The sequence below is a fragment of the Apus apus genome, chromosome 2 (genome assembly GCF_020740795.1).
Source record: "Apus apus isolate bApuApu2 chromosome 2, bApuApu2.pri.cur, whole genome shotgun sequence".
Classification (NCBI taxonomy): domain Eukaryota; kingdom Metazoa; phylum Chordata; class Aves; order Apodiformes; family Apodidae; genus Apus; species Apus apus.
The window spans coordinates 148191593-148335771 of NC_067283.1; the positions used below are offsets into that span (position 1 = coordinate 148191593).

The window sequence follows — 144179 nt, forward strand, 5'->3', positions numbered from 1 at the left end:
GAACAGCTCACAGCAGTACATTTGCTCATATTTTACTTGCTCTGTTTCACACCGTTCAGGAATTGTTATTGTCTAGTTCTTCAAAACTGCACATTTTAAACTGCAGTTCTAGCACAGTATTTAGCTGTGCAAGTCCCAGTTCAACATGCATTCAGTATTATTTTAATGTCAACTTACTAGAATTCCAGCTGGTAGAAGATTCAAAGGCAGTTTATAAGCTACAGCTCACCAAACCCATTGGGAAGAGCATGTTCTGGCTCTCCTTCCTTCTTCACCTCCACACCTACCTCTTGCTATGAAATTTTAGTTTGAATTCAATTTGTGGAAGGTGATAAATTTCACTCTGGATATTCAGTGATTGCTGCCAAAAGGCAACCTTCATGTCCTAACTTCAACATTTGCAGAACTAGGCCTTTAGACAATTCCCTGATCAATAATCCTACTTCCTACCAGGGTCCTGACAGCTTAGATTAGAATCTGAAAACTGAAGAGATTTTTTTGAGATGTATTTGAAAATACAGTTCAGCATGTGCTAAATTAATGATCACAGGCACGGGTCAGATGGTTGGTACAGGAAAAAGAATCCACACTCCATGTGCCTGTTTCTGCTGTGATGTGTTGGTAATTAGTTTAAATATATCTGTTACATCTGTTGATTTTTGGTTCTACTGTTGAGTAATAATCCAATCTGCATCATTATTTTAAAAACAATCTAGCTCCTTCCTGCAGCAAAATTTATTATAATACTGTAAATAAATTAAAATTAAGATTTTTCAAGTCCAGGTCTGTAACAACATAAATGAAGAAGGATGGATAACTCATTTTAACACACACACATGAAATATTATTTCAGCTGGCAACCTGCTGGGTTTCTTCATTATATCATAAGCAAACCTTACAATTATGTAACAGCTGTAAATATAGCACTGAAGCAATTTTTGGCTAAGTGAGGCTTGACGAAAGCACTGCCCTTCTTAATTATTCAGCTATCAAACTTAGAGAGGCTTTGTAGAACTGGCAGCAGCAAAATTCTGCCCTCCAGTGTAATTCTCACTTGAACTGAGCACCCAGTAAAAGTGAAGGATGGTTTGAAAAAAGGTGAATTTTTCACCCTTTCCATGATAAACATAATTTGTTACTTTTTGTCATATCTGGTTGTTTTTTTGCTCATAAACACTGAGCTAAGCATTGTGTCAGAGCCCAGTTGCATACAGACACCTTAGATCTGCAGCGTTGGCTCTATTTAGGTCAACTCTCAAGCACCTGGTGTTGTGTCATCACACAGACACGTGCTTTCCTGAGCTGGAAATAGCTAAATATGTCCATATCCAAGTGTTCTCCACCTTTTTTACTAGATCAGCTTTTAAAAGGTTCCCTTTTGTTCTTTTCTCATCAAAGAACTGTGTTTCTGCAGTGCTAAAATACCTCACAGGCTCAGGATCATTTCAGATGGCTTTTAATTAAATCTTTCAGGCCCTAATGCAGAATAGAGTTTTCCACTCTCTTTTTCAGTCCATCTCACATAGTGACTGTCAGGAATTTGCAGGTTGGGGTATGAAGTGTTGGATTTGATGTTTAAACCCCAAATGTATTAAAACCCACTATCTAAGAGGACTGTTTTTGCCTGCCTGTCCTCCTGCCTGCGGTGAGATCCTCAGAGGTGCAGATACTGGGCTCCAGTAGAGGAGTCAAAGAGGACACTGCCCTCTCTTGGGGACTGGCTATGACAGAATCCATTTGCCAGGTGTGTCTCCAACAGTCCAAATATTTTGCCTTTTAACAGCAAATTATGCCTCTGCTTCTTTCTCAGATAGTCAAAATTGATAGGATCATTACAAGGATCCTTTAAGTGGAATGAGGCTGGAGCACAAGCCTTACACTTTAAATGGAACTGGACCATACATTATATGTCTGCTGTTAGGTTAATGACCTGCAGGATGTATTTTAAATGTATAGCAAAATTCTGGCTGGTCTCAGTAGTTCAGGATTTATTCTATAAAATCAAAACAGATTAAAAATATTTAATTTTAGAAATTGAAGCACTAAATCATAATAAAGACAAGCTTCTTTCCAAGGAATGAAGAAGGGGAGAAACAAGAGAAACATGTGCAGAAAATAGAACAGCAGTGAGAATCAGAAATGCCTAAGAATAATCTTTAGGTTATCATAGTCTCTGAGGCTGCTGCAGAACTAGTCTCATGTAACTAAGTGGAAATGCCATCTTGCCTGGAACAGATAGTCTTAAAAAAAATATTTGTTTTGAAAAATCCATTTTCAGGGATGGGTGGAAGGAAGTGGAGCAGAAATGGAGCTTCATCTTAAACCTTAGTAAACAGCTATACTTTAAGAACTGAGTCTAAATACATAATATAGTGTGTGACCATGGGTGAATAATTTTTTTTTTTTTTTTTTTTTACCTTCACAATAATAGACTAGATTATTCTGTAAGCATACTCACAAGTTTTACTTCTAAAACTATTGAAAATTTTATATGAGCTTGATACTAGAAGGATTCATATTTCTATTAACATTTCAGGAGCCAAAACTACTTGTTTTCCCAATAGATATTTGATATTCTTGTCTTGGCTGGCTTGAGTGAAATATTTTCCTCCAATGTTTAAGAATGTTGATCAGGGGAAGAACTGCTTTTTTGGTGGCTAGAAAGGAGCTTTCTTCTGACTTTTATAAATTTAGAACAAAACAAGCATGCAATCCAACTTAGTGCAATATCAACTGCATATGAGGTTGTCAGACTCAGAGAAAAATAAATGACATTCCAGCTGATGGATTTATCTTTCCTGTAGATATGAATAATTTAAACAGAATTCTCACGTTGCAGTTACCCTGTATGGATTTCATGTAATTTTCAAAATCACGCTGTGGAAGTACCTTGTTTGATGGGGAGATGGTTCACTAACTCATTAGTTAGGAATGGGTCTGGTCTACTTTGACCCCTGGTAAAATTGCATTATCACTTCTGGGTGTATCAAAGATGGATCTAACTGTTATTCTCTCAGTTACAGCATCACTGTTTCCCACTGCTTCATGAAAGCAGAAACAATCTCCTTAAAATATCCTCTGTCAAAGTTTTAATTTTGTTTCTATGTAAATAAGGCATGTGTGCAGGCACCAGTGCTCCTGTCATCAACTGCAAATAAACCTGGAGCTTTTGGCTCTGAAAATATTAATCCACACAATTTGAGCAAAAGCAGCAATTCTGTAACATGCTATTAAATAACAGGCTGCTGTAGTCACTGTTACTCACCATAGGGAGGGCAAAACTGTATGCATTAAAGACTGTTTATAACACTGAATACAGAGGTGCTATCTGGCAATGAAGAGCCCTCATTCGATCAGTCTTAAAAGGTAAGAATCTATTATGGCATGAAGACAGGTTGCATGTACCTTGGCTTGCAAGCACCTCTACCTCACTGTTCATTTCTCTGCTGTGCTAGTCATTAACTACCATAGCAGTGTTATTCAAAACAAAACAGGCTAGAAGCAGTGACTGAGAATGAAATAATTGAAGTCATCTCTGTGTTGCTGAATGTTAAGAGGCTAGTTGTTCCACATACACTGACTGAAAACCTGGATCTTTTGTGTGTGTGAAGTAGGGAAAGCCTACTCAAATAAGGCAAATGTGCCTCAAAGGATCCAGCTAGAGACACGATGTGCTGCAGTGCGGGATGGAAAAACATTTTTTTTCCTCAAGTCTCAAAGTGATGAAATCTTGATTTCAAGGGAAGGTTGTCTTTAAATGCCTGACAAATAACCCATTGCATTGATATTCTGTCAGAGCCTTTCACTGCTGAAAATACAGAAGTAAAACAAACTAATTCCTTCACTAAGAAGCAATAATCTTAATGCTGTATACAATGTTTGCAAGGTCAACTCCTTACTCTTTACAGGCAGGTCTGTTTATAACTGCCGTGTACAAAACCTGAGCCTGCTGTAGATGCTCCTGTGCTAAAAGCAGATACTATCTTGCTACTTGCTTTGCTGAAAGCAAAATAATAACTTGTAGCAAGCATTCTTCAGAGGGAGACCTATTTTCTTCAGGGTTAACTCCAGAGAAAAGGAAAGTGATGTCAGTGTGGAGGCAAACATTTAAACACACACTGGAGAAGCTTTGAAGAACTCTTTCAGTCTGGGAGGGGAACAGTCCAGAAATCCCACTGTTTTTTCCATCACTCTTTTCTTTCCAAAGAATTCTCATTTCTCTAGCTGTCATTCATGCTTTCTACACCCTTTGATGTATTGTTCGATGCCTAAACTGGAAGAATCCCTTACTGTAATTTTTCAGGATCTCTCTACCCTCTTATTTCTTTTTCAAGCTATTTGAAGGGGGCAGGACTGAAGTAATGGATGAGTGGATCCCCTGTCAAGTGCTGGATAACTGTATCATACCCACACAAACATGTTCTCCCAGTGAATATACAGATTAAAACATGTACAGCTCTGTTTAGCTGACCCAACACTCACTCATTACTTTCCCTGTCACCCTGGAGGAGGGTGAATGATGTTCCCACTCTTAGAAGTGTTTGTTTCAAGGGAAGAGAATACTATAACATTGGTTTAGGGTCCACGATGACTCAAGAAGGCAGCCAACCCATCTGCTGGGACACCAGTGAGGAGGTTATAGGAATCAGCCTTAAGCCCTGAACTCTCCTGAGCATGTTTTCAAATCAAGGAGAGAATAACTGATTGAGGCAGAGAGCAGATGTTTAGGCTGTGGCTGCTTGGTTTAAAAAAGAAAAAGATGTTTCCTTCTGTTGATGTCGATAAGGTTGTTTCATTCTTTTCTTTGAGAGAAAATAAAAGCTGTTTGGAAATGCTACCCCAGACTTGCGGTGGCACCCACTGGTCTGCTGAGGGGTAGTCAGGACCAGCCAACTGCAACACATTAACTGGTTACAGCAAAATGAGCAAGACTATCAGCCTCTGCTGTACAGAGGAGCTCAGCATACACCTTGCCAGTCCTTTTGTCTCATTAAATTAAACTAAATTAAATAAAAACAAATCACATCTGAGGTCTAGATAGTAGAAAGTGCACAACAGAGATCTTTCTGTGCTTTAAATTCTGCATGAAGTGCAGATAAGAGGAGTGTGCATTTGCAGCTCAGTTTCATTGATGTGTGACATGGTATTCATGTCAGGTTTTCTTTTAAGGATACTTGAATGACTCTATTTTTAGATTTCACTGTGATCTTACTTCAGCAGATATTGCATGCATAATGTATCATCAGTAACAAAAAATTTAATCATAGCGTAAATCAGCCAAAAGATGCTAGAAGAAATCAAAGTCAAAATTGCTTTGCTTGGAAACTTGAGTAAATGGATTCTACTTTCTAATTCCTAACTTCAGAAGGGCTCTATGGAGGATGCTCCCCAGATGTGTATCTGATTGGGGAATGTGTGTTGCAAGGCCCCTCAGGTTCAGTCCCAACCATGAAACATCATATTTCAATTTGAAAGCAACTGTTACTTTTATAGCTTTTGCTTAAGAGAAATCTAGGACCAGAATAATCCAGATAAAGTACAGCTCCTGACTGATGGTAGGAAACCACTTGCTGATAATTCACAAATGCCAAACCAAGGAGGAAAAACCTGCAAAGCCATTTCAGGGCAGTCCCTCGTGACCCAGCAAGGAAATGCTTCACAGGCAAAGGTCGCTCAAATACTTCCAGTTTCATTTCCAGCAGCAAAGAATAATTACCTGGGGCTGTGTCCTATTACCAGGGTGTTAAACAGAATTAAAACCAGACACCTTACAGAACAGCAAGAGCACTAAAAGGGAATTAACAGACCTGGTTTTCAGATGAGAAGGCTTTTTACTTATTGTTGCTGGTTTCATAATGGACAATTTATTTAGTCTAGCTCAACAGCTTTAAAAAGTGGGTCAAATATGTAATCTGGGGAAGAAAGATTTCGGCAGGTAGGTTTATTCCTTTTACTTGCAGTTTACACGGATGTGACAGCACCAGCCCTTTCAGCTAGATAAGGCTCAACTGCTTGTGCAAGCAGAAGTCTGCTTCTTGTTTCAGCCTCTCTGGGCAGCAGAGGCAGGAGCGGCTCATGCCATGCTTCATGCAGGAACTCCCTGGGCTTGAAAGGAAGCACTCAGGGTTTAGGGTAGCTCTTGCTACTTAAATAGCCACTCTAGGTTGGATGGATGAGGCAGATTTAGCTAGCAGGTCAGCAGCTGGACCTCTCCATCTTAATGGGACAATTGAGTAAAGGTGTCACTTAATCCAAGAGCCATAACTGTGACAGCAGGAATATTTTTTCCTGACCTCAGTGACTCTTCTTCACACAGTGTTTTATCTTTTACAGGGACAAACTTTCTCCTCACAACCTCTGCAACCTGGGAAGGCCTTTTGTATTTTTCTGGTTCACAGCTCCATCACGTTTCATCTTCAAGTTATCTCTTTCCTTTGATTAAGCCTTTTATTTCTCTTTCCCCTGGGTTAACCATCTCCATTTCCATAGTATATAATTGAGTTTCTGAATATTCATTATTAGTCCCTAGTGTCACATAAAGATCTCCAGAGCATGATAAAACCCTCTTTGTGTGTGTTTTGGTTAGATCAGAGCCAAAGAGCTAAATGGAGCTGTGAGATGCAATACCTCCCATTAGTTTAAAAAGAATTGGAGAGGGAACATTTATGTTTTCATAAGGAAAAGGAGGGAAGGAAAGAGACTTGGGGAGCGAGAGGGGAGGAGGGAGAAAGCAGCCAGGCAGCTAGAAAGAAGGAGAACACAAATTACCATGATTTGAAATCCCTTCTGTCCTGACACCATTGTGTTTACTTAGGGTATTGCATCACTGTCTGCTGCTGATGTCACAACATACAGATTTTCAAAGCATCAGGGGTAAAAAAATTGAGCAACTAACTTCTTAGTCAGTCAAGCAGACCTGCCAGACACAAGCTCCCCTCTACAAGAAAAGAAGTCATAGTGCTAGCAGGGCTTCAGACAGCCCAGATGTCAATGTAAGAGATTATGTTTGCCTTAGCAAAACATCAGTTTAATATTTCCCTAGTTAGAGGCATAGTTTAGTTCCTTGGGAATCCCAGACCCGCTGGGGCATGAACCTGTAGCAACAGAAGGCTGTGTGCAGCCTGCTTCCTGCCCCTTTGATCCCCATGCCAGCAGGCTGATTTCCCCAGGCTGGGGACAGAGGCACTGGGGAGAGTGTCTTTCCCAGAGAGCAGTTCAGAGCATCTGGAGGTCCCATCCGCAGCACCAACTGCTCGATTTATCCTTGATGAATTCCCCATCTGGCATTGCAGATTAACAGCTAAACAAACAGATCAGGAAAACATGTAAATTTGGAAAACCAAACCTATCTCTTTTTTTCTTAATAAAATTATCTGCATGATAGAAGGATTTGAACAGTTTGGAATTTCTCAGGCAAATTTTACCCCTGGCTGTAGTAAATACTCCTAATATTCTCATTTAGAAGGATTTCAATTTGACCTTTTTATCCTTTGCCCTGTATAAATTACTCCTCTGTGACTGGTTGGGACACTAACCTAAATCTATGTCCAAGGATATAATGAGTATTTCAAAGCATGAACAGGAAAGAATGAAAAGTTCCAGCCTTTCTAGGAGTGTAGAAAGGCATATTTCTGAGTGGGATTCAGCTGAACCAAAGTTCCCTTAAGTAAAGCTTAACCTGAGTTTCTCTCCACTCTTTGTGGGCAGTGCTTACTCCATTGCAACCTTCTGATGTCTTTGCCTAGGCCCTTCCCCCAGTACAGACCATTAACCCCATCAGGGATCTGTGCAGTCAGCCAGTATGTTACATGTGCTCCAGTTACACTACATTTACCATGAGGGTTTGCAACGTTTCTCACATTTGTATACATAAAGAACCTCTGCACTTACAAGTGCAGCCATGCAGTGTTTACATCCTGAGGGGCAAAGACTAGATGTATTTTCATGATCATCCCTGTCTGTACATGTCCAAAGAGATTTCCCACACTTCAAAGCTGCCAGTAATGCTGTAAAAAAATGAAGTTCAGGACACATTGTCAGTTAAAAAAAGAGAGTTGTGTTATAAAAGTCATATTAATTGCAAAACAGTGTCTTACAGATGATGATCTGTCTGTAGGACATTTCATTTGCTGCCTTAAGGACATTTCAGAAACAATATATTTTAAAGAGCTGCTGTAATGACTGAAAATGAAGTCAGAAGAAGATAGTTTCTGAAAAATGCTACTTTTAATAGAGGATGTGAGATATCATTCAGGAAGTATCAAATATCTATTGTTCATAGCTCATGTTCATGGCTCAAGAAAAAACACTGTCATTCTTATATTTTGAATTACAAAGGGAAATAGTTTTCACTCAAGTTTTTCATTATGTATGTTTAGAAATAGTCAAATATGTTAAATTATTACATGTCAAGAACAGCTCTCCTGACAGAGCCCACAGGCTGGTCCTACTTGGCTTAAGCACCTTTCATCCATTTCATCACTGGTTATACTGTGTCTAGTCTCAATATGAATCTCATGGCAGAATGAATGTCATTAATTTAATAATCTTATTATGAAATTATATTTTCAAGTATATGATTTCTACAAGGTGAGCATATGTACTGCTGAGCTTTCAAAAGACTGTAAGCAGAAAAGCCAAGATGGCAGGAAAAGATGTGCAAAAGAGCAAGATAATGGACCACAAAAAGGACTAAGGAGAAGGAAATGAAACTATATAACCACCTTCCTAAATGGAAGATATCCCAGTAATGAGTTACTGAGCCCAGGGGACATGTTTTTTTTTTACAACAGGGACCTTCTTCAGGCTGAGGTAGGAGAGAGAGGTAATCAGGAAGCAGAAAGAGGCTTTCCCAAAGAAAAAGTCAGATAAAAATTCATGTAGTTCATATATTCTGAAGCACCCTTTTGGATGTAACTGTGTCTCTCCAAATCTTCTGTAGCCACTCTAATGAAAGAAGCCTCTCAGTCTAAGGATATAAAAGTTAAATGCATAAAACTCTGTGATACAAAAATCCATTATGGCTATGCTACTATTTATTTACTCTTTCATCTGTCCTTTTGCTGACCAAAACTGGAGGTGCCCAGAGCTAGACACATAGCTAGTCTGTAAGGAAACAAAGCACAGAATTTCATGAAAGGGCTGTAGTTTTTCTCTTTCTGTACAGGACCAGACATAACTATTTGGTGGAGTTAAAACCAAACTGGAAAAAATCCAGGTGTCGGGGTTTTTTTTCAATTTTCATTACAAACATTTTGCACAGATTAAATAACATGTTACAGATGGAATCAAGGAAAGTACTTGAGTTAATTGTGTACAAAGTTGCCAGGAATCACAGAATCATAGAGTGGTTTGGGTTGGAAGGGACCTTAAAGATCATCTAGTTCCAACCCCCCTGCATGGGCAGGGACACCTCCCACTTGATCAGATTTCTCCAAGCCCCAACCAACCTGCCCTTGAACACTTCCAGGGATGGGGATTCCACAACTTCCTTGCGCAACACTCACACTAAAGAATTTCCTCTAATATGTAACCTAAACTAATCTCCCCTTTTCCAGTTCTGATTCATTACCTCTTCTCCTCTCACTACAAGCCCTTGTAAAAAGTCCCACCCCAGCTTTCCTGTAGCCTCTACAGATACTGGAAGGTACTATAAGGTCCCCCCAGAGCTTTCTCTTCTCCAGGCTAAACAACCCCAACTGTCAGCCTGTGCTCCAGCCCTCTGATCATCTTTGTGGCCCTTCTCTGGACTTCTCCAGGACCTCCATGTCCTTCTCATGTTGGGGGCTTCAAAACTGGACACAGCACTCCAGATGAGGTCTGATGAGAGCCAAGTAAAGGGGGAGAATCCCCTCCCTTTACCTACTGGCCATGTTTCTTTTGATGCAGCCCAGGACATAGTTGGCCCTCTGGGCTGCAAGTGCTCATTGCTGCCTCATGTTGAGCTTCTTGTTGATCATCATCCCCGAGTTCTTCTCCTCTGGACTGTTTGTGATCCATTCTCCACCCAGCCTGTATTTGTCCTTGAGATTGCCCCAACCCAGGTGCAGGACCTTGTGCTTGGCCTGATTGAACTTTATACAGTTTGCACGAGCCCAGCTCTCAAGCCTGTCAAGGCCCCTCTGGGTGGCATCCCTTCCCTCCATGTGTTAACCTCACAAAACACTTTGGTGTCATTGGGGAACAGGAGTCAGGATTCCTTCCTAACCTCTCAGAAAACCACTTTGTACTCTGAAGTACTTACTGCTTTTTCTGAACTGGTTCCAATTAACTTATTTTCATTAAAAACTAGATAGGTTTGGTCTTTATTTCTAAACAATCCATGTTAAATTTAAGGTAGCAGAGAAAAAGACTATTGATTCAAAAGAAAAAAATCGAGATACCCAGAGAAAATTAAACATTACATGAAGTATCACCGTTCTCTTTAAGTGATAACTAAAATCCATGTGTTTTTTGTTATAATTAACTTAATTTTTCACCCACATGAACATAAATAAAGGATATATTGAACTATTTTACCTGTATTGTGGACATGTAATGTATGGTAATTGCTTAAGTATTGCTATAAATAATAATAATAAAAACAATAAAAGTATCCAGGAAAGACACAGACCCCCTCAAACACTTTAGTCAGGGGAGGGTGGTTTTGTCACTTTGTCTGATCTTGCTGCATGCAGCTGGACCTGGTGAATATTTATTTGTTCATGACAAATGCCCAAATATGCAGCACCTGGTGCTGGTGCTTCAGAAGATGACACTGTGCGGCTGGATTGGATCTTCCCTGTAGACAGAGCAATCTACCTACAACTCTGGCAACATTTACACATTTTCTGAGGCATGGTGCAGCTATGAAGCAGGTCAGGAAGGTATGGAAAATTTTTAAAAAGGCATAGAAACTCAAGCTCCAGTGATTTCTCATCATTAACAGGCATGCAATCACTGATATAATTAGCTAAGTGTGAAAGTGCAAGTCCCAACATCCCAGGCGTGTTCCAGTTTGGATAATGAAAGTCTGTGCAGCCAAAACCCCTCTCCTGGTTAAGTGGACATCATCTGTGTGCTTCCCTTTTCTTGGCCTCCTTTAGTACACTCACTTTCCAGGTTTCCTGCTCTGTTTGCATCTCTTTGTTTTGAGTTTCTTTCCCCACACATGTTAGCTTGAGCCTTTTTCCATGCTGAGTTTCACGTTGTTATTTTCAGCTCCGTTTTGAATGAGTTAGATTATGCTCGTGCTGTAGAGCATTGACAGTCTTGTCATATCATCTGCTTTAAAACTTAGAAAAGCAGTTGATTCCTCTAAAGGGATGAAATAACTGTACTTTGCTCTGGGAGTTTTCTTCATGGGTTATGTTTTTTGTTCACTTGTTGATAGTTCCATCCTTTATGGCAGAGTAATTTAAATGCTTTTATGTTCTCTGCTTGTTATGCATCCCTGAAACCTTCATTTTGCCTAAGACTTCATACTTTTTGCACTTCCAAACAAAAAAGCCTTTACAGGTTTCCTAAAAACTCAAGTACTAATGAAGAGCAGCATGTTTTACAAGACTGTAAGTAGGTGGTTCCTCTAGTTCTGTTTAAGTTCATATCGATTTCTGTATTATTGCCTAACACAATAAAGGGAAATCATTTTAGCACTCCTCTTCAGAAATGCTTGTCATTTTTACTTACACTGAATTTTACTCAGGTTTCATTTGTGCATTCAATTGCTCTTGCCTTCAATAAATTAGATCTGGGGGATTTCTGAGGAGTCAGTGAGCACGTGCTTATCTACCTCCACAACACACAAATGGGAAGTGCACTGGAAAGGGCCTAAGTGAGAAACGAGGAGCACAAGAGCCTGGTTAAAATGTGGTTACAGGAGTGAGTGAGATTTGTTTCTCCTGGGTGCACATTTGAGCATGAACTTGTTACACATCAGTCACACTCCATCTTCCTGCTCGTCTCTGGAAACTGTCAGTAAAGGTGAGTGCACAGATTATTTTTTTGCTAAGGCAGTGACACCACTGATTATACATATTACCATTTAAATATACTTCCTACTGATACAGTCCTAGGTATGTCTGTGAGCGACTGGTTTAAAAATATATAAATAAATAATTTGTTTATTTCAGAGTTTTCTAGTGATTGATTTGGACCTGCTTTTTTCAGTCTGGCATTTTCCACACTAGAGGGAGGACAAAGGAGATGGCAGAGCAGACAGAATACTTCATGGCACGGGTCTTTCAGCCAGAGCCATCTATAGATCACAGAAAAAACACATTTTTTTTTTTTTTCCCTGAGATTGAGGAAGAGTACAACACTGGCAGGAGATGAAAAGAGAGCTGAAGACTTCAACTGTTGTGGGAAGTTCACATAGCAGCTGTTGACAGATTTCTCTATTTCAAGTCCAGTTACAAGCTGCTATTGATGTGGAGCATCACAGGTCTTGTAGTCCTCAGTCCCTGGTAACTAAGTTAATCAGCAGCATTTTAAGCTTTCTTCCTTCAGTTGACTTTAGTCTTCTGCTGGAATTGCTGGAGCTGTTCTGGAAAATGGAAGACAGCTGAAATTTGAGTATAGAAACATGAACTAGAGCAGAAAGGAAGAACAGCTAGAAATTAGTAAGAAATAGGGTTGTGGATCACTGAACAGGTTGCCTAGAGAGGTGGTGGAGACCCCATCCCTGGAGACACTCAAGATTTGATGGGGTTCTGGGCAATCTGTTCTGGTTGGAGATGTCCCTGCTTATTATAGGAGGCTTGGATGACCTTTAGAGGTCCCTTCCAACCCAAGACATTCTATGACTTTAAGTAGGGGTCTGTGCTGCCTCTCAAGAGCACATAAGCTGTCTGTAGGTAGCTACCCCATAAAACACTCCCAGTGAGCGCTGCCTCAGCCCATCACCTTTGGACAGATGTGCAGTTCTCTGTTCCCTGGAAATGGGCAGCAGAAGAAAAGTCACTAAGCAACTCTTACTTGCATTCCACCTCTTTTCTTTAGGCAAAAAAAAATTAAGAATAAAGTTATAGACACGGAGCCATTTTAAAAGAGTCAAGCAAACATACAGGGGTAAAAATAGCAAGACATCATCTTTGTAAATCACTGTTCTTGTATTTGTTTCAAAGGATAAGATGGAAAAAAAACAGGATTAGAAGATAACTATGCCTTTTAGGAAGTATTAGACTACTACTTCAGTTCAAGAAACAGTTTTACAGATTGGATCATTTTCAATCAAATGCTCATTTCTCTTTCAGCTGATCTCATCTCCTAAGCCCTGAAGTCTTCTCTTCTTTCATAGGCAAACTTGTTTCTGTGGGAGTTTTTGTTGCATAAGGACTGCACATGTTCACAAGATTCGAGTTACTTTTAATTTTTTATATTCCTCTTTGAGATTAATTATTTATGTTCACTTTCTGGAAACTTTCAAGTTTGGTTACTGCTAATGCATCTTTCCTTATTCAAATCTTTTTGCTAGTGCATTGTTATGCAGCTCAATTCAATGAATAGCAAAGCTACATTTTTCCATTTTAATTAGCCACCACATTTTTTAATAGCCTACAAAATAAAAATGACAACGTGATTTATTTTTGTGAGACAATGACCAAAATTTGGTACATATACTCTAAACCACTGTTTACCTTTAAAGCATAAATCAGCCTGTGGCACTTCATTATGTTATCTGCACAAGACTGCAACATGATGGATAACATGCAAAGAATTTTGAATTCCTGCAGTGTCATGTTTTGGTAAGAGAATAAAATTATGATTATATCACAGATTTCATGCCAACTAAAAGCATGCATTTATGTTTTCCCCACAGCAGGGTCTGTATTGGTAGAAAATATTCTTTTATTCTGTTCCTTTAATGGAAATCAGTATAGAATTCAGTACTCTAAAAAACCTGTTGCCAGGAGGGCTTTCTCAGAAATATAATGTTATTATGAGGATCTAGTTAGCCAGCAGGTTGAGTAGTTTAAGCACTGGGTCCTCAAAGGTCTGAGCTCATGTTTCTTTGTAAAAGGAATGAGCCATACATGAATCAATTTTCTTATGAACCTGAACATTTTGGATTATTTACAGATAGTGCCTCATCACTGGTTTTTTTTTGGGTTTTTTTAAATGCTATTGTTTCAAACTTGGCTGACTAATTTGAAATTGTGTGAGAGTAGTAAATTGTCTGAAAATACCTATTTATGCAAGTCAGTCTGTGATGATAACTGTTATCCTTCACTGCTGAAAGAGAGCCAGTCCTTGACAAAATTACACAGAACTATACAATAACTACAAGAGATCCTCACATAATCTCTATAAGCTTCTGAATGTTTCTTGGCTTTTTAGGTTATTTATATTTAGAGGTGCCTCACGGATCCATATGGGTGTTTTTTTTCTTTTACGTTTTAGATGCTACCAGACTTTAAGGGTTCTCCAGCAAAGGCTCCTATTTTTTGAGAGAAGTTTTTACTCCTTTAATGTCTGTTGAGGAAAAGTTCAGCGCAAAACAAGGATGAATTTATATACAAAAATAGTGATGTTAAAGAACAAAAAAAAAAGCAGATAAAAATAAAGTGGGCTAACATCATCAGGATAACTGGTTATATAAAAAACACAGTTCCATACAAGGCTGCCACCATATTACTTTTTTGGTGGTAGCAGATCAAATTTAGGGGATTCCTACTCATGCTATATCCACCTCCTTGTTAAAGCACCCAAATATGTGTTCCTACCTCTTACTGGAGGAACTGCCTGAGTTGCCCAATCCTAGTTTCATTTAAGATACTGTGCTGATTTTGGCTAGGACATTTACAACTTGTATGGTGCTCTATTCTGGATTTGTGATCAAAACAATGCTGATAACACAGGGATGATTTACTTATTCCTGAACTGTGTTTACACAGCATCGAGGCCTTTACAGCTTCTCACACTGCTGGGGGTGGGCAAGATGTTGGGAGGGGACACAGCTGGGACAGCTGACCCCAATTGACTAAAGAGACATCCCATCCCATTTGACATCATGCTCAGCAATAAAAGCTGTGGGGGACAGGGAGGAGGTGGGAGAGTGTCCGGAGTTACAGATTTTGTCTTCCCAAGTAACCATTACATGTGACGGAGCCCTGTCCTCCTGGAGGTGGCTGAGCACCTGCCTGATGATGGGAAGTAGAGGATGAATTCTTTGTTTTGCTTTGCTTACACATGCAGCTTCTGCTTTGCCTATTAAGCTGCCTTTACTTAAACTCATGAGTCATGTCACTTTTTCTCTGTGTGGGGCTTAGTTGCTGGCTGGAGTTAAACCACAACAGATGTCCTGACACACCTGGAGTATTCACTGGAGCACTCACTGGATATTGACAAGTGGAGGTCTTCAGCAAGCAGTTTTCCCAAAGTGCCTAACCTGAGGGCTGTAAATAGCAACACTTTGCAGGACTTGTGTGAACAAATTGATCCTACAGCCCTCAGGGATGTCAGAATAATTGTACTTTTACAGATGCATAACAGCAAAATATTGTATTACGCGTCCCAAGTGCTCAGTAGGTATATCCAGGGGGCAGGGAGGAGGGAGAGGAGAGGAACTCTGCAGTGATCACATTGCAGAAAACAATCCCATCGAGAGGTGGTGCTGTGTGTTCATTTTAGAGTTCAGTTTTATCTGATGCTCAGTGCTGGTTAGGAAAGAGGGCTGGGAAGCAAGTGCTACCCATCCTCAACAAGGTCGTTACAATCAAACCACTAACTTCTTTACAAGAGCATTCCAATACTTTTTGCCCCACTCCTCCCAGCAGAATCCATATCCACTCTCACAGAGAGATTTGTGCAGTATAAAATATCAGCTGATTTTCACCTGTGCTTCACATTAGTTGTGTTTATACAATTCCAGGTGACCACTGAACACTTATTTTCAGTTGAAGTGCTTTACAGTTTTACTGATGGGTGTTTTTACTGTCAGTGATGCAGAAAGTGAACCTGAAACTGAATTATCCCCAAACCCCATCTCTAGATAAATGAAGAACAAGAAGGTGACTGAGAATAGTCAGCCCATATGGATTCATTAGAAGGAAATCATGCCTGACCAACCTGATAGCTTTCTATGACAAAATGACTAGCATGGTGGAGAAGGTGAAAGAAGTGGATGTTGTTTGTCTTGCTTGACTTCAGCAATGCTTTGGATTTCTCTTCATTGACAAACCAACGAAATACTGACTAGATACTGGACAGTGAGGTGGAATGAAAAGTAGCTGAACTGCTGGGTTCAGTGTTGTCATCAGCAGTGTGAAGTCTAGCTGGAAGCAAGTCACCAGGCATGTGGTACCCCTGAAGGGCCAGCACAGTTTAACACCTCTCTTGATCTGGATGGTGGGACAGAAAGCACACTCAGAAAGTTTGCAGATGATACAAAACTGAAGGGGTGGCTGACACACCAGATTTGTGTACTGCTACTCAGAGAGACCTCAACAGGCTGCTGAAATGGAACCTCATGAAGAAAGGGAAATGGAAAATCCTGCACTTGAGGAGGAACAAACCCATGCACCAGTACAGGCTGAGGGCCAGCTGGCTGGGAAGTGGCTTGGTAAGAAACGCCCTGGAAATCCTGGTGAACACGAAGTTGACCATGACCCAGAAATCAACCATCATGGCAAATAAATCGTACAGCCAGCTGGGCTGCATTATGAAGAGGGTTGCTGAGGTTGGTTGAGGGATGTGATCCTCCTTCTCTTCTACTCAGCCCTTGTGAGACATATCTGAAGGCCTGGATCCAGTTCTTATCTCTCCAGACAGGACAGGCATTAAAATGAGTCCAGCAAAGGGCCACAACGATGATTATGGGACTGGAGCACATCATACTAGGGGAGGCTGAGAGAGAGCAGGGGCTGTTCATCCTGGAGCAGAAAAGGGTCAAGAGGATGTTATCAATGCGTGCAAATATCTGATGGATGAAGAAAAGGCAGAGTCAGACTTTTCCCAGTGCTGTCTAGAGAAAACACAAGAAGCAATGGACACAAATTTAAATTAAAGGAAGCTTTCTATTTAAACACATGAAAACTTTTTCACTGTGAGATTGGTCAAACTGTGTTTCTCTGGGAAACCTGTTTCACAAGTACCCAGAGAAATTGTGAACTCTCTATCCTTGGAAATATTCAAAACCTCAATGAACACAGTCCTGAGCAATGTGCTTTAGTTGACTCTGCTTTGAGAAAGAAGGTTGGATTAGATGATCTCAAGAGGTCCTTTCCAACCTCAATGATTCTGTGATTTTGAGACTATGAAGTTTTTTGTCTATCTTCCTGTACCAGTTAGGATCTATTCCAGTGACCCACTCTCTATAGAATCTCTTTTATTACAAAATACTGCAAAGCATGATGATTGATGTCAGCTACAAACCAACTGTTTCTGGTGTGTAACACAGAAGTTACTTCATCTTTTCTCAACAGCAAGACATTAATCTCTCAGAAAAAAAAAAATAATAATAAAAAATGTGAGTACTTCAGATAAACACACTCCCATTGGCTGCCAGACGCCCACCCAGCTGCTCTCTCACTCCCTTGTTCTCTTGAGGGGAACCAAATTCAGGTTGCAAAAGGAGTACAGCAAATCAGAAAACCAGAATTCCACTGAAGTGAGGAGTGGACCTCTAAGAACTACAGTCTTATGAGCAATATGAAACTAGAAATAATGTAAAGTTACACTGTGGTGATAAGCAGGCTGTGCACCAAGTGTTGTGACTTTAGACAACGCATGGTATTTTACTTGTGTGGCAAAGCCCTGACTACTGGATTTTAGAAATAAGGCTTCATGTAAGAAGTCAAGTCTCTGATTGCCATGGATAACAGCTTCAAATAAGACACAATCATTGAATCATCAAATGGTTTGGGGTGAAAGGGACCTTTTGAAGGTCATCTAGTGTAAGCTTAAGTGTCAAACACCTGAAGAAAATGAGAACAAGAAATTTCTTGGGTTTATTGCTTAAATCTTACAATAGTTAAGCCAGCATCATGGTATGGAAGAAGCATAGAGAGAAGTGGAGCAGATTAATACACTTAGTGCTTGGGTTGCTGATACTATGTGCTCTGTAACAGACCAAGATAGCAGGTGGGAGGATGGCCAGTTTGCATTATTATCAGAACATCTTGCTCCAGTACAAATGCTTTCCATCAGTGGAAAGGAATGTTCTTTACAGAGAATGTAACTATTATTGATCTCAAATAAAATATGGGGTACAGGAGAACAGATGAAGTACCTTGCCCCTAAGCACACAGTGGGGCAAATGTAGAGTCTGAGTCACTGCTTATGGAAAATGCATTTATTTATGACAAGAGTAGTTTACACAGACTGTATTTTTCAGCCAGGGAAAAAGTTTAACCAGAAAGGTACATTTGCAACAAAATGTTCTGATATAAACTGTACTTCTTGCAGATAAATTTACTACTCAGAAATGGAGAATGTATAAAAATATTTCATCAATTTCACTGTGTAAGATAAATTGTAAAGTAATGTGGGAGGTAGGCATCAGTTTCTCATCATATCCCTAGAGATCCTGAAGTTAATAGCTATATTTATAACTGAATTATATTCTGAATCTTAGCAATGGCAAGGGATGTTGTGTGTGAACTGAACTGTATTGTTCTTCTAGTGAGACACTGTCTTGCTAAAGGAAGAACAGAACTGGGTCAGCTCTACCAAAGGCAGAATCCATGTCAGGAAGAGAGCTTTTGTTATCCCTTTGTCATTTTTGAAATTTCAGTTTTCTTCCTTGTGGGAAAAACATTATGGATTTATTTCGTGAAGGGCATATATTCAAGACCAGCAAGTCTTTCTTTTTGCCTCCCAGTTTTTAATGTACCTCACAGCTTGTGAGCACAGTCACCTCTGTCCCTTACTCCCATCAAATGGCAGTCCCTGAAGGGTGAAAGAAGCACCATGGGAAGTGGCCTTGCAGACTCTCTGGTTCCTGAAACCTGCTGATGGGCATAAAGAGAGGCTTTTGCAGGATCAGTAGTAGTGGGTGATAAAAGAATCATACCCGTGTTCCCTTCATCCTTCATGTTCCTCTCACCTCAGCTTCCTCTTACTTTGGCTCTCTCCAGATACAGAAGTTACCAGAATAAGGGACTGTTCTGCAATGCTATGACAGTCCATGTAATAGTGAACTGTGAGTTTGTGTATTACAAATGAGGAATTGTGTACCACTTATCATCTATATTCAAATGTCCCATTGACTCCAGCAGATGTAATAGGGATACAACAGTTTAATTGATATACATCCAGTTCTATAATTGAGCATTTGTTAGCACATCCCTCACTACGCTGAATCAGCTTGAACCTTAACGGGACTTCTTACATTAGGAAAACTATGTAATGGGTGGTCTTTTTGAGCTATTCTTTATTTTTAATTCAAAGTCACAATGTAGCAGCCTGGGTGACATCAGTAAGTGACCTCAATTATTTCCTCACTAGACTGACACCACACAGGAAATCAACCGTCACATCAAATAAACAGTGTGACTGTTCAGCTGAGCTTTTCATTTCTCATGGCAGTCTCTGCATCTCTTGGGTGTCCTTCCTCAGCAAGGCATGGGATGGGAATGCAGGTTACCCTTCCAGACTGCCAGCACAGCTGGGGAGATAGCTGGGAGATGATGCTGGGGCTAAGAACATTGAGAGAGCAGCACGGAGAAATTATTCATAGTCTTGGAGTTCTCTACCAGCTTTCTTGTCTCCTTGTCCCTGCGATAACTTCACCCAGCTACAGTTTAGTTACTGATATCATGACAATCTATTCTCAGAATTAGAGAAAGCACCTTTTCAAGCTATTCTGATCAGAAATTTTATCTCTTAAGCATCTCAAAGACAAGGAGAGGTGTAAGCAAGTGTTCTTCAAGCTCAGGTCAGATATGCAATCACACCAATCCACTCCTAAAGAATACCACGGGAGAATACAAGCAAGCTCATATGAAGAAAAAACCAGACATTTCCACCTACTTTGGAGAGCTGTTTTGAAACTCCCTAACACAAGCCTGAGATGCTGAAGATGAGAGGCTGATGGAGTGCTTCTGTTTATCTTCTTTGAGAAGACAGAAAATTAAGGAAGAAGTCAAGATAAGTGTCAAACAACAGCTGTTTGTTTTTTTCTTAGTTTCAGCTTGCTTCAAATACAGGTTTCTGCCTCTCATTGTTCTGACTTGTAAACGAAGTTCCTTCTTGTCACCATACAGAGTTAATGGAAAAAAAACCCCACAACTTTCCTCCATTTATTTTTATCTCTCATTTTACTTTAAGAAGGTTTGCCCTATGCAAGAGAGCAAAAAGATAATCTGTTGCAAGCCATCGAATTTCTTTCTGGAATTAGATTGATGAGGTAGGAAGGAGTAGTCTCTTGTTTGGGTACAGAACCACAGCTGGGAGGGAAGAGAGGTTTATAAAAACCAGTTCCCAGAAAAGGTCAAGTAAGGAGACAAAGACTTCCCTTCAAGATGGCTTTGATTATGTGACAATAATGTTTTCTACCTATTCTTTGAAGAGTATACAAGAATACAGGGAATATTGAAGTAGTTTCTGAGCCAAAATTAAGTAGATGCACCATGAAAGTGACCAAGTAATGACATCAGAACTTTCTAATCAATGACAAACATCCATCTGAAGGTACATATATATAATTCCAGAGCACTGGAACAGGCTGCCCAGAGAGGTTGTGGAGTCTCCTTCGCTGGAGACATTCAAAACCCGCCTGGACAAGTTCCTGTGTGATGTGCTCTGGGTGACCCTGCTCTGCAAGGGGGGTTGGACTAGATGATCTTTTGAGGTCCTTCCAACCCCTAGGATTCTGTGATTTTGTGATAATTAAATAAAATTTAATAGAACCAAAGCAAATTTTAATACTAGGCCTAAGTGAAAAACCTTTTGTATTAGCAATTTTCTCTTCTTACAGTAAAATACAGATAACAAGGTCAACTAATCATAACAAGAAAAGCCAGATGAGTGCAAGACAGAACCTCCATTCTGCCAAGACTGTGAAATCAGCTTTTTAATTTTCAAAACCCACCAGGAGTCAGCACCGTCATCCACGATTAGTCATATCAGTGTAACGAACAATGGAATTATTTTCTAACTGCAAAGTGAATGTCACCACAGTTTCTGGAGAAGCTCTCCTGAGACATAGAAAAGGAGAGAAAGAATGAAGGAGGGATAAAAGTGAATCTGACAGATCTGTCTGCAGAACTGAAGTTCTGTAGTTTTGATTCATATTTGTAAAAGGAAAACAAATGAAAAATCAGATGCATCTCACTTTGGCTTTATTGCCCACAATCACCAAGGGAGTGATTATGTGGTAAATTAGAATCCCTTTCCTGAATCTTCATGCTACAGAAGCATTTTAAACAGGTCTTTTCATAACATTAAGATAGATTTTAATAAGGTCCTAAAGAAGGACCTTTAGCTTCAGACATCCTGCATTTTTCTTCACAGATTTTCCCACATTGTCTATGTGGTATTAAAGTCTATTTTGTCTTGGAACCACACAATTTAATGATGCACACAAAACACTACACACCTGTAGTAAACATTCAGCGCACAGATCTCCCATTTAAGACACCATTTTCTATCCAATTATCTGAACAATAAAACCCTTTTAGTGGAAGTAAATAGATGACTGCTGTTAGAGTAACCTAGTTATCCTTCCATAAATTAAAAGTAGAAAACCTACATGATACTGCAATCGTTACATCAGGATATACCACTTCAAGGAGTCCTATGAGATAAAAGGAGAGATTTTCACTTACTTGGTTCCTTCCTTCTGAAGATTCAAAATGTTACATATAGATTAAAAACTATACATAAAAAAAAATAATACAAAATTCTACATTAATAATCCATTCATGTGACAAGCAAGGAATGGTGCTCCCAATTGCTTCACCTGTTTGCTTTCCTCTCCATATACCAGGAAGTTGCAAACAATCCTCTGTAAAGGAAGTGATGAGTTGTTCCTCTTTTTCTGTTCTCCATTCAGAAACACCATAGTAACTTCTAAACAAGGCAGCAAAGGATTCAGGTATTTTAGGAGCATGATGCAACTACCTTTTACTCACTGACGCATTTACAATTTAATTAACTATGCCATGTGCAAGGCACCCTAGAAATTGTAGGAAGGCAAGTGGTTGGGACAAGATTCTTGCAGTGCCCATATTTGTAAAATTTGTCCAGATACTTTGGATAAAATCATAGAATCATAGCATCATCAAGGCTGGAAAAGACCTTTAAGATCATCAAGTCCCACCATCCACCCTACAACCCCTAACCACTAAACAGTCTCCTTAAAGATCACGTCTACTTGTTATTTAAACACTTCCAGGGATGTTGCCTGTTTCAGTACTTCACCACTCTTTCTGGGAAGAAATTTTTCCTATTATCAATCTGAACCTCCCCTGGCACAACTTGACCCCATTTCCTCTTGTCGCTGGTCACTAGAGAGAAGAGACCAACACTCACCTCATGACAACCTCCTCTCAGGTAGTTGTAGAGAGCAATGAGGTCTCCCCTCAGCCTCCTCGTCTTCAGGCTGAACAGGAGGGTCCCTCAACCTCTCTTCATAAGACCTGTTCTCCAGACCCCTAATCAGCTTAGCTGCCCTTCTCTGCACCCTCTCCAGCACCTCCATGTCCTTCCTCTCCTGTGGTGCCCAAAACTGCACCCTGTGCTCAAGGTGCACCAAGGCCAAGTAGAGAGGCAGGATCATGTCCCTGGTCCTGCTGATCATACTATTTCTGATGCAGACCAGGATGAAAAGGCATTAAATATGGTACTCATGGTTTATGCATGAATACTACTGATAACATGTAGCACTTTTGTATCTTTTTTGTGATTCATGAATGAAAGGCCATGAAGAAAATTAATTATTTCTTCTTGGAAAACTCAAAAAGGAAGAGAAATTAGCAAAACCAGGGCCTGTGCTTAGTCCTAGTCACATTTGTGCTGCAGCAACTTGTGAATGAAATAGTTGTCATGCTAAATTCAAAAGAGTATCTTTCAGCAGCATCATGATTTCTTCCTATTTACAGTCTCAGATTAACACTATGATATAAAGGATTTTTAAAAATTATTGCTATTACCGTGGAGGAGTTGGAAATCGGGCACAGCAATTACTTTCATCAATTACTTTATTATTTTAACTTAACTAGAAGTTTTTGTTTATTTGTTTTATTTTCTTCGATATGATGAGGAATCGACTTTAGAAGACGAAAAAGACATGCAAGCTCTCAGCCATCTGGAACTCTGAAGTGGAAACTAGTTCAAGTATTGCAAAATAAAACTTTTATTTCTCAGAAAAAAACAACTCGTTATTCCTGAAATGAAAGTCAGTTCTTCTGCAGGCCATTCCAAAAAATAAAGCAAATATCTCTTTCATGCTTTCTTTAGAAGGACATTCATAAAGCCAGCAGAAAATAGAAGCAATTGGAATACATAAGCAATTTAGAGATGGTTGTTTAATCTCAGTAATTACCTATTCAGTATAGACATGATTGGTTAGAAAGGGCTATAGATATTTTTCTATTTAAAACTTTAAAGAGTTTCCTCAGAAATGCTAAACACAGTACAAACGTCATATTGGTTCTTCCATCAAAATCGTAACAAGATAAAGGACAGAATATGGTAAAGCAACAGATAAAAGTTTCTAAGTGGCAGTCACAGTAGAAGAACAGCTCTGAGCTAAATTTTGTCCATGGACATCTACACGGTCTTGCTTACTTCAGTGAACTTCCATAAGGCAAGGTCGGTCAACCCCAGGGGTCGGTACTGGGACCAGTACTGTTCAATATTTTCATCAATGACCTGGATGAGGGAACAGAGTGTGCCCTCAGCAAGTTTGCTGATGACACTAAACTGGGAGGAGTGGCTGACACACCAGAAGGCTGTGCTGCCATTCAATGAGACCTGGACAGGCTGGAGAGTTGGGCAGGGAGAAACTTGATGAAATTCAACAAGGGCAAGTGTAGAGTCTTGCATGTGGGGAAGAACAACGCCATGTACCAGCAGAGGTTGGGGGCTGACCTGCTGGAGAGCAGGGTAGGAGAAAGGGACCTGGGGGTCCTGGTGGACAGGAGGATGACCATGAGCCAGCAATGTGCCTTTGTGGCCAAGAAGGCCAATGGCATCCTGGGGTGCATTAGAAAGGGTGTGGTTAGTAGGTCAAGAGAGGTTCTCCTCCCCTTCTATTCTGCTTTGGTGAGGCCACATCTGGAATCTTGTGTCCAGTTCTGGGCCCCTCAGTTCCAGAAGGACAGAGAACTGCTTGAAAGAGTCCAGTGCAGAGCCACAAAGATGATGAAGGGGGTGGAACATCTCCCTGATGAGGAAAGGCTGAGGGAGCTGGGTCTCTTTAGCTTGGAGAAGAGGGCGACCTCATCAATGTTTACAAATATGTTAAGGGCGAGTGTCAGGAGGACAGAGCCAGGCTTTTTTTCAGTGATGTCTAGTGATAGGACAAGGGACAATGGGTGCACACTGGAACAGAGGAGGTTCCACATAAACATCAGAAAAAACTTCTTTACTGTGAGAGTGACAGAGCACTGGAACAGGCTGCCCAGAGAGGTTGTGGAGTCTCCTTTGCTGGAGACATTCTAAAACCTGCCTGGACACGTTCTGTGTGATGTGCTCTAGGTGACCCTGCTCTGGCAGGGGGGTTGGACTAGATGATCTTTTGAGTTCCCTTCCAACCCCTAAGATCCTGTGATTCTGTGACAGCAGACATCAACACTGGCAGGAATTTCATGAATGGCATTTCTTGAATTGGTTTTAGAAGTCAGCAGTGTTGAAAAGCTGCATTTTTACATGGCATTCCCTTTACACTTTCTGTGTTTGAGGTCTTTTTAGTCAGATTACATGCTACTTAAATACATCCTCACTTCTCCTCTTTATCATTGGGTACCCCAGTTAGACTTGAAAAGTCAGATGAACTTGAGAAACCCACCTGCTCCCAGACAGCAGAGATAACGTTCGGGGGATTAAGAAGTATGTGTCAGGACACTTGGCTGTGCAAGTTCTAGATCACTTCAGGCAAAATTAATACATTCCAATGCCTAAAGAAAAAGCATATTAATGATAGACAACACCAGGCAACCTTACTGACAGCAGTAACTACACTTTGGAAATGCTGGCCTTACTGTCTGCCACCATTTTAATCAGTTCTGGCCCTAAGGAATTTTGTCTTCAGTGTGACACCTCATGTGAGTCCTTAATGAAGGCCCTGTGGCTTAAAGAACTAGGCCGTAGGCACCCAGGACTGGCTGGCACACTTGAGAGCAAATCTGAAACTAGTTTCAGATTTTGACAGTCACAGATGGAATGTCAGAGCGTGACCTCTTCCTAAGCTGCTGAATCCAACACAAAGTAGAGAAAGCAACACTTTGATCAGTTTTGTACTTATGAACTTGGAGATTGGTGTAACTAGATGTGTGAAAAAGGGAAAGGGAAAAGGAAAAGGAAAAGGAAAAGGAAAAGGAAAAGGAAAAGGAAAAGGAAAAGGAAAAGAGAAGGGGAATGGAAAAGGAAAGAGAAAGGGAAGGGGTAAGGACCAGGGAAAGGGGTAGGAAGGGAAAATTACCGTAAAGTTGGGAAATACTCTTTAATGTTTGTCTGTGGTGACGGTGGCTTTTATCAATTTTTTCAGCTCTGCAGGCAAAATTCAGCTTGGCAGTGGCAATATGGGCAGAAAATGAGTAGGAGGAAAGCTGGCAGGAGATGCCTGAAGAAAAGCATGTGAAATAGGTGCAGGGGCTGGGAAGAACCCATGGATTAGGGGCTGGCTCTGAGGCAAGCAGATGAATTTGGGGCGACTTTTGATGAGAGACACTGAGTGATGCCAGTATGGCTCTGAAAGCTTCAGAGACAGAGAAGGGCACAGGGTCTTTGCCTCCACCTACCCCTCACCTATCCCACCATCTCCCATTGGTTGTCTCTCTCCTCATGCATTAGTTCTCCTAGACTATAGGACTCCCCACTTCTCCTTCAACCCACAAACCCCACCTTGCTCTTAGCAACTACTTACATTTTTCACTCTTTTTTTTCCACAAAAGGAGCAACAACATCCACTTGTCTCCACTCATGTTGCTGCAGAAGGATTACAAACGGAAAAGATGGACTTTAGACCCTGGAGTGGGAAACCACTGGAGGTACTGGAAGTGAGTGGGTAGATATCGGCAGCAACTGCTTCTGCAAGAGGCTATTTCGTATAGCAGTAGCAACTGCCCTTCTAGACAAATACTCCAGAAAATTGCAAACTCTGTATCCCAGACCTTAATCTCTCTGTGCCTCAGTTCAAATGAGGTAAAAGTGTCTTATCTACTAATCTAAAAAAGGTGCTGTGTAAAGCAAATGAACATGTTACTTTTTGTGAAGAACTCAAGTAAGTATCGATGAGCACTAAGGCAAAGTCCACAAGGAAATTAAGTTTCAAAAGCAAAATCTGAAGAGGTAAGAAATGCTCCACTGGGACACACATTGAACCGTGATGAGCAAACAAATTAGAGAATAGTTCCTCATTTGGTAAACACTAATTAGTATGTACCTAAAATGTGGCAGAAGTCCAAGTATAACCAAATGCTTAGGATCAGGTACCCCCAGTGCAAAACTCTCTGCTGGAATCTGAGGGAGCAAATAAAGCAGGCTCATGCCACCTCCTGGCATTTCTTAAATAGAGCTCAGTTATTTATTTATGTATTTCCCACATTGTACCTATGCAGAGAAATGCAAATTTGACATATGTGCCAAATAATTGTGACTGAAAAAAATAAAGCTAAAAAAACCCAAAACATTTATATTATTATTTTGAAAATGAAATCTACTGGAGGTTTTGCTCTCTAGAACTTTCTTTCAAAATTGACATAAAAAGACAGACATGGTTATGACAGTATAAACCTGCTGAACAAAATGTTCTGGATTTACCTGCAGTCAGGAGAGGGGAATCTATTTTATAAAATAAATTAAATTATGTGAACTGATTCAAGTAATGTGTTAGCTACCTCTAATTCCAGTGTACGTCCAGTTAACTAGTACTTCTTACAATGATTAGTTAACAGCAGAGGGGCAGTGGGATTGCTGTGCCTTAGAGGTTGTTCCTAGCACTGGGATGAAAAAGAGGAAAAGGCCTCAAGCTGTACCAAGGGGAGATTTAGACTAGACATTAGGAAGAACTTTTTCACTGAAAGGGTTGTCAGACGTTGGAACAGGCTGCCCAGGGAGGTGGTTGAGTCACCATCCCTGGATGTGTTTTAAAGTCATCTAGATGTGGTGCCTTGGGACATGGCTTAGTGCTGGACTTGGCAGAGTAGGGTTAATGGTTGGACTCCATGATCTTAAAAGATCTTTTCCAACCTAAGTGATTCTGTGATTCTGTGATTCTGTGAAAGGAGATGATGTAGGAGATGAATGCACCCTGTGTATTTCAATCAAGAGTGAGTGATTCCCAGGCTCCTGTCTCCTAATGCCACTCCATGTTTCCTAATGCCATAGACTCCTCCTCATAGTCTCGCTCTTCTCTTTGTATCTACAATTCAGGCTTTTATCTCAGACCAGATCTTCTTGCCAAACTGATGCTACTTCCTGGAACAGGATAAAGAAAACTAAGAAATGTTTTGGGGTAGAAAGGGATGACTCTCTTAATTAGTTTTGATACTTGGATCCTAAAATACTTAATATTTTACCTCCCTTCCATTTCCTATTACAACGTAACAGCTTTTCATGTTGTAATTTTATGCTTCTTTTCCCTACTCATATTCCTGCCTAATTTTTTTGTTTATTTTCCATATTTGCTTGGAAGTATTTTTAACATCCAAAACCACTAGGCCAATTGGCATGAAGTCAGCACAACTCAATTCATTTCAGATTAATCCTGCCAGTTCACACAAGCTGAGAATCTGGCCCACTGTGATAGGAAATGAAGTCTCTTTTATTCTCAGCAGAGGCTCTCACTCATAGGCCTTTTATAAACTTATTTGATTATTTTAATGGATGTGACATGTCTTTCTCCAAAAGTTATTAACAGGAAAAACAAATAATTTTTTTCTATGCTTAGCAGAACTAAGTGAAACCTGATTTACCATGGGTTTGTTTTGCATGTACCTGTGCCTCCACTGCAATAATCCCAGCTCCTCTCTTATTTTCACCATGACCTCATTCATCCTCTAATACTTTCAGTAGCCACACAGACACACATTCCCTCACTACCATCTGGGAAGAAGGCTTGGTGGTGTATCTGTGCTGATTGTTGTTGGTTGTATCTGCAGCTCATATGCACAGCCTGCCTGGGCAGCACGAAAAACTGTTGCATTCCTGTGATGCTTTTTTCTCTCAGTGAGGTAACTAATCAATTTTTGCCCAACCTTTCATGGATTTTCATAAAACCTTCAGAACTGTTTTACCTGTGAGACTTCTGCTGGTGTCTATCTGTGGCTGAAACTGGCCTGTTGGTTTCCAAGTTGTTAGGGACAGACCAGTGTGATCACAAAAGCCTTAGAAACCAAGAAAAAATAAACAAAAATAAATTGCATGGAACAGAATGTGCATTATTTGTTATCAGCACTTTAAATTACAGGGAATAAATATCTTTCGCAGCAAAACTGGAGCACAGTCCTTCCTTTCTAAAGGGTTTTAATCAGTTCTCAAAAAGAAAAATATCTAGCTGAGACTGAAAATGGAAGAGAATAATTATATTCTATTTTTGGATGTTATGGTAATAAAAAAATTAACATTACTCTCCTATTATATAGCAGAGGGAAGAGAACACTTCAAGTGAAGATATACAGAATATACTGAGGTACATCAGCAGCTCAGTGGAATGGATTTGGAACTTGAGTAATACATAATGTCCCTGATTTGGAGTATGAAAAACTGGTGTGATAACTGGGACCCATGCACAAAGCCAGTTCTCTTTACAGACACTGCTTCAGGAAATCTGAGTTTCACACACAGCATTTGAGACATCACTTCACCACAACTCTGCACTGGTGGAAGTTCTATGCTTCACTTCCCTTCTGCCCAAGCTAGACAAATAAGGATAAATTTTAATAACACAACCCATTTCAAGATGGTATTATAAACCCATTTACTTTATAGAAACACTAACAACCCTAAAAATAACATAAAAATTGCTACAATCTGCCAGAAAAATTATAACTGCAGACACTCCTGATGCCAGAGGAAAAGATGAAAAGTATGTAGTAGAATAAGAATGTTGCCTTCTCTGTTTGCATAAACTTCTTGTAACGTCTCTTTGACTTTAGGACAATTAATGACATGAATAAAGCATCTGTGAAGCATCAACTATTATTTGTTATCAAATACATACATGTGTATATACACAGCATATGAAAACTTTTCTTGCATGCTTGAGAATCTGTAATACTGACATCTTTTATTTTGAGATGAAATTTATTATCCAAGTATATGTTCATAGTTTTGAAAAGTATTTTCAGATTTTGGATGCAATTTTAAGATTCTTGCTTTGAGACATCTGCAGGATGCTAACTTTTCTGACAGTGGCTGCTCAGCACTTTCTGAGAATTTCTAAAAAAATTTAATCATTCCAAATAATTTTTGCTGGCTCCCTGACAGCTATCTTCCTAGTGAGCATAGCTGTCACTGAGAATTCTTGATTGAGAAGACATTGGGGAAAAAAAAAGATATCTACCAGGAACTACTGGATGGCTTGTGGGGCTGAACTGGCATGAGCTCTCTGCTCTGCTTTCAGGGCTGGTTAATATTGTCTGTTCACATCCCTTTGCCTCCTGCCAAAATGAACAATGACAAAGTAAATGACTTAACACAGGCCCTGAGGATCTGATCTCTGCAGTGTAACTACGCTTGGTAGAAGCATCTTCTACCATCAACTATGCTTGGATGTTCATAAAATATTGTAATTACCACTCATTTATAGAATGAACCATATACATATGAAGCTGGGAAAACATGCCACCAAATCAGTATTATGAAAATGATTCTTTAATTGGCAACTGATTATAAAGATATTTCAATAAAATGCCTCTGAATGGTTTTCTTTACTGGTTGCTGAGCAAGCCATGTAACTTGCCATGGAGCTTTCCTATGAAAAGCACTGTCTTCTCACTATTGAAAGCCAAAACTAATTGCTATAATGTATTTTTACAACATAGTGCAGAGCAGCTGCAGATCAAACGAGTTCAGCCTTTACTTTTTTCTGTTGATGAATGCTATGCACTTCCTTATCTATTTTTCACTACCAACATTTTAAACGTAACCATATCTTTCTAACACAGATATATGAGTAACATTTAACCTTCTACCATTCTTGCATTATACTGTTATGGGAGTATATTAAGTATTTTGGTATTTTTGCAATTTTTTTTTTTTTCTTTTTCTTTAGAACTCATTGAGAAGAGCTCCTCTCTTAGACCTTCCAGGGCTAACTAATCGTTCTGGTTACCCTTCTGAACCTCCACTAATGTTTCAAACTAAGGTACTTTTTGCTGCTTGCTGCAGACACTGAACATTTGATGGTACTTTTATGTGAATTAGTATTCTAATTAGAAAATAGAACTGCTGCTGCCAAATTAGTAATGCAATTCATGCTTTATTATTGGACACAGAAAAGAATATTTCTGTCTCACAATTCAGATACTCCTAGAGTGAAAGCACTAAAAGCTGTTCCTATGTCATTATTAGCATTTAAAGTAAAAAAAAAAAAAAAAAAAGGCAGATTACATGGGACACAGAGTTTTGTGCATGTGTGGATCAGCACATGTATGAACTGTTGCTCCAGAAGATTTAGATGTTCAAGCAAAACTGGCCAGTGCACTTAGATGGACTTGGGATGAGGGGAAGTAAAACTAGACAGTCTGGCTGCAGATCAGCCGTGCAGCAATTTTGTATGTGTGCAATGTATTGTTTTCTTGATCTTACTGGGTAGGGTTTTTTTGTCACCTAATGTGTTCAAAGGATCAGGTCTTTCTTTCATTGACAATAAATGAAAAATTGGTGTTGGACAGAAAGGTGGCTGGATATTCTTCTGAAAATATTCCTGTATTTCACAACTAAATTTGCTACCCATTACATAACACATAAGGAATCTCAAAGACATAAACACATACATATTCATAGACCACAGCTGTTTGCTCTATTTTGAAATTGAATTAGGAAAACAGTTGTTTTAAACAACAGCACTACAATTATGCTAAGGGCTCTACTGACTTTTGTTGAATATTAGATACAACATGTTTTATGTAATAATGTCATAAAAGAGGCCTGCTTTAAAATACAGCAAACAAACCTCAATCCCAACCCTGTATTTATTCTAGGATTTGAACTTTGTAGATCTACTCCATATTCACAGATGCTTGTAACACAATAATCATGGGGGAAAACATATTAAAAACCCTCAAGGAATAAAAGGTATTCTTTACAGATGCAGGACCTGTAATGTCAGACAACTGAAACTTTGTTTTAAAACTGATTTAGTATTTTTTAAACTGAGAGAAAAATAGAAAAATTGGGATGTTACTCTCAGTGTTATATTTAAATCTGTGAGCAGTGGCTGAATGAACACCAACCTGGCTTGCTGATTGTCTCCTTCAAACAATTGGTAAGAACTAGTAGCTGCACTATTAAGCCAGCATTTTCCCCAAACCATATGGCATGACAAATACACTGGAGCCTGCACACCCCTCTGAACAGCTGATAGAAAAATAGGACAAATAGTTTGAATGAAACACTTCAACAGAGAGCAGGCTGCCTATAGCCCATGGTTGGAAGAATGATCTTTGAACTAAAGCTACATCTGACATAAGTTGAGTCAAGACCATGATAACTCACTTTTCTTTTTGGCTGCTGAAAAGTATATTAAAACGTTTCACAAGGTTTCAGAAAAGAGCTAGGGGGATTATCATCACCAGCTTTATTAAAGGACAAATGTTGCAATACAGAGTATGTCAGCGCTGGCAACTGTTGGCTGAAACAATAAACTGCACTCTAATCCCAACAGGTTATGCTTCACAGGCAGTGACTCAATACACGTATCTATGGAAGGCAGCCTGTGAACTTTTTTATTACTTTCATTATGTTTGGCCCCAAGAGTTCAAAATCATAAGCTGTACTTCAGAAAACAGACAAAGAGATAAGAAGGACTTTAGTTTGCTCTTTTAACTCCCCCAGTCACACTCACATGTGAGAGTCTTGCCAGTTTTCCCAAATTAACATATTTTGGATACAGCTGAAAGCTGCGAGGAATTGAGACATCTTGCCTCCCTAGTTTTGCATTTTTTAGGGATAATTTTCAATAAACATGTATCAGAAATGCTGTTTCTAGTAGAAGGCAGATGCAAAATGTATCAGAAAATAAAATGATAGTTGTTTCAAGTGGCAGAGCTAATTGAAAGGGCTTTAAACTAGGCTCAAAGGGAGAAGGGGTAAAACCAGGCTCACTAGAAATGAGCCTAAGGGAGGCCTTCAGTCTGCTGTCTCAGTTGAGGTGGGACATGATGACACATGTGGCAACAAAACCACAGGGCTCACTAATGGATTAGTAATCACGAAAGTGGCTGAGAATGGTCAGACAGCAATTAGGACTTCTCTCTCCAAAGTGGTGGCAGGATCGTAAGCCCAGCTGAAGTGCTTCTACACCAATGCACACAGCGTGAGCAATAAACAAGAGGAGCTGGAGGCCACTGTGCAGCTAGAAAACTATGACATAGTTGCCATCATGGAAACCTGGTGGAATGACTCACACAACTGGAGTGCTGCACCCAATGGCTACCAACTCTTCAGAAGGGGCAGGTGAGGAAGAAGAGGCGGTGGGCTGGCCTTCTATATTAGAGAGACATATGAATGCCTAAAAGCCAATTAAGATGATGATAGGGTTGAGTTCCTATGGATAGGAATCAAGGGGAAGGCCAACGAGGGTGATATAGTGGTTAGAGTTTGTTATAGACCACCCAACCAGGATGAGGAGGTGGATGAAATATTCTATAAGCAGCTGGGAGAGGTTTCACAATCGCTACCCCTTATTCTAATGGGGGACTTCAACTTCCTATGTCTGCTGAAAATACAACACAGAAAAGAGAGAACAGTCCTGGAGGTTCCTGGAGTGCATGGAAGATAACCCCCTAACACAGCTGATGAGGGAGCCAACCAGGGAGGGAGCCCTTCTGGACTTGGTGCTCATGAACAGAGGACTTGTGGGGGAAGTAACAGCTGGAGGAAGTCTAGGGCATAGTGACCATGAATTTACAGAGTTTCCAATTCTTGGAGAAGTAAGGAGGGGGTCAGTAAAACTGCTGCCTTGGACTTCTAGAGGGCCAACTTTGATCTGGTCAAGAGACTGATTGACAAAGGCCCTTGGGAGAATGTCATGAAGGGTAAAGGAGTCCAGGAAGGCTGGACACACTTCAAGAAGTCTTGAAGGCCCAGGAGCTGCTCTGCCCATGTGTTGAAAGACCAGCCATCGGGGAAGACCACCAGCCTGGATGAATAGAAAGATTTGGCTGGAGCTCAGGAAGAAAGCGAGAGTTTGTGGCCTCTGGAAGAGAGAACAAGCCTCTCTGAGGAATACAGAGATGTAAGAAGGCAATGCAGGGAGAAAATTAGGAGGGCCAAAGCCCAACTTGAATTCAACTTGGCTACTGCTGTCAAAGACAATAAAAATTCTTTCTATAAATACATTAATAACAAAAGGAGGATTAGGGAGAATCTCCATCCTTTATTGGATGCAGGAGGAAACACAGTGACAAAGGATGAGGAAAGGCTGAGGTGCTAGATGCCTTCTTTGCCTCAGTCTTTGCCTCTTTCCTTCATTTACCAGCAGTCCTGGCTAGCTGAGGAGGTTCCAGTGGACTGGAGGGAAGTAAATGTGGTACCCATCCACAAGAAGAGCCAGGAGGATCCACGGAACTACAGACCTGTCAGTCTGACCTCCATGCCAGGGAAGGTCATGGAGCAGATCATCTTGAGTGCCATTATACACCATATACAGAACAACCTGCTGTTTATGAAAGGAAGATCCTGTTTGATGGACCTGATCTCTTTCTATGACAAGATGACCTGCCTGGTGGATGAGGCAAAGGCTGTGGATGTTGCCTACCTAGAGTTCTGTAAGGCCTTTGACACTGTCACCCATAGGTTTGTGATGACAAAACTGGCTGCTCATGGCTTGGACGAGCATCTGCTCTGCTGGGAAAAACACCGGCTGGATGGCCGGGCCCAGAGAATGGTGGGGAGTGGAGTTACATCCAGCTGGTGACTGGTCACAAGTGAGGTTCCTCAGGGCTCAGTGTTGGGACCACTTCTTTATAACATCTTTATCAATGATCTTGATGAGGAGATAGAATGCACCCTCAGTAAGTTGGCAGACAACACCAAGTTGGGAGGGAGTATTGATCTGCCTGAGGGTAGAGAGGCTCTGCAGAGACACTTGGACAGACTAGATAGATGGGCCGAGGTCAGTTGTATGAAGTTCAACAAGGCCAAGTTCCAGGTCCTGCACTTGGGCCACAACAACCCCTTGCAACGCTACAGGCCTATGGCACCCTGACCTGTCTTAGAAATAGTGTGGCAAGCAGGACCAGGGAGGTGATCATCCCTCTGTACTCAGCATTGGTGAGGCCACACCTTGGATACTGTGTCCAGTTTTGGGCACCTCAAGACAGGAAGGATATTGAGGTGCTGGAGCCTGTCTGAAGAAGGGCATTGAAGCTAGTGAAGGGCCTTGAGAGCAAGTCATATGAGGAGTGGCTGAGGGAACTGGGGCTGTTTAGTCTGAAGAAAAGGAGGCTGAGGGGAGACCTCATTGCCCTCTACAAGTACCTGAAAGGACATTGTAAAGAGGTAGGAGGTGCTGGTCTCTTCTCACAAGTAAGAGGCAATGGTCTCAAGCTGTGTCAGGGGAGGTTTAGACTAGACATTAGGAAGAACTTTTTCAGATATTGGAACATGCTGCCCAAGGAGGTGGCTGAGTCACCATCCCTGAAAGTGTTCAAGGCCAGGTTGGATGGGGCTTTGAGCAACCTGGTCTAGTTTGAGGTGTCCCTGCCCATGCAGGAGCATTGAAAACAGGTGATCTTTAAGGTCTCTTTGAACTGAAACCATTCCATGATGCGATGAAATGTAGAAAATACCTTTGATTCATTCATCTGCCTTAACAGATAGACTGGCATGTCCTCCTTCTGAAGGAGTTACCTACACCACAAAATGAACTTTCCGGATTTCCCCGTGCCTGTCTAGAAAATCAGGCATCAAAGACACCAGGTTTTGAAGCTGGTGCAGTTATTTCAAGAAGAAATGAGATTATGAGATTATGCAGCCTTGGATCAGTAGCTGTTTCACATGATTTCCTTCTGGGTCATGCAGCACGGTGTGTAACAGGCACATTTGAACACTGGTGTCAGTCAAGCCACCAAGCACAGCTCATCCAGCCGGGCCCCTTCCTGCAGAGCAGAAACACAGCTCCTTCCTGCTGTCCAGTTCTGGCCAATAACTGCAGAAACTCACAACCAGGCCAAAGGTCTTTCAGCATGGCCTTCTGTGATGGGACAAAGGGTAGTGGTTTTAAATAAAAGAGCGCAGACTTAAGCTAGATAAAAGGAAGGTGGCAAAACACCGGAACAGGTTGCCCAGAGGTGGTAGATACCCCATCCCTGTTCAAGTCCGGGTGGGACAGGGTTTACAAGCAACACGATCTAGTGGAAGGTGTCCCTGCCTACCGCAAGGAAGGTGGACTAGTGACCTTCAAACGTCCCTTCTAACCCAAACGACACTATTATTCTATGACCATGGGACAACATACCGCTTTAGAGTACAACTTGGGCTTCACACTGTTCAGAAAGAGACTCCCTCTCCTGCTCAGGCAGCCTCCGACCCCCCACGGAAGGCCCCACCTTCCCTCACCCGCACCCCCGGCTGGCGCTGCCGCCTCAGGAACAGGAAGGCTCCAGCAGCAGCACAGCGGAACCTGCCTCACGCAGAGCCTCCGCATCCAGGCTTCTGCCTCTCCGAACACCCACGGCGGGTTCCCGCGGCTCCCGGGCCCGGTGACGCCACCCCCGAGCCCCGCCGAGCCCCCACGGCGGCCGCACGGCTGCCCCGCTCCCGCCGCCGCCGGGGTGCGCGGAGGGCGCTGGGAGTCGTGTCCGCCCGCCGCGCCCCTCGCCTTGCCCGCCCTGCCTCGGCGGGTAACTTCGCCCCAAGGGCCGCCCAGCCGTGCCCGAGGCGCTCCTTGTGCCGCCCTGCTCCCTGCTGTCCCGCCTGTGTGTGCGGGGAGCGATGGCCGCAGGCAGGAGGCCGCGGGGCCCCGCACGGAACTACAGCTCCCGGCGTGCCTCGCGCCCCGGGCACGCTCATAGCGGGGGGGGGGGGAGGGCAAGATGGCGGCTGCTCCAGCGAGCCCGGGAGGTGCCTGAGGTGAGTCTGGGGCAGCCCGGGAACGGCCCCTTTGCTTGTCTTTACCTTCACAGGCGTCTCCTTTTCCTGCTCGTCGGCAGCACTCCCTGCTCTCCACGTTTGGGAGCGAGGAGGCCGCCAGATGGGCGGGCGCTGATGGGGGGGGGGGCTCGGGCTGACCCGCAGCAGCGGGACCCGCACTCGGGTCGGCGGGGGCAGCTGGACGAGGGAGGCGGGAGAAGGAGCCCGAGGCCGTCGCCTCCGCCCCGTGTCTCGGGGCCCCGCAGGCTGCCCGCCGGGCGGCGGCCGCTGCTCCCTGGGCGCTGCGGAACGGTCCCGGGAGGCTCGTTCGGGACCCCGCCTTCCCTCTCCCAGAAGAGGGCTTTAGGTCCTGCCGCCACGGAGTTGGTGCCCGCACGAACGCTCCTCTGGAGGTGAGACCTTCCAGGGAGGCGACCTGAGGTCGAAGCCGAGTTGTCGGTGGTCAAGTCGTGTCTGGTGAGGTCGGGCATCCCTGGGGCATCCGTCCGGGCGCAGCCAGGCCGTGGAGGACTTGCGGCTTTGGGACTTCCCGGAGCTGCTTGTCTTCAAATGGGCCATAACACAGCGAGGTGCTGCTGAGCAGTAACCGAGCGCAGTGCAGGTTTACAAAAGGACTGCACTGTGAGCTTCATCTTCTAAAGTTACTTGTACAGCATGGAGCCATACTTTAGATCTCAACTGAAGTGTAGGCTGGCAAATATTATTTCTGAGAACTAGTTGTGGTACAACTTCTCTTTCATTAAGCCGAATCCATATAGGGAGGTATCCCATGGCTTTTTGAACTGAGATACTACAAAGAAAAGATCTCGGCGTGGATTCAGAGATCTCTTGTGTTCTGTTGGAGAACTTGTGTAACTTGGAATCAGTGTTAAATCCTCTGTCAAAATCGAGTTCATTAGCCCAGATGTTTTACTTCATAAAGCTTAATCAGATGGTTGCTGTGCAAATCGAGTAGGTAAGCTAAAACCTAAGCAACAGCCAAAGCTTTGGGAAGGTACAGGTAATCTTCTACATCCTGAAGCCTTTGTAATGCATTCAAAATAATTTGAAATGCTTTCTTGAGTAACTTTACCATTCAGGGCATCTTGCTGGAAGACTCAGTGTGTGGATGCTCTTAAACATGTGGTGAAATTTCCCTGAAACATTTGTGATTAAGGTTGGAATCTTGGTTGTAGTGCCCTGATGTGTGTAAAGGCTTATGCAGAAGTTTTATTTAAGCCTTTTAAGAACCCTTTTAATATTTGTCTTAAAAAAAATACTACTAGAATGGGAATAATTTCTGATTCAGGAAAAACAAACAAAAGTGGGATCAGAATATAGTTTGTAATTAAACAGCTGGCTTAAACTTAAATATTTAAGTTTAGCATCCTGTTATGAAAATGTTTGTAGTTAATGATGACCTGTAATTTCTCTCAGCTTCTGATTCCAACTTGTGCAGGAGAAGGCAATAAAGTATAATGAAAGGGAATTGCACTTCTTATTATGATATCTAAATTGTAAAATGCACATGTTGAAAACAGCTCTAGTTGGTATCAGTGACTTTATCTGCCCAGCCTAACTCTGTAATGAAGTCATTATTGTAAAAATACTGTTGTTTTTAAACAAGGTAAAAGTTGTTTGTTTGATCGTTTTTTTTCAAGTAAAAACAAATTGTGTTCTCTATAGCAGGAATAGAGCAAAACCAATTTATCTGATGGATTTTTAACCCACCGCTGGCAACACATGTACCTAGGCAAAGGAACATTGCTTTTCATTTTGCCTTTGGATGGATATTGGATTAAACTTGCCTTTGAGTTACTAAGGAATGCTTATTTAATGTGCAGGGTTCTTCTGGTGCTAAAACCATCTGCTCAAGACTGAATTTGCTAAGATGAGGCAAAACAAATGTTCTTTTAGATGTGCCTGTTTAGTTGGACTCTCCTGGGTGAGAGAACAGAGCAGCCTCATTGATACAGCCAGGCTCATGCATGGCTTTGCTTCTCTTCCTGAGAAGGGTAATTCAAAATAAGATCAGGCACTTTCACAGAATTGAACTGTGCTAGATAAATCCATCTTATATTGCATATTTTGGATTCTGGGAATTGTAGTTGCAGCCTGTCTATATTTAGGAATGGGCATGTGACCTATTAATCTTGCATAGCATTGGCCATTTGCCTACTTTCAAATCTAAAGGCACTGATTAATTTTTCAAATAGGAAATACAAGCAGGGAAACAAGTGATGTAAACACGAAAGTGTGGTGCATTTTTAATTTTTCAATTCATGCCTGGGTTGCCTGTCAGGGATGCTTAAGCCCAGACTTTTCTTTGACTTAATTTGGAGAAATCGGTAGGTGCCCAGCTAGCAATTTCATTTTGAATATTCAAAATCAAGTAAATAATTTATAGTGTTACATAATAGAATAACATAATGGTAGACTTAGAAAATACCAAAGGTTACGTACACTAACTTCTATTTCTTAGCAACCTAGTCTAGTGGGAGATGTCCCTGCCAGTGCAGGGGGGTTGCATCTAGATGCTCTTTAAGGTCCCTTCTGACCCAAGCCATTCTGTGATTCTATGATTCTTTACCTGTAGCACAAGGGTATATATTTCTTTCTGTTTTAGATCCTCAGAGTTCTGTTTTAGGGAAGACAGGAAAAAAATGTCTGCTCTTCTGTTTGGCTTTCAGCACCATTTATAGAATCTTGTGATAATAAGTAATAGTTTCTACTTATAAACTATACTTTAATTCACATAGCAGGTTATTTAAAGTAATGACAAAAAAGAAATTAAATCACATGTAAGTGTATAACTCAAGGAAGTAAATGATCAGAAACAATAAGTAGAACAAAGTGTGTTTTTATTCCTATGTTAGTGGTATTTGAATCTAGTAGAACAATAAATTGACCTTGGGTTTCCTTATCCCAGCCAAATTGTGTAGAATCTAGTTAAAACTAAACAGAAGTACTTTTTTAGAAAATGACCCTTTTGTGTGATACAAGTGCTGATCTGCCTTTTAAGGTAGATTCACTAACATCCTACTTTGATTATAATTGTGTTAAGAGTTACTATTGGAGCCTTGGGAAAGCAAAACAATGTTCAGTCCTCCACAAAATAATAGACATAACTTCTGTTTACCTCTTTAAAGCCCAGGAGTCATTTGCTTTGGTTCAGGAGACATTGTATAGCTACATAACATCCTTAAATTGCTTCTGGTGATATACAGAATCATAGAATGATTAAGTTTGGAAGGGACCTTAAAGATGATCAGGTTCCCACCTCCCTTGCTATGAGCAGGGACACCTTGCATTAGACTAGGCTGCACAAAGCCTCATCCAGCCGGGCCTTCACACCTCCAGGAGGGGGCTTCCACAACCTCCTGGGGCAACATGTTCCAGCACCTTACTAACCTAATGCCTGATGTCTAACCTAAATCTCCCCTCTTTCAGTTTGTCCTATCACTAAACACTCTGCTGAAAAGCCCCTCCCCAGCTTTCCTGTAGCCCTTTCAGGTACTGGAAGGCTGCTATAAGTTCTCCCTGGAGCCTACTCTTCTCCAGGCTAAATAGCCCCAACTCTCTTAACCTGTCTTTGTAGCACAGGTGCTCCAGCCCTCTGATGATCCTTGTGGCCCTTCTCTGGACCCTCTCCAACGTCTCCAGGTCTTTCCTGTGCTGAGGGCTCCAGAGCTGAACACTGTACTCCAGTTGCAGCCTCACCAGAGCATCCCCTCCCTCTCCCTGCTGGCCACACTTCTTTTGATGCAGCACAGGATGTGGTTGGCCCTCTGAGCTCCAGCACACACTGGCGGCTCATGTCGAGCTTTTCATCAATCAACACCCCCAAGTCCTTTTCTTCAGGGCTGTTGTCAATCCATTTTCCCCACAGCCTGTATTTGTGCCTGGGGTTACGCTAACACAGGTGCAGGACCTTGCACTTGGCCTTGTTGAACTTCATGAGGTTGCCATGGACCCACCTCTCCAGCCTGTCAAGGTCCCTCTGGATGGCATCCCTTCCCTCTTGGGTGTCAACTACTCCACACAGCTTGGTATCATCAGCAAACTTGCTGAGAGTGCACTCAGTCCCACCATCCGTGTCTCCAAAAAAGATGTTGAACAGCACTGGTCCCAGTACCGACCCGTAAGGAAGCTTACTCATCACTTGCCTCTACTTGGATAATGAACCATTGACCATAACAATCTGGGTGTGGCCATCCAGCCAATTATGCACTGAGTGGTCCATCTGTCAAATCCATCAAATATCACAAGATTACATGGAATATGTTAAACAATAAATGTTAGACTGTGTAGGAAAACTAAATCATATCTCATGGTTTGCCATTTCGCTTTTTCTATTTGTAGCCCAAGTTCTACTTCATCAAATTCTAGATTTTTTTTTTTCCCCTCTGTGGTTAGTTAAAATTTAATTCAGTGAGAAACAGCAGAGCAGACTCATGGTGGAGAGCTGCTTATTTTTAGTTCTGTTCTACTGTAACAGATTTCAGCATCTGTGAACTACACTTTGCCCTAGGCCTCCTAATGAGCCTATGATTGAAAACTTGATTGAGAGGAAATTGTGTGGTCTGTTCTGTGTGTAGAATCCAGGCCTCTTTCATATTGAATTTTTGGTCCTCTTACAGATCATAAAATAATTAGAAATCCAGTGAGCAACTTAGAAACAAAATAAGCAGTCTTCAATTTGAGCACCTGTTTTAGGAGCTTATACAACTTTTCTGCATTAATGTCTCCTGAAGTATGTTGACTTTGCTAGCAGCAACAATGATAATGTTCTAGCAAAATACGTTGAATTCCTGATTGCTAGTGATGGTCAGTTAATATGCTGAGTGTGTGGTGCTTGACTCCCTTGCACCTATCAGCCTCTTTGCATTTCTGTGTTCTGGTATGTCGGTGAATCTGTGTTGTGTGATCTCCCAGCAAAGTTCTTAACCACACTGTAGAGACTGCACTTTTCCATGTGTCCATTGAACATTCACTACCCACAGCACACGTTTCCTTTTATAAAATTATGCTGCTTCTAACTCTGTCATTGGAGAGGGACATACAGCCTTTTAATAGGATAGGGTATTTTAAAGAAATTAATTCGAAGCAGTATTTTTAATCACTATTGGCAAATGGGAACCTCTGATTAAAATATATACACAGTGAGAATCAAGTTTATTTTTAGCATCTCTGGACATTGCTTTAGTGTGCTGTCATTGAAACATGTTTTGTGACCAAATGAAATGTTTATTCTTACATTATCACTGTCTGGGATTATAGTTTTTTTGGGTTTTGTGTATAAACAACTGTTAGCTGATTTTTTTTAGTTTAAATATTTTATTTTTGAAAGCAGTGACACTCAGTCTCTTTAACTTAAGGTTTTTTTTCTCCTTTCTAAAAAGGTACATTTGCAGTGAGGCTGCGTTTGGCAGTTAATCAAACCTAAATATGTTGGGTTAGCATAAAAGCGAATAATTTGAAGATTCTTCTAATAGTAGTTAAGTGGTAGATTAGGCTACTTTTATCCCCAAAATAGATTGTAACTTCATGGAGTTAATTGTATGAAAATAGCTAATTGCATCTAAAGTCCTTTGAGCAGCTGTTGTTTGTATAGTTTGTTCTCTGATCTAAACCCTGTATTTTTTTGACACTTGGAGAAAAATGTCCTAGACAGTGTCACACAGAATTTTCAGCATAATTCTTCACTATGTAGAACAGAAACCTTTCACAGGTATTTTAACTGAGAAGTGCTGTGATTTACATTTGAAGTGGAAGTTTCTTGTAAGGCTGTACACCGTTTAGCATCGTAAACAATAGAAGTTCGAAAGGTCATCCCAGTACATACAGAGACAAATACTTACTCAGGCATCAAATGCAAGAACAGAACGGCTGGATTTCAAGAGGTGGCAAAACCTACGTCTAGTCTGGTCAGATAAAATGATATCCGGGTTTCTGTGGTAACAGCCTCTCTGATATTAGAGCCAAAGAATGTGACTTTGGCTCATTCTGCACACGTTTCTATGTATATTTGGATGTAAATAGTCTAAAGATGTCTTGACTGAATTTTTTCTTTTCTTTATAGTTACGATATTTTTGCAAAATTGAAGACAGACTCCTGATTAACAATGCCTGGCAGTAAGTATTGCTACCTCAAGTACATTGAGACAGTATTTAGGGGTGTTTACCATTATGTTATTTTCTCTGGGGATTAAAAGTTGTACCAAAATTAAAAAGGAAAAAAGCCAAATTATGATAATTGCTGTAATTTTTAAGATATTTAAGCTCTCAATATTATCCAGCTTCTGCCTTTGTAAATCTCCATGCATTTTGCCAAGGAAGCTACATGCACTCTATTTTCCTTTTCTGTGAGAAGTACACAGTTCAACATTGATGAATTTTCTATGTATTAAGTATATTCTGTATTAAGTATGTTCAGGTATGTTCTGGAATAGTTGTATTCAGAAAATAAAATCATATTCTGCTATAATCCTATATTTGGAAAATAATAAATATTGTTTACAGAAGATGTAATTATTATTTATGATATGAAGTGATAAGACAAATTTTTACATGCAAAGTTAAATGAGATTTTTGAGACAGATATTTCTAAGAATCAAATTATTATTTACCTTGAAGAGTAGCAAATTTCTCTAGCACAAAGACTCAAGTTATAAAATGTGTTAATATAGTATCAATTCCAACTCACTTTTGTTTTAACTTTTTATTTTCTATTTAGAAAAATACTGCATAGTCTCTAATAAAATTACTAACAACAGTCTTTGGATAAAGCGGACTTACGGATGCTGAAATCTGTTACAGTACCAATCATATTGAGTGCTCTTTAATTATAGGTTTGTAATGAGCTTCACATTTGAGCATTTGTTGTAAGCTGTGACTACTGAGTAATTAAAAGTGTGGTACAGTAATTCTAGGTTTTGTGTTACATGGTCACACTTCTACAAATGGCTATTCTGTAACTGAAAATACTTGGATGTGTTGTGTTGATTGAACCATTGTAATATAAAATCCCTTCCTGTAAGTATTTGGGCGTTTTCTACTTTTGTGGAAAATAGTTGAATTTACTCTTCTACATAAACATGAGATTTTTTAAAGAAAATAGTGTCATATATATGGATTATTTTGTATATTTACATGAGAAGCAGTTAATGTGAACTGTTCCAGCTGTTCAGTGGTTCAACTTTTGTAATGCAATGAACTGCTGCTGTGTTCCTGTTGCAATATTGAGTACTGTTAAAGCCTCTATTACGGTGCTTGCATTTGCCATGAATGAGTGTGTGGGGGTTTTTTTTGACAAAGTAGAAAAGTAAGATTATTATTTTTTTTTTCTCAACTAGACATACTTATGTTCGGGGTCATTATTAACTTTATTTACTATAGTGCATGTAGCATCTGCATTACTGCAGAGTCAGGAGGACCTTCAAGGAGACCAAACCAACTGATTGCAGTATTTGCCTGTAGTGAAAGACTCAGAACTTTGCAGCCATTTATTTATCTTCTGTGTGTATCAGATGAGTTTTTTAAGTGCTTCAGTGAAGGGGAGGAAACCTAACATCATGGAATCACAGAATTGTCAGAGTTGAAGGGACCTCTAGACATCATCTAGTCCAACTCCCCTGCTAAAGCAGGATCCCCTAGAGCACATTACACAGGACTGCATCCAGGCAGGTCTTGAATATCTCCAGAGAAGGGGACTCCACAACTTCCCTGGGCAGCCTGATCCAGTGCACTGTCACCCTCACTGTAAAGAAGTTTCTCCTCATATTTAAATGGAACGTTTTATGTTCCAGCTTGTGCCTGTTACCCCTCGTCTTGTCACTGGGAACTTCTGAAAAGAGTCTGGCTCCATCCTCCCTGCACCCACCCTTTAGATACTTACAGGCATTAATAAGGTCCCCCCTCAGCCTTCTCTTCTCCAAGCTGAAGAGTGTATTTCAATTATTACAAAATAACAGTGATTTCTTAATTCTTTTTTTCCAAAATTTGTGGTAAGTAAGAGGTACTGTTAGATTTTAATGCAAGCAAGCATCACTTTGTGGCTGGTTGTGCTTTTTATCAGTATGCATAGAGACACCCTTTAAGACTTCAGCTTTGTTGTGTGTGGAAGGGAAGCTTTTGCCCACTGACTTAGGATTCTTTAGAGATTCCATATGATACATTTCAGAGCATATTGGTGAAACCGGTTGCTACTATTTAATATTGCTTTGAAAACTTAAAGTATTTGTCCATGAAATCTTAAAAGCTCAGTTGTTTGTAAAGGACGAGGCATGTAGTCAGAACTGGAATATGGTATTGGGAGAGAGAAATAAACACAGGCAGTTAACCAAAGGTAATGTTCTTCTCATTCAACCTCATTTGTGTCATGTCTGCTGGTCTCTGCAGTTGTTTGTTACCTATTGCGTTGACACATTTTCTGTTGATGTTGCTGTTTAGTGGTCCCATTTAAGAATATGGAGATATAGTGCTGCATTGAGCCTTTAATGAAATAATGTTAAGGTTTTAGTCTCAATAAAGTCATAGCCCGTAAATAGAAGATTTTCAGTCTGCTCTTTAAAGATGTGTTTGTTTTTCACTAGCTGTGGCATGGCCGTTATATTGATTAGGTGATTGCTGCAGCACTTGTTAACAACCTTGCCAAAGGATTGCTTTTCTTTGTATTCTTTGCAGCTTTAACTTTATAGTTCCTCTTGTGCAAATAACATGGGCATTGATGCAAGATAACCTTTCAAACGTGGTGTCCTCATCTGAAGTTGAAATACAGGTTCTAAAATGTTGAGAAAGCAAATGTGTTTTCATACTGCTGTTGCAATCGAGTAGGATTTGATTGATGTGAGCCACAGCTGTTTTATGAACGGATTTAGCTGTGCCTTATCTCAAATAAACTGTAGATTAAAAGATGAATTAGTCCTTTTACTTAGAAGCAAACCAAAGAACTTGTGACCAATAACCTTTTTAGTATAGGCAGTATGTGTTTTTCATTTGTCACAAATTTGGTCTCAATTTCCCTATTCAGGAATTCGTGCGTATAATTTCATTTACATACTTCTGTTAACAACATGGGTGGTTTTGGTAGGGATTTTTTTCTGCCTTATTTGGATAGAAGCATTAAGAATGCTTAAGGAAAAAGCATAGCCAAGTCATGTAGCAAAATATTTGTTTAAGACTCTTTTCCTTTTGGACATTATGTTCCAGATATTCACACTTAATCAGATCATTGAAACACAGTTTGGTAGATTATGAGGGTTTTTTTCAGAAACAGCTAGCCTACTTATTGGCTGTATTCCCTCATTTTCATTCAGTATTTAATTTAAAGGCAGCTTTTATACTAAAATGAGATTGCTTTGACTAGAAAAATTACTTGATATGGGTGAGAACACTTGCCGACTATAAGAATGTATTGTGATAGCCATGTGATTATTTTTTTTTTAACCTTCCTTGTTCTTTTTTCTTGTTTTTACTTATGCTGATGACATACTTAACTATATCTTTGCTTTTGAAGGTTTTGTTAATAATTATTGTTACATTAAACTGATTTTAGCAGCTGATTAGCAGGTCGTTGTATGAATGACCGCGACTTGCATATGAAGAGAGCAAATACATACAAATAAGGATTTTGACAAATGTAGTTTTCCCACAATCTTCCCTTGAATTTCTGCTGTGAAATCTAGCAATATGAACATCCCCTATGCTATTCTGTCAAATTTAAGAGATACATGTATCAATTAGGTGGAAAAATCTTCTATGATATGACCTGTTCTTGGTTACAGTGATGTGACTGTGTTGGTAACTACAGAATGCTGCTCCAAGTGTGCTTGATGCATTGATTCCTTCTCATTAAACTAAGTAACATTTTGTTTCCTCAGCTTCCCAGACACTAAATGGCTTTCTGCCAGTTGTCTTTGCAGAGACATAGTCTGCAGTAGGTCTGTTGGCTTCTCTAATTTGCTGAGAGATGAAAGTAAAGGTAGCACAATTGAACAAAACAACAATTTGTCTTCAATATTACTGCTTTCAGTTCAGTTGCTTCACAGTCTTTACATGACATGAAACAACCAGCTAACCCCTCTCAAACAAACAAAAAAAACCAATCCAACAAACTTAAAATTAGAGTTTTCTCTTTGACTAGAACTTCCTTGCTAAGTGATGAGAGGAAAACAGTGTTTGAAATGGAATTCGAAATTAAAGAAACCATAACTCATATTTAATTTTCTTCACCTGTTTTAAAAGATTGAGAATCTCATTTTGGTTTTCTTCCCTCTTCCCTTTGAGAAATGCTTTTATGTGTCTTTTGCAATTCTACTTCTCTCTGTATATAATAATTAAATAATAACAAGATTGTTAAAAATAAAGGAAGATTTCTTTCTCAGTGAAATACAGTTCTAAAATACCCATGGTGGCTGGAGATGCATTCCTAAATCTATCTATATAAATATTTCATGGGCTAAGCATTCTAATGTATTTAGTGAAAATTAAGCCATAGTTCTAACTAATTACATTTTCCATTCTTCTATCTAACATAGTTTTTTCCTCCTCTGGAGGATGTTTCTCATGTGCCCTGGATACTTAAAAACCCTAAATGGGACCTTCCATTTAAAAAATATTTTTTAATAGTTACTTTATTTTATAGGCAGTAGAAACCCTATTAGTTTTCTTGCAGTATTGATGACTGGTTAGAACAACATTAAAATACATACATTATAGTCCTGTAAGATTTTAGTAGTTTGGTTATTTCAGAAGAATTACATGGGAGAGTATCTGAAATCATTGTCTGCTGCTTGAGTCTAGTACCAGATCCAGTACCATGTCTAGGATGAGAAGCAGCCCTGTTACTGAGTTTTTCTTTCACCTACTGACTTAACTTGCATGGATTTCTTTAAGAGCACCTCTGCTATGAAGACAGGCTGAAAGAGTTGGGGCTGTTCAGCCTGGAGAAGAGAAGGCTCTGGGGAGACCTTATAGCACCTTCCAGTACCTGAAGGGGCTACAGAAAAGTTGGGGAGGGGCTTTTCAGCAAAGAGGGCAGCGACAGGACAAAGGGTAATGGTTTTAAATTAAAAGAAGGGAGATTTAGGTTAGACATCAGGAAGAAATTCTTCACCATGAGGGTAGTAAGGCACTGGAACGGGTTGCCCAGGGAGGTTGTGGAAGCCCCCTCCCTGGAGGTGTTGGTCTAGTGTGAGGTGTCTCTGTTCATGGCAGGGAGGTTGAAACAAGAGAATCTTTAAGATCCATTCCAACCTTAATCATTCTATGATTCTGTGATTTGATAAGAAGACTTGCTAATTTTGAAGAAGTGTTCATTTTGGTGTTTTTTTTTTTTTCTTCTGTCAGCTCTTAATTCTGTCTATGTGCACATCATCCTAGCCCCATTTGGGGAAATTAGGATTAAGAGCAGTTCCATAGAAGGTGAAAATCATTCATATTTAACGACTGCAAATAATGTCCAGTAACATTATCAACGTCCTTCCATTTGTTTCAGAACACACTTTGGTATAGACAAAACCAAAAAAATCTTGTCTCATCCATTCCTTCTTAAAACCTGAAGAATTTATTTTTTCAGCTGTTGTCACTGGTGTCTGCACAATCTGGGCATATAACATAGGAAATCACACACTTTACCCGTGAATTTCATTCTGTCCCCATCAAAGCCTTTATGTGCTTTTAAATTATACATGGACAGTTCACTGAATGTTATCATGTAGCTTAGTAGTTTTTTCAGGTTTTATTAAAATTCAGCTATCGTTGTTATTTACAGAAATCACTTTACAACTGGCTTTCATATCAGTCGATTAACCTTCATGTGCAGAATTGTTTGCTATTGATTTCTCAATCATGGGACGAAAGGGTAAGAAGGCTCATGCTGGTTATGCATGCAAGTGTCCTATATTTTATGCATGACAACAAAGAAAAAGTGATTTTTGGGAGGTGGGATGAGTGTTCTGCTGTGTGATTAAATGCATGGCTCTGTGGAAAGGCATGGGTAAACTGCTTTAAAAAATGTTTTGGCTTTCACTGTACATGGTCTATGGACTTTCTTTCCTGTCATTTACCACTAGGATCCCAAGTTGTTCTCTAGAGAATAGGGTACCTCATGAATTGGTGAAGGTGGAAGTCAGTGGTGTACATGGCTTTTGGCTTTCAAAGAGTGCTATTTAATTTCTAGTAAGTTACATCATTCAAGATGTAACTTTTGTTGTTTTGGTGATGCTTAGCTAGACAACCAAAGTTCGGCTTAATTCCATATTCTGGAGTTCATTTCTGTGAAGTATCCTAGCAAATTCTGTTTGTAGCTGATGTGTTCAAGGGAGTGACCCGTGACTCTTACTGGTAACCCAGCTAGCTCAAAGTATACAAGACTTTTGGTACCCAAGTAGAGGTCAATATGAAGTTTTCTAACATAAGGGACATGCCATCATTGTTTTACCTTTCAGAAGTTAAAACAATTATCAAATCCTTGCCTTGCAGAGGTATATTTAAGAATCTCTTCACTGGTAAGCTAGGAAACTTCCTAATTTGCCTAAGTACAAAATATAAAAAATGAACTAGTTATATCTATTTATGTAGAACTTGCTATTTCCTTGAGCAGGTGTGTAAATCAGTAAATGTATTTGTGTACACTGAATACTGCACTAGTCTGAATTGCTTCCTAGCCTTTGATAATTTACATGTGCAAATAACTGGGCTAATGAAATGAATGCTACTGAAGTCCTGGTCTTTTGTGTTTAAGAACTTTGGGTTCTTTCAAATACTGATTTATTTTTCTTAAGTAGAAACATGGCAGTAAGAATTAATCTTTTGTAAAGATTTGCAATATCCCTGACAATTTTGTGATAAAAGGTAAATATTTTATTTCAAATAAACATTTTTTTTAATTCTTTCTAAATTCAGTGGCTTTTAAAAAATAGATTTGCATTTACTATGTAAATCTGAGTAGAATTCTAGAATTCCAGGATTTTAAAAAATAGTTGTCACCTGTATAATTCATGTTTTCATTTCCAATTTGAGATCAGTTAAAGATTTCAGCCCTTTCATTTTTCAAGAGGAGCAAAACTGTAATTCTGAATTGTACCTTGGCATGTTACAGTATTTTTCTGATTAAGGTGTGTACTTTGGCATGAAATGAGCAGCCAGAGTCGTTAACTGTGGCTTGAGAATGCTTACTCATTCTTTAGTGTAAGAGTGAGTAAGGAATTTCAACCTAACATTTAGCTGTATCATTATACTAAAGCAGTACTGCTTCCTGATACCTTTGTAAAGCTGTTAATATGTAAGGAAACAGAGGATCATAGAATGATTTGGATTGGAAGGGACCTGAAAGATCATCTAGTTCCAACCCCCTGTGTGAGCAGGGACACCTCCCACTAGACTAGGTTGCTCCGAGCCCCATCCATCCTCCTCTTGGACACTTCCAGGGAAGGGGCATCCACAGCTTCCTTGCACAGCTTATTCCAGTGTCTCACCTCCCTCACAGCGAAGAATTCCTTCCTAATGTCTAACCTAAATCTGTCCTCTTCACATTTCAAACTGTTATTCCTCATCCTGTCACTACAAGCCCTTGTAAAAGGTCCCTACCCAGGTTTCCTATAGTCCATTCAGGTACTAGAAGGCTGCTACAAGGTCTCCCTGGAGCCTTCTCCAGGCGGAACATCCCAGCTCTCTCAATCTGTCTTCATAAGAGAGGTGTTCCAGCCCTCTGATCATCTTTGTGTCCCTCCTCTGGACTTGTGCTCCAGCAGGTCCATGTCCTTGTGTTGAAGGCTCCAGAACTGGACACAGTGCTCCAGGTGGGGTCTCAGGAGAGTGGAGTAGAGGGGCGGGATCACCTCCCTTGACCTGCTGGCCACACTTCTTTTTATACAGCCCAGGACATGGCTGGCTTTCTGGCCTGCAAGCACTCATTGCCATCTCATGTTGAGCTTCTCCTCCACCATCACCCCCAAGTCCTCACCCCCAAGTCCTTATCCTCAGGGCCGTTCTCAATCTATTCTTCACCCAGACTGTATTTGTGCTTGGGATTGCCCCAACCCAGGTACAATTCAGAGTAACCTAGAAGGAAGATTTTTTTAGTGTAACTTCTATCCTTCGTGACTGTGTTTAAAACTGTTAATATTGAAGATTGGTTGCATAAACTTCTGCTTCCTTGTTGTAGCACTAAGCTGCTCTTCTGTGAGGGCAGGATGAACTAGGTAAGGATGTCTACAGAGAAAAGGAAGTGTGTAAAGTGGGGTGCATAGACAGCTCTGTGGTCTTGTTCTTGATAATATGTAAAATGATTTTTTTTCTGATTTTTTTTTTTTTAATTCTGAATTAATATAATGTTCTTCTCTGTGTATGTTGACATGTCCAAATATCCATTTGTCAGTACTTTCTAGGAAAATAAAATGGGTAGGTGTAGACACAAACAGGGTTCTTAATTGCAGGTGAGACTCCATCAAGAATTTGAGTTCTTAAGCTTATGTATCTGATGCGACTGTTTTTCAAAGTAACATTGCAATATTGTTACGTATCATTTTATTCTTCAATAATGTCAATACAATTTATATACTTAGTTACTGAACAGGAACAGATATTTTGTCATGTTCTGAGCCCTGTGGGCGCTGTGCTTCAGAAGAATTGCTGCACGCTTTCTCAGTGTGGTTACCACAGCATGGTTCTAGATTCACAGAAGGTTTTCGTCCATACTCTTATGGTGCTTTCTGTGTACTGTGTGTATAGGGGGAAATCAATTTTGTATTTTCTGGTATTGAACTACTTGCATACAGAAAGTTTTGTTTTGAATTAGGAAATGTTTTGCAAAATTTGTGCATATGTACTCAGGTCTATAGCTGAGTGTGCTCAAATGAGGGTAAAACTTGTTTTTGAAGCTCTGTCCATGCTTATGTTGGCATTTAGGGTGTTTTAATTGGAGAAAAAAAAAAAGTATATAGATCAACACACTCTTACATGTCCTATGTACAGTTCAGTCGTTTGCTCTGAACTAGTTAAAATCTAGTTCACTGGGCTAACCCTTCAAACTGCATTAGCTTTGAGGTTTCCAGAAGGACAACCTGTGAACTTTTACTTCCTCCTCTTCAGGACTTTTAAACATGATGTGCATGTTGTCTTTACTCACAGAAAGCTTCTCAAGTCTTACTGTTCTTCATGATGCAATACATGTGACAATGTGGTATCTACTGCCAGATCTCCTTCAGCACTGTGCATTTGAGCAGTGTGTTCTGCAAGGCACCATAGGGCAGGAGTCAAGAGTTTAATCACAGAATCTTAGGGGTTGAAAGGGACCTCAAAAGATCATCTAGTCCAACCACCCTGCCAGAGCAGGATCACCCAGAGTACCTCACACAGGAACATGTCCAGGTGAGTTTGGAATGTCTGCAGCAAGACAATTGTGCCTGCTTAGATACAGTCATAGGATGCATGTGATGAAGACATCTCTACAACTGTTCTGAGCGTCCTGTTCAGTGTGGAAAAGATGGGCAGCGGCATAACATTGTAGGAGTTCATACCACTGCAGTTGTGCTCCTCCCCTGTTGACTAAGTCAAGGAAACAAGCTGCATCATCTTGAGAAAACTGAGAAAGTAGCAATAATCAGAAAACTTCTTGGTGCTGCAGCATCTTCTGTAGAATGGTCTTCCATGTTAGATGTTGCTCCCTACCTGTAACAAAGAAATTGGTGGTAGAAGTAGTTGGCCTTTGAGTGCCTACAGAGGTTACAGTGCACTTACCTGCAGCTGTCTTCTGCAGCTCTGAGGTGTTCAAGGACACAGTATCCTGAAAATTGCTCATCTAGGTTAGAGAATAGGTTTGGGCCAAGATTGACCCAGGCTTTGAACATGATAGTACTGGGAGTTTACTTCTGTGTCAGAATCATTGCTGGGCTGGGGAGACTCTGTTCACCTGAGGAGGAGCCAGGCATTTGGTCAGGGAGACAGGGATCAGAGTATTTGTGCTAAATAGTTATAATGTGCTACTTTTTCCTTCTTTGCATTTACCACCTAAAAAATAATTTCCTGCCAATATTGAACACAGGAATGAAAGTTGGATTTTACCCAGTTTTTTAAAATGTGAACAGGTTATGTGTACCAACTGTGATGGAGAGAGAAACTTATGTAGATGTCTCTGTCCAGGTGTTTTCTCAAGTCAGTGACAACATTTCCTTTCTGTATTGCTTTAGTGATGAGAAGTAAATGACCTTGTTATGACCAGCTTAATAGGAATATAAATAAGGACAAGAACTAAGAAGCAAAATTCATAATAAGATAAAGAGCTTCTTTCACTGGAACCAGATTAATTTTAGATATTCTTAATACTGTATTAAAAATAGAGTGCTGGTACTATCTCAGAGTAGGGAAGGAGGAGGTGGTGTGGAAAAGAACAGAAATGAGCAAGTAAAACAAAGTTAGTCTGTGAAAACAGCAAAGATGGGAGAAAGAAGAGACAGTATGGAAACACTGTGGGTGGTGAACTTGTGAAAAAGGATGCAACTGGAGAACTTGATGTAATGGAAAACTTCCTTTTAATGAATTAGAAGTCTTTAAAAGGCATGTCCCAAAGATAATATCTTCCCTGGGGATTTGTTTTAATTGCTAATGGTTCTGGAAAGAATACTTATTGAAGAAGCTGAGTGGTAAGCCTTATTTGACTCGGCTGTGGTGGGGTTTTTTTCCTACTTCTTACTCCTAACCTGACATTCATTGTCATTTCTCACTTTATGAAAAGCATATATGCAAATTGGTTTTGCTTGCTTTTCACTGTATCATGCTGTGCATCTCTCCATGCTGATTTAAATGTAGAAGAACACACCTTAAAGTCATATCATACCAGAATTAGCTTTATAATTAACTTTACAGCTCTACTGTAAGAATACGTTCTTGGGAGAGGCTTCTTAAAAAAAATATTATTATTTGTTTCAAATTATCTGGACATCAGCATATTTTAAAAAATAAATGTAAAATTTCCAAACCTAGGTAGTGGATGGAATTTTTCACATCGACTGGTACTGAGCTTTTGCTGTCATGGATGTCAGAAAATGACATACAAATGAATAGAGTGTTCTCAAGACAGAAATTTCATCTGCATGTTGGACATTTTCTTTGCTGAGTTTCCATGGAGAGAGGCTACAATTCAGCTGTTTAGATGTCAAATAGCACCAGGGTGGGAGGTGGAGGAGAGGAGAGGCTGATCTGGGGGATGGGACTAGGTCCTGCATAAGTGAAGAGTCCTCTGTACTCTCTGGGACTGCTTTCCAGGGACATTGCAATGGCTGATGAGCACATCCTTACAGCAGTTGTTCTTTTTATAGCAGTCTAAATAGTATTTTTAATTAACTCCCTTATATGGCCAGAATAATTTCCTTGTTTTAAAATACTTGTTCTGTTTTTGATAGCAGAAGGGGAATGCCCTTGAAAATAGTTTTAGTTCCCAATTAAATGCATCAACTGATAAGGACAGTTCAAAACTAACCAGGTATAGTTAGTGTAGTGGTAGAAGTGTTATTTTATGCACTTTCCTCTGGTTATTTGAAACTAATTTATTTTTTGTTTGTATTTTTCATCTCAGATATAGGAAAAAATAAAAATAAAATGAAGGTTTTATGGATAAAAGTACACAATGTTACATAGTTATATTTAAGAACACTGAGCGACCAAATGTAATTTTAATATTGCTCAGTTTCTTGATGTGAGCAAAACGTGCATTCATCTGCTGATTCAAACGTTTATGTTAATTATACTCTTTTTTTGATAGAATGTGTTAATTTTATTTTATTTTAAATCTTGGAAGCTAGGCAGTAAAGATACGGACAACCAGATCCAAGGTTGGGGCATAACAAAATTATTCAGTGAGTGAACATGAAATCTTGGTTTAGGTTGTTAATGTTTAGCAAGCAATTGACAACAATATCGGACAGCAATACAAAATTTCGGAAGAAATGCTAGCATTAGATAAGTAATACAATCCATTTGTTTTCTGTTTTGCTAGGCTCTGATAGAGAGGAAAATAATTTGGCAGTTTTAAACTTGATGGACAGAACTTGGTGTTTTATGTTTATAGGCAGCTAGAAGGTTTTATTTTTCTGTAATGTAGCAGTGAATATTCAGACAAGCTTACTTGAAATAAACCTTCTTGTAATGTGAATATTTCTAATTTACTCTATAGGGTTTCTTTCTTAAGCTCTGTGGTGTCAGTTTCTATGCAGCTCAGTATTTTCTCTGAATTTACTTGCAGTAAATACTGGTTTATTAACACTAGTCTTTTAAGTCTAGAATTGGTATGGAATTGTTATTTAGTAGAAATTATTAGTTGTGATTTTATTAAAATCAACAGCTTACATTCCATCCACAATCCAAGTGTATGTAATGTAGGAAGTAAAACAGTGCAGTGATGAGAAGCAATGGGAAGCCAGAAAGTAACTTCAGAATTGCTTAACTCAGCGTTGCTTTTTGACCTGATGGATCACAAACTTCGTGAGCAAGGATATTAAGGATTAATTTCTGTCATCACTGCTTCTTAAATTCTGAAGTATTATTAGCGATAATGTTCATGTCATTAACTTATTAATTTTTAAAGTGCTTCTCTAATCTTGGAGATAAACCCTTCTGTTTAACAAGACTTTCTGGTCAGCAGTCTGCCTTAAATAATATTTTTCTGGCCATTCTTTAGCAAGATCAAGTGAGAGTTTTGCTGAAATGTGTATCACTCTGCGGTGATATGTGGCAGCTGACTGGACACAATTTTTCTGAAACAATACTGATGTTTTGCTTCTAGTCGCAGAAATAATGAACTATGTGTTCTGGGGATGTGAAGTAATAAAACTGGCTTTGTGCAGTTTCATTTGATAAGCTGTGAATCACACATTGACGAGGTATCATTTACTCTTTTGTCTTGTCTTGTGCTTGGCCTGGTTAGCTGAATTTGATACTGAAGTTTTTCATGCGTTTGGTGGCTTTGTGTAGAAGTGTCAGAGCTGATCAGATATGTCAGAGCTGATCAGATAAGCTTACAGTATTGCAGAGCTCTCGCGGGAAGGGACTGCTCCTGTGCTGGCCTGAGAGAACAAAGCTCTGGGAAAGGAGGGAGTACCCCGGGGAGTGAAATTATACCCAGGATGAGGCAGTATGTTCCAGTTCCAACTGTTGAGCAAGAAAAAGCCTATGATTATAATACTGCTTTTGAACCAAGACCGTGTATGTGTTTGGGTAGGTGAAATTACCATTTTCTGATACCAAGGACTGTTTCTTCTTTATGCTATTGTGTAGAATACGTGTGTGTAAAATGAAGTACTCATGCACCTGGTAGATATATACAGTCTTAAGGTGTAAAATGCAGATTACAGGACTCCTTTAGCAGAAGTAAGCGTGCATGTTTAGTCTTGTAAAGTCCCACTCCTGGAGAAGTAAACATTACTTTGTAAACCTTTTATGTTGAGTACCGTGTGACAAACTTCTTTGCAGATACTCCTTTAACCTTTATATTTACTTGTATGAAGTGACATAAAAATTTCTTTCAGGGGGAGACCATTAAGATGCAAATTTTGCCTGACAATGAAAGGGAATTATAATAGGATGTTTTGTAGATAAACCTGCATGAAATGAACAGGTTCTTTTTATCTGGCTTAGTGACTTCATTCCATAGACCTGCAAAACAGCTAATTTGCACAAAACAAATGTGGGTTTTTTGGATCAGCTGTTACCTGGGTTAAATTTGAACCAAAGAAGTAGAGAATCTGTTTTCAATTTTTCAGCTTCTGTCCCTCTTCTACAATGTTGATCTTTTCTGGTCTACATAGTGAATGTTTCTAGATTTTGGGGTTTTTTTTTGGTTGCAATCTATGTTAAATATTAATATATTTTAATATATGTTGTTACAACTTGATATTTGTGATTTTTTTAATACATTTTTAGAAACCTATTCCTATGTTTTTATTAATCTTCCCAAGTTACATCAAAACACTGATGATAAATACTTTTCCCATAAAATCTGTTTCTTGACTGATAATTGTTTAGAAGTTTGCTTTTGTTTTTCTTGGTTTTTTTGTTTCTGTGTTCTTTGCAGAGCATGTCCCCTTAGTTTTTTTTCCTGATGATGTTCTGCTTAAATTTCTCTACTGAAAATATCTTTGGAAGCTGAAAGCTTGGATAGAATGACTCTCAGTTTCTTATACTTGGATGTTTTGTCTAATTTAGGAAGTTCTTTCAATGACCTTATTGTATTCCCTTTATATTAATTTAGTGTTACGTTTTGATCATAAAGAGTTCTTTGAAAAGTTTGGGTCAGTTGTCTTTTTTCCCCGTGTAAACTGTGCTATAATTAAATATGTAGCAATGCAAGGATACTACTGAAAATCCAGGATAGGGACAAGAGAAAATTTTCAAATCTTATGCAATATACTGATTGTGAGGCCTTTTTAATGTCAAAATTTACAGTGTGACGTACTTTTGAAGAGCAGCATTTGAACAATACTGAGTTTCCATTAACTGAAACCGTCTGGTAAAGCTGACAGAATGAGATGGTACTGATATCTGATATTTTTATCCTTCTCAAAGGACTGACTGTATCCAGGTTTTATGTTAAATATATGCAATTAACATGGTTCTCAAAACACCGTTTGAAGATTTAAATTACTGTTCTTTGCAAGGATTTTCTTCTTCTGTCACTTAAAGAAGGGGAAACTAACTCTCTAAGTATTTTTAATTTCCTCTGTCTTGCATGCAATATTTTCTGTTCTTGTTATGTTTTAGATAACTGTAGCAAAATACTTTTATTACAGCTGTTGTCAGAATATTTTGTTACACATAGTAGTAATGAAACATACTGTTTACTCTGGGCCAATGTTAGAGATCCATAAGGTAGAAAATCAAATAGGAAGACACAAGTACAGAGCATGTTGAGCAACATGCAGAGCTGCATTGCTACCTTGAGAAATACTTCACAATTTTAGGTCTGGTTTTGGAGAATTTTGATGGTCTTACTTGAATTTCCCAATACTGAGTGATACACTAAACAGTAATGAATTCCTCTTTTCCTATGATTTTACTTACTTGTAAAAGGAGAGCACAACATTGCTCTCAATAGAACATTTTAGTACAATTGTCTGAATTATTTACAATTCAAGTCAAGCAGGTTTTTAACCTATTGAGTGTGTTTTGTTTCCATAGTTATGTATTGAAGTTTTAAGTCTGATATATGACTATAATTAATGAACTGAGTTAAAAGACCAGGTAGGAGAACTTAAAACATGTTTTTAAAAGCACAGATCTATCTTTGATAATTGTTTTCAGTTAAACAACTTGCAAGAATTAAGTTGTCAGACTATGAGTGGAATTTGTAAGGTATTTACCTACTCTGAATGCGCTAGGTATTGAGATTTCAAAGTCCAAAAAACCACTAATCTTCATCCACATTTGCTATATTATTACTCAGTGTATTATTTTCTACTGGCTTTTTTGCATCAGAGCTACTTTAATGTTATCTGAGACCTGACCAGTGGGTTAGTCCACTGAAAAATTTCAAATCTGATTTGTCAAAACATTGAAACTTCTTGGGAATAAATCTGCAATGATAAAATAGTTGGACAGATATCTGAAATGTCTGTTTTCATTTTGTGCTAAGTTTTTACTTCAAGTCCTACTTTTTAAATATAAACTGCTTCAGTTAGTCCTGAGCGCTATAAAAAACAAGACATACTTTGTAATTTTCTATTGTTTTAAAGTAGGCATTATGCCTCTTTTTTAAATTAATAAAAGTGCAAGTTACATGTCTTGTTCTAAGTATCTTTATATGAGTACAATATTAGTAATAGAGAGAAATGAGATCAGGAAAATGTATTTCTCCACTTCAGGTGATTCTTTTGTCTGATGCCCAGTAATATAATGGGATAATGAAGGGAGATCTCTTTTGTAGAATTTAGTTTATATTGTTTTATGTAGGTGCCTGTAAAGCAGAAGATGACACAGTTGACTTTTTTGTAGAAGAGTGAAATTGATGGATGTTTACTTAGGTTTTGAAATGATCATTCAGAGTGAAAATAAAGCAGCCAGTGAAGTTGCCTTGGTTTTAACATTACTAAATTTTTTTTTTTTTTCCATTTTTATTTTTCTGCCTCTTTTTAAGTACAGCTGGATGACAGGTACATTTTTAGTACCCAAGATGCTTGCATATTTTCTCCTGTATTACATTATAACAATAGTTTTACTTATTTGACTTCTCAGTTATTTTCAATTACCTTAATTTTGCTTTTCTGCTGATAGTAACGAGCAGCTGAATTCTCTGTATCTTTTTTCTCCTTGCTTGCCTGCTAGTCACTTCTAATAAAAATACCAGAGTTCCTAAAACTTAACTCTGAATTCCTTTGGGTAAATCTCTCTGCAGGAGTGTGCTGTTGCTGTGCTGCTTTGCGCCCTCGCTACAAGCGGCTGGTAGATAACATCTTCCCTGAAGATCCAAAAGTGAGTGATGCCTTTTAACGTTTTAAAAGTTTAGCAGTTGAAATTTGTTTGTTAGTAACTCCTGTTTTAACAATGGGGGTTTATTTATTTATTTATTTAGTATTATTTATTTTTTTATTTTCTATTTTAACATTTTACAATAAATCCTGCCTTAGCTTTTCATAGCTTTAATAGAGGTTAGCAGGATAATTTAGCTGAAAAGGGAGATCTGGTCTAATTCCCTTTTCAAAGCAAGGCTGTGCATATTGAGGAGTGTAATTGGTATGCTTTGTTCAGAGAAACGGATTTAATTAAGCAGGCTGTTCTGACTGCTTAGAACCACAAACACTTTGTGTTATGTTTGCAGGTGTGGATATTTTCTGGTTTTCTACATGATTTTAATTTTCTAATTGGTGAGGTATTGACTGTGTAAGTTACTGTGGTCCAAAGAGGTGACTTGTTGATTTTTAATTTCTCTGGTTATTCATACACTGATTTCTCATTTCACTAGAACAATCTTGGAGCTATATTAGACCTCTGCTCTTACTCTCCGTGAAAATAAATAACTTGTGTTACCATTTAGCATTGCCTGTATCTGTACAGAATCACATGGTGGTTCAGAGTAATTGAGAGCATATATTTCTGCAGCTGTATTTTTTTAAATGTGTCATCAGATTGTTATCTTTTATTATAGCAGAACTAAGTAAAACAGTCAGCATTCAACATTTGTATAACGTTTGGCTTATATCTTATAAAGTACATGTGCTTTCCTTTAAAATACACTGTTACTGAGTTCTAATTATTATATAAATGCATGTTACTAGGTTATAAAAAATGCTTTCTGTCTATACAGTATGCTGAAAGTATGGAACATATTTTGTAAATGTCTTTCTTTTAATCTACTGATTTGATACAGGTGTAGAAACACTCAGAATTCCTACACTTGTAGTCTTACAGCTTTAATTTTGCTCAGTAGCTCTGAGTTGGCACATGTTAGTCTCTGCTTTTGTTAATATTCGTTGGCTCAGTGCATGACACAAGTCAAGTTCATGGTGTTTTGCTGAGTTGCAGGCTTTCTCTAAAGAAGACTTGCTTGATAAAATGCATTAATTAATAATAGGTATATTCCAAGTAATTTACTTGAAAAATATATTTTTGTAAACTTTTTTTTTGGGGAAAGAGAGAAGACAGAAAGCTTGATCATTCTCACCTGATAGTTAGAATTATACCTCACCTGAGGAGATCTTTTATCACAGTTCACATTGGAGCTAATGTAATAATCTTTGATCTTGTTTTAACAACTAGCCTGGAAGTACTCTGTATGTTGGCCTTGTCCAAGATGTAAAGCTGAAGAAATATAATCTTTAAAATACCATCTTATTTGGATATAGCATCAAAATTATGGATCAAATACACTTTGGGGAATGGGGAGGGAGTAAAGGGAAAATAAAAAAAAGGACATTGTTCCAGTAGGGAAAAAGTTTCTTAAAACTGATGACATATATCACTAAATACTTTATTTTGGAATACCTGTTTTCCCCTCCCCACCCCAAGAAAAGATGGGGAAAGATAGTTGCTTAATTTCTATGAAATTATTTTACTTTAATTGTTATGTTGCTGATTTTACAGCTAAGCTGTTGACAACTTTGCTAAAAATGCTTTTTTTTTCCAGTAACTTACTCCCATCTGTATGGCTCAGGTCTTCAAATGTTGAGTAGACAAAAGGGAAAACGCTTCAAAAAAATTATAATTTCTGTGAACATTTTTATTTCATATTTCCTCTGTCTGTTTTTAGGATGGTCTTGTTAAAGCTGATATGGAGAAGCTGACTTTCTATGCAGTTTCAGCACCAGAAAAGCTGGATCGAATTGGTGCTTACCTGGCAGAGAGACTGAGCAGAGATGTTGTCAGGCATCGCTACGGGTAAGGAAACAAGTTACAGCATTAAAAATAGGTGCTAGCAGGTAGCTGCATTTCATTGTATTTGTTCTCATTGCATTTAGGCAGTAAGACAGACCCCTTTAGGAAGTAAAGACCACCCTTTGTGGTGAGTTAACCTTGACTGGCTTCCAGCTGCCCGCCCAGCAGCTCCCTCCCTCCTCCTCCTTAGCAGGGCAGGAGGAGCAACTAAGATGGAAAAGCTTGTGGGTTGAGATAAGAACAGGGAAATCACTCATTGATTACTATAATGGGCAGAACACACTCAGAATCATAGAATGGTTAAGGTTGGCATGCACCTTAAAAGATCATCAGGTTCCAACTTCCCTGCTATGAGCAGGGACACCTCACACCAGACCAGGCTGCACAAGCCTCATCCAAACTGACCTTTAACATCTCCAGGGAGGGGGCATCAACAGCCTCCCTAGGCAACCTATTCCAGCACCTTACTACCCTGATGGTGAAGAATTTCTTTCTGATGTCTATTGCCAATTAGTAACAGTAGGATAGTGAGAAATAAAAACAAAGTTCCCCCACCCCCATTCTTCCCATGCTCAAATTTATTCCTGAATCCTTTAACTCCTCCTGCTTAGCAGCACAGGGGGACTGGAGATGGTGTTACAGTCAGCTCCTGATGTCTTCTCATAGAAGCCACTCCTGCAGCCCACCTGCTACCAAGACCTTGCTATGTAAATCCAGTACACCTTTGAGTGTCACACAGGGTATTGGGAAGTGGGGCTACCTTTCTTTTCAACACTTTTGGCTAAATGATATTTAAATATGAACTTTAAAACTCTGTCTTGCTCTTAAGTCCTATTTGAGCTAAAAATTTGAAAGAATGTAGAGTCCAAAGAGGGAGAAAATTTTAAAGCGTATAGAAACAGAGTAAGAAAATACTGAGTCTAGGAAGTGGCAGTATCAATCACAGGTGATCATTATTGACCTTTATGATGTCAAAAGCTATTTTTATAACTTTATAGAATGGGTTAATGGTCATTCTTAAGGGTAATTAATTTTATTCACTGCATTTATTTACTCTTTTTCATTTACTTAGCAAGTTGTCTGAGTGTGCAGGAGAATGAAGAGGTTGTTGGCTTTCCGTACTGGGATTTGGATAGACAGAGGAATGCTGGAATATGTATTTGGAAATAGAATATGCTAGAAAAGAAAGTTGAATTATATTTACTCTGCTACTAAGCATTATGACATCTCTTCTAAAAATAGTCTGTTCCCCTTCCTGTTCCCCACTGTCAGAAAAACCCCAACAAACAACAAACCACAACTAAACCACAAATGAAATAAAGATGAATTTAGGAAATAACAGTAACTTCCTTTTTTAGGTAATATAAGAATGTATGTATTCCACCCTTTGTTTTCTGTTTTTTGTAGTAATAGGTACCTTAATTGAACTAACTGAGGTAATGATAACTGTAGCACGTGTTTATGTGAGTGCCTCTAATTTTCAGGTATGTTTTAATTGCCATGGAGGCATTGGATCAACTTCTGATGGCTTGCCATTCTCAAAGCATAAAACCATTTGTGGAAAGTTTCCTTCATATGGTGGCCAAGCTCCTGGAATCAGGCGAACCAAAGCTGCAAGTTCTTGGAACTAATTCTGTGAGTAAAGTCAGATACTAAATCAAATCAGAATAAACCTTTGCTTATTTGCTATGGCATAGTATGTTCAGAAGTCACAAAGTATCTGCCAGCTGACAGGAATTGAGAGGATTCACCTCATGGCAGGGTGTATCATGTGGACCCAAACACTGAGCAGATGCCAGCTCGAGGCAGAAAAACTCTCAGTCCCTAAAATTCTTTTCATGGCTGGGCTCATCCTCCACAGAAATAACCACCTTTTTCTGGATGGAACAGGAAAGCTGTTCTGTACATTCCTATTCTGAATCTTTAAACAGACCTCCTGAAGCAGTTGTTTAGGTAAGGCAGTGTTTTCTTGCTTTCAAGCAGTGAGAGTGATGGTAAGAGAAGGAAGAAATAACATCCTTCTCTACAGCACTGACACAACACAGAAAGGTTCCTGTTAGCTGAAAAGTAGCCAGGAGCACATGCTTTCAGTAATGCAGCATCACCATCTTATTAGCTTAAATATTGCAGAATTCAGATCCAGGCTTGAAGGGCCTGGATCTAAAAGTATTAAAATGAAGATCTGGACATCTAGCTTTCCTAAGAGAGTGATGGGTGCAATCAGTATTATAGTCTGCCATAATTCTCTTCTAACCATTTGATTTCCTGCTGGTACAATAGGTATCTCATCAATTCCAGAATTGTGATGTGGACTGTCACTTAGAGTGATTGTTTTGACATAAGAAGTAATGCTTGCATTTCTTGTACATTGTAACCCTTAGTACTGACGGGTGTTTTTTGGTTGGTTTGTTTTTGTCTGATTCTGTAGAACTGTTGGGCTTTCTTTGGGCAAGATTCCCAGCTGATGGAATGAAATGGAGTTGCAGTTCAGAGAGACAGGAGCGTGTAGTAGAGTGGTGCTACTCTGGAGTAGAATTTCTTATTTTGGTGGAACATAGAGGTCTTCCTCTGATGTAGGGGAGGAGGATCCTTTTTTTCTTCCAAACTAACGGGGCAATTTTGCTTAGGGTAAAGAGAAAAATGTGTTTATTAGTTTTAATATCTTTGAGCCAGACTACCCTGCTTATTTTGATTTGTTTGTATAATAATGCCTTGCAAAACCTCTTAGGGAATAGCTTTGGAACTTATTTTCTGGGCTGCCAAATAGCAAGATGTACATTGCTTTCCAGTTCCTTCAAGTCCTTGGTGGCAAACAGTTACTGCCAACCTCCACTTTGATTTATAAGACACATGTTACTTCCAAACAAATATTACTGAACAGAATTCTACCTTCCAGTAATCTGTTTGATATCCCTGTCAGTTCCTAATGAAATCTTCTATGAGCAAAGCAGATTAATGAACTTCCTAAATTGGGAGATAATTTGTGTTTGTCTGTTGTAAAACTTAGTAACCAAAAATAATTGTTTTCCTAAATATGATGTCAAATTTTATGAAGAGAGTGAATCTGTATGACTCTTCAACAGTATTCCAAATGCTAATTTAAGCCTAATTATGCTAACTTCCCTAGGTGCCTTCTGTAGTCAGTGGATAGAAGAGCTAGAGACTTTTTGTGTTGACTCAAGAGGAGCAAAGTGTATTGGCACTGACAGCTTGTGTATTACCAGACTTACTGTGTTCTTAAATAAATTCTGTCAGACATGGAAAAAGTTTACTGTCATATTTAGGCTTTTTTTCATTTTTCCTCTCCTCCTGAAGGAAATCAATGAAACAAAAAAGAGTAGAGATGGTAGAGTGACTGAATAATGTTTCATGTACTTTACTTAGTCTGATGTAAAACTGGTATTGTCTGAAGGAGAATAATAAATTGTATATGAAGTAAATGTCTTTAAACTGGTGAAAAGTCAGGCAACTTTTGGAAAAGTTTCCATAATATTTTCAGGTTAGACTGAATTGCAGGCCAATACAAATTGGTATTGTGCTTACACTTAAAAAGATATAGGGTATGATTGTGGCTTTATTATTTTCCATCTCAAAGCTGGCTCTGGGAAGCAAAGACAGTGATGGCTTTCAAGTAAGACTGAACTGTCTTACTGACTTTACAGATTTTTGTCAGCCTCACAAACAAGTTTTGCTTTGACTGTGGGAGCTGTTGTGATTGCTTGGAAGTCAGTGTTTCAAATGAAACAAATCTGTGTACTGAATGAATCTGAGTAGTTTAAAATCTTGGAAAGATCTGGAAGCTCCCACTGTCTTCCAAGGTTTTTTTCCCCTGACTTCTGAATATGAGGTTTGGGTGAAGAACTTACTCTACTTGGTACTCTATATCTTTACAGCAAAAGGACAGTTTCATTTAGTTGTTTGACTTGACCCAGAGCAGGGTCACCTAGAGCACATCACACAGGAAGGCGTCCAGGCGGGTTTTGAATGTCTCCAGAGAAAGAGACTCCACAACCTCTCTGGGCAGCCTGTTCCAGTGCTCTGTCACTCTCACAGTAAAAAAAAAAATATTCTGATATTCACCTTAAACCTCCTATGCTCCAATTTGTATCCATTACTCCTTGTCCTATCACTGGTCATCACTGAAAAAAGCTTAACTCCATCTTCTTGACACTCACCCTTTACGTATTTGTAAACATTGATGAGGTCCCCCCTCAGTCTCCTTTTCTCCAAACTAAAGAGACCCAGCTCCCTCGGCCTTTCCTCATAAGGGAGATGTTCCACTCCCTTAATCATCCTTGTGGCTCTGCGCTGGACTCTTTCCAGCACTTCCCTGTCCTTCTGGAACTGAGGGGCCCAGAACTGGACACAATACTCCAGATGCGGCCTCACCAATGCAGAATAGAGGGGGAGGAGAACCTCTCTTGACCTACTAACCACACCCTTTCTAATGCACCCCAGGATGCCATTTGCCTTCTTAGCCACAAGGGCACATTGCTGGCTTATGGTCATCCTCCTGTCTACCAGGACCCCCAGATCCCTTTCACCCACACTGCTCTCCAGCAGGTCAGCCCCCAACCTGTACTGGTGCATGACATTTTTCTTCCCCAAATGCAAAACTCTACACTTGCCCTTGTTGAACTTCATCAGGTTTTTCCCCGCCCAAGTCTCCAGCCTGTCTAGGTCTCTCTGAATGGCAGCACAGCCTTCTGGTGTGTCAGCCACTCCTCCCAGCTTGGTGTCATCAGCAAACTTGCTGAGGGTACATTCTATACCCTCATCCAGGTCGTTGATGAAGATGTTGAACAACACCGGTCCCAGTACTGACCCCTGAGGGACTCCACTAGTCACAGGCCTCTAACTAGATTTTGTCCCATTGACTACAACTCTCTGACTTCTTCCTTTCAACCAGTTCTTGATCCACCTCACTGCCTGATCATCAAACCCATACTTGATCAACTTATCTACAAGGATGCTGTGGGAGACGGTGTCAAATGCTTTACTGAAATCAAGATAGACCACATCTACCGCTCTATCATCATCTATCCACCTAGTAATTTCCTCATAGAAGGCTATGAGGTTAGTCAAACATGACTTACCCTTGGTAAAACCATGTTGACTGCTCTTGATGACCCCCATCTCCTTGATTTCCTTGGCTTCAGCATAACAGAATCTGAAGGCTTTTACTTAGAAATTTCTGGCAGTATTAATTTTCTCCCTGGAACCATTTTGCAGAATTTCAGTAGCTGTAAAACAGCTCTAACATGTAAAACAGTAACATGTAAAACAGCTCTACCTCTCATGTACAAATAATTAAATCTATTTCTTAGATCTGTAGTAGTTATATTACTATGATAGAATGAATTAATTGTACTTGTTCTTCCTGCCTTGGGGTGAACAGCTTTAAAATCTTTAAACATGTTCAAAATTTTTTAGGCCAATACCAGAAAATGTCTTTAGTGAGCAGCTGGTCAAAAACAATGGAATGCTCAATTTAGAAAAACTGTATTTTCAAAATATGTTGACAGAACTCAGTTGAATACAGCACATATTAAGCCAATTTGGAATGTTGACAAGGTGAACTCTTCTTTCTATTTTGATTTTAAAACATTTTTTATTTTTTTTTTCATCTGAAAGATGGCAGAACCCAGCATTACCACATTTTAAATTGCTCACCACAAATGCTTTCTGTAGTTGATATGTTGCTTCATTTTAGAAGGGCAGTTTTTTCTCAGAAGCAGTGAAATACTAATACCACCGGTGACAGTGTTGGGCTTCCTGTGCATTAAAAGGGGACTGTTATTGCTACATGTCAGCATTTGTTATTTAAAAGAAGACGAGTGGTATTCCAAGTGGAATAATGACCAGTCAGTGGCTGATGCAACAGGATTTTTATATTTGTAAGCGTTGGCTTATAAAAGCTGCTGCTTTTTGGCAGAATCAAAGTGAATGTATATTGAAAAATAGTATAAAATGTCCAGGTTTTGAAATTGAAGAATGTCAGAAACGATATTTGCAGTAGAGCATCATTTGTTTGTCCTGCTTGTCTGCAGTTTGCTAATCTGGAAGTAAGATGTATTACAAGATGCCTCTTTCATTTCATGCAGCAATATGGAGTTGTGTGCCAGTAGTGATTTAATAGAATTGGGGCTGTTCAGTGGGAGAAGAGAAGGCTCCTGGGGGACCTCATAGCTGCCTTCCAGTACCTGAAGGGCCTGCAGGAAAGCTGAGGAGTGACTGTTTACAAAGGCTTGTAGTGATAGGACAAGGGGCAGTGGATTTAAACTGGAAGAGGGGAGATTTAGGTTAGACATTTGGAGGAAATTCTTTTGTGTGAGTGTGATGAGACACTGGAACAGGTTTCCCAGAGAAGCTGTAGAAACACTGTCCCTTGATGTGTTCAAGACCAGGTTGGATGTTGCCCTGGGCAACCTGATCTAGTGGGAGGTGTACCTGTCCATCCAAGGGGGCTGGAACTAGATGATCTTTAAAGTCCCTTCCAACTCAAACCATTCTGTGATCTCTAGGATCCCTGCTCTGTCTTCTTTAATAGGAGTTAGAAGTACAGAGAGACAGAATTACACAAAGCACTTTCTCATCCTGTAGGTTGTCTTCTTGTAAATCATCTTCTGAACTCGTAAGTCCTCGTCTACCAGAATTTGAGTGATGCTAGATAAATATGTGGCATAAAATAAGGGATAAAAGAATGGATAGTGAGATGGATTAAGAAGTGGCTATGCAATAGAGCGCAAAGAATTGTGGTCAGCGGTGCAGAGTCCAGCTGGAGACCTTTAACCGGTGGAGTCCCTCAGGGATCAGTTCTGGGTCCAGTCCTGTTCAACATCTTTATCAATGACCTTGATGATGGGACAGAGTGTCTTCTCAGCAAGTTTGCTGATGACACGAAGCTGGGAGGATTGGCTGATTCACCTGAAGGCTGTGCAGCCATTCAGCGATATTTGGACAGGCTGGAGAGCTGGGCAAAGAGGAACCTAATGAGATTCAACAAGAGCAAGTGCAGAGTCCTGCACCTGGGAAGGAACAACAAAACACACCAATAAAGGCTAGAAGGTGATATTCTAGAGAGCACCTCTGTGGAGAAGGACCTTGGAGTCCTGGTAGAGAACAAGTTGTCTATGGGACAACAATGTGTCCAAGAAGGCCAATGGTATCTTGGGGTGCATTAAGAGGAGTGCCTCCAGCAGATCGAGGGAGATTCTCTTCCCCCTCTACTCAGCCCTGATGAGACCTCCCTTGGAGTATTGTGTCCAGTTCCGGGCTCCCCAGTTCAAGAGGGACAGGGATCTACTTGAGAGAGTCCAGCGGAGGCTACAAGGATGATTAAGGGACTGGAACACCTGCCTTATGAGGAAAGGCTGAGAGTCCTGGGGCTATTTAGTCTAGAGAGGAGAAGTCTGATGGAGGATCTAATGAATGTCTATAAATACATGAGGGCTGGGCATCAAGAAGGCAGGGACAACCTCTTTTCACTTGTGCCCTGTGATACTACACGGGGCAGTGGATTCAAACTTGAACACAGGAAGTTCCACCTCAACATGGGGAAGACCTTCTTTACTGTGAGGGTTACAGAGCATTGGAACAGGCTCCCCAGGGAGGTTTTGGAGTCTCCTTCTCTGGAGACTTTCAAGACCTCTCTGGATGCCTTTCTGAGTGATCTGCCCTAGGGTTTTGTTTGTTTGTTTGTAGTGTGTTTTTTTTTTCTGTTTCTTTGTCTTTTGTTGTTGTTTTGGGTTTTTTTGGTCCTGCTCAGGCAGGGGGGTTGGACTCGATGATCTTCAGAAGTCCCTACCAACCCCATATATTCTCTGAAATCTCTGTAGGTAGTCCTTCTAGGGTCATTCACAGTTGACTTTACCACTTTCCCCACCTCCTGCTTGTGCGCTTTGGTCTTGCAGTTTCACAACCACACTAATGTGTCCCTATAAGCTGGCATGAGAAGTGTCAGGTGATCTTAACTATTAATAGCTAGACAAAATCACCAACTTATATTGCTGAGAACCTTATCTTATTATTTCTTGTGATAATTTTCTTACTGTGTTTGTGAAGTTTGTGTATGACTCCAGTGTTTGAAACTTCTCTATTTAGAAATATGTAGAAATTCTCTATCATTTGTTGATAAAGTACCTACCTGTATTCATACACTTCTCATTAACAGTGTACTGTTTAGTTTATAAGTCTCTTATGCATATTAGGGTATCATGTCTTCCTATGTGACAGTTTCCTAATAATGAAATACAGTAGCTTGTCTGTAGGAGATGGTAACAAGCAGCATCAGCACCCTCCTCTACCTATCTAAAACATGAGAAAATTGCAGGGTGTGGAAGACTGACTGCCGACCTCAAATATATGAAAAGATATTTTTCAGATCCAGCCTACAGTTTTTTACAAGCAGATAACTTTAAATAACATAACTCAGACTTAAATATGATGCATGCTGATTGTCTGTTCTTGAATTGTTGCAAAAACCTGACTTTTAAAGACATCCAGGGTGCATTATAAGTTACAGTTTTTCTCCTGCTGTACTGGCTGGCTACTTAAGAGTGGTAAGGCAGCATATATATATATATATATGAAATTACATCCTTAGGAATTTGAGAACTTGGATGACTTACTTCAGGACTCACTGAGTCTCTCTCCCTGGTAGTATGATTCAGCTTTCTTGGCTCAGTCTGGAACAATCATCTAATGAATCTTCATTATTTCATGATAGATTTATATGTTGTTATACTGATTAAATATTACTGGTTTCAAAATTAATGGAAATAAACTATTACCAATGTAAGTTTTACCTTGTGTTTTGTACAAATATAGATGATGCTTGTGCTGGTAAAACCTCCATAAATTACCAGTGGCTGGTTGTAAGTGTTTACTATGACTGAATGACATTTTTGCATCTTTAAAAGCTTTGTAAGTATATCCCAGGCAAGTGTTTGGGTTCTCGTAAGAGTTTGGTCCTTTTTTATGTTTAATAATTTTTAATTTGAAGTTTGCTTGAAAATGTCTTTGGTGGTAATAACAGTAACAGGTTAAGAGCACCACTGCTAAGCAAGGAGAAAGTATAGACTATTGTGTACTGTAAAACCTTAGCATTTCTATAATGAAATGGAATTGTATACTTCACTGAATGACAGTGCAACTCAAAACAGTGTTACCTCAAGTAGCTTTCCTGTGGCCTAAATGTTCAGTCATCTGAATGCTATTCCCGGAATATGCTTCAGAAATGCTCTATGTTCAGTGAGTGGAACTGTTTTGTTATACACAGGAAGAAATAAAAAGGGTTTGTCCTTGCTGGACATACTGCTGTGCATGCCATTTTGAGAGGTATAACTTCTGGGTGCTTGCTTCTCTGCTGTAAAGCTGCATCATAACACAGGAGAAATGTCCAGAATGAGAGAGCATGCCCCTGATTTTTTTTCTTGGTCTGAATTCAACATTTGTTCTTACAGACCAATTTATTGGTACGATACATCTTTCTTCTAGCAAAACAGTTATTAGACTTATATTAAGTTTTCATGTTGGAAGATCCTATCAATCAAATACTTTTGTATTTAGATAATAGGAATAGTCTAATATTAAATGTTAGATAAGTGAATATTCTTACAGCCACTCCCATAGCGTTTTGTGTTCTTTACGCTTTTACCCTCCATTCTTTTACATGCTTTTATGGAAGTTTACTGGGTGAATTGTAGACTTTAACACTTGAATGTTGGGGAAAATACTAATACTGTACTAATATAGTTTTATTTATTTATTTATTTTCCTGTGGACTTTATGCTATATTAAATTGTAGGGACTAACTTTAGAAAATCTGTTTTGGAATTCAGATCTTTACAAAAAAACAACGCTGAGACAAGACATTTAAAGCATTTTCCATGGTCTGTTGTGAATGCATCAATAATTTTTATAACTCACTGCATTAAAAAGTATGGTTGCTGTTTGTGGATTGTCTTTCAATTTGTGGCAACAGACACTACAGAATTGTTTTGTGACTGTGTCACTTTCTTATCACATGACAGCACAAGATATTCTCTACAGGACATGTAAAATGAACTTGTGTTATACAATTATGCTCCGTTTTCAGTAATGGTTGAAAATACAGCTTTAAAAACTGTATCATCAGCTGCACCTGTATTTTTCAGTGGTTGAACTGGTGGTGCAGTTGAAAGAGTTAAGTGTTCTAGATAAAACAGAAAAAAGACTTAAGAGCAGAAAAACTTGTGGGGTGTTTTTCTGAAAACTTTTGGCTTGAAAACTACCTCAAAACCTCCACAAATCAGTATGCTGTAGATTATGTTGAAGTGCTTTGAGCATGTCTAGATGTCTGTGGGTAATGTGCTGATAAAAGCAGGTTCTGCATCTCAGTAAGTGTATGAGAAAAGCCTCAGCCTGTGCTTAGCAATTGGTGAAGGAATACTGCAGTGGGAAAAAGTGGAGGGATTTAATGGGGCATCTTGCTGCTTCAGGGCAGAACTAGCACTATGTTAAACCTTTCCTGACAACCTTCCCTTTCCCTTTTTTCTTCTCTCTGTAGTCTGTTCTTAAAACTGTCAGTGTCAATCCAAAAGAACTTCAGGCAGTCTGCTTGCTTTAGAAAGGAGGGGTTTTTGAACATCTGTCTTAAGTAGTCTTTGCTTCAGTGTAAGCCCATTATTGCTTTTCATATTACCACTGGACAAAGAAGACAATTTATTTCTTTTGTTTTTATTACTGTCTTCTGTACATTTTAAGACTAACATCTTTTAATCAGCTCTGGACTAGGTAATTTAATGTGTTTCAGGCTTTTCTATTAGGTGTTTATCTAAAGCTTTGTTCATCTCTGGAATAACTGAAGGATTGTATCAGTTAATCACCATCTTTAGCTGTGATGCTTCAACTGGATCCAGTACTTCATCTGAAGGGTTTACTAGTGCCGGTTAGATGGCAAAAATTTCTTTATTGGTATAATGTGTAATCAGGCATATCACAGTATATTGTTTTCTTTTCCATGCCAGTATAAAGACATTGACGCTTTTTGCATGCACAGTTTATTATAGCTCTATTTTTCTGCATTCAGCTGTATCTGGCTTGTATTTGTACTGCTGTTTTAAAATGGTATTTTGTATTTGTCACTCTTGTATTGCTTCCTTGATTTTTCAGGTCCTGTTTCCAGTTTGTAAAGAATCAAGCATTAAGCTGTAGCTTTTCTGGCAGTTTAGTGTTCTTTGCAAATCTGATGAGCCCAACCTGTCATCTAAGTCTCTAGTGAAACTCAAATACTACTGTATTCCAGACAGGCCCCTTCAGAAATTCGCTCAATACATCATTGTAGTTTGATGATTTACAAGTTGTTTCCAGACCCTTTTCTATCTATCTTACATGGAGTATTTTTTGACAGGATTTTTGTAGCTTCCCTTTGAGAATGTTGTGTATTTTTTTGTCAAGAGCATCACTGAATTTAAGATATGACAGATGCTGCTTCATCTGGATTCACAAAGTCTGTTTTCTTGTCATAGGAATAATTTAGGCTGGGTTGATGTGGTCTGTTCTTGAGAAATCCATGGTGACTGTTACTTACCCGTTTGTTACTTTGTAGCTGTCTGCAGTTTGGGATTTTTGTTCAGAGTACCTTTCTGTGAATGTAATTAAAGTTGACTGGGTTATAATTCCCTGACTCCTCCCTTACCCCCGTTGTAAAAAATAGGCAGAATTGACAGGGTGCCTCTGGGTTTATTTCCCTTTAAATTTGGTAAGTCCCTGGAAGTATTTAAAAGACACATAGATGTAGTGCTTGGGGATATGGTTTAGTGGTGGATTTGATGATCTTAAAGGTCTTTTCCAACCTAAATTGTTATGGTTCTATGACTTGTTGCCATGCACTATTCAAGTGCTAGATGTTTCCATATTACATAGTATGCTGTATTTGATGCAGTTACACTCTTTCATAATGATCTGAATGATGCTCTAGTGGAAAAGCTTGGTAAAAAAACCTCTTCAATTTCCATTTTTATTTGCTTAAATATTTAAGTATTGTCAAATCTGAATCCTTTCTATTGCAGTGTGTTATATTACTTCTTAAATGAAGCTTAGTGCTTATTACTCTCATTTGGGGAACTGGTATCTAAAGCTTTTGTAACATTTCATTTTCCAGTTTGTCAAATTTGCCAACATTGAGGAAGACACACCTTCATATCACAGGCGCTATGACTTCTTTGTGTCTCGCTTCAGTGCCATGTGTCATTCATGTGACCACGATCCAGAAATACAAACTGAGTAAGTGCTATTCTATATGTATTACAGAAAACTGTCTTAACACGTTTATATTCTTCATTTCGTAGGAAAAACATCAATGTCTGACTTTTCAAATAGCACCAAATGCTGCAAATCATAGGTGGCTGGAACTCCTTGAATATTTAAGTGGAATTTTACCTGAGGAGTGCCTGCGAGATTGCACGGATTCTGTCCAGAAGGGCACTAATTATTACTGCAAATGTGTGCAAGTTACATAACTAATTTGATAAACTAATGGGCCTACTTATATGAATAGTGAAAGCATATTTTGAGTCTGCTATTTGACAACTGGTCATTAAAATTGATTTTTCTTAGATGTCTGCAGTATGATGCTGTGTGTGAATCTGAAATGCCTTCATGAATTAGTATTGCAGATTTTTACAGGAGTGTGTAAGCACCACAATTTTTTTTACTTCAGCTCCCCCTAGTGATGTGTTCTTATGAATTGTTAATTGGTGTTTAACTCCTGAGCATTTTAGAAAAGTTAAGGCTTTTCAGATGATATTTGCATCTCTGTTGTAGTCATCTTTTCTATTTCCATGCATTAAATTGTTCAGCCAGCTATGAAAATAGGAGCCTTTGGGTGTACTGTTGTTATGTTAGCTGCAATATATAAGGATTTTTCTTAAAGTTTGAAGTTTCAAAGATCTGTGAACTGTATATTTAAAAAGAATGAACACTGTACAGGCTTAGGAGGAAAAAAAAGAAAAAAGAAAAAAAACTAAACAAACAAACACAACAAAAACCCACAAACCAAACCCCCCCCAAACCCTCAAAAATTAATTCCTCCTTTAGTGTTCTGATTAATTCCTCATTTTTTTGTAATTTGCTGCCATCTTATTTGTTGCCCAAATGCTGTACATAGACCTCTGATGTAAAATTGGTCTCTAAAATGGTTGGAATTAAATCTGCCTGCTTCTCCTGTACTTTGCCCCCTGCCCTACCCCCTTTCCCTTTAGGAAAATTATTCCAGTGAATGGTTTTACAGGATGACCTCATGAATTGTTTGGGAAAGAACTGAATTATACTCAGGGACCAAAGGAGAAAGGTGACAGAAACTTCTTAAGCAAGTGTCACTGGTGAAGCCAGCGAATCGTACAACTAAGTCATAACTTAGGCTTCTATCAGATACAGTATATTTACCTGAAGATGATGGCCTCAAATAGTATTCATAAATGTTTTAATGAACTTCTAGAGATTTTGTCTTTTTAGGCTTAGTGAAACTAAACCAGAAATGTTAAACTGCTTACTTACAGTACACAATGTTTTAAGAGGTTGGGGTATGAAGCTCAGTTCAGGATTTTTAGAAATACTTTTACCTTCATTGCCCCTTGCAAATGGGAGATAATATTAGTAATGAACTAGAACATGGAATTAATTAAGAGACTACTACGTGTCTTACTTATCTATCAAATATGACCTACCACTTGTAAGGATATTACAAACTAAAATGCCTCAAAGCTGTGATTGCCATAGGAGTAAGATAATTGTGCTAATCTTATGCTCTTCAAATTATCAGCCTGCACCATTATCTGGGCTTCAGCTGGCAATGTTGATGCACCCTTAGACAGGGAGGAAGTTCATCCTAGTGTCATAAGAATGTACATGACCTTGATTTAAATGTAGTCTCTGCTTTCATACCTATCTGAAACTTCCTTAGAGGAATGAAACCTCACTTGTATGTAGTGAAATTTGATGCTTCACCTTCCTCGGTGCTTCAACCATCATTTTTTGGCCACCTGTGCTGTAGTAAGAACATGAAATTAGTGCTAGTGGCACTCCAATGCACAGGGGTGTGGCCTTTTTTTCTGCATGAGAATATTTTTTTTTTACCCAATTTAATTAAATGTATAGCAGTATTACTTTTACCACATCATCCTAGACTGTTTGAATGTGTCTAGATTAGACATTAGGAAGAAATTATTTTCTGTAAGGGTGCTGAGAAACTGGAACAAGTTGCCCAGAGAAATTGTGGATGCCCCCTCCCTGGAAGTGTTCAAGGCCAGGTTGGATGGGGCTCTGAGTGGGAGGTGTCCCTGTCCATGCAGGGAGGGTGTAACCAGATGATCTTTAAGGTCCCTTCGAACTCAAACCATTCTGTGATTCAGTGATCTCTTTTGAAAGAGATCTTTATGAACACCAATCATTCTTGGAGTTGACATACCAGATTTGCTGTAGGTACTGATATAATTCAACAAAACAGCTGAGCTATGACTACAGATTAAAATTCGAAATGCAGATACCACAAGTACTCAATACTGTTGGTGGGGGCTAGGGAGTAGTTTAGCTTATCCTAAACCAGACATCTGGAGTCGCTGTTTATCTGCCTAGATTGAGCTTCTACTGAAATGCTGGCTGGAATGGGAGCTTGAACATCATCTACACTGGCAGGCAGGTGATGTAGGCTTCTGAGTCTGAAACTGAATCTCACCTGATAATTGAGATGTCCCTTAGAGCAGGGGAGGTTAGTGCTAGTATTTAACTTATCTAAAACCACAGCATCAAGAAAACTTGATTACCTTTAGAACTAATAATTAAAAAGAAAAAAAAAAAAGTTTCAGTAGTGGGATTTTGGAAGCTCTGTGTCTTAAATGTCCGTCTTAGATGCTTAATATTCAAAGCTTAACATTGGATACTGTAATTGAAGCACTGTCATTGAACAGCAATATCCAGTGCTTTTCTAGCTGCTTGTGCATCCCTACTCTTTGCTGTTTTGTATGTAACCCAATTAAAACTGTCTTGAAAGGTGTAGAATGGTATGGGATCTATATTGAATGCACATGACTTTCTTCAGAAATTGCTGAAAAACATGGGACTACAGGTTTAAGTATTTACCACAGGGAATCTGAGCAAAGATATTACCAAGTTCATATAGCTGTAGTTCATCTAGTGAATGCTTTCATGCAGCAAATGTGACTGAATAAAGGTTAGTTATGTGTTGTCCATACTGAAATTTAAAAGATAACGGATGGATTTTAATAAAAATAATTTATATTTTAATTAAGTTTGTGCTTATTTAACTTGATGACAGTATCACTCTTTATTCTGTTAGTTTTCAACTTTTATTATTGCTTAAAAAAAGAGTATTTCGCCGTTCATTTTGCAGATTCCCCTGCAAACTATTTTTGTTCAACAAAATAATGAAAATATCTAACAACTAGATTTAAGTTTTTTAGAACTTAAATTATTTTTTCCTTTTTACTGTTTTATTGTTCATAATTTCCCAGTTCACTTGGTTCAAATGGTTTTAGGATTAAAGTGGTTGTTCCTTTTGTGCATCAGGCTTAAGTTGACAGAGTTATCCTTTGCTTTCCATCTTGTGAATCTTGCACAAATCTTTAAAATTTTCTCACTTAGTCCACAGCCCTAACTGCAACCTTTAAGGCCATGATCACAGGATCGTGGTAGCTACTGCTTCAGCTTTGCTGTAATAACTTCATAGCATTTTTTCTTCTGCACTGGAATAGGTTGAGATTTCTCACACTTTCAACTGATGGTTGGTAATTTGTGTAGGGTTGCTGAGTTTTCTCTCATGTGACTTTCTTCTGAAGGTGGTATAACAATCTGAGTACTCAATGATCAGTGTCAGCATTATCCTTACAGATCATCTTCTGCTCAGTTGTTTGTTTTGTCAGCTTCCTTCTGAGCTTAAGAGTGTTTGAAGGCAATACAGGCAACTCTGATTAATTGGCCAAATTTTCAAATCACTGTTTGTGAGAACCTAATGGAATTCTACACTATGTAATCACTGCTGCCTAATAGGAAAACAGCTAGACAAGGAGCTGCTCTGTTTATCCTTTTCAGTAACGCCTTTTTTCCTTCCTTAGGATCCGAATTGCTGGAATCAGGGGCATTCAGGGAGTGGTTCGAAAAACAGTTAATGATGAACTTCGAGCAACTATATGGGAACCTCAGCACATGGACAAGATAGTACCATCATTGCTGTTTAATATGCAGAAAATAGAAGATATCGACAGGTATTTTTATTTCTGGTCACTGGCATGTTTTTAAGCAATCTTTAGACTTAGTTTTTTTATGAAATATTTTTTAATTTTCTTTTTTATTGGAAATAAGTACTGATGTTTACTGAGTCTCCTCGAAACAATAGCATAGCTCTGCTTAACTATACTTAGTGTTGTCTTAAAGTCTTTTCAGCTCCCTGCATTTCACTAGCTGTAGGTTTCATCAGTGTTAAGAACTGCTTTGGAAATTGTATAGCCATGTTTGGACATCTTAAAAATTGTAAGCCCTTTTTTTTTGCTATATTACATTGGTAAGCACAGGTTTGTAGGTGACTGAAATAACTGTGCTACTTATATTTTTTTAAAAATAAGGTTTGAATTCTCATTTAACCATTATAATTTTTGAATTCCCACATAACCATTTGCAAGAGGACTTAAAGTGAAGATTCAAAATTTATTTATTTCAGTAACTTCTAGGCATATTACTTGCCAGATATATATTGAAAAAAGATCTGTGTGATTGATGTTGAGGATATACCCATCACCTTACAATAGAAAAGTTACCTTTTTTTTTTGTCTGTGTCTGTACTTGTGCCTAACACTGTATAGTTGTAAAAAGTGTTTCTTGCTAGCATTAGGAAATTTTTTTAAAACCAACTTCGGTGATGCAAACAAGCTTAAATGTTTCACGTCCAACCTCAGCTGCTTCAAAACTTGCTTGGTAAGTAGGGTCACAGGCCTTGCTCCAGCAAAACACTTTTCATGCTTTCATGTGACACCTTGCCAGACCTGTCTCCTTTCTCTCTTTATGGTTAGGGTTTTTTTTTTCTTCTTCTTTTGTTGTTGTTGTTGTCTTTAGTTGGTTGCTTCTTTTTTCTTGTTGTTTGGTGTTTTTTTTTCCATTCTTCAGACTTATTTTTCTTATTTCTGTCATTACTTATCTGTTGTCTAAAGCAAATTTTCACACTAAATCAGTAAAATCAGTACTTATCTTTCTGTCCATGCTTTATCTATTTACTGCATATAACCCAGGGCCCACACTGTAAGTACAGAAATAGGTGCTTGGACTTTACATCTGAAGGGTGATCTGAATAAGAGACTAAGGTTTTTGAAACTGCTGTTTGAGCACAGAGCACCTAGTTAGAATTTGCTCTCTTTCGGGGTTTCTAGAAGCAGGTGGGCCCTTTCCTTTGTTACTCTTCACAGGGCCCTCAAGCATATACTTTGCTTTATATGGCAAAATGATGGCATGATGGAAATGGTGGAAAAACTGACTTAAATAGTATTTGAATCAACCAGTTAAAGCAGATCAGTTTATATGTACTACCTGGCTAATTTTTGTTATCTGTTGAGCAATGCAGTAGTGGTGGTAGAAAAAGAAATCTGTCAAAAAGCAACTGTTAATTATCTGAACTGGCTGCTTGAAACTTTTTCTATACTGTATTTTCAGCAGAAAAAAAAAGAATAATGATTTTCCAAGTGACAAGTAGGGGCCTTGTATGATGCACATGTGACAGAAAAGCTGAAAACAATATTTATAAATAGTTGATCTGCTGGCCTTAAATAATGTTACAGAGTTTTTTTTGTCTTGTTTTAGATGTGACTTCATATTTGTGGAGCACAAAGAAAGACATCTTGAAGAGTAGGAGTAAGAAACATATTGTTCTGGCAGATGGAATCAAAGCAGTATTTGAGAAAGAGCAGAAGTTCCAGAAAATACCCCATACTTAAGTCCTTAGAAAATAACTATTTGTGGTTAAAGCTGAAGTATACATAGATAAGACACACCTTAAAGTTCACTGTAATTTTTACTTGTGGAACCTTAATAATGTAAATCAAGATTCTTCTGAGCACATGTCAAATGAGACTCTTTGGAGATAAGAATTTAATATTTAAACAGCATTTTTAACATCCATTTGTATTTGTGGATGTCATTATTTCTCTGTATATCTGAATGCACGTTCTAGTTATGTGACTGTCAGACAAATCTGCAAGTGTGACGTTCTAAAAGTCAGATTTTTTGCCTTAGTTGTATTTCACTGGGATTCTATATTGCAAAATAATTGTTGTGTGTACTTCAGTATAGTATAAGGCACTGCCCAGAAAACTCTCCCTTCCTCCTTCAAGTTTTCTAGAAGAAAATTCAGAAGAGCCAATCATGTGTGTCGATTTATGTACGTCTTTAAAATGGGGAAGGGATGTATGACATTGGAAATTCACTTAGTTTGTAACACACTCTTCATGGTAACTGCAAAGCTGAAAGTACCAGCCTTGCTTGAGGCAGAAGGCCACTCTAGCACTCATTGAAGACTTGACTTCAAATCCTTCCAATATATCAGTAATGTACATAAAAATGCTGGTTTAGAGGTAATTAGAATGTATTTCTTTCTCCAAGGAAGTGAATTGTAGTCAAATGTTCCTGTAGCTACTCTGCTCACAAGAAGTCTTACTTCACATGTCCCATCATATTTTTTGGCCAATCCTGCTTTTTTGATATTAAAAAAGTCTCATGCATGAAATGTTGAGTTACTTTCAGCCAGTTTAATCCTAATTAGATGTTTGCTATGGAAACTGCTGTACCTCAAAATGTTCCTCCTTCCAGTTCCTTGTTGCCACCTGGTAGAGATTACACATGAGAAAGCTGTTAGAACAGCTAAAGGGAGCTGTTCTTGTGCATTTCATTGCAAAAGACATTTCATGTTTCATTCCTTTGGAGTTGTGGTAGTAGAGAAAGCCTGGATGCTGAGGAATAGCAATATTTTATTTTTTTTTAACTGTTGCAGCTGGATTTGTCAGAGGTTTCTGATCTTTGTTTAAAATCCAGGTCAGTGAAATGAAACTTGAGAGGCTGTACAAAACTTTCCTTTAAAACCAAAAAGAGTAATTTTATATCATCTTTCATCTGATAATGCTAAGGAACACTTAGAAATCTTTAGAGGCAGGTGCTGGTAGTTTAAAATAAAAATGTGGTTCCTACAGACAACGGGAGATAATTTTGAACATTCTGACGCAGTCTAAGACTAACATTTTAGACTAAGACTGGATTGTAATTTTTTTCCTTTAGTTTCTTCTAAAATAAATCTCCAAGCAGCGCAGATAAGTCACCTTCTGTGGGACTACATAGATATATATTAAAAATTAATTTTTACTTCATTTTAACTAGCATTTTTCCAGTTAGATTATCTGTGTGTGTGTGTTTGGCAGCCTGCTTTCTTTCCCCTCCCCTTGCCCACCCACCTTTATAGTGCCACTGTGTTCTAGGGAATCTTTGTCAAAACAGTCCTGCCCTGTCTTTTGTGCCTTCCCTGCACAAGGATGCCCATCTGTCTAGATCACAGTCTAGGCAGTACTGGAAAGGAAAACAGAGATCAAGGGGCACAGCAGTTGGATAAAGCTGCAGTCTAGTGGTTCTCATGGTGGATTATATACAAATTGTCATGCCTTTTTAAACTCTTAATTATTGTGCATTTTAAAAACTATTTATCCTTATCAAACAGAGTCCCTGGGCCTTTTTTATTATTAAAATCTGACAAGCTAGCAATGTTTTATGGTGACTTCTGAAACACTGGTGTTACCAGAGGCAACAGGATATTGCAACTTTTAGATTGCAGTAGTGTTGAAACTCTAGAAGATCTTATGCTATCAGAAGATATTACTGCTGTGATGTTAACGTGTTCATTTGACTTGTGGCATTTCAATATCTGACCTTTTTATAAAGCTCTAAAGCTATGATTTTGTGATGCTGCTGAGTGAACGTTAACTAAAGCGGATGCTCATAGTGAACACTTCTGAACATATTTCATGCACAAGCTTGCATTGCAGAGCTGAAAGCATGATTAAGGCTTTAGTGTTCTGATTTCTGCAGTCTAAAATAAATTTCCTAACGTGTATTGTGTAATGTTAATGTAAGTGAATGAATTGTCGCTTAAGTTTCTGTTATATGTATTCTAGTATAAATATTAGTAACAGCTTAACAGAATTATGTGTGAAGCACTTAAATTCAGAAATACATTCCAAATGCCTTTAATTTGCTCTACTAATTTAGGTCTCTATGTGCTGTAAAGGAGGTGACTTGAAAGGAAAAACCCACAACCCAAAAAATGAACCAAAAAACATTACCAAGGCCTTGCATCTAAAATGATAACTGGGAAATGTGAAACCCTCCTGGAAAGGCTCTGCCTTTCACTGTTTACAGTGCAGGTGCTGATTTTAATTATTTCAAGGTGAAGACAGGTTATTGCCTTCAAAGCTCAGTGGTGGAATTCAGGCCTCAAAAGGTTTTAGTCTGTGTGAAACAGTGTCTAGTTTCTGTATTTTGCTTCCCTAGTGTCTGGATTCTGTCTTGAATCACTCTTTTTGTTCCTTGTTGATTTTGAATAGCCTGTTTCCCAGTCAGCAAGAGAAAAGAAGAAACTGAAGATGGCAGTATTTGAGCTTTACAAAGTTTGGTAATTGCTGTAAAACATTAAAACCTTGCTTTTTGTGGCAAGTTTTATTAAGCCATAAGTTAAAATTTCCATATGAAATGAAGTCAATACTTAAATGCAGACTTAATTTCTTAATTTAAGAGAATTTTTATTTTCAATTAAGTCATACATGGATGTATTTTAGCACCAGAAGAAACAGTAGCTGTGGTAGTAATAAATTCTACCCTCACTATTGCTGCTTTCCTCTCCCTCCCATCGTTGGAGAAGGAAGTGTTAATGGCACAAGACAGGCTGTTCCCCTGTGCCAAAAGATGAGCCGGTGAGGAAGGAGACCAGCCTGGCTGAGTAGAGAGATCTGGCTGCTACTCAGGGTATAACAGAGAGTTTATGGCCTTTGGAAAAAGGTGCAGGCCACTCAGGATGACTAAAAAAATGTCGTGAGGCTATGCAGGGAGAGAATCAGAGGGCCTAAAGCCCAATTTGAAATCAGCTTGGCAGCAGCTGTCTAAGGTAACAAGAAACACTTCTATAAATATATTAACAAAAAAAGGAGAACTAAGGAGAAACCTCTATCCCATAGTGAATGCAGAAAGATACGTAGTGATCAGGGATAAGGAGAAGGCTGAAGTACTTAATGCCTTCTTTGCCTCAGTCTTTAGTAGTAGGTCCAATTGTTTTCTGGGTACCCACTCCTCAGACAGGGTCAAGGAGCAGTTTGAAGCTCCTGTAATCCAAGAGAAGATGGTTAACAACCTGCTGCGCACTTGGATGCACATGAGTCTATGGGGCCAGATGTGCTACATCCAAGGGTACTGAGGGAGCTGGCTGAAGTGCTCAACAAGCCACTTTCCCCCATTTACCAGCAGTCATGGCTAACCAGGGAGGTCCCAGTAGGCTGGAGATTGGCAACTGTTACCCCATCTATAAGGAAGGGCCCAAGGGAGGATCCAGGGAGCTATAGACCTGTCAGTCTGACCTCAGTGCCAGGGAGGGTCATGGAGCAGATCATCTTGAGTGCATTACTCACCAGAGAGGAAATGGCCTCAGATTGCACCAGGGGAGCTTTAGATTACATATTAGAATAAACCTCTTCACTGGAAGGATTATCAAATACTGGAATAGGCTGCCCACGGATGTGATTGAATCCCTATCCCTGGCGGTGTTTAAAAGCCATGTAGATGTGGTGCTTAGGAACATGGTTTAGGTGCTGGACTTGGTAGTGTTGGACTTGATGATCTTAAAGGTGTCTTCCAACCAGAACAATTCTGTGATTCTGTAACTTCTAGAGCATCTAGTTAGAGGTAGCTGTGTGGGTGGTAATGTTCTGATTATTTTAGTCGTACTTTTTTTTTCAACTCAGGAGCCATCTGTTTCTGCACAAGTGTTGGAGTCTTATTTAACACTCAGCCACGCAGTGTGGATTCTGTAGTGGGCAGGTGAATGAGATCATTAGTCTGAACAAAATTACTAAGATTCTGCCTAACTTTTTGCTTGGTTTCATGGCCTTTACTCATTAGTAATGGGTAATAGTTTGTCAAAATGCAAGTTATCAAATCAAATAAATATTAACAGCCATTGGTGTTGCCACATGCATATTTACTAATCCAGTGGGCAGTATTGTATGAACAGATAAAGATTGATAGTCCTGCTACAACAGAATGTCACATAAAAAGGGCAACGTTTACCTGTCTCAGAGTCCCATAAAAAATTGGACTTGGACAGTTTTGCAAAGTTGCTGCTTCAGAGTCCCACCAAGAGGATTTTCCCTGAAGCACTTTGCCCCCCCTCAGAGACTGAGACAGTTTAAAAGTGAAGTTAAGATCATTTACTGGTGCAACGGTTATAACAAGTTCTGGATAGCTGTTGATAAATTGGCTGCAAATTGATTTGCTGGCTGCATAAATGTGGGTCAAGATAGTAAAGACAACATGAAACATACAGCAAAGTCAGAGGTGCAAATCTTACCAAAAGGAGTTCTCCTTATGGGGGGAGAAGAGAGGATTCAGGCCCACTGACCTATCTGGATAGTTGATGTGCCCTTCCTCTAAAAAACAGAGGATTCTCAGACTAGTTTATACTTGGAGACGAGATGGGACTAGGTCATTATAATTTTCTGACTGGTATCTTTACAGGCTCATATTACTTATTCATTAAGAGAGGGGAGGGGAAAAGGACCAGTGTTGCTCCTGATGCAAGTGTCATTGTTTCCATAGTTCTGGCTTATCACTAACAACCCCAGGCCACAGAATTTTTGTCTTGTTCCAGAAGTCATGGCCATCAAGTTTGCAGTCAAGTTGCCCAGGCCAGGCACCAGAGTCTACGTTGGCCAATACCTTGGCTAACACAATGGTCTGTTCCTTCTGCCTCTATTCCTTATCTGATGTAAGAACCACAGTGTTTTAGCCTGCTGGCTTTTGCAAGACAGTCCCTCTGTAGGGAGCAGGCAGACTGGCAGGACTGCATTCCTTTTGTTAAATTTAGCAAAAGGATCTGTCTTCTTCTCCCACACAGAATAAAGTATTTTATTTAGAATTCTGGTTTTATGCATATTTGGGATACAGTTCTTGCCTAACTCAAGAGTGTGACTCGAGCATTGTAAAACCAAGGGTTTATACAGTAAGGAAGATGGATATTCATCAGTAGTCAAATCAATGTATTTTTGTCTTATTTCAGCAGAATAGGCCCTCCATCCTCTCCTACAGGAGGAGAGAAAGAGGAGAATCCTGCTGTACTGGCTGAGAACTGTTTCAGGGAGCTACTGGGACGAGCAACCTATGGAAACATGAATAATGCTGTCAGACCAGTTTTTGCGTAAGTTGGAAATTCCTGGAAGGTTTTATCTTCAGAGATTATTTTTTTAAAATCTGTTTCATCCTCTAATTATGTTGCATTAAGTTCCTTCCTTCTTTTCAACCCAAAGGATTTTACTAACATAAAAAAATATAAAAAATATTTCTATAAAAAATTGCCCCTCTTTTGATCTCACTTCTTTGTTGCCTGTTACCTTCAAGATAGTTATAGGGCAATGTGTCCCATTCTACTCATTTTAGAAGTGCTACCTAATGATTTGGATGGGTTGTTGCCCCAGCTGGCCTTTCTTTTGAGCGTGAAACTGTTTGTTCATGACTGTTACAGTCAGTGAAGAGACAAGCCAAGTAAAATACAGGTAGCACAGAGGGATACTGTGCACAGATTAATACAAAAAGTGAAGATTTCTACTTTCTTGAAGTTTTCTTCCCAATACCTGTTTTGATATTCTGTAAGGAATATACTTATAGGCTCGTTAAGTAATGAATGGCAGATGTTCACACAGTGTGCACACTCTGCACAGTTGCACACAGTACAAGTAAGAGCTGGTGTATTAACTATCAAGTCCAGAATGTTCTCTGCATTGCCCCAGTTGCTTCCTTAAAAAATATGATTTGAAAACAGGTACAAGCATGGTTATAACATCTGCTTCTTTCACCTCTGCTAGTGTCTACAAAGTATACATGTTCTCAGGAGAAATCTGTGCAGGAAACTCTAGACTCAGTGATACTGCTTTCAAACCCTGGCTTTTTCTGGCAGTGAGGAGAGCTGCTTGATCCTTGTAGATTTTCAAGACAGCCTCCTGTTATGGGAAAATCTTCTCTTAGATGCCCTTGTTCTTCCCAGGAAGACTGAGTATTGCATTCATACACTGAAGGGCTTTCAAGCTATCCAAAACCATTTTCAAGTTGCTTACTGTTAAGTAAGAACTGAAATGCAAAAAGATGGTGGGGTAGTTGCTGAGGAGAGAAAACTCTTGGAGCTCCCTTTTTTTTCTCCTAAAAGCATTAAGTGCAAAGGACTGTTATGACTTCCTCTCCAGTTGTACCTATTATACCAATCTGATAGGAGTGTAACCGTTGCAAAATTGAGTGTTTAATTAAAAATTTTTCATGCTTTCCTACTTAAAAAATTTGAATTCCTATCTGTTTATAAATATTTTTGAAGGAGCAAGAGATGTAGAAAATGCAATTTCTCAGCTGTTTTTCCTAAACAAAAAGGGAATGCTCCATCTAATCTGTTTCACTTTGTGAGTAAGCAGAACTGGTAGAGTGAAAGTTTGAGATAGTGAGTCCATTGCACTTTCAATTTGAGAATTGTGCACATTTGCTACATAGATATGCAGCAGATATTAATGGAGGGCAAAGTTTGTTAAAAGAAATGTGGTTGGGAAAAAAAAAAATAGGCAAGATATGACTTGAGTAATTAAACTAAATGCACCATGCTGAAAAGACCATTTACTGTCTTGTACAAGAAAGGAACTACATTGAATACACTGGCTGCACTATGAGGAGAAAAATACACAACCTAGTTATAGAATAGGCCCCATCCCTGGAGACATTCAAGGTCAAGCTTGATGGGGCTCTGAGCAATCTGCACTAGTGTGAGATGTTCCTGCTTATGGTAAGGGTGTTGGACTAGATGACCTTCAGAAGTCCCTTCCAACCCAAGACATTCTCTGATTCTGTGGTAATAATTATTTTATTGAGAGCAAAATTCCAGTATACAAAGTATGCTGCCCGTTGTGCTGTTGCACAAAACATTAACCTCGGCTGTCATCTTCCCCCGATGTCTTCCTGTCAGTTCAGCTACTTGAAGCAGCTAATACTTTGCCTTTCAGGAAAACTTAAACTGTACATCTTGCTTTGAGAGGAAAGGTTTTAAAAAAAAAACAAACTTGATATAAGTTATAGTTGACCACAATCTGCCTGAATGGATCTTTGGGACAGATAAAGATGAACTGTCAAGGGTGACAGAGAGTACATGCTACCCTGAAAGATTAAGGGATCAGATCCAGTCAGGAGAAAACAGTGAAGAGTATGATTTTGTATTTGGTGAGACAAAAAAAAAAAAAAATAGTTTAGCTAAAATAAGCTATAATGTACAAGAAATGATGAACTGTACTGGAATGATATTAGGAATAAAGAAGACATGAATAAATATATTATGAGCCGCTAAGCCTTGAAGGATTTAAAGAGGTAACTTTGTCTTTCTACTCCAAGACATGATTAAACATTACCTGTGTGCTTGGAGTGTGTGCAAAAATGGCAGCTATCCCCAACAGGTAGTCCAGTTTAATATTTAGTAGTGCAAATATGCTGTTATCTTGGCAGACAAATACTGTTAAAATTGCTGAAATTCTTGCCTGTAGGATTTCCATTAAAGGGATGTAATGCATCAAAATGGAAGGATATTTTTTTAAGCTCTGCAATGGACTGCAAGATAATTTAGGGCACAGGAGAGGGTAGGTTTATGCCAGCTGGTTTAATCAAGCTTGAAGGAGAGCTATGTACTCAGCTGGGTCACTAGGCTGGCAGCAGTGAGTTAATTGACACCTCCAGATTCTAGACAATGTAAAGCTTCCAGTCAGTCCTCCTGTGTTTGTAGTCCTGACTTCTTTTACCTGTATGCTTTTGTTACTTGAAGCATCTTTATATGTTTATTATAATTCTAGGTAAAGGGCATACCAGCAGTGACTCTGTAGCTGAGATACCTATTTAGAAACATGACCTAAATTCTGTTTCTGTAGGAAACTTTACTTGTGGGTTTTGGGGTTTGTTTTGATTTTGTGCATTTGGTTTTTCCTGTTACCTAAATCATTCCAGTTAAAAGGCATCCCAAATTACTTGTATCAATCTTTTAGATTTAAAAATGCATTTATTTTTGTCATGTTTTCTCAGGTACTCAGATATCCTTTTTGGAAAGTTTGTGTGCTCTATTCATAGCTTTCAGCATTGTACTTAAGCAGAATTTCTTGTCTTTGCTTGTGACAAAATTTTTCAGCGGTGGTTCCTATCCTATTTAAAGAGAAACTGATGCATTTTTGATATTTCTTGCAGAAAGTGTTTAAATGCTTCAGAGTGGTAAAGGAGTATATACACAAAGGGTAGCTCTGTTTTGTTTAAATACATTATTCATTTATATCTATATATTATTCATTAAACCACTATGAAAATGAAAGAGTTTCTGTTATGGATAGAACATTCAGCCTTAACTGTTTTTTATATCCTGATTCAAAACAAATTGTGTATCTTATTTAGAAAAAAAGTCCTATCAAGGTGTTATAACCATTCCCTTCAGTGTGTCTCTTTCATGTAAATAAGCATATTGTGTCACAGCCATTTTTATGCATACGGTTTATATGGAGACAGTATATTCTTAACTATATGACTTTGGTATGACTGGATTCTTTAAAATCCTCAAATTAAATACTGGGAATTCCTGTTATAGACAAATATTTTGTGATCACAGTTTTCTGATCTAGGTAATAAGTAATTGTTTAGAAGCTTTATGTAAGAAAATAATCCCTTTGAGATTAATTTTGAGAAAACCATTAGCTGCCATTTATTGTACCTGGAGAATGTCGTTATTTTAGACTCCTCAATTTTTTGGTTGCAGACATTTAGACCATCATAGACTATGGGATCCCAATGAGTTTGCTGTTTCCTGCTTCAAAATCATCATGTATTCTATACAGGTAGGGTTTTCTCCTCTGTTTGTTTTCCTTGTAAACACATTTTGAGCACTTGAGACAGGGTTAAATGCTCACTTCACTGTGATAATTATAATAGATGAAATCAAAGAATCCAGAAGATCTCTTACCACAACTCCTAAGCCTTATTCTGAATTTCTTCAAATAGTAAATTAATTGTGGTTGGTGATCAGGAGTTTTCTGATTTGCTTTCAATTAATTAATGCTTGAAAAAAAGATACTAAGTGCAGAGGTCCCTAGGCAAGCTCCAGAGCAAGGAGCAGGATGGCCACACGGATCTGACATTGAGCTTCATAAATGACTCTCTCTTATGTTGGTCACATCTTGGTGTCAATATAGCTCTATTGCTTTTACAGCCCAAGAAACCAACTTCACATGGAACTGTGTTGTGCTAATTGTTTTTTACTAGTGGCCAGCCTGTATCATCTGTTGTAAACATGCTGAAAATCTGATTCTTGGATTCATCAAGCACAGATACCCAAAAGATAAAGTTATAAAATTCCAGATTGTGGAATAAAGCTGTTTTTTTAGTGTTTGTACCCATGGCACATTTTCTAAGAGCAGCTGAAGTCCTTCACCTCCAGTTAGATGAATGAAGTACCACTTCATGCTGCCTCTTTTTTTGTAGGTGTTTCTGGATATTTTAATAGTGTAAGCTCTTGTATACTGTGCTGAATGGACCTGTGTGCTTTCATCTCTCATGGTAGTGTTTTTCAAATCTGTATTTAATAATGAATTGATTGAAATTTAGATAAAATTGCTAGTGAGAAGGTTGCAAAATGGGAACATGGTCATGACTCTATTTGAATGATGTAGAAATTCATTGTTATTAAAATCACAGATGAAGCTTTTTTCCTGTCTGATTGCTTTTTAATAGGCACAATATTCCCATCATGTTATACAAGAAATTCTTGGACACCTGGATTTCCGCAAAAGGGACTCACCACGAGTTCGTGCTGGCATTATTCAGGTTCTTTTAGAAGCAGTTGCAATAGCAGCTAAAGGATCAATAGGTAAGTTGTCTAAATCAGTGACATCAGGTGAAAGGAGGGATTTGAAGGGTCATGCCCATTTTTGCTTTGTTCTCAGACAGAATGAAAGCATTGCATTTTGGGGAAATTTTGAATCAGATTTTGTTCTTTATGCTGATAAAATGCTTGAAATCTTACTCAGTTTGCAATTACTTAAACATACTCATCTCCTTTCACAGAATCATAGAATCACTTAGGTTGGAAAAGACTTTGACGATCATGGAGTCCAACCATTAACCCTACTTTACCAAGACCAGCACTGAGCCATGTCCCCAGGCCCCACATCTAGATGACTTTAAAACACATCCAGGGATGGTGACACAACCACCTCCCTGGGCAGCATGTTCCAATGTCTGACAACCCTTTCAGTTAAGAAGTTCTTCCTAATGTCTAGTCTAAACCTCCCTTAGTGCAGCTTGAGGCCATTTCCTCTTTTTCTATCACCAGTTACTTGTGAGAAGAGACCAGCACCTATGTCTCTACAACATCCCTTCAGGTAGTTGTAGAGAGCAATGAGGTCTTCCTTCAGGCTCCTTTTCACAAGATTAAACAGTCCCAGTTCCCTCAGCCATTCCTCATAAGACTTGTTCTCAAGGCCCTTCACCAGCTTCGTTGCCCTTCTTCAGACATGCTCCAGCACCTCAATATCCTTCCTGTCTTGAGGTGCCCAAAACAGGACACAGTATTCAAGGTGTGGCCTCACCAATGCTGAGTACAGAGGGACAATCACCTCCTTGGTCCTGCTTGCCACACTATTTCTGATACAGGCCAGGTTGGCATTTGCCTTCTTGGCTACCTGGGCACACTGCTGGCTCATACTCAGCTGCCTGTCAATCAGAACCCCCAGGTCCCTTACTGCTGGACAGCTTTCCATTTGCTCACTACCCTTTACCCATAGAACAGTGAGAAGGTAGAAAGAAAATAAGAAGTCTCATGGATCAAGATAATGACAGTTTAATAGGTGAAGCAAAATCTGCGTGCACAAGGAAAGCAAAGGAATTTATTCAGTACATCCCCATTGACAGGCAGATGTTTAGCTGCTTCCTGGAAGGCAGGGTCTCAGCATGTCTAGCTGTTGCTTATGCAGACAAATGCCATTCAAATGTCCCCCCCTTTTTCCTCCTTTCCTTGAGCTTTTATTGCTGAGCATGACATTATATGACATGGAATATATCCCTTGGGTCAGTTTGGGTCAGATGTCCTCTTCTGTCTCTGCTCTCAGTTTCATGCACACCCCAGCTTATTCTCCATGGGGACGGGGTGGGAAACAGAAAAAGTCTTGGTCCTTGCAAACACTGTTCAGTAGCAGCCAAAACACTGGTGTGTTGTCAGCATTATTTTGGTCACAAATCCAAAGCACAGTAGCACCAGGTCTGCTAAGAAGAAAGTTAACTCCATCCCAGCCAGACCCTGTTACAACTTGATAGCAATGGATTACACATATATACCTGACTGCATTTCCTGAATCCAAAATAATTTCTAAAATATCAGGCTGTAGGTACATTTCAGACGTTTTTTCCCTAGGCCATATCCTCCTCCCAGTGTATTTCATTTGTTCTTTTCAGTTTAATCTGATTTCTCCTGAGAGGGGATCAGTAAAGGCTAGCTTTCATTTTCTTAAGGCATCTTTCCCATGACAGATGCAATCATTGTTATGTGTTGTTTTCAGGCCCGACAGTTCTGGAGGTTTTTAATACCTTGTTGAAGCACTTGCGCATCAGTGTTGACTTTGAGCTGAGTGACAGACGCAGCTCGGCAGGAAGTGGAACTTTCAGCACAAGCTCCAAGGAGAGTGATGAGAGGATTGTCCAGAATGCTATTATTCAAACAATTGGTGAGTAGTGACAGTAACACAGGTTCGCTAAATGAGATGGTATTAAAAAGTCTAGAATCAAAAAGGAAAAATGGCAAGTGTGCTGCCTCTGTATTTGTTTCCAGGTCTCAGGCTCACTTTACATATTTGACTTCTGAAAGACTCTTCTTTTAATTCTTAACTGAGAAGGTAGCCAAGAAACTCAATGAAAATTAAAAATGCTGGTGAACTTATAATACATTTCTTGGCTCTTATATGGCTTTTGGAAAGATAGTCATCATTCTATATCTTTGGTAGAAAATTAATATTAGTCCTCTTATGAAAATCATATTGCATGCAATCATATACAGTAATATATTTTAGTAGGTGCTACTTGAAAATTTAAAAGAAACCAAAATTAAGCTTAGTGGCAGCAATGACACCTAATGACCAGTTATTCTGCCACAACTTAACTGAATTACTGAAATTTTGCAACAATTTCTGTAAATTACTTCATTAAAATAGCCTCTCCCCTTTTTTCAGATTTTTTATTTACGGTAGTGGTATTATATACTGCAGTGTGTTTGTGATGTGTTTTCCTTTACTTAAAGAAAAGGGAGAGTGTAACTTGAACGTTGTTCACTAATCTGTACCTTTGCTTATGCTTTGAAGGTTTCTAGAGCAGTAGCAAATATATAGTAGATTAATTTTCACCATTACCTTAAAACCCTAAATTAAAATGTTAACCCCTCCCCCCAAAAATGTCCTGATAAATCACAACCCAACCTTTTTAACTAAAGCTTCTTTCATTAGAGTTACATTTATACTATTGCACAGCAATAGAATAGAGTATCTCAAGTTGGAAGGGACCCATAAGGATCATCCTGTCCAACTCCCTGCTCCCTGCAGGATTACCTAAAGCAAAACCATATGACCAAGAGCATCATCCAGACACTCTTGACAGGCTTAGTGCCATGACCCAGGGGACCCAGTTGCAGTGACTGACCACACTCTCAGTGGTCCTAATGTACAGTCTGAACTTCTCTCCGCGAAGCTTCATTCCATTTCCTTGTGTCCTGTCACTGGTCATCATAGAGAGATCAGCACCTCTCATTCTGCTGCCCTCTTGACGAAGTCATCGAATGAAGTCACCCATCAACCTTCTCCAAGATGAACAAACCGAGTGACATCAGCCATTCCACCCACATCCTGTCCTTGAGGCCTTTCACCGTCTTGGTCACCCTCCTCTAGAAACACTGTAATCAGTCCTTCTTAAATTGAGGCACCCAAAACTACACACTGTACTCAAGGTGGGGCCACAGCAGAGTGATGTAGAGTGGAACTGTCACCTCCCTTGACCAGCTAGAGATGCTGTGCTTGATGCACCGTGGGACATTGTTGGCCCTTTTGGCTTCCAGGGCACCCTGTTGACTCGTATTCGACTTGCCGTTATCTCAGCCCCTCAGGTCACTTTCCACGAGGCTGCTCCAGCCTCTCGACCCCCCATTTTCTATGTATAAGCAGGATTACCCCATGCCAGGTGGACAATCCAGCAATTGCTCTTTCTTTGCTAAAATCCAAAACCACCACATATACTGACTTCCCTTGGTCAACTAGATGAGTGAGCCTGTCATAAAAGGAAATTAAACAGGAATTTTCCTTCATGAGCCCGTGCTGCCTGTGACCAATGACTGTTTTGTCTCTCAAATATTTTTCAGTAACTCCCAGAATAACCTTCTCCATAATTTTACCTGGCTCTGAAGTGAGAGTGACAAACCTGTAATTACCAGGGTCTTCCTTCTTGCCCTTCTTGAAAACTGGGACATTTGCCAGCTTCCAGTCAACTGGGACCTCTCCAGACTCCCAAGACTGTCCAAAAATAATAGTGGTACTGCGATGACATCACCTGACGCTGTCACTACCCAGGGATGAATTGGGCCTATAGACTTAGGTGCATCTAGCTGGAGCAGCAGGTCTTGTACAAGGTCAGAGTTGACTGGGAGTTTATCATCTGCACAGTCATGATCCTCCAGCACTGCATTCCAGGGGTCCCAGGGCCCACTGCCAGTGTTGAAGACAGAGGTGAAAAAGGCAGTGAACATCTCTGCTTTGTCTGAGTCCCTACTTGTGAGGAGACTGACCTTGTCAAGAAATGTACCAGTGTTATTTCTGATCCTTTTTCTGCTATTGATGTATTTTAAAAAGCTCCTTTTGTGACCTTCACAGTGCTGGCCAGCTTGAACTCTAATCAAGCTTTTCTCCCTACAATATTGAACAGCATCTCTGTAGTCCTCCTATTCTGCCTGTCCTTGCTTGCAATGTCCACTTTCCTTTTCTGCCCGAGTTCTAGAAGATCCCTGTTCAGCCAGGGTGACTTTCTGCCCTGCTTGCTTGACTCCCCATACTTGCTTGCTCCGGCACTCCAAAGAGATGGCTCTTAAAAAGCAGTGAATGTTAATGGGCTCCAATACCTCCAAAAGCAGATTCCCAGGGCATCTTACTTACTATTTCCTTTGGCAGTCTGAAATCTGCTCTCCCCATATCCAGGGCAGTTTTTCTCCTGATTCACTGTGATCAAGGCAGCCATCAGTCACCAGTCACCACTTTATCCATCCCTCTCTGTTTACAAACGACAAATCTAGGAGGACACCTCTCTTAGTCAGCTCCTACCTGCACCAAGAAGGTATAGGACCCACCTTTTTTTTCTTTGTGGAAGCAGGTTTGATGTTAAGCTCAGCAAAAACTCCAAGCTAAATGAACCATTGTCCTTGTTATGATTCAGTTCCACTTGCAGAGCCTTCTACCCATTATGCCAGTCACAGGAGATGCCCTTGCTGTGCCAGGCAGGAACTTGTTACCATTGGTCCCTTTCCCTTAAGTCACTGTGTTTTGATGGGTGAGGAAAGGATAGAGAATTCTCCATATCATATGTCCTGTCAGCCTGACAGGTCTGTCCCAGGGATGGTAGGTGCAATCCCAGTAGTCTGTCTCTCTCTCAGACCCCCTGATACTCCTCAACCTACTCACCTCCTTGGTAAGTTTTAGGATTCAAAGAAGAAAGTGTCATGAAAAGACTCTGTAAAGCCATTCAATAGAAATGAACCTGTAAGTATTATGCCCTGAAACAATCATTGTATTTTGACCTTGTAAAAGTGCTTGTAAAAGTATTTGACCTTGTAAATGTATTTCTAGCACTTATAAGACTCCATCATTCTAATTTCATTCTGGTTTTATTCAGGATTTTTTGGAAGCAATCTCCCAGATTACCAGAGGTCAGAGATTATGATGTTTATTATGGGAAAAGTACCTGTTTTTGGGACAACTTCACAATCACTTGATACCAGTCACCTCGGGTTTGTATAGCCTACATTTTTAAATTTCTAATTAAAAAAATTAGTTTTTAGAATCCTAGTAAATCAAGAAGTGAAAAAAATTAAGAAAAGTGAGATGCAGAATATCACTCATTAGGGACTGTATTAAATCCTGTGCAGAATCAAGGCAAGCACAGTGTCAGCAGCATGAAATCAGTCTCCAGACACTTTAGTGATAGAAAATATTTTATTGGAATGCAACTCATTTTCCACTAAAACATTTCTTTTCTCCATATCTGTATAAAAGTTTCTGAAATTATTTACTTAATTTTGGTTAATTCCATAACTTCCATAAACTCCAAAACTCCAAGATGTTTTGTAAATGAAGGAAATAGAGCTGTGACTACATTTTTTCAGATGGCTGCATAATTTACAATTTTTTTTTGTTTTTTTTCTTCGTTCTGTACAAGGTTTCACATTAGGAAATAAACTGCAGAAATGCCAGTAAATTTGTTTAGGCTTAGATTTTCCCTTTTATTTAGCTGTAAGTGAGCAGAATCCTGTAATAAACCCATGATTAAAAAGCTGCCATGCACTTAAAGTAATGTTTTTCCCTGTAACATGAGTGATTATGTTTAAGGACTGCTTTTCCTCATTATGGGGAGTCATTGAAAGGTTGCAGCTATTCTTTCTAGGTATACATGGGTCACCATGCATATCTGATCACCTGCTAGCTTAAGAAGGAAGCCATTGTCCTTCTCCTGCCTTCTTGGTAGCTTTTCATGTAGTATTGTCTCCCTGCAGTGTGGGACACTCTTCCATGTATGATAGGAATCTGTCTGTGCCAGGCATTTACGACTCATTAAGAAGGTATTTTAAATATAGATCCATTTGAAATTCTCTATTTGGATTACCAGTTGGTGTGAGGTATTTTATTTGTTTTTTAACTAGATGATTTTCTGTATGAGATTCTTTGTAAACATGGAACTGACTAGTATGTTAGTGGGATGCACATATGTAATTCTAAATAAAGCAGGCTTTCTGACTGCTGGTACAGATTTACATTACTTACCTGAAAATGTCATCACTGCTGCACAAGGCATTTGAATGATGCTGCCAGGCAGATACACCCAAAATTATACTGCCACCTGTGAAGGTGGCAGTTTTCACTGTTGTGTAGAGGCTAACATTTGTAAAGAGGCTTTCTCTTTCCTTATGCTCTTCAGTGGGCAAAACAGTTTGTACCTTGTTGTACTTTCTAAAAAGTGTCTTTGAATCAAGCAATTTATTCCACGTGCACTTTTCTCATGTAGGATCTTACAAGAACAGGGCATATGTGACTGTATACCAATAGGTTTTGAACTTCTTTTATTACCAGCAGATGAAAAATGAAAACATATGAAGAACAGGTTAAGTTGTGTTCTGTGTACCTTCTCATGATCTGAAAACTGAGGGCTTTTAGTTTTTCTTGCTGATTTTGCAGGTAATTTGTTTTCAGTCTCGAAGTTTTGGGGTCTGACTGGAACAAAGTGTCCTGGTTTCTTAAAAGACTTGATTACATTTTAATTCAGAAGAAATTCTGAGAACTGATGCTTGTGAAAATGAAGTCAAGCATGTAGTGGTTGAACATTTCAGATACAAAGTGATTTCTGAATGAAACATGAAGATTTATATCTGCTTCATGTATATAATTTACATTTTTTTGTCCATTGTGTGTACTTTGGTTTTTTAAGCCTTTTTTCAAAAAAATGTAGTTATTACACCTCATTTGGAGATATTTGTGGTCATCCAGCATCCCTTCCAAGGCTGTTGTATTCCCTTGTCAAAAACACAGTTGTTAGAAGAATATTCTGAAGATCTGCAAAGAAACTAATTTTCAACTTTTTTCCAATTGTAGAGATTTGGGAACTAGGAGGATCCAAATCATGCTATTGAGATCTTTACTTATGGTAAGCTTTCTGGGTTCTCTTTAGTATTTTATAAGCATGCAGTGTTTCACTTTATGTATGCTTTTATATATGTATAGTATTACAAGTCTGTATTATGAAATGAAACATACCTTCATGTTGCAAAGATCTGTAGTTCTACTGGATAAAAGTGTGGCAACGTTTTCCAAATTTACATTGCAAGCAGCTCAAGAAATATTCCTCCATCTCACAGAGCACTTTCATGAATAGCAGTTACAATTGGATCTGCAGATCAAAAAGAACATCAGAGAGTAGGTTGAGTTGACTAGTTCTGCCTGCAGTGCTAGCAATCAAAGTGAAATCACTTTTGCTTCTGACACCAGAGAGGCTTTAATTAGTATAATGGCTAATATTTTTAAAACAATAGGAATGGATGCTTGTCTCCAAGCCCTTAATGCTTCAGGCACCCTTGTCCTTTCCTTCCTACTATTTTGCAAATTTCTTGTAAGGTATAGTACACTTTTTTATCACAAATACATTTTTCAACTGTAAACCTTCAAAGAGTATTTCTGGAAATGAATCCTGATGGTAGGAATTAGAGGTGGGTAACAAAGAGGAGGCTTTTGCCTCTAGAATCCTGGCCTATTTTGTTGCAGAAGATGAAAGCTGTTTAGTGGCTGAAGTAGGGGAAATAGGATAAAGAATTATTTCATGTCTAAAGCAACAGAATACATTAATGCAAAATTAGTTTCTATCCCTGCTTTGACGTGAAATTCATGTATGGTGTCAAGAGAGTTCAGGTAAACCTTTCTGTGTTTGTCAAAACATGAAATCCTAGATTCTGGCTTGCAGAAGAGCTGAGCATTCACAGTTGCAATTTAAGGATAGAAAACCTGTTAGAAAGGACCTCAGGGGGGCATTTTGTACATTGTCTTCATTAAAAATAGACTCAGCTATGCCTGAACTGTTCCTGACAATATTAATCTCACCAGTTTTAACAATTTCCATTGAAGTCAGTGAGAATTATTCTAATTATTTGGGGTGCTGCATAGCCTGTAAATATGCTTTAAAGTATTCAAATTGTGTGTAAAGAATTTTAACATCTTTTACACTAAATATTGTTTTGGATCCTCTTTTACAATATGGAAGTAAAATCCCATCTTGTCACAGAGATGTGGAAGTGAATATTTTGATTTTTAATAAATTACTCTACTCAGACATGGATAAATATTGTGGTAAAAATGTGGGAAGGAATTTGTTTTCATATCAATGCTTTTATTGTGGTATATAAGGTGTGTAGTCCCACACATAAAAAAGAAGTGGAAACTGTTGAACCCTGCTTCTTTTGTGAACTGCACTGAACATTGTACATCGTGTGTTCTTTACAAAAGAGTAACAGTTCATAACATAATCAGTCTGTTGTCATGCAGACACACAGGCAGACAGTTTAATGTTGTATAGGCAATTAAAATCTGGCACTTCAATAAAAGCATGCACTTCTATTTGCAGCCTTATTTCTTCTGGTATTAGTAATTTTCCATTTTCAAAGTCATTGATTAAATTCCTTAATGTGCCCTCATGCTCCTCTGCCAGCCACTTTCTTTTCAACCTGTTCAGTTATGCTGTGGGCATTCCACTTGCTCACATGAAGGGGTTTAGCCCTGGCAGGCAGCAGAGCACCACCCAGTCACCTCTTCAGTCTTCTCCAGTGAGACTGGGGAGAGAATCAGAAGGGTACAAGTGAAAAAAGTGGGTTGAGATTAAGGCAGTTTAGTAAGTATTAAAAAAAAAATCGAACAAAACACTAAGAAAACTAAATTATTAAAAAACCAATAAATTGCAAGGCAGGGACTGGTGGAGCAAGATCCTTCCTCTTGGAAGGGAAGATCAGCTTTGTGACCACCTGAGGAACTTAAATGCATCCCAGAGCCCTAAGGGAGCCGGCTGATGTAGTTTCCAAGTCATTTTTCATGATATTGTCATGGAGAGTCATGGCAGTCAGATGAATCCCCTGGTGACTGGAAAAAGGGAAACATTGCACCCATTTTCAAGAAGGGTAGAAAGGAAGACCCTGGGAACTACTGCCCTGTCAGCCTCAACTTTGTACCTGGAAAGATCATGGAACAGATCCTCCTAGAAGCTATCCTAAGCCACATGGGGGACAGGGAAGTGATTTGAAACAGTCAGCATGGCTTCACCAAGGGCATGTCCTGCCTGACAAACCTGGTGGCCTTCTGTGAAGGAGAGAGTACATCAGTGGACAAGGGAAAAGCTATGGATGTCATCTGTCTGGACTTCTGTGAGGCCTTTGGCATGGTCCCCCACAACATCCTTCTCTCTAAATTGGACAGAAATGGTTTTGGTGGATGGACTGTTTGGTGGATGAGGAATCAGTTGGATGGTCCCATCCAGAGTTTAGTGGGCAAAGGCTTAATGTCCAGATGGAGACTGGCGATGAGTAGTGTCCTTCAGGGGTCTGTATTGGGATGAGTACTGTTAAATGTCTTCATAGATGATGTAGTGGGATCAAGTGCACTCTCTGCTGAGACACCAAATTGGGTGGTGCAGTTGACACACCTGAGGGACAGGAGGCCATCCAGAGGGACCTGGACAAGCTTGAGAAGTGTGCCCATGTGAACCTTATGAAGTTTAACAAGACCAAGTGCTCTGAGCAATCTGATCTAGTTGAAGATGTCCCTGCTCATTGCAGGCATGATTGTACTAGGCAACCTTTAAAGATCCCTCCAGCCCAAACTATTATATGATTCTGTGATAAACCACAAAAAATAAAAACCCAAACCACAAAACGCAATTACTCACAACCAACAGAGTTATGCCCAGCCAGTCCCTGAGCACTAGCAGCCCTGGAACACTTTGCCTCCTCCCCCTGTTTTGTTGTTGAGCACGACATCATGTGGTACGGAATGCCCCTTCAGTCAGTTGGGGTCATCTGTCCTGACTGTGTCCCCTGTGTTTAAGATGTACATATAAGCCCTGATTTCTCTGTTTTTTCTTCACATGAACGTACTCAGAGCCATATATGAGCAGCTCACACCCTGAAATGGAAAACCCTCTATTGGAATTATTGCCATCTTCAGTTTATGCCCTGCAACTTTTCATAGCCCATTAAAAAAAATAAATAATCATAAACAGTACCTTTATTTTTTCTTTTGAGTGTTTTGGTAATAGAAGGAATCACTTCAAAACAGACAGAAGTTTCTTTGAACATGAGTACCAAGGTCTTTCCAACTTCACAGTGAGGTTAGGAATTTTGTAAAGTAATACAGTGCTTCCTTTTGAATTCACCTTTTAGGTGCCAAAAGCAAACCAGCTAAAAAGTGAGTGACAGCTGCAAGTGATTCTTACAATGCAATAATGACACGTATTAATTTACTTCCCCCAATGAACAGGTGACTTCAGGATACAAAGCCACAACGATAACTAACGCACTTCCTCCCCCGTTTCTGGACCCGTTACTGTCTCCTTCCCTCATGGAAGACTCAGAGCTAAGGCAGCTGGTCTTGGAAATACTGCATAATCTCATCGACCGGCATGACAACAGGGCAAAGCTCAGAGGGATTCGGTAATTCTTTTTCTTTGCTTTGGCCTCCTTTAAATTCTAGTACTCAGCACTGGTGAGGCCTCACCTCAAGTACTTTGTACAGTTCTAGGCCCCTCACTTCAAGAAGGGTGTTGAGATGCTGGAGCAGGTCCAGAGGAGAGCAGCAAGGCTGGTGAAAGGACTAGAGGGAAAGTCTTATAGGGTTGGGCTGAAGGAGCTGGGCTTGTTTAGCCTGGAGAAGAGGAGACTCAGGGGGGACCTTCTCACTCTCTTCAACTACCTGAAGGGAGGCTGTAGTCAGGTGCGGGCTGGGCTCTTTTTCCAGGCAACTAGTGACAAGACTAGAGGGCCTGGCCTGAAGCTACTCCAGGGGAGGTTTAGGTTGGATATTAGAAAGTACTTCCTCATGGAGAGGGTGATTAGACATTGGAATGGACTTCCCAGGGAAGTGGTGGAGGCACCGTCCCTGAATGTGTTCAAAGAAAGGCTGGATGTGGCACTTAGTGCCATGGTCTGGCTGATGTGGTGGTGTTGGCCATAGGCTGGACTTGATGATTTTAAAGGTCTTTTCCATCCTTGGTGATTCTGTGATTTGAATATTTTAATGATAATTACAGTTGATTTTTAAATGTTTTTCCTACCATGAAATGTACTATATTGATAAATGCAACAAAGCTTTTACAGGTAGGCCTGAGTGCATAATGCCTTAAATGACCATTCCATATATATCTGCTAATTAAACTGGGAAAGACAGAATATAGTATTTTATGTCGAGGAAAAAAAAAATGTAGTTGGGATAATTCTGTTAATGTTTCTCCCTCTTCAACTAAGATTTGAATTGTTAAGCAGAGAGAAAATTAAAATTAAAATAAAATGGAAATTGCCTCAAGATTTGTTTGAGTAGTTCATGTGTTTCACATCCTCTTCCCTTTCAACTTCTTTTTGCTTAAATGCCATTTTTGTTCCCTTTGCAGAATAATACCTGATGTTTCTGATCTAAAGATAAAACGGGACAAAATTTCAAGGCAAGATGTGAGCTTCATGAAAAAGGTAATAGATTAAAAAGTTAACTTTTGTGCCTAAAGGGAAGATAAAGTAACCGAACCAGTTGCTTTGCTTTTCTTCTACAACTGTGTTTTTGCTACACATTGTGAAGATTAGTATTGAGTCATCTGAATTCAAATCACAGTGATTTCAGCATTGAGGTGCTTAGTTACTTGAGAGGTCGTTCTATGGAATCAGATTTTCATTTATGTCTTCAGTGAAAATCCTTGCATGCATGAAATTAGAACACTGTATATCTAAGCCATGATTCTGAAAAAAGCACTTCCTTAAAAGATTGTGTTTACCAGACATTGTTCCAGTTGACTTCCGATTATGTTTCGTTCTAAAGAACTGTTTAGATAGTTTTTTAGGTGATGCTTGTGTGGAGTCACATTACTTCTTTTCAATAAATACCTTGGGTTTTATATGGGGAAAAATTAGTGGGCTCTGTCATTCCTGACTGTAGTTTATCTCTGTAATAATATGCAAAATAGAGTTTTGCAGCTTTGAAGTAACATTGCAAGATAAATGTTCTTGCTAAGCTGGTACAGTTGATACTCCTTCCAGTGTATTTACATCTGTTTTGATTAATACTGGAATAATACAAACATAAAGAATACTCCAGCATCGGCCATGATCAGTAATGTGTCTTTGTAAAAAGTTAATTAAATGTTAATTCATCAATGTCTCAGATTTAAAACAGTGTGGATAAATTGTCTTTACTTATTTTGCTAGGTGGAAATGGTAATTGTCAAACCAAATGTTTGAATGGTTAACGTTGTCTTTTGAAAAATAGAGTAGGAGAGGAAAAGGGACTCTTAGCAGGTCAACAAAATATTATTGAGTCTTCCAAAAAAATGTATTAACCTTGCAGAGTGAAGTCATTCAATAATTACCCATGTGATACTGTTTCAGGCACGTATCATAAACCTAATGTCACTTCCTCATTTAGATGGACATGTTAACAGCCTGCTCTTCCCAGATACCTTGCATGATAACAGAGAGGGGTGAAAGCCCCTCCAGAAGTCCATCAAGTTCTGAATTACTGTCTAGGCTTGTTGATGTTAGATGAGGAACCTAAGGCAGTTGTGTATCATCCTTTGGAGTTTCAGTACCTAAAATTAGGTGGAATTAAACCCAACATAGACACAAAGCTTTTCATCTTAGTCCACCTTCTTAAAGCCAGGAGGTTTATTTCTGTCCTTTCTTAAAAAGAGAAATGTTGAACTTCTTGCATTTTGCAGTCCTCTAGAAAGATATTAAATGTCAAGAAAATCCACATAATAATTAATTTTTGTATTAAAGTGAAATTCTTTATCAGTGGGATAAGTAGTTTCATTACTTTAGTCTTCCAATTGTACTGTGTTTTTAAGGAGCTAATCTTTACTGTGCTTATTTCATAATAGCTTTTGTGCTTTACTGACACCTTGTCCCTCTTTTCTAAATAACCTGTATATTTGAATAACTACAGATTTGATTTTAGAAGTAATAAAAAAAAATCTTTTATTTCTTAAGTTAATGTCCTGCTTGAAAAACAGGTATTAAAAATCAGTTTTCTTTCTCCTTCTAAAAATGAACTAGTACTTCCAGAGTTAAAGCATGAGGCCTTGAATCTTGGAAACTAACTGTGTCAGCTGATACAGACCTGTATCTTGCAAGATTAAGGATGCTGGGGTGGTAATGGGTCATGTGTTGCATACAAAACCTGCTTCTTAACCTTCCTTTCTGTGTTTTCATTTTTGCTTGTGTTGAAACAATAGTTTCGTTTACAAAGATTTGGTTAAGCAGCATTACAGGGAAAGAAAAGTCACTTTTGAAGTTGAGGGTCTTTCATTAGATACTCTGTTCTTTGCTAGAGCCTCCCTGTGCACAGTGGTAAATCAGCCCTATTCATCTTCTGAAACACCCTCTAGGAGAATTTTTTCTCAGTTTGTTATTCAAGTAGGCTTGTTTAGTGAACAAATTTAATGTCTTCACAAGAATAACCCTTGAAGCTCCTCAGTTACATGGATGTTCTTGAGGCTGTTTCAAGATCTACCTTTTATTTTCTCCTTTTCATAAATGGGCAAATTTTTTTCTGAATATTTCAATAGGAGATGAATTCTGACACACGATGCAGCAATCATGTCCAATTCTCAGTATCATTTTCCCTATCTGTACACTTCTCCATAAAATAAAACAGTACTTTATAAATAAGGAAGCTGCTGTTAAGTTAGTAAATTGGTCGTTTTCTTGATTAATCATGTATTCATTTGTGTATGTGTGTGTATACATGTATTTTATGTTTGTTTGTTTTAAAATTCCCTATCTGTAATCATCTTAACATCAAAGCTTGCTGTGCTTAGAGAAGGGAGCTGGACTAGAGTACCTTAAAGTATTCTTTCTAAATTACTCTGTGATTTTAATAGTGCTTTTTTCCCTATTTTGTCTTTTCTAGCATGGTCAGCAGTTGTACAGACACATCTACTTGGGCTGTAAAGAAGAAGACAACGTTCAAAAGAATTTTGAGCTGCTATTTACATCCCTAGCTCTTACCACAATTGAACTAGCTAATGAAGAAGTGGTTATTGACCTCATTCGATTAGCTATAGCTTTGCAGGTACGAGTCTGAATCAGTGTTGAGTTCACTGATGGACAATTTATATCTGTACTTGGAGATCTGGATAACTAACCACTTTTGTTTGCATATTCTTCAACTTGGAAATCACGCAGACTCATCATTCAATCTGATTTGATCCACCCATCAAGGAATTGCACTTCGTACATAGCACTGATGGTGAAGCTTAAACTCATCAGATCTGTTACAAACTTCTACAGCATATTTTCTTCAGGAAATATAGCAGTTGTTGAAATTTTTTTAAACAGTCCCTAGAATCACTATCATATTCATTAGCAGTTTGATAAGGTATTCATACAACCTGTGATCTTGCCTCAGTTTTCCATATAAAATACATGTTAGGCCCCCACCTTGGAAGAAAGCTTATGATTAACTGGTTGGTTGGAAACATTTGTCACTGTTGGCTGTTTAATCTTACTTGAGTAGGTCTATCTGTGTTGAAGTTTAAGCATTCAAAAAAAATAGTGTTAAGCATGTGTACGGAAATTTGATGATGCCATGTCTTGTGTTCTCAGTTTGGTCTTTGTCATGAGTCTTATTCCCTACTACACATTATGAAAGCTCTGAAATGCAGATTGCATCCTTAATTTTAAAATATGTCACTGAACCAAATCCTTACTTGATTAAAAAGTCATTATGTGTTTTATTAGGACAAAAATAATACAATCTAAATAAACACCGAAATGCATTAAATAATTCCCTTTACGGTACTGTATCTGTGATTCACAAGACTGATTTTTATTACCAATCTTCTGTTTCTAATTTTCCTGAAAAAAGTTAAGATCAGCAGGAGGTAAGGATGAGAGACTACTAGTCATTAACCTCTACTTTCTTTCTGAGAAACAAATTTTTAATTGAGTAGACTTACTTCTCTTCATAAGATTTGAATCTTTCATGCTAACTTCACATCAATATATACTGAATTCAGGAGTGAGATAGAAGACTAAGATTTTAAGATGAGAAGTGTTAAATGCTAAGTAATACCAGACAGTTATCATATGTCAGCTAGTGCTGCTAATAATAATTTTGACTTCCATATATTCAGAACAGCCTGTTAACTTTGGAGAGTATAGTGCTGTCCTTTATGTTTCAGGACATTGCCATCATCAATGAGGATAATCTACCAATGTTTAATCGTTGTGGTGTCATGGCACTGGTTGCAGCATATCTAAACTTTCTGAGTCAGATGATTGCAGTTCCTGCCTTTTGTCAGCATGTCAGCAAGGTAACACATAATTGATTAATTTAAGTCATTTAAAACAGTACATATTCTACTTTAAAATGGATAAATAATTTCTGTCACGTAATTGCTTGTGGTGTATTTGTGTCCACCAACATTACTCTTTGTGTTCTTTCTGACTCACAGAATACTCTTCTCTCAAGGTACAGCATCTTTATGCTGTTTATGGTACCATATGTAATGGGCTAAATCCCCATCTGTTATAAGACTTTACAGTCTTCACTGGCTTTGGTAAAACAGTACTGACATGGACAAGACCATGAGGTTTTAAGTCTAAAGGCTGAGTGCCACGGTCTCTTTCTCTGGTGAAAAGAAATTCTAAAGGCCTCATTTGGGCTGAAGTGGATGTTGCTGAAGGATTGGTAGTCTGCTACAGTAGAACCTCTTTAAACAATGTAGTCATTGAAGAAAATAGCTATGCAACTACTATATTTGTTCTGTTTGGTTTTTTTCAGGTAATTGAAACTAGAAGTCTAGAAGCATCCTATTTTCTACCAGAAACAATTTTCAAAGACAAATCCAAGTAAGTAGATCTAGAATGTGAAATAATGAACAGTGAAGTACATAGATGAGGAATGTAATTTAAATAACCAAGAAGTGTTAAGTTAATTTAAAACATTGCAGAGGTGTTCAATTGACACATTTTATATACTCATTCCTAAAAAACTGAGCAAGTTTTATTTCTATCAAATCATTACTATTGACCCTTTTTGCTTACAGATATTATAAAAATATTTTACTTAGTGAACAAGTCTTTATTGGTAGATAATAACTTAAAATATAAATTTTTACAGTCTTCCAAAGTCCTTGGAGAAGCATGAAAAAAATTTATTTTTCCTGACAAACAAGATTGCAGAATCCTTAGGAGGCAGTGGATACAGTGTGGAAAGATTGTCAGTTCCATATGTACCCCAGGTAACAGGTAAGTGCTGATTAGTGGCAAAAACTGCTAAGTACCAATTATTAAGAATGTTTTTTTTTAATGTGTGCCAATGAAATGTAGTGTGACTACTTGGCAATAAAACTTAATGATAGTATAATTTTGTTTTTCCCAAAATGCTTTTTCTCATTAGCTACCGTATTATTGCTAAGAAGTTTCAGCTTTGTGTCCTTTTAATATTTATTTTTTGCCTTAAATTCAAGAGGCAGGGCAGAAAGTTCTTTAAGTCACTTTGACTCTTTTTAATGAAGTCTTTGCTCTCAAAAGAATGCCTAGGAAGACAGTAGTGATTATTACTGCTTTTCTGTATTAGCGAGATAGCAAGGAAGGAAGAATTATACAAGTCAATATACTTTATCCTTTTTAGGTGAACACTGAATGGAACATACTCCATCCTTTTGCTATATGGCCTTAAGCTGACTGGAGTTATTCGCAGTAGTCAAATTTGCAATGAGCAAATTTTAATTTAATTGAGAATGTTAAGTTTTTTGGCTTACACATTGAAAGAAAACATAGTACATATGGGCAGTGAATGGGAGATCTATCACACTTCAATGCAATTCAAAGACATTGCTGCCTGCTCTCTTGAATAGGGCTTTCTGGATAGCTGCTATGGGAGGGGAAGAGTTCTCCAAAACAGCAGATGTGATTTTGTTTCAAGTGCTAGCAGGCAAACTAGTGGTATAATCTGGCACAGCTGCAATGTCTGTGTTTTCTGTTACTGGTTCTCTCCCCTTCTAAAAAGGAAAATGTTGCTATACTCAAAACAGAATATTTCTTCTGGCTTTCAAAAAAGCCAGTTAACATTATATTTTAGTATTGGCAGAAGAGGTAGGTAGCAAGTAGGGAAATGTTACATTTTCAAATTTTTACTGTCTTTGAGTGTGTGAGAATGGAATGAGAATGATAGCCTGGTTTGAAATTTACATTAAACCTCTTTTAGAAGTTAAGATTTGTACCTAAACAACCTTGCTAGGGCTTCTAGGGTTTTCTTGAATAATTTGGTAAAAAGGCATTCCTATATGGGAAGATGTGTAAGTACTGACATCAAGATTGAGTTTATCTGTAAGTTTGTGATTAACTGCCTCTTCAGGTGATGAGAAACAGGTTTTTTGCAATCTTTTTCTAAAGTAGCCAAAACTGGTTCCAACTCTGTTACCACAGGATCATTAATCTCTCATCTTGTGGGATATTAAGCTTCCAAGGTTTTCATTTAACTAAATCAGAACTAAAGTGAATATTTTGGAATTCTGAAACTTTTTATTTTTTACTTCAATGAAATGTTTAATTTGTACTATTGTATTATAAAGCTAGAATATAGTGTTTGAAAGTATATCATTAATTTTAGTTAAAGATGAATAATTTTTTGGTATATTCTTGTGAAAATTATGGTTGAACCCAAAAAAACAGTAAGGATTTTGTCCTCATTATTTCTAGTATTTCTGAATATCAATGTTTTAATGCTTTAACAATGGGTTATAAACAAAAAGTCCTAATCCTTAGTTTTGGGTTTTGGTATTTCTTATCAGTTGGAAAGACATTAATTTGCAACTTTTGATACCTTGTTCTCTTCCTTATTTGGGAGAAGCTGATAATTTAAATATACATTTAATATTTTTTTGTCTATACATGGATATTTTTTTTAATTTAGCTCTATTTCCCATCAGGCAAAAAACCTCATAAATGCAGACACAGGTTAAAAGGTAAAAATGTGTTATAGGTCACCCTGCTCTTCCATTCCCTGTGGTGTGTCTGTATAGGATGGCACAGTCAAAAATATATGCTTTTAGAAGGCCTTTAGACCTTTAGGTCAGAAATTATGTTGTACTTAGTGTTTCCTTCTGCTTTTTGCTTTTTTTTTTTTTAAATCTCCTTGATAGACCTGTACCAATGTTAGCTGCTGCAAGGTTTGCCTTTGCATTTACTCTTGATTTGGAACTCTGCAGTATGTTAGCTTCCTATTTTCTGTTCCAGAGCAGGTAGTAGGACTATAGGTATTATTTTGTGATAGTACTAATTACCTCTTTGAGTGAACTTACAAGAACTTAGCAGAAAGTGAGAAGAAGCTCTCAGCTGTTCACAGAATGATGGTTCATCTTACTTGCTGGCTGTGCAGGATGAAGGTGCATTAATGGGACATATATACGTGCATATGCTCTGTGTGCATCCCAGCAGTAGCTGGGCTTTGACACTGTCAGCCCCCCAGCTGTCTCCTGGGTCCCTGCCTCTCATGTCACTGGTACCTAGGCATGTGATTCCCCAAGGCCCACAGCCCCAGTCCTGTCACTGGTACAGATCCCTCTTGTGCACAGTAATGCACATGTGGGTGCACACATCAGTCTCAGTCACCCTCTCAGGTTCCATGATCTTTCTGACAGTTGGCCTGGGCCTCCTGATCCCTCAGATGCATTCCCCTCAGACACAGAGAGGGACAGACATACATGGGCATGCCCAGATTCCAGGCCACTGGATCTACTCACCTGCTGGTCCAGCTTGATATTCCCTCATTACCATGCAGGGGTGCTGCGTGCCCTCGCTCCAGACACAGACCTCTGACTCTGGCCTGACTCCAGTTGCTGGGCTCAGACCCCCATGCACACACCTGCACAAAGAGCAGTCAGGCATCCAGGAAAAGAGAAAAGAGATTTAATCAGAAGACATGACAGGCTGCACTAATGAGGCTCAGGGCATGGCCAGATGCACACACTGATCAACAGCCAGTTTACATGGGACTGTTATGTTTATCCCTTTATCTGTCTATTTTCCTTGCTTGCTCCTCCCCAAACCATCTCAGTCCTCCTTGTCCCTAGTTTCCTCTCCTAAACATACCATACTAAACCTTGTGCAATCCTATGATGCTGATTTCCTGCATCCCATGATGTGTCCCCTACCCCAGGCACTGACCCTGCCTTGGTCATTATGGTGACCCAGAGAGCTGCTTCCATCACCCCATGGGATAGATGCCACTCCTGGACCATGGGGCCAAGACTCCTGGGATAGCCCTGATAGGGGCTGGGACACTGGGTGTTGGGGCTCCACCACTACCCTCGTGCATCTGAGCTTCTTTGTGAGCATAAAGATGAGCTTTATATCATGTGACAGAAAAAGTTCCTCTTTTCACAATGTTTTACTCTTGAAATTGGAGAAGAATGGACATTTTTATAAGGCAAGTATAGTGAGGCATCCATTTAAAAAATGAATCCTACCCAAAGTAGTCCCAAAAATGTATCGTCTGGTATATGTATCGTATAATTGACAAAAATGTCAATTATAGAAAGAGCAGCAAGATGGCAGCAAAGATGCAGGTTTATCTTCTTACTCTTGAAGGCTAAGGTGCTTTACTCAGACTCTGTAAGTACTGCATCGTGTGCCAGTGAGCCTGCCAGCTGGGATTAGAAGTTAAGTAAATCCTTCAAAATGCCACTTAAAATGCTCAGGGACTCTGAGAACTTGGCAAAGATAGCTAGAATTCAGGTGTTTTGCACTAATCTTGTTCTTTCACTGTCTCTTGATCTTAAAGAGGCATTTCATATATATGACTTCTGAAAGTTATTTCCAGACTCTTAAAAGCTGAGTATGTTCAGCTCTGCTGGAATGAATTCTGTTTGTTCATGCTCAATATTTTGCTAGAAGTGATTCAAACAAAGGTTGGGGAAGAACAAGCATACAACCTTGTGATGGGGGAGTTTTAGTCATTCTCCAAGTGCCTGCAGGTGCTTCAAGCTATGTGCAGTGCAAGTCATCAAATTATAATATGCAGGTCCAAATGCCTTGATCTCTTGATAAAATCTAAAATGTGATCTTGCCACTCATGAGTTTGTAAGTGAGATGCATGAAAGTCAGGCCACTCAAGTCTTCATTTCTCAGAGAATCCTCATAACACATCTGTTCATTTATTTTTATTGGATGTTTTAACCTTATGTAAGTATATTAAATGTCTAAAATGAGAAAATAGTATTGGTGTATGGTCTGAGGAATACATTCACAAAAATAAAATCCATCAACTGATGGAACATTTGATCATATCTATTTAAGCACTAATAACATTGTTGTTCTCAGCACAGTTGGTCATAATCTGACAACTTTTTAGACCAGCTGGACTTGCTAAAATGTTTGTAGGAAGTTAGAAATGGAGAAAGTTTTTTTTCACCAAGTAGATTTTTAGGCTTGCTGAATGTGATACTTGTACAACAAGAACAAGGAAGTATTATGGTCAATTTCCATTCAGAAATCTATTTCTTCTCTCTGTGAGTAATCTTCCAAGGAGCCTTTTTCTGTTTCAGAATATCTTCAAATTAAGACCTTAATATTTCAATTTCAGGACCAAAAGAAAAATAAGTTCAGGCTTTTGTAAATAACTCTGCGGCAATGTGTCATCATGTCCTATGTTATTTATTATACATTCAAATAAGGTCTCATCTCATTTTTTTAATTCTGGGCTTTCACAGGAAAATTGGCAAGATCTGGGCTGAGAGGGGGAAGGAACAGTGAAAAGGCTATTTTTCCTTCATATTTAATAATTTAGAGCAGTAACTGGTCTTTTTTCACAACAATCCAGATGATAAAATAGATGATCTTAAGTTAAATAGGAATCTAAAAACAAATCTGCACTTGATGTGTAGAAATCTGGTCGTATTTCAACTGTTAGACAAGGAGTGAGATAAGTTGTTTTTCTTCTAGATGAAGACAGACTATCCAGGAGGAAGAGCATTGTGGACACAGTGTCTATTCAGGTGGATATTCTGCCTGGCAACAACACAGAGGATAAGGTAGGAAAATCATGGGATATTTTAAAGCAGCATCTTTGCAGGGTTCAGAATACAAATTAACTTCTCCCAGAAAGTCTAATATCTAATTGTTCCAACAATGTTAAATGCTTTCAAGTTTAATTTTTTTTTAGTAACTTCTGTATTCATAGAAATGTGTTGTAAAGACACTGATACTTGTCTTGCTGTATAAAAATGAAAATAATTTTGTGACTGTAGATTTTACTGATAGTACTGCAGAATATGGAGTAGAACACATATATATGCCAAACAGCTAATATTTTATCAATGAATATTCTAAAGAAATATGTATTTGCATTTTGAGGGAGCAAATAAAATTCCTGCATCTATATTCCTGCATCGTTTGAAGTATTTGGGAGTCTTGTTCGTCCACATGGGACTGACAGATAAAAGACTAATGGGAGACCTGCTGATTTTGAGTGAGGCCTGTAAAGGTTAGGCAGGCTACTTAAACCACAGTGTTACAGTAACACTTTTGACTTCCAGAAGAGCTTAGCACAGTGTTTTAAAGACCTGGGCAAGATAATGTAGCCATAAAAAGTTCATTTGTAGGGTACAGGAGCTGATGCTAATTATCCCTTAGGAAGGCTGCGTTATAATTATCCTACATGTTCAGACACTTCATCTGAAGTATTTCTTAAAATAAATTTTCATTTCTACTGAATCTTTTTCAAGGTTCTGCTGATTTTTATTAACCAGATTTCTGCTGGCTGCACAAATAGCTGTTCAAATTAAGGCTTTTGTACTGCAAATAAATTCTACCTTTAGCATCTTAAAGCACAAACTGGCTAGGGACAAGAAACAAAATGTGTGGAAGGTCAAGCTGACTGTTAGTTAAAAATGCAATATTAAGCTATTGTAAAAGAGCAAGCCTCATTTAATAACTTACTGACAGGAGTGACTGATGTTTGGCATCGTTATTATTGTCCCTTCTGCTTTGTGCTGATGATATTTCAGATTACATTCTGTGTTCACTTTTTGGTATTGTCCATTAGCAAGGATAGATAAACTAGATAAAAATTTTGGAGAAAGAAGTCTTTGAAAAATAAGCCAAATTATCACAATTTTTAGCTTTTGTATTTAGTAGTATTATTTTTAGCATTTTAAATGCTCGTAATTGTAATGGGGATGATTAACACCAGTATCCTTTTTAAAAATCATGTATTACATGTGGTTAAAATCTCTCTTTAAAGCAAAATTAAATTGGAGAAGTTTCCACTTTATATTTCAAATTACTATGCTGATGTTAGGTTAAGCATTGATGTATAGATGTTTTTGAAGAGGATATAGCAGTTGTAGATAGATCAAAATCCTTGTATGAGTTCTCAATTTAGCATGGTACAGTGTCTTGGATAATAAATTACTGTTTATCTCTCAAGAAAAAAAATTAATAATCAGAAACACATGAAGTATTCCTCCTCTAGTTGCTTGATAATGTTTATTTACAATGCAAAGGCAAAAACAGTATTTTCCAGTTTACTGACTGCACCTTGACACCTAAATCATGAACTTATGAAAAACTTTCATAGAATCACAGAGTCATTTACGTTGGAAAAGACACTTAAGGTCATCAAGTCCAACTGTTAATGTAGCACACTGCCAAGTCCACTACTAGCTCATGTCCCTCAGCACCAAGTCTTTGTCTCTAAGTACCCCAGGAGTGGTGACTCAGCCACCTCCCTGGGCAGGTTGTCCCTTCAGTACTGGTGCTTTAATTTTTCTAGTTCTTCTTCCCTCATAACGCCTTTCTTTTTTGCCGTGTGCAGTGTAATATGATACACTGGATGTAGCTCAAGAGAAGGAAAATAAAGTCCCTGAGGATATTAAATCTGGTTCTCTAGCTATATAGGATAGTAAATATAACATAGTTCATAACTGTCAGCAGAGTCAAACTGAAAAAAGAAAAAGGAGCATAAGGCTTTATGATTGAGAGGATAAACTACTCAATTCATGGAACTTTTAAAATTAATTGTTATCATTTCTACACTGTCTCAAGCAGAAGACTGTTTATCCATAGAATATCTGGTATTGTATACAATATGAATGCAGTTCTTCTATCAGTACAATCAAAGTGTTCTGTTGTGGCAAGTCTGTTAGTGAATCCTGTTCAGGAGGACTGTTCATTCCCTAGTTATCTCCATTTATAAGATGAAAGCACTGGTAAAAGCAGCTAGTGCTTCTGTGATATTAATAATTAAATATAATGCTGGCTAGTACCGGCAACTAGTGTGAATGTTAATTAGAAATCTGAAAGGCTGCCATAAAAAGTGATATTTGCCATATATGAACCGTATAAAAGGTGATTATTTCAAAGCTCTTCTCTCTAGCCATTGCACGAATATGTGACATAAAGGGAACTTTGCTGTTTATGTATTAACCTATATATATATCCAGAGGTAGAGAGTGGGATACTAATGTAGTAAAATCTGTTAATAAAGTATCACAGCTTCATCTGTAATAAAATAGCACTGATGTCAAAAGGAAGCAGCTACGTTTTCTTGATTTCCATTTACAGTAGGTCAAGTCAATCAATGAAAAAATTGAAAGAATTTAGTCTTTTGAATTGGGAGAAATAACTGTGCTACCTTACGGATCTTAAGATTAATTTTATCTTAAATAATTTTAGACCATTCTAAATAGTTACAAGGAAAAATAAAAGTGCTACCTGTTTACATGTAGTTAGTTTAGAAGGATTAAAGTAAGGCAGTCCAAGCCAAGAAACCATGTTACATTCAGATGAATACTGTTCTGCCCTCTAAGCATTCTCCCCTAGTGTTATCACAATGGTTTCACGGTAAATATGCTTCCTGATACAGAAACTCTAGGTCTATAAGGACTTGAAACACAAAGATCCATGAGCTGGAGCTCTTCAAAGAAATGTTCATGTGTCTTTGGTAATTTTGCAGCCCCAAGCAGTTCCTAATGAAGTACATCTGCAGCAGCAAATGGATATTCATAGTGATAAATGAGTAGATTTTCTCAGTGCATCAGACATCGCTGGTTATGAAGAGCCCTTTAGCTCCAATGTTTCTGACATAAGCTCCAAATTATTTGGAACTCATACAGGGATGAAGTTACCCTAAAGCAATAACCATTTTCCACTCGACCATCCGCTATCATCTCTTGCTTTAAAATCACATCACTGGTGTAACTCAGCTAATCTCAGGAAGCAGTTGCTGTTATTCACAACAGCTGCCTAAGAACCAGTACCAAGGGTAAGCAGTATGAAAATGCCATGGCATATTCCTGATCCAAAGGAGTGATCTGCTGAAATGGAAGTCCTTTTCTACAGTATCGTTGCCATAGAGCATCTTTAGCAGAATTTGAAAATATTTCCTTGATCTCATTTGATAAAAAATTCCTCACTAATTGCAGTGGCTTAAAAATGTGAGTTAGTGTTCTGTTGGCTTTTGTAGGTGCTCCAGATAAAGCCACTAAAAACTTGTAAGGCAGAAAAGTTCTGAGACCATTTTGGCCTTCTGTCTTTGCCACATTCCTTATTTTTTAGAAGCTTGTAATATGTGAGGTTTAAGGGCTTTTGTTTCTTTGTGTTTAGGTTGACAATACTGAAGAAATCACCTTTGAAGCTTTGAAGAAAGCAATTGGTAAGATATATTACGATTGAGTTTATGCAGCATGGTTCTATGTTGCTGTGGAATTGCTAGAGAAAAAGGTGTTGCAAAAGTAACGTGATTAAAATACTACATTTGTGGGTTTTTTTCAGCTAGTAAATTTATTTAAATCTTCAGTTATATCACATTCCAGAAATTTAGAAATAAATCTTGATAATTGTAGTGAATCCATTTCCTGAGGCTAATGTGATGTACTCATAATTAAAGCACATAACAAGAAAGGGCCAAAACTGAGGTCCTCAGACCAGCTCCCTGAAATTACATACATTTTGCTTTAGAGTCAATGACAGAACACAGCTCACTTGAGTACCATTTCATCACTTCAAATACAGTGGGGTTTTGCCTGTACAGTGCACATACAATCATAGCATAGTTTGAGTTGGAAGGGATTGTTAAAGGTCATCTAGTCCAACCTACCCCTGGTGAGAAGGGACAACTTCAACTAAATCATGTTGCTCAGGGCCTTGTCCAACCTTACCTTGAATGTTTCCAGAGATGGGGCATCTACCACTTCTCTGGGTAACTTGGTCCAGTGTTTCACCAACTTCATTTGAAGGTTTATATCAATTACACTTCATAGGCAAAGATTACACCTGTCCTGTTGTTGTTTTGGGTTTTTTTTAAGATAACAATGGACTTGAAGAACAAGAAAAAGAAAAAAGGCGCCTTGTGATTGAAAAGTTCCAAAAAGCACCATTTGAGGAAATTGCAGCACAATGTGAAACCAAAGTGAGTTTCTGAACAATGTTTTGCAACATTAAAGATCCTAGCATAAGCATTAATGGAGATGTGCTGGCTGAGGGTGATTTATCGTATTGTGTCACTGCTGCTCTTATGTCTGAACAGGTTCAGTTCTTTGTCTTCAGCTTTTATCTTTACTATTATTAATGTTGGCAAATTCAATTATTTAAAGTGTGAGTTTGATTGTTGCTGGACCATTTGAAAAGGAATGCAAATCTCATACACTCTTCATCGTAATGTTTTCCTTACTATCTTTGAAATCTAGATTCATGCTCCATTCACATTTCATCCTCAGAGAACTGGAGCAATATTTACCCCATTATATATTTTGATTAACTAAGTGTATTTCAGGTTTGTGAAACTTCTATCTGCAACAGTCAAATTTGCTGTATAATGCCATGCACTCCAAGATGGGCTCACTCAATCTCACACTTCTCTTCAGGGCTCAGAATCCTTGCAGCAGTCAGAAAAGAAATGAAGATAGGAAATGCTGCCTAGATTGGCTATGTAATGATGTGAAACACACTCAATAGTTAATAATGGAATTTTATTTTTTTTTCCTAGGCAAACTTGCTTCATGATAGACTGGCACAGATACTGGAGCTCACCATTCGGTAAGACTTTATGCAGGAGGGATATGATGAATGAAAAATGAGTTACAAAGCAATTGTCACTGCTTTCAGGTGGTAATGTCATGAAGTTCTTATATACATGGAATCACAGAATCATGAAGGCTGGAAAAGACCTGTAATATATCAAGTCCAACCATCACATGTAAAAGGCAGAAAGTAATTAACTTAACTGAATGTTGTGGTTTACCTGTGGTAGGTATTTACACCCCACACAGCTGCTAGTAGGGTGAGAAAGATAATGAGAAGGGTAAAACTGACAAAACCCATGAGTTGAGATAAAGACAATTTAACAGCTAAAGCAAAGCCACTCACGCAAGCAAAGCAAGACAAGGAATTCTTTCACAACTTCCCATTATCAGTCAGGTGTTCAGCCAGCTCCAGGAAATCAGAGCTCCATCATGAGTAACAGTTACTTGGGAAGACAAAATCCATAATTCCAAATGTGTCTCCCCCCCCCCCTTCTTCCCTAAAGCTGTTATTGCTGAGGTTGACATCGTATGGTATGGAATATCTGTTTGGTCCTTTGGGGTCAGCTGTCCTAGCTGTGTCCCTTCCAAGCTTCTTGTGCACCCCTGGCCTACTCACGGGTGGGGTGAGAAGCTGTCCTGGTTTGAGCCAGAAAAGGCCTTGATGCTGTGTAAGCTCTGCTCAGCAATAATGAAAACATTCCTGTGTCATCAGCACTGTTTGCAGCAGAAATCAAAAGCATAGCCCTATACAAGCTACTATGAAGAAAATTAACTCTATCCCGGCTAAAACCAGTAGACTGAAAAAGAGCAGTCTTCATTTAAAACAATCAGTTTGATTTTTTTTTCTGTTATTATTTTGAATATTTTAAACAGTGGAGAGTACCCAGAAATGGTGTTATAGTATGCTTTTATTCTTATATTATTTCTAAGTTTATCAGTAGTACTGAAGAATGCTGTTGTTTTCCCATTGATGTATCTGTTTGAAAAAGTAATTAGATATTGAACAGTGAAAGTAACACATTACATTATTACAGTGTTGTGCACGTTTATTGTGCAGTACAAATAGTATTTGTTAGTAATAAAATTAATTTTCATAGTTTTGTAAAATGAGTGAAGCTGATGATTTAGACCACAGTACAAAAGAAACCTGAAGCATGATAATTTAATTAGAATTTCAGGTATAAAATACTGATGGTTGAGGATGGGTAGTTTACTGTTTTTTCCCAGCTATTAATGTATAAAGTTATATAAAATAAAGCAATCTGTGTCATTATGACTCCTATATATTGATTGTTCTTCTCACACAGCCCTCCACCCAGCCCCTCAGGAACGATGACCATTACTGCTGGACATGCTCATTACCAATCTGTTCCAGTCTATGAGATGAAGTTTCCAGATCTTTGTGTGTATTAAGTGTCTTCTGAAGTCTGCTGGACATTATTTAGAGTAGAATACAATAGAAAGAACAAGATGAGTTTTCAAATTTTATTGTTTATTTAATCTAAAATAACTTTAAAATAATGATGGATATGAGCCAAATACAGATTACTCTAGCCAAAATCATGAGTCTGTTCTGAGTTGTTTTCTTCTGTAATGTATGTGAAATTAGGTTTTCCGTGTGTCATGTTCCTTCATTTTCATGTTTGAGTGCATGTAAAAGCCAGATTTAAAGCTTACCTTGCCGTATAAATGAATATTTCAGTTACAGTAGGAATTTTTATTTCTGTAAATTCCTTTAATTTGAGGCATTGTAACTGAAGACCTATTAAAGCTTTTTTGTTTGTTCGATAGGTGGTTGTTGTTGTTTTCTCCTCTCCACCTCAATGATATGTCTAATCAGAATGCTTTTGGCTTGCTTTATCTCAAAAAATGTTACCAGTGGAGCACTACCTTGGCTCCCTTTTGTTCATTCTGTCACAGGTAGCCAGCATGTTCCTTCTGGATTATATGAGAAAAAAAACGACAATGCTTTACATGTGTTCAAGTACAATAAATTAATGAATGGACACTTGTTAAGTATTTTTTGATGCATCACATAACATGCTTTTTTAGATATATACACCCAGTATATGTCCTGCATTTCTTGCTAAAAGTTACCTGCTTTGCATAAGAGAGGAGAAATCTCCTCTTGAAGCACTGAACTGTGCAATATTTTTCATGTCTTAAGGTGTATGGTTTACAGACTGTACCTTTGAAAATGCAGTAGTATTTTACTGTCTGCTTTAGTATAAATACGTGAGAGATATATTTAGTATAGCAGAAAATAAACTGAGGGCATTTTAAATAATAAATACAGAAATTACAAATATATTCTGAGGTATTTCTCTGAAGTTTATTACTGCTTTTTAATGATATTTTAGAAATTGAAGGAAAACTGGATGAAACCATTTAAAGACCAAGAATTCATTACGTGTGTTTTCAAGCAAAAGCATTTTTAGAGATGCATCTCCATGTTTGTTTTGTTTCATTTCTCAAACCTTTCTAGAAAGAAGAAAAATGTGGTAAATGTCATAGGTTTATGTATCTGAATATACTATTCAAATGTAAATAAAGTAAAAGTGATACTGTAAATCACTGAGCTTTTGATGATAATTGTGAAGGCTGTCTTTATGACGCACTAAATTCTGCAGGCAAAAATTAAAAACAGCTTTTGTGATGCAATGAACAGTGTTTGGAGTTCCTTAATCTCACTGAATCTGACTGAAGCAGCAGAAATATCAATGAATGTTCTCACATATCTGTAATATAAGGCATTTAAGTTAACCAGCAGTTTAGACAGTGATCAGGACATGAACAAAGTGATCTAGCTTCACTTAGCTCTGCTTTGAGCATGAGCTTGGTTTAGATGACCTTCTGAAATCCCAACCTAAATCAATCTATGATTGCATTAAGATTTGAGTGGTTATCAGGACAGCTAATTTGGTGTTTTGAGCATTTGAAAACTCACTGTGGAATGGATTTAGAATTTTTTGAACAGTAGACCAGTATTCCACTGGTCTACTTTTAAAAGCCTGATGTGACTTAACATCAGAGAAATATCAGCTACTTAAACCTATGAGATAACGTGCTGAGACTTTCAGAAAGCATTCTCAAAACTCAAAAGGTAATTGAGACCTTCTTTTCAGTTTAACAGTGCAATCACAGCTGTTAGTGGATGACGAAACAGCCCCTTATCTACAGCATTCCGTTGTGATTTTTACTGCTGCAGCGTATCAGCCTGATCAGACCACAGCCTACACATAAATAGGACTCTAGCTTTTAGTTTTCACTATTTGTTTTTTTTAAGGTAAGACATCATAGTTTTTTTGGCCTATATAAAGAGTGTAATTTTTTAAATCAGTAAATCTAACCTAAGGATACCATGTAAAACACCCGCTCTGTCGTTTTTTTAAAAAAAATAACACTGTGCACTTTTGTACAAAAATAAAATACAGAGTCTAAGAAATCGAGAATGTACTTCTGTTTGCACTCTTGCAGTATGGAGACTGTGCTGTAAATACTGGATTGTTTCTGTGATTGAATTCTGTTGCATGAATGCTGCATGTGAAAATACCTAGACTCGGCATTTCATTTTCTGTTCTGTTTATGAAGTACTTTTCATTTCTGCTAATGGTGGGTTTCCACATTTGAAATGTTGAAATGAACTTCATTTGGCAAACGCAGGTGTTGTGCAGGTATTGTGCAGGGAATGAAGAGCGTGAATGTTCACATGATATTTAATTTCTTCCTTTCTGGAAATTCAGGGAGTCTGTAAGTTGATAATTGGTTCACTCTGGCCTTTCTAGACAGCTGGGTTATGGGAGTGACTGTAAAACATACCGTTTTGGTAGCTGTTGTGATATGTAGCTAATGAAAGAAACCAAATGAATTAAGAATACTGTTGTATGGTATAAAGCTGCTCTGTTTCCCTTACCTCTTTATGTTCTTGAGACAAGTTGCAGAACTTAAAAGCTCCCTATGTCCACTGGCCCTGTGTTATCTGCAACACATTGAGTGCTGTGACAATGTTTATAAATTGGTATCCAGCTGTTTAAACATATTCCAGCTTTTGTTTTGGGTTCTCTTTCCCATTATGTCATTTTGAAAAAATATATTGTTTTGGTAGTGGGTCACTTAAAGATAAATTAAATCCTTATTAATTTCAAAAGATAGGAATAGCCTGTTGTTCCAAGTGAGAATAGCACTAATGTGTCTGTTGTTCTGATGGTCATATATTCTGTACTGTATGTAATGAACCAGTTCCAATAAATGTAAGGATACACTGTGCAATCTATATTTAAGCAATAAAATAAACCACAATTTAAAATTAATCTTTTCTGAAGTGTCAGTTAATTTTTATTGCTCACAATTAAAATGTCAGTGACTTAATTTTTTGGCATTTACAATATTTGACACACTTTTTTTCCCCCAAATTTTAAAGCATTGCAGCATTTTTAAACTATTACTGGGGTTTTATTGTGATTAAAGCATTGCTATTGCCAAGACTGCCAAAAGCTGAGAATACAACAATACAAAAATTGTTTCCTAGTAGCAAACAAGCTTCAGGAAGGTAAATAGGTTGTGCTTTTCAGACCTACCTGCCTGGCTAAGAAAGCATATTGTATTTGTTGTATCAGTTTAAAGGAATGAAGTTGTCAGTGCATGTGAAAATCTTTATACAGCTCACCCACAGGTAGTGTTTTTCAAGCAGTAATGCCATCTGATGAGGTTAAGTATTATACTGTTGTTTATTACTGTCTTTTTTGGGTGCATTAATTTATTTAAATGGTTTTCACAGTACACCCTGAGATTAGCAGGAAGAACAATTCTTTTTTTCTATTTTGATGAATTTTGGACCTTTTCCATCTCATACAAGGTATGTCCTAATATACAGAGGGTTATTGTATTTTTTTTCCTCTGCTCTTTTTCCTTTTCTCCTTTGCTCTGTTCCCAGTTTTTGCAGATGTTAAAACTTGGTGTGTATTTAGGAAATTTTAGAGGGTAGGCGTTGTCTTTCTACAATCTATGACTGAGCATGGATCTCAGAACCTGCGGTCATCAACCTTTTTACTTGCTCAGGCTGGTCTGAGTAGGATTTTGATGATGGGTACTTGAAAACAATCAGGGCAAAAGAAGTAGCCAGACTTGGGAGATTATTTGATCATATCTAAAGAGAAGGTGTAGAGTTGAGTAAGGGATTCTGTCACCCTACCACATGAGACTGGACAAGGAGGGACAAAAGTGGCTGCTGCTGCAGCCGTAAGGTGAAACAAAGGTCATCTGTTAAGAGCTACTTTCTGGGTACTGGGGGACTTTCTGTCTGGAAGTTTTTGTTACTTCACAGTGTTACCTTTATTTGAAAGAACTAACTCATTAGCTGCTCACAGTTGTAATGATACTGTGATCAAGATGACCAGTACACTTCAACAGTGCTGAATTTCAGAGGTGTTCATGTCTTCCTAAATTATGTCAAGTTGTTTATGAAAACATGTTCCCAAATCTTTACATTTTATCAACTTACAGGCAAAGAATAAGTGCTTGAAAAGTTAAAATAAGTGAATCAGTATCTAATGAAGTAGGAAATCTTTTTAGTTTACTAATTAGAAGATTAGTTGTTCACTTGAGGGAAACCACTAGGTTTTGGCCAACTATGACCCAATTATTTAGAAGATACAGTGTGAAGTTACTATGAGAATGAGAGAAGGAAAAAAAAAGCTATGCTAAATGTCTCATCTTGATCTGCTTATAATGGTTTTATTATCTTAGCGCTCATCTGTGAGAGTGAATAAATCTAACTAATCATAGCTAGATTATTTAACATCTCTTTATCAGCATAGTATATATGGTAGTAATTACTCTACAGAACAACTCTGGAGTTAAATTCTTCCTGAAATAAGACAGAAAAAAATCCTGAAGGAAAAATTGTCAATGCTGCCTGAATAGCACCTTATTAATATTGTAGTTTCTTTTTTACTTGATCGATTCAAATGATCCATCTGGATTTCTGCAATCAGAATATTCAGCCTATCTCTGAGTGAATGTGTTACTTGGATAGCCAGGAAGGTAATACGAGTTTCTAATAACTGGCAGAAAGGGGAGTTTTTTATTTATCTTGAGTATTTTTTAAATGCAGGCTTCAGAGCAGCAGCACTGCTGTCTTTAATCAGAGAAATCAGCTTGTGTTATTATTAAGCAGCAGTGCATTAATTCACTTGTTTAAAGGCCAATTTTTCCCATTTCAGCTAATTAGCTATCTGACCTTTTTCAATTTTATTTATAAATGCTGTGAAATATAGAATAGTTTTTCATCACTATGATAAAAGGTTGGTAAAAGATTCTGAAACAAGTAAACAAAACAGCTTCATGCAGCTCTTGTCCTCAGCACTGCACAGAAATGGGCATTTTGCACATTTTTAGCATTTTGCTTAAGTACTGAAATGCCCTCTTTCTATACAGCATTAAGGAGGGGAAGGGATGGAGAATCAAAGCTAATTAAAATTTTGTCTACAGATAGAATTTCTCACATAATTTAGCTATCCTCTGCCTTCACTTACAGAAAAAGTCTTTACATGCTCCTATTTTTCCACGAGTGCTAATGTTGTAGCCACTGTAGATAGTGGGATTCATGTAGCTAAGTACCTTGGGTTTGGTGTTTATTTTTTTTTTTTTTTTTTTTGGGGGGGGGGTATTTTTTCTTCTTTTCTACACTGTTCTAATTCTTTGCAATTTTAATGTAGGAAAAAAATTGGAAGGGGGAATCACAGAATCACATAATTTTTTGAGTTGGAATGGACCTTAAAGATCATTGGGTTCCAACTCCCCTGCATGGACAGGGACACCTTCCACTAGATCAGGTTGCTCCAAGCCCCATCCAACCTGCCCTTGAACACCTCCAGGGAGGGGGCATCCACAGCCTCCCTGGGCAACTTGTTCCAGTGTCTCACCACCCCTACACTGAAGAATTTATGCCTGATTTCTAACCTAAATGTCTCTTCTTTCAGCTTAAAACCATCACCCCTCATCCTCTCATTGCAAGCCCCTCTAAAAAGCCCCTCCCCAGCTTTCCTGTAGCCCCTTCAGGTATTGGAAGGCCACTGTGAGGTCCCCCTGGAGCCTTCTCTTCTTCAGGCTGAACAACCCCAACTCCCTTAGCCTATCCTCATAAGAGAGGGACTCCAGCCCTCGGATCATTTTCGTAGCCCTTCTCTGGACATGTTCCAACAGGTCCACATCTTTCTTGTGCTGGGGGCACCAGAGCTGGACACAGTATTCTAGGTGAGGTCTCACCAGGGCAAAGCAGAGGGGCAGAATCACCTCTCTCGATCTGCTGGCCACACTTCTTTTGATACAGCCCAGGATGGAGTTGGCCTTCTGGGCTGCAACTGCACATTGCTGGCTCGTGTCCAGCTTTTGATCCACTAGTACCCCCAGGTCCTTTTCCACAGGGCTGCTCTCAAGTGTGACCTCCCCCAGCCTGAATTCATATCTTGGGTGACCTCAGCCCAGGTTCAGGACCCTGCACTTGGCCTTGTTGAACCTCATGAGGTTCACCTGGGCCCACTTCTCTAGCTTGTCCAGGTCCCTCTGGATGGCATCCCATCCCTCTGCCATATTGACCACATCACACCAGACTTGCTGAGGGTGCTCTCAATGCCAGCATCAATATGGTTAATGAAGATATTAAACAACACTGGGTCCAGCACTGACCCCTGAGGGACACCACTTGTCACTGTTTTCCATCTGGACTTAGAGCCATTGACCACTGCCCTCTGGACGTGACCATCCAGCCAGTTCCTTATCCACTGAACAGTCCACCCATCAAACCCATAGCTCTCCAATTTAGTGAGAAGGATGTTGTGGGGGACTGTGTCAAAGGCCTTGCAGAAGTCCAGATAGATGACATCCACTGCTTTTCCCTGGTAGACTGATGTAGTCACTTCTTTGTAGAAAGCTACTAGGTTGTTCAGGCAGGATTTCCCCTGGTAAAGCCGTGCTGGCTGTCCTGGATCACCTCCTTGTCCTCCATGTGCCTTAGCATGTTTTCTAGGAGGAACTGTTCCATGATCTTCCCAGGTACAGAGGTGAGGCTGACAGGTTGGTAATTCCCAGGGTCCTCCTTTCTACCTTTTTAAAATATGGGCGTAGCATCATGTCCTTTCTTCTAATCACCAGGGACTTCACCTGACTGCCATGACTTCTCAAATATCATGGATAGTGGTTTGGCAACTACATCCACCAATTCCTTTAGGACTCTGGGATGTATCTCATCAGGTCCCATGGACTTGTATATCTTCACGTTCCTCAGATGGTCACAAACTTTATCTTCACTTACAGTGGGGGGGACTTTGTCTCTCTGGTCTGCATCTTGTGGGCCATCAACATGAGAGTTGTGAGGAGAGGGGTTGCAAGTGAAGACCGAAGCAAAAATGTTGTTGAGAACCTCAACCTTCTCCTCGTCTGTTGTTACAATTTCACCATTGTGGCTCATCAGGGGTTACACTTTCTTTAACCTTCCTTTTCTGGTTTAGGTACTTGTAGAAGCCCTTCTTGTTTTTCTTAACATCTCTTGCCAAGTTCAGGGAATACCACCAGCCAGAGGTTTATAAAATATTCACTGTTCATCTGAGAACATTCACGGGTGCTTTCACCTGTTGTTCTCACAACGTTCAGTTTGCAGAAGGAGATGGAATGATATGATTTCATTAACTGCTTCATGATCTGGAAGAACACGGGTAGTGTTTCTGTGTCCAGAATCAGCACCTAAGATCCTTGTTGCAGAATTATTGCACTGTTTGCATTGGTGGATTCCTTTGAGCACAGTGAAATATGGGATTGTTAATCAAACTTGTATGTCTGTCTGATGTCTGAGATATCTGAGGGACAATGGGCACAAGCTTGAACAAAGGAAGTTCCATTTAAATATGAGGAAAAACTTATTTCCAGTGAGGGTGACAGAGCACTGGGACAGGCTGCCCAGTGAGACTGTGGAGTCTCCATCTTCGGAGATATTAAAAACCAGCCTGGATGCAGTCCTGTGGAATGTGTTCCAGGGGATCCTGCTTTAGCAGGGGAGTTGGACTAGATGATCTCTAGAGGTTCCTTTCAACTCTGACAATTCTGTGATTCAGAATTCGTATACAGTCATTGATCTGTAAGGAATACTTTTGTGACAAAACTCAACCCTGTAGAACACGATTATAGAAAAGGAATCCAGAACTTTTGGTGCTCTCTGTAAAGTATGCAGCAATGTTTTTTGTTCAAAGATGTGTTAGTGAATCATAGAATCATTTGGGGTGGAAGGGACCTTTAAAAGTCTTCTAGTCCAACCTTCCTGCAATTAGATCAGGTTACTCAGAGCCCTGTCCGACCTGACCTGGAATGTTTCAAGGGATGAGGTATCTACCACTTCTCTGGGCAAATTGTTCCAATGTTTCACCACCCTCGTAATTAAAAAATTCTTCCTAATATCCCGTCTGAATCTCCCCTTTTAGTTTAAAACCATCACCCCTTGTTCTATCGCAATAGGCCCTATTAAAAAGCCGGTCCCCGTCTTTCTTATCAGCCCCCATAAAGTAGTGGAGGGTTGCCATGAGGTTTCCTCGGAGCCTTCTCTTCTCCAGGCTGAACAACCCCAACTTTCTCAGCCTGTCTTCCCAGGAGAGGTGCACCAGCCCCTTGGATCATCTTTGCTGCCCTCATCTGGACTCGCTGCAACAGGTCCATGTCTTTCTCGTGCTGAGAACTCCAGAACTGGGCACAGTGCTCCAAGTGGATTCTCACAAGAACAGAGTAGAGGGACAGAATCACCTCCTTCAACCTGCTGGCCTTATTTCTTTTGATGCAGCCCACAGTATGGTTGGCTTTCTGGGCTGTGAGCCCACATTGCCAGCATATGTCCAGCTTTTCATTCACCAGTACACTCAAGTCCCTCTCCACAGGGCTGCTCTCAATCCCTTTATCCCCCAGCCTTTATTGATGCTAGGGATTACCCTGACCCAGGTGCAAGACCTTGCACTTGGCCTTGTTGAATCTTATGAGATTCAGATGGACCCACTTCCCAAGCTTGTTCAGGTCCCTCTGGATTACATCCTGTCCCTCAGGTGTGTCAACGACACCACTCAACTTGGTGTCTTCTGTAAACTTGCTGAGGGTGCACTTGATCCCACTGTCATTAAGATATGAAACAGTACTGGTCTGAACATGGACCCTGAGGAACATCACTCATCACTGACCATCCTCTGAATCTTGGGCCCACCACCCAAGTGATTCCTCATCCACCAAACAGTCCATCCATCAAATATGCCTCTCTCCAACTTAGAGAGCCAGCCTGGTCCTCAGTGGAGCAACAAATCTTGGTGTACAAGGGTTTTATTTTAAGCCAGGGAAATGCCAAAGCAGCAGAGAGACCAACCAGGAGCCTGCAGATCTCTCTCGAGACACTGATGAGGCCTGGACATCACCAGAGCTACTGCATCCATCCCCACATCCATAAAAACCAGCCTGGGGAGCACTGCCAACACAGCAGGCAAACAGGGCACCGTGCGTCAGCAGTTTGTGCAGAAGGGCACGCAGGAAGCACTTTGTCACCCTGCCAGCTCAAGAGGTCAGTTCCATTGGTGGTCATCACCCTCCCAGAAGGAGCTTAGCTATGGTATCCACCAGCAGAAAGCTGTTTTATTGGCACTCACTGGAACTGACGTGGCAGCCCAGACAAGACTCCCATGAAAATGTGCAAAACTGGAGATAACAGTGCAGAGCACACAGCTCTGGGGCAAGGAAGGTGACTTTCACTGTCATGGCCTGATTGATGGGTTGAAAATTGCAATTAGACAGGAAGAGAAGAAGGAACTCATTTTCATGTAATTACTTAGTGCTTCTTCTGGGTGTTTGCTGCTACACTCAGTAAAGGACAAATGTCTGCAAGAGGAGTTGGAGTAGTTGCAGATTGGTTTAATTAAAAACCTGGAAGACTCAGCCACCATCAGCAATATCCAGTCTGAACTAACTACACAGTGAACAAAAATCAGTCTTTGATCAGAACAAGTTGTTACATAGAAATCAAATACAATTTTACAGAACACTGTGAAATAATTATTTAAGGTAACATCTGACCTAAGCAAATGGTCTGTAGTGCCAACTTCACTACAGTGAGGTGTCACCCAACCTAGCATTTAATACCTAGTCTATGGTTTTGAGTGCTGGAAAGTGCTAGAAACATGTAGAGTGATAAGAAAGAGTAAGTTATGCAATGTCTGACTGGGAAAGGCTCTGTGTCGTTTCTCAAGCACGTGGTGGTGGTTGGTTATCTGCCTTCATGCTGCACCTCTGGAGTTTCCAATGGGAAGATGCATCTCTCTCTTCCCTCTTCTTAATACACTCCTCAGTGGTCCTTCCTCCTCACTGCTCTCCTCAGAGCTGGAAGTCCCTGTGCCTATTTCTGTGCCAGCTGAAGGCTTCTCATAAGGGTCTCTTTGACATGAGAGTTTCTCCTCTTGGCACTCCTGCCTGTGTGGAAACTTCAGGCTTTCATTGAAGAAGGCAGAAGCCATGCACTCGGCTGCTGTCTTGGCACAAGCACACAGTAGTTTCTCACACACACTCCAACCGATACCTTAAAAATGAAGGTTGAGGATTAATGGCTGAAAGCAGTTAGAAATAGTCAATGTGTAATTTGACATGGGTAGATAAGCTTTCGAAAAGAAAAATTTCAAATCTGCCTTGAATCTTAGTCTCCAAATTCACCTTTAGTCATCTAAATATAAGCCTGACCTCAAGGTGCTGGGCAGCTGATGATCTTACTGGCTTTAGGTGAATTTGTGAATGTAAAGACACCAGCAGCTGACTTGTCTCCAGTCGTAAAATATCTGAATAATTCTCTCAGCCTGACCTGCTCACATCATACACAGTGGTTTATGTGTAATAACCTTCACCTCATCTAGCTAGAAAGTTTGGTTTTAGAGTTAAGCATTACTGATATTTGTAAGCCAAATTTTTCTATCTCCATACTTAGCAGCTCACAGGTGTGCTGGCTTTCAGTCTGTAGTGCTTTCATACACCATCATCAGGACATTTCCTCTAACCCCAACTTACATTTTGGCTTATGATCAAAACATAGGACTTCAGATCTTGAACTTCTTTCTGCATGACATCCAAGTTTCTTAACTTGTTCCATGCAACAGTGATGAGAGAAGCAGCACCTGAAATAAACAGTAGAAGTAGCTTAAAAATACTTTGTCTTCCTGCATCACAGAGTACTCAAAATTATTTTATCTTTTTATTTTCCATTCTCATTAAAACTGAGACATTTTGGGTTTCATATATTAGAAAAATCTTTTCTAATAAGGAAGAATTAAAAAAAAAACCTGACAAAACCCAAACCTTTACCTGCTCTGCCTATACCTGTTCCTATTTTCCCAACTTCCTTCTTACTCCTTTCATATAATTTGCTTAACAATGGTGTCAATTTTTGGTGTTTTTTGGTTTATTTCTAAAACATATAATTGCAACTGTGACCTAATACTCTATAAGAAATATCTTCAAATGTTCAAATATTGTTGGATGAAAATCTGAAAACATTATCTTGACAGCCAGAGCTTTGACAGGCCTTCATCTCATGTACTTGGTTGTGAGTATTAAGTGTTACACTTAGACCTGATGCAGTCCCAACTCTTGTGAACTTCCAGACAGCAGAGATTTTCATTTATAAACACAACACTTCAAAGCAGATTTCTTTACTTTGGTTGTATTCTCTGCATTACTCCAGAATTCCCCTGTCAGCAATGCTGTGGTGGCACACAGTTGGCCACGGCAGGGCTGTTGCCTGCAGCTCAGGCAGTGCTGCACTCTCTTCTGAAGGACAAAGTGGCAAAGATGTAAATAAACATTCATAAATCACTTTGTAAACAACACCTTTGCCAAGTTTCATGGCAAGCCTTGTCTTCATCTCTTTGGATATACTCTTCCTTCTGCTCTGCTTATTTCCCATTGTTCTCCTTTCTTATTTTAATTGAGTTAGTAAGTCCTATCCAAAACATTGATGCAATAATAGAATGTGTCTAAGTGACATTAGAGTATTTCACGTTTTTTGCATTTAAATGGATACATTTTTTCCAAAGTGTGGGCTGACTATTGGTTGTATTGACTATTGTAGCAATTCAAGGCCCACTAGAAGTCATGCTGATCTTTGTTGGCCCACAGGCACCCCAGTAATACCCACAGGTAACGGCAGGTTATAGATGAGCCCACACCTGTCCAGTGCATCAGTAGGATAACCTCTTCCTTCTTGGCCACAGTAGCAACCATAAGACTCAAATTCCTCTGGGCATCTCTCAGTTAGACAGAACAGCATTTCTCCCAGCTGGGGCAGCTCCTTCTTCTCTCTTCCATTTCCTCCCTCTTGCAGAAAGGTTAATCGCTCACATACTGTAAAGCAAAACATCTGATTTGGTACATCATGTTTTCACTGGTTGAGGGACTCTCTTGAGATGACAGAAGTATTTTCAGAACAATCAGAAACTTTTAAATACAATGTTTTACTATTTCTAAATCATTGCTCCAGCCCACGAGCTATGACTGTTAGAATACTACTGAGCTATGACTGTTAGAATACTACTAAGCAAGACAGCAGAACGGGGGGGAGGGAAATATCTAAAGGGTATCCTGATGAAGATTCAAATTACAAATCAAATTGGATTGCAATGAGTATACTTTGCAATTCTTTGTAATCTTTCATAGTTAATTTTTTTCTTCTAGAATATTCAAACCTAGTACAATATTCAGTAGCTTCTGTCCTGGGTAATTCAGAAGACAGAGTCCTAACCTCTCATGCTCGCCCAGTGACAGCTGAGCAGTGACTATGCTATGCTGAAGTAAACAATAACTTAATTTTTCATTTGAAATACCTTCCACCTAGCATGAAAGGTGTCCTGGGACTATGATGTACATGATTCTTTCCTGATATGCTGACAAAAATTGTTCTGATAAAGCTTGACTGCTGCCAAAGAACAAGCAGCAATGGTGTTGATTTCCCAAAGGAAAGATTCTGGATTTTCACTTCAAAGAGCATTGTTGTCTGATATTACAAACCAGGGAAGACCACCCTGGATTATCACATTCACATTTAACTGCAATTTGATTAGAGCTATGATGCTTCTATCCCAAATGCAGGTGCCATCTGTGGTATTGGTTATTGTTCTGCTGAGGCCTTGGCATCTCCAAGGCCTGATCTTCATGCCTTTGTGGCTTCACCCCCTCAGGAAGAACTGATATTGTGGGAATTATCCCTAAGGTCTGAGAGAAGAGTGTGTTTCATGTCAAGAAAAACAATTTCAAGGGGTCTTTTTTGGGAATTTTCCAGGGAAAGAACTTGAAGGGGCTGGTGGTTGGATTGGGGGAGAGAGAGGGCAGGCTGCTGTTCCCTGTGCATCCTCCTTGATCCCATGAATAATCTAATCTTCCCTTCTGCAGCTCTAGACTGACTAATTTTCTCATCTAAACCATGTTTCTCTCATTTAAATCATGGTTTTACCTAGAAAGGTTGGACCAGATGGACCCTGAGGTCCCTTCCAATATGTCATTCTACGATTCTATGATTCTGTGATTCCCTGTGTGTTCCAGGCACAGCCCTGGATTACTTTCCCCAGGAGGGAATTCCACCCATGTGCCTGCTTGGGTCTTTGCTCCCTCATGTTAATGCACCAAGAATGAACCACAGGTTCATACATGGACATGAACACTCTAAAAGCTGATATGTTCTATCAAATTTTCCAGTTTGATGGAAGGCTGGGTTGATTCTTCATGTCTGCTCTGTTCCAGCTTCAGGACTGCTTCTTTCTGGTGGGAAGCCTAACAAGATGGATGGGACAGGCCGTGAGTGTGGATTTGCATCAGTGATAGGTCTGAAATCTCTTGGGATCTCTGGGAACTCTGGGCAGGAGTTGGAACAGAATCAGAAATGGTGTGAAAAAAGGCTGACTCTGGCAGAACTTTGGCAAGATGTCAGAGTGACAGGCAGGGGAAGATCCTTTTATTGCTCCTGCTAGTTATAAAATAAAGTAACTCAAAGATGTGATTAAACTTCTGCCTAAAAACAAAATCAAGGGGAAGCATTCACTGAGCTCATTTTAGATCTTTCGCTATATGAGAAATGTGCTTATAACCTAATCATGAATAGTTTTTGTAGGTGTTAGTGACAGCACAGGAGTGGAAGAGGTTAAAACTGTTGGTTAAACAATTTGAGATGACTCCACCTCCTGTTCTTATAAATACCACTACATATCTTCCTGTCTAAATGGCTTAGAATAACTGCAATCTTTATATGTAATATAGACTTACTTTTTAGTATAGAGGTAGCTGAATATTTCATTAAATACAACTAGGAAAATAAGCTTCATTTACCTTTTCCTGCAGGTCCATGGGGACCTGTGTCAGACAGCACCAGTTCTGGAGCTATTCCAGAGGAAGCTGTGCTCTGGCCACCCCTTGCAGGGCTTGTCCCTGGGATGAAATATGCACAGATTAGATTTGCAAAGGTAGAATGAACTTTTCTTTCACTAATGTGTCCAAAAGTGCATCTTCTGAACCATAATCACCTGGCAGTCTTCTAACGTTTCTTTAATTCATAGTTGGAAGACTGTTCAGTAATGGTTAGTTACAGTTTCCTGGTCAGTGTTTGACAGTGAGCTGCCCTTTCAGTGCAGTTAGTGTTGTGCACCTTGTATTCTGCCCAAATTTAGGGAGAAAACTGTGTTATTCTATGTGTCAATGAGAAGTGCTGAATCCTCAGCTGTGGGCAGCAACAGGGGAGGGCTATCAGTTAGTAGGTATAATTCCGTTTGTACTTGCCTTTTTCCTTTGTCCTTGCAGATGTGCCTGCAGGAATCTTCTCAGTGGGGATAATTTTGACTTGCATTGAGTTAATATCTCCTGGGAAGGAGGCTGGGGAGGTGGTTCTCTCTTGCAGTGGGACCACAGCTTCCATAAGTCGGTCTTCTTCTGAATAAGCAGAACAAGGAAAGCAGAAGATGAGATGGAGCAATAAACAGCAAGATTTTCATTTCAGATAGCATGCCAGAGTAACATCTTCAGGCAGAACTTGTGTGAACTGATGATCGTAGAGAACAAAAAAAAACAACACAACAAACCAAAATGGAGATTGGGAAAGCAAAGAATTCCCACACTGATCATTCCTTCATATTTCTTGCTTTCCAGAGAGCAAGATTCTGGTTAAATAGGACCAGTATAACTACTGGTTTGGGTTTTTTTCTAAAATTTTATATGTGGTAAACTGAGGTAAAGAGCTGTGCCAGTTGCTGAAAATCATCTGGGTTACTGATTAGTCAGCCATACAGAGGGAAAAAGTGCAGATGAGATTTTTTTGTTTGTTTGTTTAAAAGTGTCCACTGACAGTAGCATTGGTGAAGGCAGAACATTATTTGACTGATGCAGAGACTGGGGAACTGAAGGATTTACTTCAGTGTAACCACAAGCAAATATTAAGGGTAAAATAATTTGAGAATTAATATAAACTTAATTTTAAGGAGATTCTTTATCCTAAAAATTCAACTGGTATTTATTTTTAGGTTATCTGAAACTTTGTAATTGACGAGGAATTCTTTAATTTGGGGATTACTTGACTTTTTTTTTTTTCCTTTCACTTTTTATATAAGCTGCCTTGTCAATTAAAATACTGTAATCAAATGGAAATCAACTGTTGTGTTTTGCTTTCTAAATGTCAATATGAGGAATATGGCATTTCACAAACTAAACATTTTGAAAATACTGGTGAACCTGTGTTGCCACATTTTAAAAACCTTTCGTATTAAATACATTGGCTGAGCATATTAATTGGATTAAACTCAAGTTCATTAAATTTGTCCCTCTGAAGTTCTGTTTTTGTTAGGTATTGAAAATAACCTGTCATAGGATGCAGGGATAAATTAAAAAATGGAAGAGCTTCTAAGAATGCAAGGAAGCCCATGAAAGGCTGCAGAAAGGATCAATAGCAACACACTAGTTTTAGTTGCTCAGCAAGGGACACGTTTTATGCCACTTTGTTTGAAGGTGGTATGTTGAAGTGAAAGCCATTCCTGCTAGAAGTAAAAAATAAAACTGTAGTTTGGGAAATTCTGCATTTAGCTGAGAATAGATAATACAAATAATCTTCCAGAAGCCATGCAGACCTGCAGCACAACACACAGATGTTCTGACACATCCAAGGTAAAGGAGGAGAACAGTGGACCAGTGTTCAGTACAGCAATGCCATGTTTCTGTGTTGGGGTGGAGATATGGCTGCTGTCCAGACTGTCATCAGAGTTGAAAAATTATTACTTTCTGCTCTACATATTTAGTGTTCCTTGATGTATTTTCTGGTGCATTTCAGTCTGCCCAAACAATCCTTTCTATAAAAAAGGGTCCATAGAAAAATTCCAAGTCTACCAAGGTGTTCCACCTCTAGCTGTAGTGTGGCTATGCTCAAAGAAGTGACATCTAAAGTAGGTTTTAGACTGGGAAAGAGATACATGACATTCTATATAATAAAGGAGACAGCAAAACTGAAGTGAACCCTTCTGGGAGCAGGTGTTATGAATTTTAATTTAAAGGACCAACCATCACATCACAAAACCTTCTGTGAAGAGGTTTCCACAAATGCTTGCATGGGGAGTGCAAATGAGTTGCTGTAGGCAAAGAGCAGCTCATACTTCTCAGTCTGATTTTACTGTTTGTGGATTTGCTATCATCTGACCCTGACCTAAATTTTATTCTCCAGCAGCCCTGTTACCACCATGTGTGAATTTTTAACTGTGATGCTTTTAGATGAAGTGTTGCTGAGTCAGTCAAGCAAAAAGTAGGGATGAGAGTCACTGACCTTTTATCGAAGGGATGGAGGGAGCAGGAGCTGTACCTCTGTGGTCCCTGGTGGTAACTGAACAAAAACCAGAGGCATCATGGTAATGACCTCCCTGCTCTATTTCTGCAATGCATTTCTGGAGTGCCTTTTACTGAAAACATTGTAAAACTTAACCAAACATCACTATTAGCCTGGTTTCATAAAGAGGATAATTAGGAGAAACAAAGTGGTTTGTTGAAGGATGTGCAACTCAGCAGAAAAACTAAAGGTATTATGCAGAAATCCTGAGCTGCAGATTTTTGTCTGTGATACCACAGAGCTTCATAAACCAAAATCCATTTTCAGCTGAAGCCAGGACTGTCTGGTTCATGAACAGAAGTATAATCAGAGCCTTACCTCTGGCTTTGGAAGTCCCCAGGACCATTTCATTGGGCTCAAAAGAAATCACTGTTGAAGACAGAAAATATAAACTCAGATAGCAAGCTGCCAGCACAGATTTTATGAAAAGTCAAGCTGCTGAGAAGAGCTTTTTTAGCAAAGCAGGAGGACCCTGGCATTTCACATATTCAGATTCACCCATTTTTCTCTGTGATGCATTGATTGTTGTAGACAAAGTGATACTAATAAAACCATCTCATTGATGTGTGCAAATTATGTTCTTTCCACTAACAAGCAGCATAAGTATCACAGAAGTGACAAATTCAGTATTAAATGCATTTGGCAGATAGAGTAAAGAGAGTTAGATCTAAAACCTAATGCCACATTCCTCATTAATAACTCATTTTTACCAGCATTGGAAGTCAAGTATGGATGGGCAGCCACAAGCCCAAATACTTCCCTAACCTCTCATTTATTTCTTTACCTGATACACTTATTTATCATCAGTGACACTCTGATAAAGTAGAAATATATATTATTTTAAAAATAATTTTTGCACCTTTTTATCTGTTGTTGGGATGTTGTGATGTGGGGAGGAATGTCTTTTCCTTTGAACAGTTTACTGATTAGTGCTTAACTTTGACTTCATACAGTTCCCACAGTTGTCAGTGGTGATGCTCTTCTGGGCTTAATGAGGAGACAGCTAGTTAAGTGTAAATGGTTCTCCAGGTAGTTCCTTCAATGTCTGACTAGATATGTTATCTGTGGTACATTTTTGGCTGTCTAAAATTCCTGATACAGGTTTTTAATCCCTTGGCAGTATCTTGAGCCTTACGAGGAGCTTTCCCTCTTTAGAGAGCACAAGGGGTTTTTGTCAGGAAGTAACAGGTTGCCAAAGATGTACAAATACAGCTGCACTTACTCCTTCAGCTCTCAGTTTTCTATTATCAAGTGTCCCAGAAGCAGCTAGAAAAACATGAACCAAGACTGGAGCTGTTGTTAGGCTAGAACAGGAAATACTTGGTCAAAAAACCATCTTGTTAATACAGGTGAGATATAAAGGAAGAGTCAGCACTTACAGTTGGCATAAAGCCTTTTTGGATGGACGTCCCTATTCATCTGGCATTTAAAAAAAAATAAAACAAATAAACTAATAAACCAAACCCAAAAAACTTGTGTAATTTGAAGCATTGCTTCTTAAAAAATCACCCAAAAACAAACAAACAAACAAAAAAAAGAAGAGGGGGAAAAACCCACCAACAAAACAAAGGGGGAAAAAAAAATCCACTTGTTTTTACATTATTCCAGAGTCACACTTAGGGCAATGGCTTGCTTTGAGGACTGTAGAGAAGCACACTACAGCTTGCAATCAGGTTCTTTAGTTCTCAAAAAAGTGCAATTTTCCACCTCTCCCTGCTTCCACAGAATAACTGCAGGGTTTCTCTGAGCTGAGCAGTGCCTTGGTTGTGCCCATCCAGTGCACATTTCGTGTGTGCTTGGCAGACACAAGGTCTCTGTGTGTGGCTTGGCTGGTGACAGGGCCACAGCACAAGAGTGCAGCAGCTAAACTGGATCAGGGCATGGTCCAAGACTGTTCTCTTTCCTTCTCAATTTCACTACTGTGAAACTTGGCCTTCACATACTAGGTGTGGCCTCCCAGAACCACCTGGGGCTCTGGATGATTTCTGCCCACATAGAGCACACCATGCAGGGAGGAAGAGAATGTTTTTCTCATACTGCAGCAATGAGATTTGGAAAGCATCCATTTCTGAGTGAAGATAGCCACTGACTGGAGCAGGAAATAATGAAGGCTGTCAGAACAACCACTTGGTATCATGGTTTAGGAACTCACCCAGGAGGCACGAGAGTGTGAGGAACATCAACATGGATCTCTATGTTGCAAGTAAATAAACCACCAAAATGCTGTTTCACTTGCAACAAACCATGCTCAGTCTTTCCCCATGCTACTGCTTGAGCCTGTGTATTTAAACATCTCTTTATAGGCAACAAATACACAATTGGCTCTGGGTCCAGTGGTGGGCAGCCACACAGAACGTCTCTGCCTAATGCCTCACCTGCTGCAACCTGTGTTCCCAGAGAAAAAAAGGTCTGTTTAGGTGAAAACAGGTTTTGTCTCTGCCCTTGGGAAACTTACCATAAACATTTGTTAAGCACATTGCATGCAGAAATTGAAAAATTGCACATTCTCATTCAGCCTGGAATTCAAACCCCCAAATATTGTATCTGCTTCTATATCAGTCCTTTTAGAAGAGCAGAAACGGAGCAAACAGATTATTTTTGTAGTTTATTCATTTAGATTTTGGGAGTTGAAAGCAGTGCTGCTTGCACTGTAAGTTGCAAACCTTCTTCCATGGATGCAGTTGCAACCTCTATTTTGTCAGTCCTGTGATGAGGGAACTCTGCAAAAATAAAAGCATTCTTACTCCAGAGAGTCATGCCTTAGGATGCCTGTTAGCCAGGATCTTGGCATAATGAGATCAGAGTCATCAGAATGGAACTTATTTCTAAATATTACAACCATTATGCTTTTTGTACAGTTATTATATGATATAAATATAGCAAATACAAACCTAATCATTGATAATTGCAGTAAAATTATTAAAATCCTGCTGATACTAAATTCTACTCAGCAACACACAGTATAATAGTAATTAAAAAATCCCTCGGCTTCTGTTAGAGAGAATTTCAACGTAAGCAAGAGAAATAGGCTAGCAATCAGCATTCTTCACATTCCTATTTCAGCACGTACTTAAATATGTGGCCTGTAGTAAAAGTATGAAGATAAGAATTAAACTTTAAACAGAAAACTTTGATGTTTAAATCCGGGCACTCAGCTGGGAACCTTGTTGAAGCAGGGCCTTCAATGTGCAAGCAGATAGAAAAGGATCAATCTGAAAATATTCTGAAGGTGCTTTTAGTGTGTTTGTTCTTATAATATTTCTCAATGAGATTCAGGGTTCTCTTCTGAATTCCTTCTCAGAAAAGGAGAAATTTGGCTGATATTTTCCTCTGCAATCATCTATAAAGCTTGTCACAAAAATGGTGTTTTAGTTTATTAGTCTTTTTCTCTTCCTTTCATATTTTGGTATCTTGCTAAAACTTGTCTTTGCTTCTCAGAAAGGAATTTGTAACATCCAAATACTTATGTTATTTTTTTCTGAGTATAAATTTATCTTGATTTAATACACTGCAGTCAAAGAATTACAGAGATGAGGACATACCCTCCGTGTGAACTGTTGTCATCTCTCTCTTGCTGGTTGTTTCTGAAAAGGAGAAAGCTCTCTGAGATGAAAGTGTGAGAAGGGGTTTTGACACTGTTTATTCTGAATAAGCAACAAATCAAGAGTTCACTGAATTTATTCCTATTAAAGCAAAGGTTTAGGCAAATACACCCCAAAATATTTCATGCACATTTTTCTCTGTAAAAAATAATCTACCAAAATCCTTTTCCTAGAGATTTGTCAAATAGGATTTGTTTTGTGAGGTTTTGTTTTGTTTTGTTTTGTTTTGTTTTGTTTTGTTTTGTTTTGCAAAGTCTTAACTGGACAGAACAGCTACACAGAAAGACAGTAACATGAGTGAACACTGAATAAAAATGTTTCATTCAAAGGAGCCTAAAATGAGCAGAGATGTTCAGTGAACCAGAGTGGAATCCATCTAGTGGGCACACTTTATGTGAGAGCCACCTGATCCCAGTGAAGGATTACTGGCTTTCGTGAAGCATTTTGCTGGCTTGGATGCAAACTTTCCTGTGGCATTTTCTTCTCCCTTGACCCACTCATGAGGGGAAGGGGTGAAGTGTGAGGGCAGAGCATGATGCAGGTGTACATCTGTCCTCAGCACTGGGGCATGAGGAGCCAAAGGATTAGGAAAACTAGCATTGCTTTTTCAGCTTGGGAGTTCAAAGGTCCTTCCTCCTCCGTGCTCTGATTCCAATCTATATAAATTAAGTTATTAATCCAGCTTTGTTCCCACAGGATGGGTATTCAGTCTTACAAGGCTGTAATTTCAGCTACTGAGCACAGATCAGTGCATGACACTGAAGATAATTATCCCCTTCATCTTAAGAGAGGATTTTTCCTTCCAAGGTGGACACCAAGTAACAGAGCAGAGTGTGTCTATTTTTGCTTTTCCAGCTAGTTTTTGCATGATTTATGAGGACATTAGAGCTAGCAGTTTGGCATTCCTGCTAGTGACTTCAGTGGGTCACTAATCACCCCAAATACCTCCCATTCATCCAGGTAGGCAAGACCCTCACAGGGTTGGCAAGAACCACCTGAAAGAAAATTTCCTTCATAACTGGAATTTCCCTCTTGCTTCTTGTCCTGACCCTGTGCACCTCCAGTAAAAGTCTGGCTGCATCTTCTCTCCACACCCCACTGGTTATTGAGGAAACAAAAAGATCTTCCCTGAGCCTCCTCCTCCTTCATTATGTCCTCCAGCCCCCTCACTAGGCCAGTAACCTCTCCCAGACGTGCTCCAGGACAGCAATTAGTTCACTTTTTTCTTCTCTTGTGGCATTCATTTGAGTAGCTGTAAATGGAAAGGACCCATGAAATGGAGGCCAGGACAAACTGCCAGATTTACTGCAGGAGAGCACCCAGCTGCTGCTTCATTCTTGTCTGATCAAATTTGATGCCAGTGGAAAACCTGGCAGCAGCTGATCAGATCCTTATTACCTGTAACCAGAGCTGGACAGAAGGACACATCCAGCCCATTCAAGGAAGAGTTAATACGTGAGTTCACAAAGCATTCAATGGCATCTTTGTCACAGCTGCAGAGGAACTGCTCACAGGGATCCCCAGAATCTGCAAACAAAATAAAAAGCCAAACAAGGTTCTATTGAAATATCTTTTCACCTTCCTGCTTTTCCCTCCCTGTAAGGTTCATGTCTATATTCATTACTGCAAACCTGTTTCTACTGTGCTTCTTCCCATTAAACACAAGCAAGTTTCATAGTCTGGCCATAAACTTCCTGCCTGGGCTGGTTTATTCTGCAGGGTAGTGAGGAATACAGAGCAGTGCTGCCTCTGGTTTTTCCATGGCAGACTTAACCCAGCTGATACTGAGTTTGACATTTCACAGGCTTCATTAAAATATTCCTCCTAACCTCAAGTCATAGTCCACAAGTCAAACCTTTCATGTAAGATGTGCTTTGCTCCTTATAAAGGACATGAAACAGTTTCCCAGAAAATTTTATTTTCTCACTTCAAAACCTTCTACCTTTCAGCATTTCAAAAAGAAATACTGATCTTTTGGAGCTGCCACACATTTTACATTTTTGATGGGGACTATATTCTTTTTTATTCCTTCTTTTGTTGTTGTTGTTGTTGTTAGTTTAAACAGAACTTTTTCTGATTATTAGGTATGGAAAGAGATAAAAAGACCCTATTTAAATGCACTTGGGCTTTATAGATTGACCTAAATAGCAAAAATGGGTTTAATCTGAAACAAGAAAAAGAAATTAGATCATACTGTTGTTTAAACAAGCTGTAAAGGTATTAGGTTTTGGGATTCTGCTCCTCTTTGCTGGTATTCTCAAATCATGTTCTACCATACAGTCTTTTCTGTGAGTGAGTCAATACTTGCTGAAAAACTGTATTAAAATTGATTAGGCATTAAAGAGCCCCAATCCACACTTGCCAGGACTGTATTAGTATTGCATAGAGTAGCTCCTATTATAATGGCTTGGTCTCTGCTCTCGTTGGTGATACTGTTGCATCTGAGTAGTCTGTATAACCCTGTAAACAAAGAACTTGATCCCTCGGAGTGTCTACAAATCAATCCTTAAAGCTTCTGAAGGGAACTTTTATTTCAGATCTTTCCCCAGCATCTGCTGAATTTCTGATGTGCAGAGAGATCTCAAAAAATGCTTAATGGTCCTGCAAAGTCAAGGAAACATCATCAGGGTGTTGCCTGTTAGAGGAGCCCTGGCAAGTTTCTAGTTACTGAACTTCAGTTATCCTGCCTAGTTGGGCTTTGATGCCTCTGTGAATTCCTGTTTCTATTCAACCCTGATCAGAACAACCAAACCCTTAAAAATGCACAAAAGGAGGTTGTTGCTGCTTAATTTATATATGACTACTGGTCATGGTGAGACTTCTGTATGATGCTCTTTCAATAGGTTGGTCTTACCACAGGTCAGGTTTTCAGTAGAGCAGCTGATGTCTGTAGAAATCTTTGATGGATCCCATGAGCACTCCATCTCCACTGCTTCCTCATAGCATTTGCGGTGCTGGAAACAGCAGCTGAAAGAATGAAATAACACAAAGTTCACACAATTTCGTTTTAGTCCAAGATGAGACTGCAATGCTGTCATGCAACTCTTCCACAGGAATAAAAAGATGCCAAAAAGAGAAAAAGACAACCTCAGTGTGGTCCCGAGACACAAGCAAGGCTGATGACTGCTTTTCCCTGAGCCAGTCTAGTAGAGTAGATAGATCTGGATGCAAAAGTCAGTGGTAGGAGCAGGTCTCCCTGCTGTGGGACACCACACTTACATTTCCCTCCATCTGCAGTGCCTGGGTTCTTACAGCTGAGCTCTAGAGGTCATGGCTTCAGCTCTGCCACAACCTTTCTCACAGCAGGCTTGAAGAACCGCACAGAACCTGGCACTCATGAAGTGTTGATGTTTCTGCCACACTTTGCGAATCCTTGTGTCTCCTTGAGACTATATAAATAGGTGCAGTGTTATCTTCCATTTCTTGTACTTTCCTTTCTATGCAACAATCAGAGTTAAAGTGCAGCATTTAGCCATGGTAAAGGGCTGTGAAATACTTCTCTCACAATGAAGCAAAGCAGCTTTCTCCCACCACCACACAACAAAGGCAGTCAGAAAGCTTCCATTTTCCTGCACCCCTGCACCCCTGCTCTCATGCAAACCCCAAAGGCCTGCATGACCACTGTAGCTGTGAATGACAATGAGAAGTCAACTCCAACAACAAGCTCTTCATCAATCGTCTTTTCTATTCAGCTGTTTTTGAGCAAGCAAGGCATCTACTTTCCTATTATAACAACATCTGTGTGCACTGACATGGGTAGAAATGAAGCACCAGTAAAGGACTCAGTCAGCATTTACCCCATGTAAGATCGTTACAGAAATTAAACAGGGACTTGCTGTTAGATTTATTTTGAAATATCCTCATTTCAGAGAAACAGACTCAGAGCATGGGACTTTTACTGAGCTGCCATTGGTCCTGACCATGCCAAATGCAAAGACAAGATTAACACTCAAACCCAGCATCTGCTGCCAGGAAGGATTAAACAGGGATTTAAATATAACTAGTGAAATGTCTCAAGACCCACTTCTGTCTTTGCCTGAGCTCTGGTGAGGTGTCAGCATCCGAAAGCTCCTCTGACAGCATAATTACTCTAATACAAACTTCCTGCAGTTCTTGTTTGTTTAGAGCATCACAATTACATCAACACTTAATGCAACAGTTAACCAGAAAGTTTGCCTTCCCTTTGTGAGCAGGGCATTGTAAGACATGGATTGTCTTCTGGGCATGCTTCTCTTTCGCCATGGACTATGGAGCAGGCTCCTAGTTTAGGAATGACAGTTAGCTGCTCTGGGAATAGGAAAAATTTGGCTTACGGGCACAAACATTTTCTAATGCCTTATATGCCTACATTTTTTATGGAATAAAAACTTCAGTGATAAAACCCAAGGTTTTTAAAACTAGTTTGTAAGAAATAGTGAAAAAAATTGCAACCCTGTGGGAAATGTGACTGAGAAAGACGTAGCAGCCACTAGTTTGGAGCCTCTCTTGAACCAAGGGCATATCAATAACACATTTCCATTTACTGCAAAGTGCAGTGGGGTTGCCACTTTGCTAAGGAAACCTTATCACGGGTCTGCTAAAAATTTGTAAACACAAAGTGACTCTGTGGAAGTTTCTCAGGACAAAACTGCTGATAGATCATTCTGCTCTTTCTGCATTTATGCTGCTCTGCATTAAAATAAAGCTGAGTGAAGTGAAAGCCCAGGTGCTCAGCTCTTTGGGTATCAGTCCATTGAACTGACTAGAGCTCTTGTTTCATCATGTCATCATGATTGTGCAGAAAACCTTTCATAAGAAGCCTCATGGCTTTTTTCCAGTAGCAGGGTTAGATCTCCATTTTCCCAGCCATCCCATGCTGGAAAGCAGATGGATTGATTTCCATCTAGCTATAGGCATTAGCCCTTTCTAAGTCGCTCCTGTCTTCACTCAGGCAATTAATAAATTACATTACAGGAAAAACTTTTTTCTATTTAGACACGGATGGATCTTGATTCCCTTTGAATTTTGTTTCACACCTCCTGCTGTGCAGGAAGTGAGCAACCATTTGATTGTCCTAGCCTGAGACTACATTTTTTCTTACTAGCCCAGCCAGGGTCTGGGGCAGCATTCCTCCAAAGCACAGAGAGGAGTTTGGATGTTGTTTTTAGCTAGTGCATGCAACTGGGGAGAGCCATTGAGCTACATTGTTCTTCTCTGTGGCTGGATGCTCCAGCACCTTACAATCTCTGCACATGCACACATGCTCAGGGCAAGATCTACTTAACCTCTGAACTGCCCCTTGAAGTCATATTTAGCTGTGAACTGATTCCATTGCTGCTTAAGCTCCCTCAGATGCCCAGATTTCCATTATAGTCCAGTATGAACTTACCTTGCTGGTGTATTACACAGCTCCCAATACTAACAGTTTAGTAAGATTGTAAACTCACTAACCTGATCAGATTAGTGGTCTCCTGCTCATCTTATTAAAAAGTCTTCCAGGTTTTGGCACCGATTTAAGTGTGAGATAAAATTCTCCAGTACAAAGAAATTAATGCGGTTTTGCTCACAAAGATCTGTTTAGGATTTAGAGAGCTCTGGTTAAGACATGCCAAGGAGGTAAGTGTGGTGTTCACTTCTTCCGAGGGCTTGAGCACCTTTCCTATGGAGACAGGCTGAGAGAGCTGGGGTTGTTCAGCCTGGAGAAGAGCTCAGGAGGACCTTTTAGTGGCCTTCCAGTGCCTGAAGGGGCTATAGGAAAGGTGGGGAGGGGCTTTTAAAAAGGGTATGTAGTGAAAGGATGAGGGGTAAGGCTTTTAAACTGGAAGAGGGTAGATTTAGGTTAGACATTAGGAAGAAATTCTTTACTGTGAGAGTGGTGAGACACTGGGATGGGTTGCCCAGGAAAGCTGTGGAAGCCCCATCCCTGGAAGTGTTTAAGGTCAGGTTGGATGGGGCTCTGAGAAACCTGGTCTAGTGGGAGGTGCCCCTGCCCATACAGAGGGGTTGCAATCAGATGATCTTTGTGGTCCTTTCCAACCCAAACCATTCTATGATTAAGTGATTCTCTGATTAGTGTCCACTCTGCAACCAGTTTAAACCAGCTGTGCCACCAGAGATGTACTGGCAGAATTGCAAGCAGGTGTGAGGGATTCTGCTTTTACCTGTAGGACTGGAGCATTTCTCCACCTGGAACTGTGGGGAAATAAACAGAGGCTGTGAACTATGAGAGGAGAGAATTAAGTGGATCATCACATCCTGTAGATTATGACCACCTTCATCTGTTTCCAAGCCATGCTATAAGCCAACTGGTGCAGGATTTTGGCCCAGCAAACTGCTAGCACTCAACAGCAGGTAGGGACAACACAGGACAGGGCTGATAAAACAGAGCTGAGGGGTTTTTTTAGGTCATATCAGATATTTAGAGTTGAAGTGAGTCATGACTAGGTTGAACAGAGATGGATGGTGTTGGACTTCTTTACTCTCTGAATAAATCTTCTATTTTTTTACAACTGTCTTCAAATCGTTAAGGCATATGTTGTGCTTCAGGTCATGAGAGCATGAAGGCACTGAGAGCCAGTCAGAGCAAAAGTAGACATCTCATGAATAAAACTTACTCATCAGCTTCATCCACGGGGAGCCCTTCCATCTCAAACCGGCAAGAGCAACCATAGTCTTCAAAATCCCTGGGACAAAAACCAGTGACACACTTCAGTTTGTTCACAAAGTTGAGCAGGGCAGGGAAGTTAGTGAAGATGGACTGTAACCAGGTGAAATGAGAACCCAGGCAGTCTGGAAAGAGAACAGCCATAAAATGCATGGTAAATGGAGGTGAGACAGGTATGGGTCACACATGGATGACATTCATGTGAACACAGAGTCTAAACAAGGCATTAACCCAATACTTAAGAGTCAGCAGTGTTCAGTGTTATACCAGTCTTCGGAGAGTATGTGCAGCTTCAACAATCCCTGTTCCTTTTCAGTATACATAAAAGCAAACCTCACAGGGTTTCCATTCAGTGCTCAAGTACAGCTGGAACAAAGAAACTTACCAAAAAATAATGCAACACTTTCCACATTTTGGAAGACCCCATTGAAGAATGTGGCATTGTCTAAACAAAACAAAACACAATATATAAACAAACCAGTCTTCTTTTTTAAACAGTAAAAGACAAGAGCTGTCCTCAGACTAGGACAGTTGTCTTGTTTTAGTTTTTCAGCTGTTTTGGGATAAAAGTTACTAGCTCTTTGCTAACAGCACCCTTCCCTGGAGTACAAGTGGTTTCCCCTCTGCCATGCAATATTGTAGAAAATAAAGCTTAAACAGTCCTTACTCAAGATCCTTTCAGGTGTATCAAGAAGTTCTGGCAGGAACACTGGCGGCTCCAACTCTTGGCCACCTACCTCAGCAAATGGATTTGAGAAGAAAAAGTCTTAAAAATGAAAAAAAAAAACAACAGAAAACAACATACCAACAGCATATACTTCTTTATGACACAGACACTGGATGTTTTCAATGCCTCCCTGCACTGGCAAGCAGAGTTGTGAAAGCCAGG

General features: G+C 39.2%; 1 protein-coding gene and 1 long non-coding RNA gene across 7 annotated transcripts; one reads left to right on the plus strand and one right to left on the minus strand.

Annotated features, from left to right (window-relative positions):
- Positions 1 to 12238: 12238 nt before the first annotated feature.
- LOC127380550 (uncharacterized) lies at positions 12239 to 28427 on the minus strand. The gene is made up of 2 exons (XR_007888521.1): positions 28380 to 28427; positions 12239 to 12523 (listed from the first exon to the last, which is right to left on the minus strand). It is a non-coding gene; the product is annotated as an uncharacterized LOC127380550 (long non-coding RNA).
- A 7897-nt stretch (positions 28428 to 36324) lies between these two features.
- Positions 36325 to 119450, plus strand: EFR3A (EFR3 homolog A). Of its 6 annotated transcripts, XM_051609676.1 has the most exons (25): positions 36325 to 36381; positions 42464 to 42516; positions 48155 to 48244; positions 58766 to 58842; positions 60617 to 60744; positions 62226 to 62376; positions 72887 to 73008; positions 76854 to 77003; positions 84089 to 84226; positions 87842 to 87920; positions 88813 to 88948; positions 90636 to 90800; positions 93997 to 94111; positions 95967 to 96018; positions 99387 to 99559; positions 100513 to 100588; positions 103020 to 103181; positions 104293 to 104424; positions 104895 to 104962; positions 105234 to 105361; positions 110060 to 110148; positions 113723 to 113771; positions 114424 to 114527; positions 115104 to 115153; positions 116448 to 119450. In XM_051609676.1, exons 3-25 carry the CDS (start codon positions 48232 to 48234, stop codon positions 116551 to 116553), a joined length of 2463 nt encoding a protein of 820 aa, XP_051465636.1. In that variant the 5' UTR covers positions 36325 to 36381; positions 42464 to 42516; positions 48155 to 48231; the 3' UTR covers positions 116554 to 119450. The 6 variants fall into 6 exon arrangements, with proteins under 6 accessions (XP_051465636.1, XP_051465637.1, XP_051465638.1 ...); XM_051609677.1 differs by lacking the exon at positions 48155 to 48244; XM_051609678.1 differs by lacking the exon at positions 48155 to 48244 and having other exon boundaries at positions 84092 to 84226.
- The last annotated feature ends 24729 nt before the right edge of the window (positions 119451 to 144179 follow it).

What these genes read in the sequence shown, in the direction of transcription:
- EFR3A (XM_051609673.1), top strand. Translation starts at nt 55,503, where the DNA reads ATGAGGCAGTATGTTCCAGTTCCAACTGTTGAGCAAGAAAAAGCCTAT. An exon ending in GTTGTCAGGCATCGCTACGG is followed by an intron (nt 60,745 to 62,225) that starts GTAAGGAAACAA and finishes TCTAATTTTCAG; the next exon opens with GTATGTTTTAATTGCCATGG. An exon ending in TGCTATTATTCAAACAATTG is followed by an intron (nt 90,801 to 93,996) that starts GTGAGTAGTGAC and finishes GGTTTTATTCAG; the next exon opens with GATTTTTTGGAAGCAATCTC.